The sequence below is a fragment of the Phodopus roborovskii genome, unplaced genomic scaffold, assembly GCF_943737965.1.
Source record: "Phodopus roborovskii unplaced genomic scaffold, PHOROB, whole genome shotgun sequence".
NCBI lineage: Eukaryota > Metazoa > Chordata > Mammalia > Rodentia > Cricetidae > Phodopus > Phodopus roborovskii.
In genome coordinates, this window is record NW_026126558.1 from 21,510,860 (window position 1) to 21,655,038 (window position 144,179).

The 144,179-nt window shown below is 39.5% G+C and overlaps 1 protein-coding gene across 10 annotated transcripts; it reads right to left on the reverse strand.

Moving 5' to 3' along the window:
- Nucleotides 1-11,606: 11,606 nt before the first annotated feature.
- On the reverse strand, nucleotides 11,607-83,247 carry Nfat5 (nuclear factor of activated T cells 5). Of its 10 annotated transcripts, XM_051201447.1 has the most exons (15): nucleotides 83,106-83,246; nucleotides 81,377-81,430; nucleotides 57,948-58,073; nucleotides 44,086-44,225; nucleotides 43,667-43,944; nucleotides 38,682-38,874; nucleotides 35,465-35,655; nucleotides 33,909-34,081; nucleotides 29,717-29,851; nucleotides 29,544-29,596; nucleotides 27,416-27,548; nucleotides 25,288-25,371; nucleotides 15,954-16,102; nucleotides 12,737-15,245; nucleotides 11,607-11,870 (listed from the first exon to the last, which is right to left on the reverse strand). In XM_051201447.1, exons 1-15 carry the CDS (start codon nucleotides 83,176-83,178, stop codon nucleotides 11,635-11,637), a joined length of 4,527 nt encoding a protein of 1,508 aa, XP_051057404.1. In that variant the 5' UTR covers nucleotides 83,179-83,246; the 3' UTR covers nucleotides 11,607-11,634. The 10 variants fall into 10 exon arrangements, with proteins under 10 accessions (XP_051057404.1, XP_051057401.1, XP_051057400.1 ...); XM_051201444.1 differs by having other exon boundaries at nucleotides 25,288-25,368; nucleotides 43,667-44,225; XM_051201443.1 differs by having other exon boundaries at nucleotides 43,667-44,225.
- Nucleotides 83,248-144,179: the final 60,932 nt, after the last annotated feature.

Below are 144,179 nucleotides of genomic sequence, written 5' to 3' on the forward strand. Positions count from 1 at the left end.
TCCAGTGTGGCTACTTTAAAGCCACCTATGCTTCTGTCCGTAACTGCTCACCCACTGCTCTGTAAATACACCTCATAAATTCACTGGTTTGCCTCAGTGGATGTTGGTAAAACCATACATGCTAGGACCTTAGGGAAAAGGGTGGATGTTGCTGACATCACACCATGGGAAGGGATTTTATTATTATTATTATTATTATTATTATTATTATTATTATTATTATTATTAGCAGTAGTATTAGTATTGGTTTTTCAAGATAGGGTTTCCCTGTGTAGCTCTGGAACTAGCTCTTGTAGACCAGGCTGGTCTCGAACTCACAGATCCGCCTGCCTCTGCCTCCCGAGTGCTGGGATCAAAGGTGTGTGCCACCACTGCCCAGCTGGGAAAGGATTTTTATTATTTATTTTTGTTTTAGAGAGAAGTCTGTTATAGGTTTCTAGGTGTGGGGAGGGAGAGCCATTCATTTGAGCTAAGCATGAAAGTCAGCCATGATATGAACTGCATGGCAAATGGAAGAGGAACTTCAGAGACAGAGTAAGGAAGGCAGAATATTAAGGAAAGTATGCTTAGGCTCTGGCCAGCATCCAGGAGAAAAGGGCAGAAGGACAGCAACACAAAGTTACACCTGAGTCAGGACTCAGAAAGGACCACCGGCCAGAATCATTGGGGAAGAGGGAACCTGAGAAAATCCCACCAGACTGGCCAGGCGGGAAGCCTATAGTGCATTTTCTTGATTGATGACTAATGTGGTGGACCCAGCCCACTGTGGGTCAAGTTTGATGGTTCTGGGTTCTGTAAGAAAGTCTGAGCAAGCCAGTAGGTAACACCTCTTCAATGGCCTCTGCATCAGTTCCTGCCTCCAGGTTCCTGCCCCATTTGAGTTTCTGCCCTGACTTCTGGAACTGTGAGCAAAATAAACCCTTTTCTCCCCAAGTTACTTTTGGTTTAGTGTTCAATGTCAGCAATAGAAACCCTAACATACACTGTGTGGACCAAACAGAAGCTGGCTCCTGATGACTGCACTTGGTGGGGGGGCAGGAAATTTTGCTTATTTATTATGTATACATATTTATTATGTATTATGCCTACATGTGTCCCTGCCTGTCAGAAGAGGGCACCAGATCTCATTAGAGGTGGTTGTGAGCCACCATGTGGTTGCTGGGAATCGGACTAAGTGACTGGAAGATCAGTCACTGCTTTTAACCACTGAGCTATCTCTCCAGCCCTTGCCTTATGTTCTAAGAAGTTTACATACCAATGGGAATAACACAGCCTTGGAGCTATGACAATTAAAGAATTTTTAAAGTAAATTTTATTCTTGAGAATTTCATACATATACAATGAAACATATCACCCCAACTTGCCCCTCCAACTCCCTCCATTTCCAACAAGCCTCCCTCACAACTAGTTTTGTATGTGTATGCATGGGTGCAGGGACTTCCTCTGGAGCATGAGAAATCTACCAGTGGGAGTACTCTCAAAAAGAATGATCTTTCCCTCCCCCAGCAGCTAGCAACTGCTAATAGCACCACAGTAAGGGATGAGGCCTGGAGTACAGCCCCCATCTATGCTAGAACTTTGGCTGGCTTGATCTTGTGCAAAAAATCTTAGCTGCTGTGAGTTCTTGAGTATGATTGCCATGTCATAGACCTGGATCTTTCAATAAAGGGAAATGGTAATAGTAATGTTAATATAGTGTATTTACTATGAACCAGGAAGTAAGTTAACTAATACATATTAACTGGCTTAACTCTGGTGATAGACCTAAAGGGACAGTCTCCTTTACAGAAAGCAAATTGGTGAATGGTTGAACAGTAACGTATGGAAATCAAGGCTCCACACAGGACCAAACGTGAGCCCTTGTTTTTACCAGTTACTTGTGTTTGTGCATTCATGTCATGATGAATTTGTGGGGTCAGAGGACAACTTTATGGAGTTAGTTATCAACTTAGAAGGAAGTTTCTGGGTTCTGGGGATTGAATTCATGTTGCCAAGCTTATGAGACAATGGGCCAAAGTGGTGGTCCTTGGTTTTGAAAGACTGGATTTATTTATATGTGTATATTTATATGGCATGTGTATCTGCGTATGCATGGAGGTGCCTGCAGAGGGCAGAAAGAGGGTGTCTGACCCCATGGAGTTAAGTTACTGGAAGTTGTGAAGTGCCTGATATGGGTGCGAGGAACCAAATTTAGGTCCCTCTGCAAAGCAGTGGACACTCTTAACTGTTGAGCCATCTTTCCAGCCACCTTTTCTTTTTTTCTTTTGTTTTTTGAGACAGGGTTTTTGTGTGTAGCTTTGTAGGCCAGGCTGATCTTGAACTCACTGAGATCCATCTGCCTCTGCCTCCCCCTCCTGAGTGCTGGGATTAAAGGCATGCACCACCATTGCCTGGCTCAGCCACCTTTTCATTTTGATTATAATACATTCCCAGTGCTGTTTAAGCTTATTGAAGCCAAACATTAACATTCTCTGGTTTTATGTGTGCATGTGTACTGTTTGTAAATCTGTGTGTGCACGTGTACTTGCAAGTGCAGCTATTGTTTGGGTGTGGGTGGCAGCTGACTGCTCTGCACCTCAATTCCTTAGTCAGGTTCTCTGCTATACTCAGCACACTCTGATACACATCAGTTCATACAAGTGGAAGCGACTACAGTAATAGAGATGGCCTCTGAGTGAGGAGCTGAAGGAGGGGACACTGGTTTTCACAGAGAATCCCTCTGTGTGTATCTACGTTATGTATTCCATATTATCAACTAAAGAGAAATCTGGCCACACTAACATATTGAGCATTCTGCCTGGCAAAATGGTAGGCACAAAATGATGACTCAAAAGGTTCCTTCCTCTGCTTTCTATCACCTCCTTAAAAGTCCCCTGTTTCAACCACTTTCCACAATGTAGATACATTCAGGCTAACACAAAGTCTGAAGAAAAAAGACGGCAACCCACTGCAAAATGAAAACTTTCAATATTTTATTTTTGACTGCAGCTGTTTACAGAAATATAATTGCGAGTATACAAATGTTCCAATAGAAGCAAAATATCTTTTTAATATTTAACAAGTTATCACAGATAGCTAAAAACATAGATGCAAATGAAATTCCCCCAGAGAACAAACTGAGAATATCTGGTGTCAGTGCTCTGAAATTCCAACTATGAAGCCATATACACAAATGTCACTCTTACATCATTGCAGGACAATGCAAGAAGGCAGGTCAGTGGTTGATCAGTGTGCTCAAGCAGATAAAATTAAATAAAATCTCAAAATGGCAGAATGGCAGCTAAATCACTTGAGAACAGGTTAATGTAGTATTCCAAGTTACTTATTAAAACATGAAGTAAAAGAAGAGTATGAAACTCAGTCAAGTTGCCAGGAAAGTAGCAATCACTTGGAGCTTATCCTTGGAAGGAACAAGGTGAGCAGATACAGTCATCAGACAGAAGGAGTTAGTTCAATTGCACTGCAGAAGGTCTCTAATGAGTGAAAACATGATCACTCTGGTGCAGGACAGCTTTTTTCTTTTCTTTCTCCCTGTTTCTCTCTTTCTCACTTTTTGTACTGGGGATTGTACCCACCTTGGGCTCTATCTATCTAGCTCTAACTCTAGCAAGGACAGGTTTTTATTAGTTATAGAAGTTTGATTCTAAACACACTCTCAAGCATCTGGGATTATGTGTGAGTGTAAGCTGTCCTGAGGCTCATTAGCTAAAAAATAGTAACTGACAGGCCACCCTTACAAACCATACTTATTACTCCTGGGATGGGTTCTAGGTGCAGGGAGGAATGTGAAAGAGCAGGTAGGGGTGACATGGTTGAATGCAGGATTTTTAAAAGAGGGTATTACAAACTAGGGCTGAGTACACTGAGTAGAATGCTGTGGGTCCATCAACAGGTGGTGTAATCAAGCATGGAAGGAGAGGAAGGGCATCTCTAGAACATCCTAACAGTTTGCCTACTTACTTTCCAGCACCAGTTTATAGAGTAAGCCACTTAGCTCTGCTAGTGTGGAACTGAGAGCAGTGATTCTCAGAAAGCAAGTATTCATTTAATTTTATTCTGAAAAGTGAATCTTTCATGAGTTAACTCATCAGTTGATTTGTAAACAGTGGAAGAAGATTAATGATGGAAGTGCTGAATTATAAAGGAAAATAGGAATAAACCTACTTATTTGTTAGGATGCACACAACTGAGAAGGGAGAAATATCCAAGTTATAAAGTGTACTACTGTCTTATTATTTTGTTATGTACTTCACCTGAAGCATGAGTTCCAAGGAGAACCATCACTACTGCAGCATTCAAATGCCAAGTAAGCTACTTGAAAAGAATCCTTATAACTAAGAGAAGAAATTAAATAAGGTGCTTTATTGGCCTGGCCAGCCATCTGATTTACTATCTCAGATACAAGAAAAATGGTAAGGAATGGTAATTCTGTTCCAAGAGCTGGTCTAGCCAGAGCAAAACCGTGGTCTGCTGGTAAGAGGCAATGAAGAGAAAGCCTGTATTACACTGCCCACAATATACCCATATTATGCATAAACAGGAGACTGTAGCACCCATCAATTATTTTAGCTAAGTAAATGTCACAACAATTAAAGAAATACAGAACATTGCACCTATATATTGAAATCAGTCAGTTGATGTAAACTTTTTAGTCAGTGGTAAGAAAGTGCCAAACTAAATTAAATGAGTTATATTAACTAAACTGTATATACATAAAACATATGCATTTCTTAGGCAGTACTGGGAATAAATTACCAATGTTGACAAGTGATCACAGATTATTAGGTAAGGCTGAACATAAATAAAGAAGGAGGAATCTCTAGGAATGGGGAAGAAAGTCTTTAGATTTCACTAGGCTCTCAAACTCAGGTGCATCAGACTCACCTAGGGCTTGGGTCAGACAGACTGCTGGGCACCACTTCAAATCTAATTCAGCAAGCCTGGGCTATTGCCCAATAATGTGCACCTCTAACTAGTTTCCTGCTCATATTCATGCTAGCTGCTGGATGGGTGGAGGACCATACTGGTTTACATAAACCTCACAGATACAACTACACACTATACCATTCTTACATAAGGGACATAAAATACACAGGAAGGGGAATGGTTCTAAGTAGCTCTCCAACATACTCATTAGCCAGTAAAACATTTTAAAATGATTTGCTAAAAAACAGTCATTTCCCCACACTACATTTCAAAGTGTTAAAAGTCCTTTAGAGCTAGGTGGTGGTGGCTCATGCCTTTAATCTGAGCACTCAGGAAGCAGAGGCAGAGCTAGCCTGGTCTACTGAGCAAGTTCCAGGGCAGCCTCCAAAGCTACAAACCCTGTCTCAAAAAAAAAAAAAACTTTAGAAAATACCAACTTCATATTTATTCACTGATTCCAAGCCACTTTAAAAAGCAGTCATCTAACACACCAAGCCAGCTATCCTAAATAAAAACAGATGCAGTACTCTGGATAGTTAAGATGTATTCTTGGCTTTCTTTGGAAAGTACACAATAGGTTATTAAGAATATTGCATAAAATTTTGCCATCTTTAACCCACCAATAGTCAAAAAAAAAAAAAAATACTTCCATTGGGGAACACAGCTATACTCCAAAGTTTAAGTTGCTACTGCCCTTAATTTGTGGTTGATAGCTCTTCTTCAAGTGCCACCATTTGTTAAGGAGCTAGATCAAAAACAAAATGGTAAAACCAGGACACCCAATATAGCTGTGTCTGACACTAAGAAATTACCTTAGCTCTTTCAGGACTCTAATGACCTCTTCCTAATTTGTTTCTGACACTAAGCTTTCCACAGCCAATTAACTACTAAAATTCTAATAGGAAAGAAAAAAAAAAAAAACATCAACCTGTGTTTTAATGATTGCTTTTCACTCAGCTAATTAGAACCGGAGAAGATGCTATGAGTAATATCTTCCTAACATTTAACACACACACTTATGTGCATGGAACCTCACACATAGCCAAATTTTCATTATTGTTCAGGTAAGACCAGCTACAATTTGTTGGGGTGAGAAAAATCAGAGTTGATTCATGTAAGCCTGAACAGTACATACTTACTCTCCAAGCAATTCTGTCAATTCTGTTATTTTTCAAGTCAAAGGAACTGACAAAGTTTTCCTCTAAATGACCAAGAAATGGAGAAAAGAGTGGTCAAATGGAAAATATACAGGTTGCGGACCTGTTAAAACCAGTTGTTCATATAATTTTGGCAACAGTGGAAGGTAGAATTATAAGAAGGGTGCACTGGCATGGTAAAAAGGCACTTTTCCATAAACATTTAATCTATATATAAAATACTAATATAAAAAATTGTCTGACTGAACAAGAGCAGTAAAAACAGAATTTTAATAATATACAAGGCTTAGAATGGCATGAAAACAGAGAGCTAAAAAGTAATTAGGGCACTGAGACAATTTACCAATGATACTGTAAAGAGTCAATCTCCTGCATCATGAATGCCACCTCCACAGTTTAGGAAGCAGGCAGAAGGGGAAAGCTCTCAATATGTATGGTAGATGAGTGCAGATCCTCTTGTAATGTTTATGCCAAGTTCTTTTTCTTTCCCTTTTTGTGGTGCCAGGGAACAAATTCAGGGCCTTGTACTTGATATGTAAACTCTCTATCCAAGCCACACCCCCAGGCCGGAGTTACCACTCTAATACATCTGCTGAATCACAATTTTTCTTTTTCACTGAGTGCCTCCAAATAACCAAAAGCATGCATATATAAAACATACATCTTAGAGATGGTGCCTATGCTTGAGATGCAGAGTACAGCTACAAGGTCTCCTATAATTAGTCAATTAAAAAAAAAAAAAAAAAAAACAGGAAAACAGGGATAACAGAAAATTTTACTAGAAAAATTCTCAGGTTAACCCCTGAGAATATGTACAACTATGCTGAATTTAAGAATTAGTCATTTCATTGTAGTTCTTATTTGCTGACAGATTCCATTTTTCCCAACATTTACAATGGCTTAAAAAAGCCAAATGGGCCCAGACTTGATATCTGCAGGCCCAGAACAAGGGCAGCATAGTGCAACCTCATTGAAAAATAAAATCAAATATTTAAAAAGGTCAAAGGAATTATTTTCATTCTAAAGGGACATATGCACAATTTCTTCCTTCTATTTTTTTCTGGGTAGATTAGCCAAAATTCTTGTAGGCAATAAATCTATGATAAAGAAATTCTAAATTATAACTTACAACATTATATAAAGATGGAAGGCAAGGAAGGATGGAAGAATGGGAGGAAGAGGAGGAGAGGGAAAGGGACAGGAGGGGAGGGGAAGGAGGCCTCTCATTAATACTCCTATATTAAAGCCCTTTAAATACTTGTTCTAAGGAGACAGGGTAGACAGACCTATACTGGCTAAATAACAAATAACAGGATGTTAGAATCAGAAAAGCACATCAGTCTTACGAACAAATTATCTAAGCTGGGCATTGGTAGCACACAGCTTCAATCCCAGGACTCAGGAGGCTGAGGCAGGCGGATTTCTGTGAGTTGAGGCCAGGCTGGTATACAGAGTGAGTTTCAGGACAGCTAGGGCTACACAGAGAAACACTGTCTCGAAAAAAAACAAAACAATTTATCTAACTGTCTTCTCCTTGGTGTGGAATGACAATTAAGGAATAACAAGCACTCAAATGCTCACAGGCACGCACCCTCACAGGCACGCACCCACACATGCACACATGCACACATGCATGGTCACCCATGGAAAAGAGAGAGATAAGCTCCAAGCATTTCTGTGAGTTGCTGAAAGCAAGAACTGGATGTAACAAAGGAATAACATGTAGTTCACAGTTTATTTAGGTCCTTCTGCCAAATATAAATTTAATAAATCCTGATTCTCAAGGTCTTTGCTGGCTCACTGAGTCTTCCCACAGGCAGCTGTAACTTGTAACAGTAACCGAGAAGCTGCATTCCTAGCACAAGTATCAACCACTGAACTAACTCTTCAATAAGAAGACAAATACTTTTTGTAACCAAATCATATACTCAGCACATTGTACTTAACGTGGACCTTTAGGAGTGAGGAACATTTAACAATGTAAGAAAACAAATAAACCTCCATCATTATTGAACAGGAATATAGTAGCACAGCACAGCCCTTGTATAAATAACCATAGAAGTGATGAGAAGAAAAATGGGGATTTCTGTCTCCATCCACTCAAACCACTACAGTTCAGGTGATGTTCTGTTCTAAACTCAGACATTATAGAACAGAAATTGGTCCCAGTGACTTGGCATTGCCAATCAGCATTCTATAAGGATAAGCTTCTAGTACAGAACAAACAGAAGTCACCACACAAGCCAGACTTCTTGCTGCCACTTCATCCATGATGCAGTTGTAATAAACATTCTAATTTGATCTTGGTGAACAAACAGATTTCTGAGTCTCCTACATGATCTCAGAAAGTAATTCAGAAAACTCAGAAGTAAATGTGGTTTTAAACTGACTTTTCTATTTTTTCTAAGGCCAGCTAGGTCTGCTTTCTATGATGCTTCAGACAACACTCTAGTGTTCATTGTACATTTTAAAGCTGAAGCACTGAATTGTGTGGCTGATCCTTCTCGTAACCTGAACTATGCTGGGTGATTTTTCCCTGCAGGGAGTGGGGGAGAAGGGAGATATTGAAGAAAATACTTTTGGTTCGGAGAATTTATAAAGTAGCTCTGGATATTAAAGATGGGAAAATGTTATTAAAATTACAAACATGGTATTTTTAGTGTCTTTATAAATAAAAGGCATAGGATACAGAAAGCCAATTAATAACAACAACAATAATAAAATATTAAATATATAGTGAATAAAGACAGAGTGGCTCATTCTTGTCAAACACCATTTGACACACTGCCTCAATAAGTTTCCTTGCTCTTTATCACCTTGCTGAGTGAAGATCCAGCAAACACACAATAGTTGCCTTTAGCTCACTAGTAACATCAAGGAACTGCCTGATGGAATGGCTACAGATAAACAGGCCATTTGTTTCAAAAGGTACTTAAATACTCAGTAAAGACATAACAAACCCCTCATTGTTACCAGACGCCACGTTGTGGTAGAACATCAGACAAACTCACAAATTTACCACAAAAATGTGTGGCAAAAAAGAATAGTTTATATATGTATATATATATATATATATAAATTTCTATATTTATGCCAATGTACTCACTCAGTACAAATAGCAAAATAGTATACCATTTCCTAAATATAAAATATAGCTTTCCAAAAAAATGAAACACACATTAGATATAAACCATCCAAAACTTGAACGATTGAAAACTGTTTTCAAAATTAAATGACCAGAGTAGGTCTCTTTCTGGAAAGTTCCCTTCATATCGGCAAGAAGCCTGTACTACTGAAAACGTAATCCAATGCCTCTCAGAGAGAGAAAGGAAGGGCCAGGGCAGAGGAAGAAGAACAAAAAGTAAAAGCAAATGACAAGAACAACAGCCAAAGAACAAAGGAAGAGTCACAAAAGGGGAATCTGACTATATAACAAAACCAACACCACAGCTCCACAAAGTTAACAAATGTGTGGGATAGGGAGAGAAAAAAATGAAAACTAAGGCTAAGGGAAAGAAACCACAAACTGGCTAATTTCTAGACACTTATAAAGAAAAGAAACAAATAGGATACCAAAACATATCAACACAGAAGCCACACACGCTGGCCTTATGCTGCATTGACACTTTCCACATGCCAAAGGTAAAGGATACATAAGCATGTGTCCAGATGTAGGTGGGAGTGAGGAGTGGGCACCCCACGGGTGGCAAGAACACCCAAAACTCTACAACTAATGCTACAAATGTAAGTTCTGGAGTGTATAATTTTGCTTTCTGTAAATATAACACAAGTTAACTCTTTCTTTTAAATCAATGATAAGACCCTGTAAAGCCCAAGGCTTGTGGGAACCATCAAGTAAGTGACCATTTCAACTGTAAAGCACTGAGGTGACAAGTGAATTATAGTCACTGCAGCTCAGGGAGAAGTAATAGGTAATAGTTTGAAAAGTTTTGTTTGCCTTGTTTGTAAAATGAAAACTTAAATTGATTAGAGGGGAAAATTTGAAGACTTCAGAACAGCACCGTTCATGGAAGAAGAAGAAAAAAAAGAAGAAGAAAGAGAGACAGAATTGCTTATTCTAAAGAATCAACTCCCAATAATTCCTAAAAGAGTATTCCTGGCCAGGTGCTGCAGACTGCCAGGTCACTGGATCAATGTGGTTGCCTTCTCTAAATTACTACAGGGTCATAAAGCCAGTATATAACAGCTATCTAAAACTAAAGAGAAAAACAATACAGATGCATGTAAAATGGGAATGCTAGCCTAACGCTGGTAAAAAGAAAACAGACTCAAATTATTGTCAGTTTAAATTATTGAAGGAGAATATGAGAACATAATATCATATATTACTCACTTCACTTTCATAGAACAAAATATTTTTATGCAGTTATGGCTAAATCCCTTAGTAGAAACACAGAAACTAACAACTCTCTGAAAAATGAACTCAGTAACATTCCAGCTGTATCCAGTTTTGAAAGCATGACATCTATATATGTGTGATGAGTAGTCTTCGGATCTGCAGTGTTCTTAACACAGCTCTCTTGTAAGTTATCCCTTCAGCTTCTCCATGAAAACTGAAAGAAATTCCTTCACTTTGGCCAACATCCTATTTTTTTTTTTTTTTACATCAACAAAATCACAGCCTTAGTCATTACTCAACTTTATCCTAAGCCATTACTTAACTAAAATAATACAGGAAAGAAAATAAGAATATAAGTAAACATGACAAATATGATTTTCTAATAGCAATAATAACTGAGAGGCCCAGCCTTGCATTTAAAAACCTAGGACCAAAAGCAACGATTCTGTCAGCTGGAAAATGAAATATATTCTCAGTCATCACTGTTACTAGAAACAAAAAGCACATTGGTGGCGAATTACTGCAACAGGCAGCATGGGTGTATTCTTACAGCCAGGAAATCTACCCATTTACTCATATGTAGTTCTTCATAACTGTTCAATAATCTTCATGGAACCACAAGTTCTCAAGACACCTTGGAATCATTACTTTCTTCATGGAATTTCTGGGAGGAAAAAAAAAATCACTATATGTCAGTCACCATAATGACCCCAAAGGAAATTGTGTATGTAAGGGACCTTATCATATTCAGTCTCTCTTACTTTTTTGATGATATTGAATATCAAACCTTTACTTTTTTTGATGGCACTGAGTATCGAACCTAGGGTCTCAAGTAGCTAGGCAAGAACCTAACTGAGATGTATTCCCAGCTTATATTATTTAGTATTCTATAGAATTTTATCTATCATGTGCTCCTTTCTTTACAATGATTGAATCTAGGGCCTTATATGCTAGCTGGATATTCTGTCATTCTAAAGCAAAGAAGCTTTCCAGACAGAAGGAATGTTCAGTATTTCCTATCTGACCTAAGCTATCATTCAAGAGTAATTTGCTCAAAGTAAATGTCCTATTTTAAAAGGGTAAAGTCTAAGCAGTGCTATTTACCAAAATCTGTTGTGAATAAATTTATTAATACTTTTCTTTATTTTCTATTAATACTTAGAAGCCAAAATGTAATACTCACATATCTCATTAAAAAGAGCCAGTTAAATTGTTCCCTTGGCTTTGCAATGAAACAAGCAAATCAATCTTCTCCATGCTCTGATTGCTGTTCACAGAGGCGGCCAGAGGGGACGCCTCTGGCATTTGCTGAGAAAGTAGTGTTGTCACAGAAGCCTGGCCCTCATTTTGTGTCTGGCCTGGTTGATTTATAGTCATCAGTTGATCTGGCAAGGTACCTGGTCCAGAGGTTAAAAGTGGACTACAATCTGTAGACAATGAAATAAGAAACATCTGATTAGCCAAGATTCATGAAAAAATACTTTTTAGTTGCCAGAGGAAATTCATTCCTATGCTGACCCAGTATATTAGTTAAGCCTAAGAAAATGGCTTTCACAGGATGACACTGGAATTAATCTTGAGATTCCTTTAACATATATAAAAATAATGCACAGGCTTGGTGTGGTAGAGCACACCTTTAATCTCAGCATTTGAGAAGCAGAGCAGGTAAACCTCTGAGTTTAAGGCCAGCCTGGTCTACACATTGAGTTCCAGGATAGCAAGGGCTAAATAGTGAGAACCGAACTCTAAATAAAATATACTGCTTAGATATCATCGAAGTCCTATGTAATTACTTGACATAACGGATGAAAAAAATGGGTGTCTAGCTCTTTAAAAAAAAAAAACTTAATTGTCTGAGATATTATCTTTCCTTATTTCATTTTCTTTTCAAATTAATAGCTTAAAATGGCAAGCACATTTTTAGACTTCAATATATTTAGACTTCAATATTTAACTCTCCTACTATCTTTGTGAGGTATAAAAATTAGTGCCTTTTTGTTTCTGTCTCATGTATTCTAGGTTGGCCTCAAACACACTATGGAGCCACAAATGACTTTGAATTTCTGATCTTCCTGCCTCAACCTCTGAAAGGCTAGGATTACAGGCATATACCATCATAACCAGTTTAAAATAATTTTTTGAAAATAAGGAAATTCAGAGCCATGAAGGCCAAATAACTTGCCCAAGGCCTCAGTCTTCAGTTGGTGGAATTCTACTCTGCTCTTAAGACACTGTGCTTTGTGCTTCCTTATAATAATCTGGCATCTCAACTGAGTACTGAGAAATTTCTTACTATTTTGAATGCCAAATAAGAACATTCCCGAAGTCTGTTGAGTTGAGCCAGGAGAATTTTGTAGTTGGTTCACTGTGCCTCCTGTAGTGTTATGAAATAAAGTAGCCTGTGACTGGGGTGAAGAAGTAGCTCCTTGGATTCCAGGCATGTTGTTCTGAGACGAATAAAGAGGAGACTGTTGCATGTCTTGTTGGTTTATACTGGTTTGCAGTGCAGACATGGATGCTGGAGAGAGGAAGAGTGTTACTTGCTGCTCTTGAGAACTAGGTGATCCTTGTACTAACTGGATCTGAGGAGAACTATGGAACAAGGAGGTCTGTGGTGACTCGGACTGTGCAGGACCCGGGTTCTGAAGTGAGGAAACTGTAGGCTGATTCTGAAATTGAATGGGCTGTTGCTCTTGGTTCATTGGGGGCATATTACTTTGCTGGTGAAAAATTGATTGGTTCTGCTGCTCCTGACTAGCCATTGGGTTTTGGTTTGGACTAAATATCATGTTTGGTGGTGGCTGCTTCTGAGATGCCATTGTAGCCATAGCATTCTGATTACTGAATAAAATGCTCTGCTGCTGCTGTTGTTGTTGTTGCTGCTGCTGCTGCTGCTGCTGTTGCTGCTGCTCCTGGGATGGAGAGTTACTCTGCATGCCAACTATTGAGTGCTGTGTTTGGAAAATTGCTCCTTGCTGGTTTTGGGGCATTGGATTAGGTGGAAGGGAGCCAAGGGCAACCTGAGGCTGAAATAAACCTTGCTGAGTGGATTGTGCCTGTTCCTGGGAAAGAATAGGAGTTGGGATGTGCGAGATTGGAGGCTGCTGTTGAAAAGCAGCTTGCTGCTCAGTGTTTGATGTTGACTGAAGTGGAGAAATTGAGTTCTGTGCTGCAAAAAATGAAATCTGTTCTTCTTGAGCTACTGTGTTAGTTTGAAGATTATTCATAGAACTTTGGGAAAGAAATATATTGGGTGACTGCTGGTCTTGTGGAACTGAAGAGCCTTGTAATACAGTAATGGTATTCTGAGAGTGAAACATTGAAGACTGCAACTGTTCAGAGGATGCTGTTGAAGTCTGACTGTGGACAATAGGATTTGGACTGTGAAAAATTGAACCTTGAGTTTCCTGGGGAAGGTTCTGAGCATCAGCAATAGGATTTTGAGGATGAAAGAGTTGAGCCTGTGAATGAGAAGACTGCTGCAAAAAGTTTCCAGACTGAAGTGACATCATCTCATTTCCTTGCTGGAACAAGCTATTCCCTTGTTGCTGGGAACCACTATTCTGAACAGTCATTATATTTTTTGTAGATGAAAAGAGGTTTACTTGAGGTTGGCTGTCCCCACTGTGCTGCATTTGAACCATTGTCTGAAAGACACTGTTCTGAATTTGTTTTGCCTGTGCTCCAGTTTCTTCCCCATCTCCTGAACTTGGTGCTTGAAACATAGTGGAGCCAGGGGTTGTAACCTGTGGCGTGGTGGTTGTAGAAGTTTCATTTCCAGAAACTGCGGGGGAAGAAGAGAACAACTCACATTGCATTTGCATGTCCTCGTTGGTGGGCAGTGCACTCATCATGTGAGAAGGCTGCTGGTAAACTGGAGACTGTTGAAGGCTTCCATTTGCTGAAGCAGCTGAAGGAAATAGTTCTGACTGAATCTGAGCAGCTGCTTGGCAAATGCTCTGCTGCATCTCCATCACCATTGCAGCTGATGACTCCATCACTTGCTGTTGCTGCTGCTGCTGCTGCTGCTGTTGCTGCTGATTAGACAGTGTATTTTCAGTCTGTTGATGGACACTGTCAGCCCTTCCAGGTAGTAAGTTATCTGGTCTGGTGTGAACTGCAGGCTCTGAGGAGGAAAACATTCCGGGGCTTACACTATTTTGAATTTGACTAACTTGGAAAATGTCTGCGTTAAGCTGTTCTTGAACATTGTCATTACCATCTGGAGCAGAAAACAGAACAGAAGATAACTGTTGTTGTGCCTCTAAAACCTGCTGGACCAAGTCAACACTTCCACTGCTGTTACCAGCAGTGCTGCCTGTAAAGCTTCCTGCTTGCAGATGCTGAATAGTACTCTGGAGCTGGCCCACACCATTTGGCGATGGGAAAATATTTGATGAGATCTGCTGCTGTAACGACTGTGCTTGTTCTTGTAGCGGAGACGGCTGCTGCTGTTGTGATGCCTCAGTCAACTGTGACAAATTAACCACTGTGCCATCTGACTGTAAAGTGTCTCTAGACTGAGCTTCTCTTGTCTGAAACTGTGCAGCCTGCTGCAATAGTGCATCACTGCCAGACAGCTGACTAGAAGCAGAAACTGCTGGAAAAGTCCCAGGTTGTGAGATGTCCTGTGTTTGGATAGTTGTCAGGGTCTCTGGGTTGTACGCCTTGGGCTGAAGCTGCTGCTGATTTTCATTTTCAGAAGGTAAATGGGACGATGATGGGGACGAAAAAGATGAATTTCCTGCTATGTTAGAAATAGTTTCTAATGCTTGCTGAGTTGATCCAACTGTCTTTGTAGTCTAAAAAAAAGTAAAGTCACAAACAATATGTACATATAACATTAAATAATCATATTTATTACTCCAAAATATATTTCTAAGAGGGCACACAGAATTTTATACTTTACACTATCAACTAGAAGTTAGTGTAAGACTGATCCTCCTATGACATAATGTCTGGCAATCAGTATTATGATCAGTTATTGGTGTGTTTAGCCAAATTAAGAAAAAAAATAAGAAAACATTAATCCTATGGTTTGTATGTAACCAAATTCAAAACACTTCCATATTGTGTGTGGATCAGTAACATTGCAATGGGGAAAAACAAGTGAAAGGGAGAAGTAGAGAAGAAACCAAAATCAAAATGTTTCTAACTTTGAAAATGCTAAAATTAGAGCTTTAATTAAATCAATCAATTTGGGGTACAGGTTCTTTCTGTGTAGCCAAGTTGTTCTTGCACTCACATCCTTGGCTACTTAGCTCCAAGACCAACTTGTAATACCTTTATAAAAAGGCTCATCTCACAGGTATTAATTTCTTCTCTTGTCAAAATGTGTATTGGAAGTTACTTTGCAAACAATTTTACTGATGTATAAAGCATTTGCTCTAAAAAAACAAAATTAATTAAACCTATCCAATGGAAAACAAATGTCAAGGGAACAAGAAACATGAATACAGCAGTTTTTCATATGTGAGATAAAAATATGGGGCAATAGTTATATAACTCACCTGAAAAATAGGGGAAGATCTTTTCTCTGCTGTTACTTCCATTGGAGTAACATCTTCAGTCTTAATCATACTGCTTGATATGAGTGGAGTGATCAAGGCATTAGGAAGCATATTTACTTTATCTAAGTTACATCCAGACGTTTTCATTGCTACACACATAAAAAAAATTGTAAATTATAAAAGTCATAAAAACAATCTGTTTACTATAAGTTATTTTTTAATTTATTTGTTTTGAAGTAGTCTCTTTTAAGGTCTATATTGGCCTAAAACTGGTCATCTTCCTGCCTCAACCCAAAATAGCTCAAAGTATGGGTGTGCTATACGACCGTACCTGGCTTAAATGTCTATTTTATTTACTTATTTACTTAAATGTCTATTTTTCTTTTTTGGCTTTTTGAGGCAGGGTTTCTCTGTATTGCCTGTCCTGGAACTTGCTCTGTAGACCAGGCTGGCCTCCAACTCACAGAGATCTGCCTATCCCGAGTGCTGGGATTAAAGATGTGCACCAACAATGCCTAGTGCTTAAATGTCTATTTTTTTTTATGTTATAATGCATGATACATTTATCCCTACTCCATTTTTGAAAGACTCTCATGTAATCCAGGCTGGCCTCAAACTGGATATATAGCCCAGAATAACCTCAAACTTTTGATCCTGCCTTCATTGGTGCTACATGTATGGGTCACCATGCCTGATATGTGCAAAGACAATTACTGAGTCCAGGGCTTAATGCATCCTAGGCAGGCACTATGCCCATTCTGCTACATCCCCCACCCCTACCTGGCTTGAAGATTCTTGGTATGTAGTATCTTATTTATGTAGTATCATGAAAGGTAATCAAACCTAGGGACACCTGAAATCTAAGAATTCACCACTAATGAAATATCCCCAACTGTAAACTAAATAATAAGCTGAATAGGTTCAACTTTCAAGCTGTATCCCACAGCCACATCTAAGTGTACAGAGTTATATACTATGTTTAGCTTAGTTTACCATACAGACTGATAATCTCTAAGCATTCCAACCTTTTAAAGGTCAAGATTATTGAAGTATCTCTTAACAAAAATTTAATACCAAGGAATTTATAAATGTTTATTCTCTGAATCAATGTTTTAGAAACTTGAACAATTCAAGGTTCTACATTAAGTTCATTTCTTAATCATTTTTACCTCTATCAACATCCACTTCCAATAGCTCTCGATTTACAGCTAAGAGGGGTAATTACTCCCTTTCCACTCTATTCTCCCCCTCCCCCACATGCCTTTGATTCTTTTCCTTTTTACTTTTACTTGAGTTTGCCATTGGTACTTTATAGAGCCTACTGTTATTGTTTATGGCAGTCTCTGAATTGATCATACAGCTAAAGCCTGATCTAGAAGTTTGAGACTCAAACCCTTATTACTTTGAGACTCTGGATTTTTTTTAAGACAGGGTTCTCTGTGTAGCCCTGGCTGTACCAGAACTCGCTCTATAGACCAGGTTAGCCTTGAACTCACGGAGAGTTCTGCTGTCTCTGCCTCCCAAGAATGCTGGTATTAAAGGCAAATGCCACTGCCTGCCCAGCAGAAATACAGACTATCAAGTAGGGTTTTCTAATATGCATCTCATGCTGGTCTCAAATATTTCATCTTTTTTTCTCAGCCTCCAGGGTGCTAGCATTATAGGTCATATGCGACTATGCCAAGCATCTCACAAACTTTCAAATGTCATTATCTTCATTTTTATTCAGTTTATTTTTCAATTTCCTTTTGATATCCTCATTCTCTTAAAAAGTGTTTTTACATTGCGTGTATGAGTGTTCTGCCTATTTGTATGTATACCATGCACCCCTGAAGGTCAGAAGAGGGCACTGGATCCCTGGAACTGGAGTTACAGATGACTGTGAGCCACCATATGGATGTTGGGAATGGAACCTGGGCCTTTGCAAAAGCAGCCAGTGCTCTTAACTGCTGAGCCATCTCTCTAGACCCCTGCACTCTTTTTAAAAACAATCTCATGTTTCCCAGAGTGGCTTAGTCTCAAAGCCAAAGATTAGAACTTCTGACACTCCTGCCTTTGTTTTTCAAGCACTGGGATTACAGATGTAAACCACACCTGGTTTACACAGTGCTGAAGAGCCATCCCAGGGCCAGCACTTTAACAACTGAGCCACCTTCTCAGCTAAAACTTTTCTCTTAATGTGCAAATCTTCCTATTCTTTTTATGACGGATTACTTTCTTTCTTATTTATTTATTTGTTTGTTTATGGAGAGGTGGCTTATATAGTTCTAGAATTTAATATGCTGATCAGACTAGCCTCAAATTCAGAGATTCTCCTGTCTCACTTTATTACTGATTCCTTATTTGATTTCACTGTAAGTGGAAGACGTAATTTTCCCCAGTTTGAATGAAATATAACTAGCAACAACAAAAACCAGTAGTTTTCAGTTCTATAATTTCCACTTGGTTCTTTAAAAAAAACAAAACAACCCTCCACTTTCTTTACTAAAATTTTCTATTTTTAGTTTTGACTTTTATTAGAATTCAGAATTACTTGCTGCACTAATTTCATGGTCTAACTTTTTGCTAGCTTCAACCCTTAAGACCACCTTGATTCCACTTAAACTGACTTGAGCAGGTTTGGCTTGCTAATTCAGGTTCTGGTTTACCTAAGTACATTGTAGTTTCAGTGACAACTTAGTTCTATTTTGGGTTATCTGGTCTGGCTATTCCTAACTCTACCCAGACCTACATATGATGTTGCCTATCTAGTGGAAGGTGCTTCCCCAGGCTGGTATCTTTGGACAAGAAAGAAGAGCATTTCTCTTGTATGCTTTTTTGTGTTTTGGCTTTTTTTTTTGTGTGTGTGTGTGTGTGTGTGTGTGTGTGTGTGTGTGTGTGTGTGTGTGTGTGTGTTTTGTTTTCCTTTTTTGTATCACAGTGACAGGAGGCTTTCTAATCTATCACTGCTTATATTGATAGGGTAGAGAATCATCTATGTGGGTTGCCTCTGCTACCTCTAGGTATACATGTGACAAACTGGGTCTGGAACCCCATGTCTGGTTGGCTTTCTGATTCCATGCTGACATTTTTGTTTCTTTTTTGAGGGTCTCTCTACAAGCCCTGGCTGTCCTAGAACTTACTATGTAGACCAGGCCAGCTTAGAACTCATAAAGATCCTCCTACCTCTACCTCCCAAGTGCTGGATTAAACTCATGGGCCACCACACCCAGTTCCAGTCAGATGACAACTAACTTTTGTCACTAAGTAGAGGGTTGGAAAATTCTTAGTTTAGATGTTCTACTTGGGTAGAATGCTAGGAGCTGCTGGGGATTCCTAAGAGTAAGGACATATTGACCTTGTAAAGATCATCAATATGGATAAGTATGGCACAGAGGATGCATTAAAATCCACTGCTGCCATTTCTGGATGCAGGCTGACTGTTGCTGCTTCATGTGCATACCTTGGTGGACTCAAGATCTCCTGAGTTCTACTGTGGGCTGAGTGCTGATGACAGGCATAGGTACTAGGTGTACTGGCCCCTTCAGGTTCCACTGTTGCTATAGCAGGTATGGTGAGGATACAATTTGGCTCCTAAACTTTCTTAGTGTGCGTGCATATAAGTCATCTCAAAGTCCCTGGATACTCAAATGACTTTTTTTTTTTTTTTTCAAAACTACTTTTATGTTAGGTGACTTATTTATAAGCTATTTAGTAGTATTTAGGGGAGAAGCAGGGGAAAACTTAGCTTATACTGTTTTTGCCCTAGAAACCGTAAGTACGCTTTAATGGACCTAAAAGTAATTAAATGGGGTTGGGGAGATATACCAGTAGCAAAGCACTTGCCTAGCCTGAGCCTAGGTTCAATTCCCAGTAACACACATAACCACACATATACAAACACAATCTTTTTTTTTCAATTAAAGGGCTTGAGATATTACTAGTATTTTTCCTTTCTCCATTTTCAATGTGTACACACTGAGTTCTATAATATATTCTAGACACTATTCTACGATCTGAGGGTTCAGTGATGATTAGGATAAAAAATATCTGCACTTTCTGAAAATTGTATTTCAGTGAGGAATAAAAAAAACTCAAAACATAAAGTCTATGTATGTGTTACTTAATGCTAATTGCTAGTAGGATACCTTTTAAAACAATTCAGGAAAGTTAAACAGTAGATAAAAAAAAAAAAAAAAAAACCCACACATTTCACTATTCCAATACTGAGTTAAGCTTGTGAAGAATACTTCTAATGACATTTATACGAAACAACTTTAGAAAATTGAGAAAAAAATTTTTCCTAAAAGTATGTTGTCAGCTAGTAGGAGTCCCACCAAATATAAATTTTATTTAAAGTATGAATTAACCAATTCCAGGAAGTCTGATGCCTTCATCTGGCCTCCCTGGGCACCAGGCATACAGGAGGTGTACATGTTCATTCAGGTAGAAGACTCATACATATAAATAAAAAGAAATAATTTTAAGTATGAGTTAAGATTTATAAGAAAGCTGAAAGTGGTGGCATATGCCTGTAATCTAAGCTCCTGGGAGGTTGGGGCACAAATTTGAGGTTAGTATGGGTTACAGAGCAAGACCCTATCTCAAAAATTTGAGGTGGTTAAATAGAGGCTCAGACCTGTAATTACACATAGGAGGCTGAGGCAGAGGGATTCTCATCAGTTCCAGGCCAGACTGAGCTATAATGTGAGATTCTGTCTCAAAATTCAAATCAACCCAAAACACAGGGAACATTTTAAGTTTCAACTTCTGTCATTTACTATCTGTGTGACCTCGAGTAATTTTCACTTAATCTCTCTAAGCCTTGATTTACTTTCCTATATAAATGGTACTATTTGAGACAGGCTCTCTCTACAAATCTCTGGCTGTCTGATAACTCACTATGTTCACCAGACTGGCCTCCAACTCATAGAGATCTGCCTGCCTCTGCCTCCTAAGTGCTGGGATCAAAGGCGTAGGAGCCACCATTCCTGGTAAAGTTTTTTGTTTGTTTCTTTATTTGGTTTTGGTTTTTATCAAAGCTAGGCCTGTACATGAAAGGCCAGCACTCTACCAATGAGGCTAGATCAGCCTTTCACCTACAAAATGAAATTGCATTAGGTTACCCTTACGCCTCACAGTTCTTTCAAACCTTAATACTGCTACACCATCATAGCCAGTTAGAGAAAATTATATGCTCTCAACTCTTGTTCAAACTCATTAAATAAACCACACACTACAAAGCAGGGTGATACAAAGATGACAGAAAGATATAAGGCGGATATGGAAAATTTATTACATTAGTACTTTACCCCTGGTCCTAGACATGACCCACTGAGCAGTCTATTTATACTCAAATCTACCTGCACCAGTGAAGGTATTAAAAAACCACCTAGAAATACGCTCAGGAGCAGCTAAGAGAGAGGCTTAATGGTTAAGAGCACTGACTGCTCTCTCAAGAGGATACGGATTTGATACTGGGCACCCACATTGCTATAGCTCCAGCTCTAGAAGATGGACACCTCCTTCTGGCCTCCAGGAGCACAACCCCAACCAACTACACACACGCACGCACGCACGCACGCACGTTTGCACACACAGAGGGGTGGGGGGGAAGCCTACTTTAGAGAGAGCTTCTCGGTATTATTTTTTGAGTATCAAGATCTAAAATGTTAAGCCGACGTTGGTGGTACACACCTTTAATCCCAGTACTCGGGAGGCAGAGACAGGTGGATCTCTGTGAGTTCAGGGCCACCCTGGTCTACAGAGCTACACAGAGAAACCATGTCTCAAAAAAAAAAAAAAAAAAATTAAATTAAAAAAAAAATCTACATGTTATTGCAAATCATGGCTATTTTTAAGGATGATCCTTAAAGAATTACTGCTACAACAGAAATTGAAGTGTCATTCATGCCATATAGTCTTCATTATTATATTGCTGATTAAATTTCCACACAGCATTCTGGTGTAGTAGTAAAGCTTTGATTTCAAGGAATCATAAAATATAAGCTCTTTGTTATAGAATACTCCTAGTTCTGAAGCTATTACTTTTTTTTAATATAGAGCAGAAATTGCTACTTATTTTGTTTACAATGACGAACTTAAAGCTTAAATCTAAGACAGCTTAGAACTCAATTTAGTTTTCACAAAATTATTTTACCCTTCCTTTTAAAAAAAAATTTATTTAATTTTATTTTATGTGCAATGGTGTTTTGCCATGGGTGTCACTGGAATTACAGTTGTAAGTTGCCATGTGGGTGCTGGGAATTGAACTCAGGTCCTCTGGAAAAGCAGATAGTACTCTTAACCATCTCTCCAGCCCCTAATTTTACCCTACTTTTAATTGATAAGGTATTTATCAAATATGGTCTGAATTGTAAAAAGGAGTCTGTTCCATATTCAGGGGTTATTTTGTTGTTGGTTTTGTTGTTTTGTTTTGAGACAGGGTTTCTCTGTCCTAGCTGTCCTGGAAGTGGCTTTGTAGGCCTCAAACTCACAGGGATCCACCTGACTCTGCCTCTGGCTGGAAATAACAGCATGAGTGCAGTACCACTGCCCGGCCAGTTTTTGGGCTTTGTTTGTTTGTTTGTCTAGTAAGATTTTCGTTCAAGGAACTAAATTTTTTAGCACTAAAAAAGAAAACAAACTATTCAGTGAATGTCCTTTTATATGAAATTTCATGTAACACTGGGTTGTGATCTACTGAACCCAATTCTCTATGAACAAGGAGTTAAGGGATGGTCTATAGTCAGGCACCATGGCTCACACCTGTAATCCCAACGTGCTGGAGGCTGAGACAGGAGATTACCAGGAGTTCCAGGCCAGCCTGGTTATCAGAGTGAGATCCTACCTCAAAACAAACTAGACAGATTATGTAAACATAGCTGATGTTCTTTAACAATTAGAATATTTATCTAACAAATCTGAATTAATTTATTAATTAATTTTTCCCTTTGGTGTTTTTCATGACAGCATTTCTTTGTATAGCCCTGGCTGTTCCAGAACTATGTAGACCAGGCTGGCCTCAGACTCAGAGACCCACCTGCCTCTGGGTGCTGGGCAGGAATTAAGGACATATACCACCATTGCCTGACTGAACACCAATTTATTTCAATGGTTCATACAGATGTATAGAATGAAGCTGAAACAAATTTTCAATTCAAGCCAAGTGAGCTTATACAAGTCACTCAATTTCTGAGTTCTAGCTTCCTTTCCTGTGAAAAGTTCAGCACAAACTTCAAGTAAATGATCAATAAACACTAGTTACAGAGCCAGGCCTGTGGGTCTCTTTAGTTGAGTCTGATAAGCTTCCCAATCTATTTGCAACTTCATAGTTTTTCACTAATCTACTCTAAGAAATGTTCATGGTCAAAATTACAATAGCAAGATGTAAGGAACTATGGAACTACTCAACATGTGAATGTTCAGCTCAGTTTTTACTACTAAAAAGTAAGTGATAAAATTTATCCAGTTCATTATGCCCCTGTATATAATTTAATCTACATGAATTTAAAAGCAGAAAATTGAAAGAAAAAAAGAATTACAGAATTGTCTGTGCCATTATGCGATCTGTACCTTCACAGGTAAAGGCATACAAGCATCATCACAAATACTATAAATTGTGGAACAGTAATCTGCCTTATCACGTTGTAACAGACTTAAATCACTTCATATTCATGGTGCCCTTTGTACTTGGGTTTTTTGAGACAGTTTTACTATGTAGGCTAGACAGGCCTTGAGATCATGAAATTCCTATTTCAGATACCGCACTGGCACTGTAGGCATGTGGCATCACACCTGTTTCTGTTGTTGTTTGCTTTAAATTAGTAAGGCAGAGCAGTCACTGCACACACCTTCAATCCCAGCACTGGGTAGGCAGAGGCAGGCAGATATTTGAGCCTGGGGTCAGCCTGGTCTACAAAGCTAGCTCCAGGACAGCCAAAACTGTTAACAGTCTTGACAAACAAACAAAAATCTTGAATTGGTAGGGAAGTAAATAAACATGTCAGAAGGAAGAATGGTTAGATACCAAGGCAACTTTACATATACCTACAGTTCTTATTTCACTCTTCAATCTCAGTAACAAGTACAATCTTTTTAATAAGAAAGCTTCATAATATCTGCTTTACATTTTTGGGTTGGGGTTAAAACAGGGTTTCTCTAGGTAGTCATGGCTGTCTTAGAAGTCGCTCTGTAGACCAGGTGGACCTTAAACTCAGAGATACGCTTCTGCCTCATGAGTGCTGGCCTCAAAGGTATGCACTATACCAGCAGGCTTCTGCTTTACTTTTTTGTGTAATTTATACACATTACTTTTTAAAATTTTATTTATTTTTATTACTATTATTTTATTTTGTGTGCAATGGTGTTCTACTTGTATGTATGTCTGTGTGAGGGTGTTGAATCTTCTGCAACTGGAGTTATAGTCAGCTGTGTGTTGCCATGTAGATGCTTGGAATTGAACCCGGGTCATCTGGAAGAGCAGCCAGAGCTCTTAACCACCAGGCCATCTCTCTAATCCCTTATACACATTACTTTTAGGAGCTTGGGCTTTTTTCTTTTATTTTTTCTATTTATCTGTATGTATATGTTGGTACTCCAGTCATAATATATGTGATGGTCAGAGTACATGTAAGATTTGGTTCTCTTCTTCCACCATGTGTGTTTTGGGGATTTAACTCAAGTCATCGGCCTACCTGTAAGTGCCTTTATCCACTGAGCCACCTTGAAGGCCCTTAAGGTTATTTGTTTGTTTTTGTATTTTTATTTTTATGTACACTGGTGTTTTGCCTACATGTATGTCTGTTGAGGGAGTCTAATACCCTGCAACAGGTGTTAGACAGTTGTAAGCTACCATGTGGGTGTTGGGATTCAAACTGGAAGAGTAGCCAGTGCTCTTAACTGCTGATCCATCTCCCCAGTCCCTACTTGAGGGTTTTTTTAAACTGAAGGAAAAAAAAAAAAAAAAAAAAAAAAAGAGAAAACAAAAACAAACTCCTCTACTCTAGCATATTCATTATTATTTTGATATAAAATCTTGTTATGTAGCCTATGGTGGTCTTGAACTCATGATTTCCTTACCTCCCAAGTGTTAGAATTACAAGTATGCACTATCAATCATGTTTGGTCTATTACATTTTCTGTTTGTTTTTAAAGTAAATCAGTATGCTAAATGAAGAAAAATAAGTTAAAAAAATAAGTCTCTGCATCAGGAAAGTTAAACAAATATTTATTATATAATTTGGAAAACACCTTCCTAAGAATCACTACACATGAGAGAAAAGAAAGCTCTAAGGTTTACTAGTGAACACACAGGATGATCATTATTATTATCTGAGAAATATCAACTCGGTACCTTTCATGGCTTCTTCAAAAGAGCACGGTCTTGCTGGACTAGATACCTCCTTTTTCACATTTACATTCAAAGCACCAGCTGCTGCTATTGAAAATAAAAGTCATACATTTATTTCAATTTATTGGTCCTGGTAAAATACAAATTTTAATAAATACTCATTAACTAGGATGATTTCTCAGCATATCATTCATTGATTTATTTACTATAAATCCTAGGTTGAGGCAATTTTTTTTATAACCAGCAGACTACCTTCTAAAATATACTCATATTCAAGTAGATAGAATATATGATCACTTACCAAAACAGAAAAATTTTTAAGAACCCTTTTAACTCCAGGAGGTGGTGGTGCATGCCTTTAATCCAAGCATTAAGAAAGCAGAGGCAGGTGGGTTTCTGTTGAGTTCGAGGACAGCCTGATCTACAGAGCAAGTTCCACGACAGAATAGCCAGGGCCATTACACAGAGAAACCCTGTGTCAATCCCTCCTCCCAAAAGAATCCTTTTAACACTGTACAAAATAATATTATGACGGGAATAAAGACTGACACTAAACATCAGACATTTAAAACTTAACAGCTCTATTAGAAAGGAAAAAGTTTGTTTTGGTGCAGGCGCTTTCTTTTACTATCACTTTTCTCACCTTTTATCTCACTGGATCCTGAAGTATGGGGGGAAAACATTATCAATAAACTGCAGCTGCAGAATTGCATTCTGAAATAGTCCTCATTAAAACAAACTGAGTCAATAATAATTATAGCAGAAACTGAGCCCACACACAATGCAAGCCAGTAATTTTCATTTCCAAAATGCTCTTTCCATTTCTTGTTTTGTTTTTTGTTTTCTGAGACAGGGTTTCTCTGTTATTGCTTTGGAACTTGTCCTGCAACTAACTAGGTCTGTAGACCAGGCTGGCCTTGAACTCACAGAGAATCACCTGTCTCTGAACCCGAGTGCTGGGATAAAAAAGGCATGCTCCACCAACTCCTGGCTCCCATTCCTTTTTTTTTTTTTTTTAAGATATATTATGTATTGTGTTCTGTCTGCATGTATGCCTGCAGGCCAGAAGAGGGTGCCAGAATTCATTACATATGGTTGTTGGGACTTGAACTCTGAAGCAGCCAGTGCTCTTAACCACAGAGCCCCACTCTTGCTATTTCTATTAGAGGCTTTTTAAATTCTTCAGGTACCTAAACAAATTAGGCAAATAACTCATAAGCAATGCTTTGGCTAAATACCTTGTAAACTTTATACATTTCAGTTGATTTTGTGTTCTGATTTCTTCTTTCTTTTTTATCTCTATCCCTCTCCTCCCCCACCCCACCCCCCAAAATGGGGTTCTCGGTTTCTCTTTGTAACAGTTGTGGCTATCCTAGAACTCAGAGATCTGCCTGCTGGGATTAAAGGTGCATGACACCCTGATTTCTAAACCATGAAGTGCTTAAAATTATATTTAAAACATTCTTGTCGGGGAGTGGTGGCACACACCTTTAATCCCAGCATTCAGAAGGCAGAGGCAACTAGCCTGTTCTACATAGCGAGTTCTAGGACAGCCAGGGCTGTTAGACAGAGAAACCTTGTCTCAAAAACCAAACTTAACCAAACAAACCACCAAAATACTTATCATCAGTCTGATAGTTTTTATGTATTACTTATTCCGAGTTTCTCCTTTTCACCTTCTCAGAATGCACACGAGGGCCATCAGTGGTCAAGCATGTGATTAGCATACTAAGGCCCTAGAATCAAACCCAATGTGATCAAGGGGCAGGAGAGGAAGGCCCCACAAAACAGTAAACTTAAAGTATTAGCAATTTCCAGTTGTGAGTTTCACCTTGTACATTTAAAAATCACTCAATGAACAGTGATCTTCACAAGGAAGTAAGCTGTGGCTAACTCTGGAGCACCTGAGCTCAAACACTATCAGCTCTTTTATTATTGAGAATAGGTGGAAATTATTCTAAGATTAACAGTAGTATTTTGTACTACTGAGGTCTTTTAAAGAAAATACTACCCATCCACAAATCAAATTAGTAGAAATTCATATTGGGGGGGGTTGTCTAGAGTCTAAACTTTTTCAAAGGACTAGAAATTAATTATTCATTTTAGTTTAGAATTTTTCATTTTGACATACCTGGATCTGGAGTGTAAGTAAATGGCTGAACATCATGAGATCTTCCAGCATTGGTCACAACATATATTCCCACTGATACAGGTAAAGTTATATGTTGATCATGGTAAGGGGGAACCTTCACAATAAGATGGTTCTAATTAAAGAAAAGTGTAAGAATCAGAAAGGAAGCCAATGTTTAAAAGAAAAAAAAAAATGAGTACATTACCTGTTATCTGTATAGTTTTTAAAAGTTTGATTAGGAAAAAAAAAAAAAAATGCACTAGATTTTTAAAGCCAGGCAGGTCTTGTTGTTATGGAGTTCAAACCTGCCTCAATCTCCAGATCTTCCTGCTTCCCTCAAACCCCACATTCAGGGATTACAGGCATGGGCCACTACAGCAAGCAAAAAAATTGTGATTTAAAGGTTGATAGACACCATGTAATTAATCTTAATATCTTTCATGGTAAAGCCCAAATGTTTTATAACACATCAGAAGGTCTCTGCTTGATCAACTTCATTTCATCCCTACTCTCCTGATGGCTTAATACACTATAGCTAATTGACCTTATTTAAACTTAAATATTGTCTATCCTTTTAATCACTAAACTCGGCTTTATCTCGGACTTGTTCTCTTCAATTGTAGTTTATTTTCAAAACAGTACTTTTTAACCACTTAAAATTACTGTTTGCTTTTTTCTCTCTTGAACAACAAAAAGTAGAAGCTCCACAAAGATCTAGGGTGTTGTGCCCTAAAATCTTTCAGAAAAATAGTACCACATAAAAAACACACTCAGATGTTATTTGAAAGAAACATCTTGCCAGCCTGGCCTGTAAGTCTTACTCCTCTTCCCTGAACCTCTAAATGCTGGGTTTTACAGGTGTGTGTACACCACCAGGCCCAGTTCCAAAGCTCTGCTTATTTCAACACCTTTTCTTCTCTCTAATATTTCATTTTTGTTTTTCATTTAAAACAGTTCTCTAGGATACCACATCTTACTCTGTTCTAAGAAAATATTTCCCAGAAAGACATGTAACCCATTTCCCATTCTCTTAGGGAAAAAAAAATTTTTTTTTTAATTTAAAAATGAACAAAATGACCTACCATGTTATGATTTAGTTTATTTATATAAACTCATTTGCAGAAAGTCCAAGACTAGGCAGGGGAAATGGCTTACCAAGTAAAAATGCTTACTGAAAAAGCCTAATGACCTAGTTTGATCCTGGAACCCATAGAAAAGTGGAAGGAGGTACTCCAAAGTTGTCCTTTAACTGTCACATGCACACACACTCCTATACAATAGTAAAATAACAACAAAATGACAATCCTCTAAAGACCTCTAGTGCTCCATCTGCCACACAAACCCATGACGTGAATGTGATACCTGAATCATATGGCAGAAGGACAGAGCCAAGTCTGTAAATATGTCCTGTCGTGTATGCTACACACATACATCATATATAATTTTTTTAATCCTATCTGCTCCTGCTGATAGTAACATTTATACAAAGGAAAATCTTCCATGTTAGTAATGTGGATTGAAAGAAAATCAGTGAATGGGCATATATGGATTGGTTCACTTTACAGTATTTTCTAAAATGTAAATTTAATTATTGAACTGAGGATGGACATAGTTCAATTGGTAGAGTGCTTGCCTAGTATGCATGAAGCTCTAGGTTCAATCTCTGGTACTGTAGAAACCAGGCATAGTGATACCTATTTGTGGTCCTAGCACTCAGAAGCAGAGTCAGGTGGATCTCTGAGAGTCCGAGGCCAGCCTAGTCTACAGAGCAAGTTCCAGGCCAGCCTCCAAAGCTATACAGAAATTCTGCCTTAAAAAGACAAAAGAAAACAAACAAAAAAATTAAGTACCCTCAGAAAGAACAGACTTTAGATCAAAGTTCACTTTTCCTTCAGGGACAATGAAATGAACTAACAAATCTTCCAAGGGTATCTATTATAAGCTTGGTATTACAAGGGTTCAACTTGTTCCTGTCAATAGTACTCTAGAAGACATTACTGCTGGTCTTAGAGAGTGGGGCTACCTGATTAAAGGACAGAATAAATGAAATGTCAGAACTGAAAGAACCTGAAATAACTGAGTGAAACTTTCCAAACAAAAATAAATTGTATAAGTTTTATTTTTATACCTGATGGAACAATTCCATGTCTATTTCAGCTTCTGATTTCCATGAGTTTTCATCTGATAGAAACAAAAACAGTGATTTAAAAAAATTTTGACCTTTTTTACTCTGTAGCTTTAACTGTATTTTTATAACAAGTGAAACATAGAACACTTTCTATCATTTACATGCCTACTTACCAGAAACATTTTCTTGGAAAATAACCTTAGTTCCTTTCAGAAAGTTCTTCCCAATTAAAAACACTTCTTCCTCTCCTTTCACTGAACAGCTATGCAAGCTCTTCTTTAAGATCTCAGGAACTCCTGCTGGCTGAGCTGTGAACATATGTACATACATAAACATTCCATAAAAAGAGCCACCAACACTTAATTCTTATCTACAACTTCTACACAAATCTAGGTTTGAGTTGTTTCTATTGATGATTTTTTTATTACATTTTATTTATTTTAGACTGTGTGTCTATCTGTGCATGCATACACATACACATGCCACAATGGGTGGTAGGAATCAGTTCTTTACTTCAACTATGTGATATGGGACAGAAGAAAAACCAAAATTAATGGACTATTTTATTGCTACTAATCTCATAATCCTTTGGTTTTATACTGGCTCTTTAACAGCTTTTCTTAAGGTATAAATATTCTCAAAATTTATGATATATACATATATATTAAACTTTTTGTTATGATATTATTGGTCATATAGAGTACTAACTCTAGAAAAGTTTCTCTACTTTCCTGTACATGATTTTGGGTTTGAGTCTCTATCAGTTTTCTGCAGTGAATCATAAGCACACCTAACAGTGACTTTTAAAATCTCCAAAAGGAGGATGGGGCTCCACAATGACAATTCTACCAGGACTACACCACCACTAAGCTGACAAATACCACCTAAAGAGCTTTGGACTACAAACTGCTCATAACAATTTCAAGGTGGCTAGCTAAGATGATTCAGCCACACAGACTACTCTAGCCAGGACCTGAGAGACAGCCTTGAACTTTCCCATTACACAGAGACTGGACAACAAATGATACAGTACCTCTCCCAGAACTTGACAATTAATTGAATTTTTTTCTTTTCAGGATCCTCTAAAGATGCTGTCATCCCCAGCAGGAAGTAAATTTAAGAACTGGATGCTCACATCCCTAAGACATGGGGTGGATGGCTTTTGGTTGTTCAATGGGCTATGAATATTTGTCATTACTTAAGAATGATTGGTTACAAGTTGTTATTGGTGGTAATGGTCAGGAAAACAGCTAAACAAGGGAGATTAGATTAAGGGAAAAAAGAGAGATACAAATATGATAGGATAAAAAGGTATATTATTGAATTTACTTTTAAAAAGCAACTACTAGTTTTAAATATTTTACATTGGACTGGACTTTCGTATATTATATACAAATTTTGTACACTGATAAAAATTTGAGATTAATTTTATTAGAATATACTATATATATACATTTCTACTCTTGTTCAAGGTATGGTACCTATGCTGCTCATTTAATAATGTAATACAAATTTATAGTCCTTGAAAGTTATTATTACCAAATGTTTAAGATAATAAGGAAATGTGGGTTAGTAATCAGTCACCTATTATAATCAAAGTCATATTAGGTATGTCTTTAAGGTATATTTTAAATATATTTAAGATATACTTTAGATAGTTCACCATCAAACACTTCAGAGATCTATAGAATATGGTATTTAAGATGTTTTAATAACATAGGTTCTTTTTTTAATGACAATAAGACATGTCTGCTCCTGGCAGCACCAATGTATGTCAGAAAAGATGATGGGCATTAAAGAAACTCCACATGGAGTTTACTTTCTTTGTGGCAAAAATAACCCACTGGGCAAACATTGCCAAACACTGCCAAGACAAGGCATGAGACAATCCTTCAAAAATCCTGCTTTTCAGTAAAGTCTGTCAAATATTCTAGACTGGTAGGCCAAAGATGGACACCCCAGTGTTACAGAGGAACTTTGGGTGACTGTCCAGGAAGCCAGCTGTTTCTGTCATTTCTCACATTTTTTTTTTTAAGTCACTTACTGTCACTTCCTGCTTACTCAGTTATTACTACTTCCTTCTTGGATCTCTGAGGGAGTTGAAGATTAGATAGTTATAGTTATCCTTGTTTACCCAACTCAGAAAAGAAACCTACTAAAAAGGAGCAAAGTGTATAAGGTTGAGAGATATTAGAAGGTAATGCAATGTTGATAATACAAATTAGATGGAAAAAGTGGAATAAGTGGAAAATAAGTGGAAAAAGGATGATCCCTGGAACTCACTGGCCAGCACCCTAGACAAATATATAAGCTTAGGTTCTGTGAGAAACCTAGTCTCAAAACAAGGTAGAAAGTGACTAAGGAAGGCACAAAATGTACACATGTACCTGTAAGCATATTTGTCCATATCAACACAACACTCACATACATAAAACAAACAAGAATCTGAATGATCGTGGTTTTGGGGGATTTTTTTCTTTTTTCTTTCTTTCTTTTTTTTTTTTTTTTTTTTTTAAGACTGGGTTTCTCTGTGTAGCCTTGGCTGCCCTGGAACTCACTCTTCAGACCAAGCTGGCCTTGAACTCACAGAGATTTGCCTGCATCTGCCTCCTAAGGCTGGGATTAAAGACATGTACCACCACTGCCCAGCTAATTATGACCTTTAATAGTAGGCTACTTAGCAAGATCCCAACCCCCCCCCAAAAAAATAATAATAATCCACATAATCCACAATAAAAACCTTGAGAAATAAATATATTAAAAATTCTCAGAGCTGGAGAGATGGCTAAATAGTTAAGAGCACTGACTGTTCTTGCACAGGTCCAGGTTTGGTTCCCAGCACCCATATGGCAACTCATAATTATAATTCCAGTTTCAGGGGATCTGATATTCTCTTCTGACTTCCTCTGGAACCAGGCAGGCACATAATGCACAAACATACATCCAGGCAAAACATATGTGCACATAATATAAAGTAAATGCATCTTTAGTAATTAAAGAAGAAATTGTCTCATTTATAATTAACTATAATAATTATAACAATAGTAAAAAAGGAACATAACACTATCATTGAACTTAAAGGCACACTTTCACTTGTTTTTCTTTCTATACTAATGTTAGAGGTAAGAGTTTCATTTCTAATTCATAAGCACTGTGCTGTACAATCACAACATGTAACAAGAAATATGACATGCCATTATTTACAAATTTTGATCACTTTAATGTTCTAATAGCTTATCATAAATATGCTCGGAAATCCTAGGGCTTGGCATTTAATTGCCTTCTGGCATCCTATTTAAATGACTTACTTGGGGGGACAATGCTGGGAAAATAATCCAGGCCAATTAAATGACAATAATCTTCAGCTCAAATTGTGTAAAATATTTTTAAAATTACAATAATATTTATTTATTGTGTATCACACTTGTGAGAGTCAGTCCTTTCAGCCATGTGAGTATCATGGATACAATTCATATCATCAGGCTTGGCAACAAGTGCTTTTACCTGCTGAGCTATCTTGAGCCCACAAACTACTTGATTTTTTTGTTTTTGTTTTTTTTTTCCAAGGCAGGGTTTCTCTGTGTAGCTTTGGAGCCTGGCCTGGAACTAGCTCTTATAGAGCAGGCTGGTCTCGAACTCACAGAGATCCACCTGCCTCTACCTCCCACCACTGCCCAGCTACTTAATTTTTTTTTTTAACTTAGTGTTATGTGCTTTGCCTGCATGTCTGTCTGTGCACCCATGGGATGGAATGGGGAATCAGATCTCTGGGACTGGAATTACAGACAGTTGTGAGCTACCCTGTGGGTGCGAGGAATCAAATGTAGGTCCTCTAGAAGAGAAACCAGTACTCTTAACTTCTGAGCCATCTCTCCAGCCCCTTTTAAGATTAGTATAGGATAATAGAAAACTATAAACAGTTATTATCTTTCCAATGTATTTTAATATTTTTATACTATGAGATGGATTTCGTGTAGCTCAGGCTGTCATTAACCTCACCATGAAGCAAAGGATGACTTGCAGAATGAGACAGATCATGTCTTTCAGAACAGGCTGGCTACACTCATGGGAGTCTTCTTGCTTTTACTCTTAGTTACTAGGATTACAGTTTGTACTTTTGTTTTGGAGTCAGAAAGACTGCGACTCCCTATTTTCTACAGCCTAGATTTTAACTTCTGCCTTAGCATCCCAAATGGTTAGGAGCATAAGTTTTTACTGCTGTGTTCTCTTGACTATAGTTTTAAAATATTGCAAGTATGACATGTTCCTAAGACAAAGAATAACACATCAAAATTTACAGATGCACTGATAGGAAGAACTTAGGAACTCTTCATATATCTAGCATCTCCATATTTTCTTACTTACTACACAAAATGGGAGAAGAGGGTGTCTGTAAAGTCAGAGTGGATCCATCTTTCCTTATGATATTAACTCGAAAAACCAATCTGGCACGAGTGCTCTTTTTCTTGGAACCAGCAATTCCTATTCTGGCTTCAACATCAGCATTCCTCAGCTTCAGTATTCCTACGCAGTCCACCCTAAAAAAAACAGAAAAAAAAGTACCAAGTGACACTGTTATTGTCTCTAGTACAACTTTTTGTTTGTTTTTTGTTTTTTGAGACAGGGTTTCTCTATATAGGCCTGGCTGTCCTATAACTCAATCTGCAGATCAGGCTGGCCTACAACTCACAGAGATTCTCCTGCCTCTGCCTCCTGGGTACTGGGATTAAAGGTGAGTGCCACCATTGCCCAGCAATAGTACATTTTAAAACAAATTTCTTTTTTTAAAAATGCTGATTCATTATTATTAATTCTGTGAATAGGTAACAGTCATAAGGTCTCAAACTCATAAAATACCAAAGGATAAATTTTAAATATTCAAAGCTTTCAACCTTGTCAATCTATTTAAAATGGAAAAAAACAGTAAAGAATTAAAAAAATTTTTTTTTAATATAAACATAAGTAATGGCCTACAAGAGACTAATTCTGTGCTTTTAGGAAAGCAAAAAGAGAGTACAATTTAGTCCATCACCATTCTAGAGGAACCCTTTTTGTCTTTTTGGTTGTGAGACAAGTCTTTAATGGCTGAGCCATATCTATAGCCCTGTAGGGACCTTTTTTTTTAAAGAACAGTTTGTTCTATTTTAAACATTCAAAATCAGCTGGGCATGGTAACCCACACCTTTAAACCTAGCATTCAGGAAGCAGAGAATGATGGACCTCTTGAGTTTGAGGCCAGCCTGATCAACAGAGCTAATTTCAGGACAACCAAGGCTCTGGAACTAGAAATATTTTCCCGGTTATCATAAAAGTATAATATATAAGTATAATATATAATAAAAAATGTCTTAGGAGCTAGAGAGATGGCTCAGAGGTAAAGAGCACTTGCTGCTCCTCTTGCAGAGGACTTGGGTTTGGTCCCCAGCAAGCAGCCCTATAGGTTGGGTCACAACTACCTGTCACTAGTTCCAGGAGATCCAATATACTTTTCTTGTCTCTGTGGGCAATTGCACACACCATGCACATAAACTCACAGTTATACATACACATATAAATCTATATTAAAATAAATCTATTTTAAAAATTTGCCAAGAGCCAGACATGGTGGTGCACACATTTAATCTTAGGACTTAGAAGACAGCCTGGTCTACACAGTAGGTCCAGGACAGCAGGGCTATGTTGAGAGAGTCTGTTCTAAAAGGAATAAAACCAAAACTAAAACAATAAATAAATAAACAAATATAAAAATTTTTCAGGCATAGTGGCACACACCTTTAATCACAGCACTCAGGTGGCAGATCTGAGTTTGAGGCCAGCCTGGTCTACATAGAGGGTTCCAGACCAGTCATAGTGACATACTGCAACCTTACCAAAAAATAAAAAATAAAAGAGAAAGAAAAAAAGTTTTATTAAGTACTTACGCCAGTGTCATGTTGTTGCTAGGATCAAGACCAACTTCTATAACAGTGGTACCTTCAATATCCACTTCTTTGCAGGGAGTCGTATTTCGTCCAGTTACTCTACAGGCTTGATAAAATCCATGTGGTTTCACTCTACCAGAATCATTGCCCACAAACACCTGCAACACTACTGGTTCATTATGACCTTCCAGCTGGAACCAGATAACATGTAGAATAAGCACTAGTTAGCTCATTATAAACTAAACATTTAAAATCAAATCCTGGTGGTTGTGCACACCTTTAGTCTTAGCATTCTGGAGGCAGAAGCAGGCAGATCTCTGTTAATTCAAGGCCAGCCTGGTCTACGGAGTGAGTTTCAGGACAGCCAGGGCTACAGAGAAAACCTGTCTCAAAAAGCAAATCAAATCCTATACTTGAAACTAGATGAACATAAAGGAAAAGTGGCAAACTTTTCCCCGTGCGCATGCGTGCGTGCGTGTGTGCGTGTGTGTGTGTGTGTGTGTGTGTGTGTGTGTTTGTTGAAGACTGAACCCAGGTGCTCAAAAATGCTGGACTACTACTCTATTCCTGAGCTGCATAACCATGCTAGAGTCAAGCATGGTAGCACACACCTTTAATCACAGCAGAGATAGGTGGATCTATTTGAGTTTCTGGTGGATCTCTGACTTTTAGGACAGACAGGACTATATAGACAATACTATCTCAAAAAGAAAGAAAAGCTTTGTGAGGGAGAGAGGGGGCTAGAGAGATGGCTTAATGATTATAGGCCAGACTCACAACCAAAAATAAAAATAGTGTGCTAGTTTTACCAATAACTACATTTTAATTACTTCAGATGCCTAAGCTAAACTATCATATAATATTTATATAAGCAGATGGGAATAGATACACAATTGTTCAGACAGTACATAGATTACTTAGGATCTACAACCACCACTGAATTGTTTTAATGGCAACATCCTCATCATCAAATGAGAATATATGATAAATTTTTACTTCTTAAGCAGTTTAAGGAGAAAAATATTTAAAATGCAGCCATACAAATGACAGAAAAATGACAAAGACTAGATCATGAAATCCTGGGCCAGAACATCTATGGTCAGATACATGATCACTATAGAGCTTTAGAAAAACTCTAATAAATGATAATTCATAGATAGAACATCACTGTGCTATACAGTTAAAACACTGAAGCTGTTGATAAAGAATGCCAAGAAAAAAAATTACAAAAATGTCTATCTTTCTATCCCATTATATTAGCATCTCTGTAATCAGCCAAATAATTAAAGAAATAATTATCCATTCTGATCTCCTTTTACAGATGAATTATGTAATAATTTAGCAGAGGACACATTAAGATTTTTGGTTTTTGGTTTTGGTTTTTTTGTTTGTTTGTTTTTCGAGTGTAAACTCAGTTCATTTCCATGTTCTATTGTTTTTGAAACAGGTAGTTCTGGATGTCCTGGAGCTCTCTATGGAGACCATGCTGGCCTCCAATTCATGGAGATCTGTCTGCCTCTTCCTCTCAAATGCTGGAATTTAAGCCATGAGCTACTAGAGTCTGGAAAGATGGCTCAGAGGTTAAGTGTTGTAGAATATTAGTTTAAGATGTGTTACATTTGTTTATGTTGTGGAATATTTCTTTAATGATGCAAACGTGTTGCATTCTTTTATGTTGCATTTAACTCTGTGAACCTGTGTTACTATGCCTGCCTAAAAACACCTGATTGATCTACTAAAGAGCAGAATGGCCAATCACTAGGCAGTTGAGGGATAGGTGGAGCTGCCAGGCAGGGAGAATACATAAAATAGAAGAGAGGAGGGAGGAACAAAAAGGAAAGTAGGAAACCAGAGACAAGCCACCCACCTAGCCAACAACAGGGTAAGAAAAGAGAGGTATATAGAATAGAGAAAGGTAGAAGCTCAGAGGCAAAAGGTAGACTGGATAATTTAAGAAAAGCTGGCTAGAAACAAGACAAACTAAGGCTGGGATTCATAAGTAAGAATAAGTCTCCATGTATTTATGTGGGAGCTGGGTGGTGGGCCCCAAAGTGGGAAAGAGTTGTTAAAAAAAAAAAGAAAGAAAGAAAGAAAAGAAAGCCCTACAATTAAGAGCACTGGCTGCTTAGCTGCGGAGTTCAATTTCCAGCATCCACATGGTGACTCACAGCTATCTATAATATGATCTGATGCCCTCTTGTAGCCTACATTTGTACATGTGGACAGAACACTTGATACTATAGGAGAAAAGGAGGGAGGGAGGGAGGAAGAGAGGAAGAGAGGAAGGAAGGAAGGAAGGAAGGAAGGAAGGAAGGAAGGAAGGAAGGAAAAAAGCATGTACAACCATGCCTGGCTAAGTTCTTAGTAATTTCTACTATGTTTCTTTGCATTCACTTTAAAATTCTTCTTAAAACAGGGCTGGAGAGATGACTCAGAGGTTAAGAGCACTGGCTGCTCTTCCAGAGGTCCTGAGTTCAATTCCCAGCAACCACATCGTGGCTCACAACCATCTGTAATGAGATCTGGTGCCCTCTTCTGGCATGCAGGCATACATGCACATAGAACACTGTATACATAATAAATAAATTAATCTTTTAAAAAAATTCTTCTTAAAACATTTTGGGTGAATCTACTATCACTAACAAACAAAGGAGGAAGATAACTGATGAGCTACAGATTATTTTTTCTTCTCACAACACACTCTCATCTTTCTAACTAAAATTTAACCAGGCATACTGGCTCATACCTATAATTCGAGCATTCAGGAGACTGAGGCAAGAGACTTGCCATGAATTCAAGGCTGGCATGGACTATACATAATTGAGTTCCTGGCTAGCCTGGGTTATAGTGAAATGTATCTCAAAAAAAACAAAACCAACCAGCTAAACAAACAACAATTCAAATACTATCTAATTACTATTTGGCTTATGGCCCAATTAGACATTTGTTTTCTATTATACTGAGCTAATAATTCTATCCTTCTATTCCAAGAAGCTTTTTCTGAGGTTAAAATAGTAAAATTGAAGGAACTTCGTCACATACATAAGTATTATTTTTACATTTATTGATGGTTATGTGTAGGGAGCATGTGTATAGGCTTGTGTTTCACAGTGTAGGTGTGTAGTAGAGCCAGTTCTCTTTGGGTTCTGGGAATAAACTTTTACCCACAAAGCCATTTCATGGTCAGTCTTTACACATTACTAAATAAAATGAGTACCTTCACCGTCGGAAAGCCTTGCTGCGTTCTATCTTTTACTGAGCCTCGGCTGCCCTCTGTAAGGTACCGAGCTCGATGTTGGGTTTCAGGCTGTACAACTATCTTCAGCTCCTTCCCCTCACTTTTAACTGGATACTGTCCACATAACATAGGGCTCTTCTTTACTCCATTTCCCTTTTGGGTGTCCAATGTTCTGAGAAACCAAAGCACAACATGGAAGAAAATATCAAAAACAGTTTTCTACAAAAGCTACTTAGATAAAGGAAGAAACAGAAAGGCAATAACACTGAAAATAATTCCTTAGATTATTGATAAAATAGAATACAGCCTAAAGGAAGAAACATCCCATATAACCGAAGTGTCTTTAAAATATTTTGAACCACATAATAACTATACGCCATGAAAAAGAAAGCTGGGTAGGGAACAGAAAAAAATAATTGGGTGGTAAAAGAAAAGCAATGCAATAATTTATCAAGTTTTCACAATGAAACTCAGTCAAAATAAAACATAAAAACCACATGTGAGATTATACAAAGCTAAAAGACCATGATTACCTTTTTTAATCAGACTTGCAAAGAAAAAGAAAAAAAAAGGGAATGGCAACAACTACTAAACCAGTGCAAAAAGGCCTAAAAGATTCAACAATGGAGGTATATCAGTATATCCTTTTGAATCTTTCTCAGTAAATCAAAATGAGAAGTTTATAATAAAAAAAGTCAGCGATTCAGTTTTTATTGGGGAGTGAGGTTTACTTTAAATAAAAAGTGATTTTTTTTATTAAAAGCTCAATAAAAATCTTATAGTTTGAACTCTATAGCAAAGATAATTTTTGTTTCCTTTTTTTTTTTTTTTTTTTGAGACAGGGTCTCAAACACCCATGCTGTCCTCAAGCTGCTGTATAGCTGAGAATGGCCTTATAGTTTGGATCCTCCTGCTGTTCCACCTACCTCAGCACATGCCTGACTCTAAGACTGTTTTAATCATTTATTTGTTTATAATTTCCAAAACTGTGAATAGGACTTCTATAAAGTAGTTAATGTAAGGCAAATATCTAATGAAATAGATTTAAAATCATCCATGTATGTTCTTGAAAAGTCAGAGCCTATCGTGCTTTTTTACTCACAACCTAGTAACTGGATCCCCTGAAGAATATTATGATTTTAAAAACAGAACAGCTTTAAAACTGGCCCTAAAATTTACCCATCCAAGCTGTTGCCTCAATCATTAAGAACAAAGGAAAAGAAGGCAGTCACTCAATAAAAATGACTCCCTAGGAAAGGGGTAAAAGTATGGAGGAAAGAATAACACTGATAAAGAAATCAGTACTACTGACCGGGCAAGTTCACATGAGATGTTTGCTAAAGGCAAACAGGAAAAAGAAATGGACAAGGAAAGCAAAGAGGAAAAGGAGCTTTTTATAATAGTAAGATTCACAAGACCAGACCATAATTGTACAAGAAATGCCATTTACTAAGTCTGACACAATTATGTCAAAGATTACCTGTATGTGTAAGTCACTTTAAAGGCCCTAGAGGAATGAATCTATGAACAAAAGTACCAGGAACAATGTGACAAGAAAGGTTATTGTTGTGGGGTTTTTGTTTTGTTTTGTTTTGTTTTAACATTCTAAGTCAATTCAAATGTTTGAAGAGTGTACAATTTCTTAAACAGGAGATTCAATAACAATCTATTTGTATTCATCTTATTACCAAAGGGAGATAAAAGGTATATTGAAACTAAGTAAAAATATCTCCCTACATACATATACACAAGAAAAATTATAGCATAATGATAACAGCAGTTTACATGAGTGACTAGATTATGGATTATTTACCTACTTGTATTTTTCAAATATCTATAGTTCATATGAATAAAAATGAAAAATTTTAGACTGAAGTACTAAGATGTGAACGATATGACAATTAATTTTGTCAGGTATGCTTTTTATATTTATTAGTCAAGCTAGTATTCTGAAAGTAAATGGAAATGATTTCTGTAAAAAACAAGTATCTTCTTTGGAATGAATATTTGTTGAATAAGTTTTATATATGCTTATATATTTACAAATACATATATTTACATACACACATATTAAAAAGATCACAAGGAATTAAATACTGGAAATGTTTCTGCTTTCTTTTTTTTTTTTTTTTTTTTTTTTTTTTTTTTTTTTCTTTCTTCTTCTTTTTTTTTTTTGGAGAGTACTCTTACCACACAGCCCAAACTGGTCTGGAACTTAGTACAGGCCAGGTTGGTCCCCCTCTCACAAGCCCACTGCCCTAGTCTCCCATATGCTGGGCTTACATAATTTACCACCAACCATGTTTGGCCCTAAAACTATATTCTAAAATTCTCTTTATTCTCTAGATTTAAATGGAAAGCATGTATTTTACATCTACAGATGTGTAAAATATTAACCAATTCTTAGAAAAGTAGTAATTTAATTTATAAATTATTAAGGTAAAACAGCTTTAGAAAAATGAAGCAAGCAGCAATTCATTACACGGAAATTGATTGATTTTCGCAGGGCTAGGCATCGAAGCCAGGACTTTCCTCATGTTGGGAAGGGACTCCATTACTGGAGTTTGACATCTAAAGGACAACGACCATAGGCAATTATGATGTGGCACATTCTACTTAGACATCTTAGAATGACACTGAGGTTCTTTTGTGCCATAAAAGTAATTTCACTACAAAAAGGTCTAATGACTTTTCATATTCACATGATAACATATCTGAACTTCTAGAACTTTAGAAGAAACAGGGCTGCTGATTATCAGGCCATTAGCTGAAGAATTTAAGAATGATATAGTCAGAAAAAAAAAAGTTTCCTTAATAAGCTCTTCTGGAATCATAAAGATAAATGAACTGCTATATGCAACACACTTGAAAGTTCATTTAATAAATATTTAGCATTATATAAACTTCAAATTGTCTCACCTCATATTGAAGACTAAATTACTTATCTCTCAAAACATTTCAAAATTTTGTGTTTCTAACATCTTTCTCATCATCAGAAAAAAATAGGCAATTAACTAGAACTATGGATTAAGAATGATTGTCCATGTATTTTACATTTGGTTTCATCCTTTCCTCAATAAATTTCTTATAAATTCAAATTTTCAACTTCATCATTTCCATATACTATTGTCAAATAATTTTCCATTACCTAAGAAGATGGGCATTTCTTCTGCTGCTTGATGGAGTTTCTGCTTCATGAATTATTTCATGAAAGTTTTGTCTTGACCAATGTCATTATACTTTCCCTGGTAACCTCAAAGCATTTCTAAGATATATCTATCATACAAAAGCAGAAGCAGAAAAGATGTGGGTCAAGAAATCTCTTCAATCAGCAACAGTAAATCACTGTTTGACTCTGACTATCCCTAAATCAAAACTTTCCTGTTCTTAACTGGAAACTTTAATTAATAACTTGCAGTATAAATAGGAAAATATCTTTCTCTGAAACTTTATAAAGAGCAGCCCAAATAAGAGCACACATATTTACTGACATCCACAAACCTTTCAGATCTGAACTATCAGTCACATTTCCTTACATGACTTGGGGTATTCATCACCTTTCAGAGACTTAACCTACATTTTACAGTTGAATAAATAATCCCTTTCCAAGTTCTGGAACTATTTAACTGTAGCATATAAGGAAAGGCCATGAATCTTGTTTCTTTTGGAATTGCCTGACCTATACTTTTTGAATCTGTATTTAAATTATTTAACTATATCATTCTAAAGGATTTTTAAGTAAAAGTATAAAGGAAAAGGGTAGGCTAATTTTTTCAAATTAATTTTCAGGTCAGAATAAAAGGAAATGAGTTTCATTATGGGTTTTCAAACATGTGAGTACATATAGACTTAAAATGGCAGCTACTAATTTTAAAATGTACATAGGGAATTACTTGCAGACACATTTAATATTTATTATGACAAATATAATACTGAGTTGGATTTTTAATATAACAGATCAAAGATATAATCATGGAGTATACCAATTTAAGCTTTCAGACATTTTTTTTTCTTTCTTTTTTTTTTGATAAGTGGGAACTTCAAGTGGTCATGGGTCACCTAAAGAATCGTATTTGCCTCTTAAAAACTAATTCTCAAAATCTAGTGAGTCATATTTTACTGAATATACTGTAGAAAATTCTCTTTCAACAGTATAACAACTAAATGTTACAATTAAAATACTAAAGGAATCCTAAAGTAAATCATGTTAATCTGTATTATAGCTTGGAATAGTCTGTAATATAACCATTGAAATATATTTGGCATACACCAATGGCACAGATAAAAGAGGAAGCTCAAATATGTACCATGATCCTGTTTCATCATCCTTCAAGTAAAAAACAGAATCAGAGAAGGGGGAAAAAGTGTTTTGTTTTCTTTTTTTTTTTTAATAAAAAGTCCTGAACTAGAACTATGTATCAAAGTGGGAAAAAGTTTCAAACAGAGAAACCTACATGAGAATTAAGTCATCTTTGTTTTTTTCTTGTTTTCATCAAGTAAAGATGAAAAACAAAAATAAAACACAAAATTCCTTGAAAAATATAATGGAATGAACCATATGAAAGAAACTGCTAAAAAGAACAAATTAGATTCTGGAAAGCATTTAAGTGTTTTACCTAGCATCATCATACTGTTACTTATTTCTGCAGTAAAGATATTTTTTTAAATCCTTTTAAAATATAAATCCATTTGAAGTTTAAAAGTTATTTCAAAACAGATTATCTTTCCTACTACACCTAAACATACCTGTAAAATCCCTTTGTTATAATCTACTGCTATTTTAAAATTATTTTTCTAGTAAAAGTTGATTATTTTATGTTAAAAATATCATTTACTTCAAGGATAAAATTAGCACTTTTTGCTTTATATGCAAATTTGAACTGAGAATTAAAAAAAATTGGGAATGATTTACTGTTTTGTTTTTGCATAATGGTGATAGAACTTTAAAAAATGTGGATACCAACCCATTTCCAGCTTTTGAGTTGCCTTTGTTGTCCGTGGTAAGCTGAGAAAGCACATAGTGAGGTGCTTTGGCACTGTCGGCATCAAATATATCCATATTAGATTCTTCACAATCTCGTCGTTTGACCCCCGGCCTCTGCTTTGGATTTCGTTTTCGTGATTTACGAGGTACCTCAGTGTTATCATTGTAGGAACTGGTGCTCATGTTACTGAAGTTGGAGGGGGAATCCTCCATCCACATACTGCAGCTCTGCTCAGACTCCAATCCACACCCCTCATCCTGGCAGGACATCCGACTGTTATCCAGCAAGTCCTCAGGTGGTGGTGAGATGTACAAAACTGTGTGCCTCTTCGGGGTTGATGGATGCTGCTGAACTGTGTTACCGGTTAACTGCTTTTCACTTACCCCTCTGTTACTTACCCCCACGGCTGAGGAGCAGCTCTCCACTTGCATAGCCTTGCTGTCGGTGACTGAGGTAGAATAAATGGTAGGGCTGGAAGAGGTGGTAAAGGAGCTGCAAGCACCGCCCATGGAGGAAGAGGAGGGAGCTGAAGAAGCATCTGCAGTGTACAATCCAAGAGTAAATACACTATACATGTTTTCACCTATGCTGGCTAGCAGTCCCAATGAAAATGTGATTTGTGAACTGATTGCTTTCCCCAAAATGAATAATTGGAATTTGGTTAAGTTTTAGAATATAAATGCTTTAAGCAATACAAAGCCTAAGAAATACAATTTTTAAAAAATGCCCAAATAGCATTTTTACTTCTGTTATAATTGATAATTTTTTTTAAAAATCTAATTTAGTGTTTTAAGCTGTAAAGCAAGAATAAAGCTTTTATTGCCTCAGCTGAACGGTCTGTTGAATTTTAATCATTTAAAATAATACAGAAAACCCCAATATGAAATATGTTTGTGGTCCACATTCAATGCCAATTAAATAATTCATTATAGAATTTGAAAAGTGGGACTGTGCTTAGCCACAAAATATTAAAATAAGTTTCTAACCTATGAAGCAGAGAACTACAGGTCATTTTTAATGCAGACACTCCCTGCTTCAGAGGCAAATCCTGGAATAAAAATATGAGAAAATAAATGAGAAAAGAGCTGCTGATTATTCCAGATACCAATTATAAAATGAAAAATAAATAGAGGGGGGGAAAAAAGATAATCAACTGAACTGGAGGCAAAATGGAACTGGCACCATCACTATAACTGATTGTAAAATCCATGAGAATAAAGGTGAGAAAGGTTTTTAACGGGAACATGCTTGGTTGTAGAAGATAAACAGGTTGGCCACTAAGAATCTCAAGTTGGAAACAGCACATCAAAACCATGAGTAACTAAAACAACAACAACAGCAGCAACAAAAAACATCATTTAAGAATAAACAAAAAGCAGAAAAAGGTGGCTATTAGGACTACAAAGTCTCATGTGCTCAAAAATTTGCCCCTTGCCCATTAGCTCTCTTTCAAAAAGGCCTGCTAATTGTGTATGGTCGTGAAAAGTAAATTAAATCTTATTTCCTAAATCTAAAGCCTAGCAAAAAAAATTAACCATGAAAATTTCTAGAATACCAGAATTCCTATAAAAATATCTTAAATCATTTACCAAGTATGCATAGCCAAAAAAAGAGAATTTAAGAAATCTCTGCAAAACAGACTGTGCAGCAAGTAGCAACAGCGCTGGAAACACTGCTACTCTGGTCTTTAAAGGCATAAACTCAGCCACATTAACAATGCGTAGGCTGGAGGTTACCTGTAATTTCACAAAACTATTTTATTGTGTATGGTATAATTGTATACATAATAATTGGTAATGTGTTTAAATTTAATTTGTGTCTATAACCATTTATGCCAGTTTTAAAACTGCACAATAAAAATTTAAATGTGACATGCCATTATAGAGCTAAATTATAGAGCTAAAATGTAGAAAGTCAATTTAGATTAAAAAAAAAAGAAGGCTGTGCTAGTAAATTAGCTGAACCCAATTGAAAGCATGTATCAAAAACACTCCAAATTTTTCATTGTTGTAAGGGGTTAAAGAGCACAGTCATGTTAGCCATCTGAAATATATCTATGTAATGCCACTCTCAAAATTTTCCTCCCAACTACTATAAGTCAAAGAACCTGAAGGAGTAGATGATACCAGTTCCACTTTTTAGTTTCTATCCTTGTCAAATGCAGTAGCTGAAATTAGAAAATTCAGTCACTTTAAAACTGCATTCCAATTTAAAGAAAAATTTATCAATTTTTTCATGCATTAATGCAATGTTTTCTTAGTAAATAAATATTCTTAAAGATCAGTAAAAACTACAAATTCTAGATGCTAATGTCAATGACAGTTTAGGAGCTGATTTGTAGCCACTTTGGGTTTAAATATAGTTCTTTTCCTTTTTTTTCCTTTGGAAAGTACTGTTTGTTTTGGACAAAATAGGAAAGATACACCTAATGTTCCTCCATCTGTTCCAACTATTGGCTATAATGAAACTAAAATTTGTGCTTGTGTATGTCTATATTCTTGATTTTCAGAGACAGTATGCACTATTTGCAGTGGATCATATAAAACATGCAGCATGAATGCTGTGGATTTGTTATTTCTAAAGCACTTCACCCCTCCTTTCTAACTACCATGCACACAAGAATGCAGAATACTAGCATCTCAGGGATCCCTGCCAAGGATAAAGGAAAAGTGTATGTGCAAAGCCATAATGAAGTCAACAGCAAATTATACAGTTGTGATACTCTGATATGTTTTGTTTTGTTTTGCTCCAGGGTTCCTGGCTTATAGCTCCTAGCAATTTCCTAAATTGAGTAGTATCTGTGGTTAAATATTTGGCCTTCCACTTCAGAATGTTTAAGATGAAAGATGGGCTTTATTTGCTTGGTATTTGGGAGGGGGCAGAATCTCTTTCAACCACATGATACTGTATTAATAAGGTAATTTGGAGGAAGTTACTAAATATCACAACATGAAAGGAAGGGCTGGTTGCCACAAAAATAAACTATGTCCTCAAAGGGTTAGTGCCCCATCATCCCACTTCATGGAACAGAGGACCTGGACATTAGGGTAATAACAGTCAAAATTTTTCTTCTTCAATTTTTTTCTCTATATAAAAATTCAGGTATCCAGGAAAGTGAACAATAACGAATCATGTCCCAAGAAAGAGGCACAGACAAACTTGCACTGGAGACTGAAGCTTCAAGATCTTGTCCTATGTATAACCTCATTCATCTACTCATTTCTGTGCTTTTTTTCGGGGGGGGGGATTGGTTTTTTGAGACAGGGTTTCTCTGTGGCTTTGAAGGCTGTCCTAGAACTAGCTCTTATAGACCAGGCTGGTCTCAAACTCACAGAGATCTGCCTGCCTCTGCCTCCCGAGTGCTGGGATTAAAGGCATGCGCCACCAACGCCTGGCTACATTTCTGTGCTTTAAAATATTCTTTATAATGAATTAGTAAATGTGTTTCCTGAGTTCTCTGAGTTGCTGTATTAGAAAATTAATTAAACTCAAAGAGGGGATCATGGGAAGTTCAATTATAAGCAGTCAGATCAATACTGAACTATTAAGTTAAAATGGCAAAGAAGTTGGGTTGGACATTTAAAAAGGATTTAGTATTTAAGATGTAAAATGCTTAGATTGTATAGTATTACAGAGCAGTACCTGATACAGGTAAATTACAGAGAGTTTCGAGATAATTACTTGTCCTTCACTAAAAAATATATGTAAGGCAATTACTTATTTACATATTAACCATAAATTTACCACAAAAAAATCTTAATATTATTTCATTAAAATGTAAAGATAAAAACAATGGTAACAAGGACATTTTAGATTTCTAAACACTAACCTATCAATTTCAAGCATCCCAGAAAAGTAATACAAAAGTTTTCTGAGACTACTATAAATATACTGGTTACCTCTAAAGACCTTTAAGGTAAATATATATATATATATATATATGTATATGTATATGTATATGTATATGTATATGTATATGTATATGTATATGTATACACACACACACACACACACTCAAAAAAACTGACATTCTATAGAACTGAAGTGATAATAAAGTCCTGTTTATATATACATATTTTTCCATCTTGTTTTTGCATGGGGGTGTGGTTTGTGAAGTAATAATAAAGTCCTGTTTATATATACATATTTTTTCCATCTTGTTTTTGCATGGGGGTGTGGTTTGTTTGACACAGAGTCTTACTCTGTATCTCTGGCTGGCCTGGACCTAAGAGACCTGCCTGCTGATGCCTCTTCAGTGCTGGGATTAAAGGAATGTGTTGCTACGCTCAGCAGTTTTGCTTTTTTTGAGGCAGGGTCTTGCTACATAGCCCAGGTTGACCTTGTATTCACAGCACTCTTCTCGATGCATTCTATTGAGTGCTGAAACTGCAGGTATGCACTTCCATCCTGACCTTGTACACTCATTTTTATTTATTTATAAGTTCCCGAGAGCAAAATATTGCAACTATTTCCCTGTTTTCAGTACAAACCCCTATTTTTTACCTGTCAGGAATGTTCAGTCTGTTAAACTGCTGCATATTAAAAATAAAGAAACCAGCCTGACCTTGGTTGCACATGCCTTTAATCCCAGCACTCAGGAAGTATAGGCAGGTGGATCTCTGCGAGCTTTAGGCCAACATGATCTACAAAGCAAGTTCCAGGACAGCCAAAGCTATTATAAAGAGAAACCCTGCCTCGAAAAAACAAACAAACCAAATAATAATAATAAAATAAAAATAAAGAAACCCTCAAATAAAAAATGTTTTAATAAATGCTCTTATTCTTTTTTAAAAAGATTTATATTTTTAAGTGTCAGGTTTGTGTACAGGTGTTCTGCCTGTATGAATGTCATTGTACCATGTGCTTGCAGTGCCCACGGAGGTCAGAAGAGGGCAGTGAGTCTCATAAGGCTAGAGTTATAGACTTCTGAGCCACCATGTGAATAGTTATAATGTATTTCCATGATTAATTACACAATTTTTATTTGTTCCTTGAGTCTCTTACCAATCTTTTATAAACATGGAAGTTTCTCCTAAACTTATTTACTCATCTAAGTAGCATGTGAATACTTCTTTATTTTCTCTTGTGAAATAACTATTTTTGAACTTGGCTTAATTTATATAAGCTAATTACTTTTTCACAAGACTTTCTGTGACCACAGAAAATATAACAAACCAAGAGAAAAACTGACTGATTAGTCTACAATTTACTAGTGAAAATTTATAACCTCACAAGGATATATTAATTTTAAATTTTAAAAATGAAAGGAATTATAGAGACAGGTAAATTTCTGTGAGTTCAAAAATAGCCACAGGTATGGAGAATTACTCTGTCTCATAAATAAATAGATAAATAAATACTAAAAAAAGAGGGAGAGAAGGAAAACATCAACATCATGTCTCTAATGTCCTATAGTTCTATTCTTTGCAAATTAAATGTCACCCACAATGATGAACTTGAACTGTATATATGGCTTCTTTTTAAAGTTAAAATTCGCTGTTATATCTATTTACTTATTTTGTATGTGTATGCTCACATGTCATTACACACATGTAGAGGTCAGATGACAAATTGTGTGAATCAGTTCCCTCTGTATACCATTTGAGTTCCAGGAATCCAACTCAAGTTGTCAGGTATGGTAGCAAGTGTCTCTACTCACTAAACCAACTCACTAGCACTATGTGGCTTCTTTTAATTGATGGAGGGAGTTAAGAGTGCAACTCAGTTGCAGAGCAATGCCTACCACTCATGAGGCCCTGGTTTCAATTCCCATTACAAAGAGAATTGACACATTACTAAAGCCCATCATGAATGTTCAAAGTACCTGGGATAAAAAGATTGTCAGGTAAGTATGCCAGAATATACAAATATCTAATTTGTTAAGAAAAATAAAAACTGGGTTTTAAGTTTTATTACATACAGAAAGCTATGTGTATCTTATATCCCTTGTTTAAACTACACTTTAAAATGAAGAACTCAGTTCTAGATAGGTCATATCAATTGCAAGTTACTTAACAACCATAGCATTTTAGAGCTTAAAATGACATTATATATTTTATCTGATCTAAAAATACTTATAGAGAGCTCTGAAATCAGAACTATTATTTAAGGTCCTCAAAACAACTAAACATGTTTCACTGATTCCACAAACGATATTTAACTAAGACCCTGAATTCAGATCTTATCCTAGCAATTAAATACACACATGTATTTGCACATTTTCAATTATCTGTGCAATTAGTTGAATTTTCTAAAAGTCACTACAAAGGCCATGAACTTCTATAGCGTACTATGTGAACCAATAGTGGAACAGAGAAGGAGGCAACTACTGCCTACTCAAAAATATTCCTAAAAACCAACACAGGCACTAGGTACACACTTTCTAATTTATAATATGCCATTGTAACTTAGTTATTCTTGGTAAGGAGCAATATTTGTCTTACTAGTAAACATCTTGTCTCATAAAAGTCACCATATATAAGGACATATTTTCAGATCAAAGAAAGACACTCGGAGAAAAAATTCAAGAACATTTGTGTTGCCAATAAATTGAAACATGGAAGACACAAAGTGGCTGCAAACCTGCTTTTTCAACACCTTACATGCCAACCTTCATTTTTAACTTTTCTTCTTAATATTAATGTAAAGTTTAAAACTTTACAAATTTAGTTTCAATCAGTTATCAATACACTATTTAAAAAAAAAAAAGGAAGAAAGAATGAAAGAAAATGAGACTTATGAAGAAGTCTGAAAATGAGACCGACCTATACCCTGGGTGAGATTGGATGGGTTAAGTGTCTCTGGTACTATTTGTCTTCACTATTGACAGACACTGTCACACAACCCACCACACGATGCCTGTCTCTGAATGGCGAAGCTAGAATGCAAGTTAAGTGTATTAATAGAAAAACAACTAGCATCCCAGCATATAAAATAAGCAATCCAGATTACTTTACCAAAAAAAAAAAAAAATTGAGGATTGATCAATCAATTTACATGTTTAAAACAGTTTCATTTCCCACATGTATTTTCCCACCCAAAATAAATTTACATGCTACAATGTTTTAAGGTAAACTTCAAAAATGGTAATTATTAACATCAGATAAATGCATGTAAAGAAAAAAATTTTACCCAAAACTTTGGTTAACTCATATTCACCAATTTATTTTCCTGTTTATAAATGCAATCTAATCCATAAACCAGAATGCTCTCTTTTACGTGCTTGTTTTTAATTGTTGTTTTAAAAGTTTAGGCTGTGTCTTTAAACATTCTTAAGAAGCAGAAGGAGACATATTCTGAACAAAGCACTTAGGGTGCACTCATTTAATCCCAGCACTCAGCAGGCAGAAGCAGGAGGATCTCTGTGAGTTCAAGGCCAGCCTGATCTACAGAGCTTGCTCCACAGCAGTTAGGGGTGTTACAAAGAGAAACCCTGTCACAAAACAAAACAAAACAACTATAACAAAGATCCTACCTCAAAACAACAACAAAATACCAATTACCTTTAATTTCTTTTTCATACCAATGGCCACATATTTCCTCACATGCGCTCTAAAAAAGCTACCAAGTGGTTAGGGTGGCCCACATCTATAATCCCAGCATTTCAGAGCTGAGGCAAGAAAATTGCTACAAGTTAATGCCAGCCTGGACTACATAGTGGGTTCTAGGCCAGCCTGATAGCATGATAGGGTCTCAACAAACAAACAAAAGTGGATGTAGTGGTAAATACCTTTAATGCCAGAGTTCAGGAGACAAAGGCAGGTAGATCTCTATGAGTTCAAGGCTAGCCTAAGAACCCCATCTCAAAATATAATGCTGAAACAGAGTTTGCTGGTTCTATGAATAAAACATAGTTTAAAGGATTTTTTTAAGTGCTTAGTCAACTCTCCAAAATCGTTATATTTTTAAAGGGGGGGGAGGGGATTATTTGTTTTATTGTAGCCCAGGATGGCCTCAAACTCATTGTGTGCAGTGACTTTGAACTTCTAATCCCTTGGCCTCCACCTCCAGAACTGTGGGATTACAGGCGTATGGCACTATGCCCAGTTTATGGAGTGTAGGGGATTACACCCAGGGTTCTTGTGTATACTAACTAAGCACTCTACTGAACTACACCCAAAGCCTTAAAATGAATTTATGATTTGTTATTAGTAAATGTTTGCACTTAGTGTGTGCGTGTATGCTTGTATGTAGTACCTGAGGCCCTGCAAAACACTTTCTTGAATGAGTGAAAAAAAGTTCAAGCCCTGTCCTAGTGTACACCAAGGAGTAAAACAACTTTATCAATAAAGGTACTTATAACTAGAAAGATTGAGATATAATTACAAGCAATGATATACAAATTGTCCAGCACATTTCTAACATGTTTTCTTTACCTTCTTATTATGACTTTTTGCTGTTTTGGGCTTTTTTTCTTCTTTTCTTTTTTAGTACTGAATACTGGCCTCAAATCCATGTGCATGGATGGTCCAAATGATCACATGTCAGGTCTTGTGTTGTTTAACAGAGTCTTATATTTGTAAACTGGCCTTGAATTTGAGATTTTCCTTTCTCTATCTCAAGAGTACTGGGATTACAGGTTTATGTCATGATGCCTAGCTAAACAACTTACTAAGTTTTGTTTGAGACAGGATTTCTCTGTATAGCCTTAGCTGTCCTGGAACTCCAGGCTGGCCTCAAACTCAGGCATCCACCCTTCCCACAGAGCTGGAAAGATATGCACAACCACCACCCTACCCCAAATTCCTATGGTTTTAATTTAGATGATTAATAAATCTAAATTTACTTAAAGCATAGCTGTTCTCTGGTCACAGACCTTAATTTTCTAGTGTCCTTTCCTCTAGTATAAATAGGACTCACTCAACAGGTTGCTTCAATGTAGAACATATTTGTTAGGTACTTGAAATCCATTAATTTGCCATAGCACAGAATTCAAAGAACTATCTAATAAGATTCTTTGCATAGAATTCAAAGAACTATCTAAAAGTTTGTATTAATAGACATTTTAAAAAGTTACAAACTTAAATTACAGCATTAAAAATTTACTCTGACCCTTTCTACAACACTGCCAAGGCAATGGAAGTAGAGGCTCATTTGCAATCAAAACTCTGCTTCATAAGCAATTCATCATCATGGCTAAGGAAGGCAGTGTTGCTGGATGTTAACACTGTTTAATCAGAGGTGCTGAAGATTTTCCTCATCCACAAGAATTCACAAAGCTTTTAAAGCCTAAGCAAATGCCAAAGCCTAACTTTGTGTGCTACCATACAACTGTGATAAGCCTGTGCAGGTAAGATTGGTGAAGGCCCTCTATGCTGAGAACCATATAAACCTAATAAAGCTGATGTCAACTTGGGGAGTAAGTAGACCTCTGCAAAACTGATCAGGAGAAAAATCCCAGAAAATGGATGATTAGAGCTGTACAGGGCTTAATAATTTCATAGGTCAAGAATGTCAAAGAGAATTTCAAATATGAAAATGAACAAAAACAACAACCAAAAACAAAAACAAAACCCACCTTGGCTCATTTTCTTCTAAATAAATAAACAACAACAAAAAAACTATAATAAAAATTTACCCTGAATCCAGGTATGCTGACGTATGTCTGTAATTCCAGGACGTGATGGGTCAAGAGAGTCAGAAATTTGAGATCATCCTCTGCTACATAGCTCACTGAGAACTTCTCTCAAATAAACAAACAAATAAATAAAAATAAAATAAAAACATTGGGCCATCAGATGGCTTGGGCAGGTTAAGGAACTTGCTGCCAAGCCTAAGAGTCTGAGTTTGATCCTGGGCCACACAAAATGAAAGAGCAGACTCCGAAAAGTTGTCCTCAAACCTTCACATGCACACCACAGAAAGTAGATTTCTCAATAAATTAAGTAAATGTGGTAAAACAAACAAAAATGACCAAAACAAAATAAACAAACCAAAAATCAAAACTCTACACTGATTTAATAATGGAAATATTCAACAGAGACTGTGTATGCATGATGTATTTTGTGTGTGTGTGTGTGTGTGTGTGTGTGTGTGTGTGTGGTGAAGAGTGCATTCACTCATGTGGAAGTGTATGGAGACTAGCAATTGACATCAGGATAATCTTCCTCAATTACTTCTCCACTAACTTTACTCTCTTTTATATGTGCTTTATTGTTGGTTTGCTTTATATTTGTTTTTGACTAGACTGGCTCGCTATTGAGCCATTGAGAGATCTACCTGACTTTGCACACACACACCCCACTCCAGAGCCAGGATTACAGAAATATACCAATCAACAAGGTTTTACATCGAGTGTGCAAATCTGAACTAAGATCTTCAAGTACTTTTACTTTCTCCCTAGGCCTCAACAGAGATTCTATTGTACATGCTTTATGACTGTAGCTACCCATACATGTTTTGAAAGCTGCCTTGTGGGTTAGTGTACTGAAGCTATACTGCTTTTAAAAATGACAAACTTGTAACTCTAGATTTGCAAGGTACAGGCAGGTACAGGAGGATCTAGAGTTCCAGGCTAGGCTTGTCTATAAAGGGAATTTGAGATCCTGTCCACATCCATGCAAAATAAATACTAAAATAATTATTTAAAGTATCAACTTTATGAAAACGATGAATTTTACCCTAATTATTAATTTCTTTCATTGAATTATAAAACATATAATTGTATCAATTCTTTGGTAGCTTTTTGATGTTATTTTGGCGTTTGTTTGCTTATTTATTTATTTATTTATTTATTTATTTATTTATTTTGAGGCAGAGTCACCCTAAGTAACCCAGGCTGGCCTCAAACTAGCAGCCACCCTTATAGGTAGGTATGGACTTCTGAAAGATTTTTAACTCAAATTCTTGAGCTGAACAATAAATTGCTCACGGGGTGTAGTAGCACATACCTATAGTCCCAGCACCTAAGAGGCAAAGGCAGGGGGAACCCCAGAGTTTGAAGACAGAAAAATAATGCCCATCAAATATCCCCAAATGAAAATAGACAAATTAATTTGACTTTTTTATTTTGTGATCAGAGGTTGGGAGGGTGGGCAGGATCTCGTGTAGCTCAGGCTAGCTTCAAATTCACTATGTAGCAGAGGAAGACCTTGAATTACTGATCTTCCCCCCCCCTCCACTTCTCAAATGCTGGTATTACAGGTATACAACCTGGTCTCTTAAATTGAGACAATAAAGGTCAATACTCATTTCCATGAAAGATTTACTATTATAAACAAATCTCAGTTTTAAAAAACTCTAAATGTATAAGTAAAAATAATACTTGATTGCTATAATTTTTCTCTCTTGGCCAACTCCTTATTTTGCTAATATTATTAATTTATTGACTTTTTTAAAAGCCTCTGGCATAATACTTATGGAACCTACAACACTGCCTTAAGTTTTATTTCTGAATCTATCATTTACCTCAAATTCTTAACTACTTTCCCAAAAGAATTCTTAAAAACAGGCAGGTGAACAAATTTCAAACTAATGAAAGGTTCTGACCTTGTTTTCATATAGGAGAGGAACTGGGTCTCCTGCCTCCATCCTCCTCCTTCCTAACCCTGGGTCTCACAGAACAAAAAGATAGTACTAACAGGAGTATGTAAAGGAGTAATGGTACACATACCACAATCCTAACAATTTAAAAGGGGCTGAGAAACATTCTTTCACCCAGGATTCTGGATTGTGGATCAGCAGCATCACATTTATTTATGCCCTCAGGAATATGTGAGGCAGAAAGAGAGAGAAAAAAAAAGCTATATTGGTGAATCTGAGAAACACATTTTTAATAATTAATAAAGAATATTATGAACACACACATCCCCGATCTCTAAATTTTTTTAAATTTTAAACTGATTTAAAATTTGTGAAACACAAACCTTTATGGCAGAACTAGAAGTCTGTTCCCACCAGGCCCTCATACCTGATAGCAGCCAATCCAGCTCCTTCAAAACTCTGAAGAATTAACTATATCAACAGTCATCATTTTTATGCATTTCACATGTAAACAGCAAATGCTACAGATTTGTTTTTAAAAAAAAAAAATCAGATGTTTAAAATTAATGTGCATTTCCCTAGCTATCAAGCTTTTGAAAAGAAAAACATTGAGTAACTTGGTAATAATATATTCCCAGTTTTTCTCTTTGATAGTTATATCACCAAAGCTATCAATCTAAAAAAAAATTGTGACTTCAATGATGTCACATACAATACACATTGATGTTCCTACAATTACTCTTATCCGTACCAGTATGAAATAAGGGAGTCTTTTCTATTAATAAGACATCAGAAGAATAAACTAGGTTGGTTACTAATAAAGTAGGTATGCAAATTAAAAGATTATTAATTACTTGGATTTAGAATACAGAAACTTTCTATGAGACGAAAACTTTCAAAGTTACCTTTTTATTCTCTTTACCATTTTTATAATGCCAATAATCTCAAGAAAATAAAAATTTATTGCAGTGGAGATGTGTCTTGGTGGTAGAGCACCTGCCTATCATGAATGAGGCCTTGAGTTTAATCCCCAGGTCCACAAATATAAACACATATATGTATGTGTATACATATATAGAAAGATAGCTTTAGAATATTTCCTTTAGTCTTTCATGTTCCAACTCATAGCTTTCAATCTAATTTACCTGGAAAGAATATCTAAACTATACAGGAAGGGTTAAACTTTTCATTAGTGACCCCAAATCAGGGGATTTAAAAATTATATGTAAGAAATTCTGAAACATGTAGTACTATTTTGAAGGAAGTATTATTCTTTTTTCTAAACATAGCTACCTTTTTTCAGCTTTTAAAAGGAACTGGATCTACTGTAAACAGATGTTCAAAAGCACAGAAGAAACAGACTTGTAGTTCTATGCAGATTCAACATGTCCTTATAAAAACAATTTCAAGACACAAAAGAAATCAGTTAGTCAATTTCTACATGTGGATTTAAAGTGAAACAATACTTCTTTAAAATACTACTTTAAGATTCAATCTTTAAAAACTATATTTAAAGCTCCAAATTTAAAAGAAAAAATTCAGAGCCACTTTAGAATCTGGTAGATATAAGGTGAACCAGACCATCTTATCAAATTGATCACTAAAAAGCTCACTAATTCACAATTAAATCCACAGAAACTGTTAGAAAATGTCTGGCCACACATGAACAGTGAGGGGGGCCAATGTTTCTTCATCATGTTTAAAGTTTTCCTGCCCTCAACCAAGAAGGCTTCATACTGCACTGTTTAGTTTGAGAAAGGTTGGTACACAAGGCTAATGGTACATAGGTTAATAAGTATAAGAAATTAAACACCTGCTACTAGAACACAGTACCAATACTGTCATTTGAACTACAGCCTTCCCTTTGTATTTTTCCTTGTAAATGTTTTGATGGACTTTAAATACCATTTTAAAAGATGACAAGTATCACAAGGCAAGAAATCTCTATAGGACAATAAAACCTCAGAAAAGTAGACATTGTTCTAAAGCAAAAAAATATCTAGCAACCTATAATCCCAACTTTTTAAAGTACTATAGTTGGGCAAGCTAATATGGAAATCATTCATACGAGTTTGTTACTAATCAAAGCTTTTTTCCTATTAGTATATCTGTCATCTTTTATCCTAATTCAAAGTAAAAGTCTGAACCAATTTAATTGTAATTACAGTGTATGATTTGAGAGCTGAGTAAAAATAAAACTGACAAATTTCAAACATTTTTAATGCTTTTCACTGGTATAGGAGAATGTATTTACATAAAGATCATATTCAATTTTGCCATTATTTTCCATGAATTTAAAATAAGTATCAGGCTACATGTATATTTAAGTGTAGGAAAAACATTATAGTTGCATCCCTATAAACAGAAAAAAAGACTTAAGAACTTGAGTCCTATTTCACATCATATAACATTTTTCCCTTTGGGCAAGTCCTTAAAAATATTTGTTAAATAAAAGGTCAAATATAATTTTCTAGCCATTGCCTGATATTTAACCTTTTCATTTGCACTCAACAAAGTCATTTTCAACTGGATTCCATATTTGAAGACAAGATCCATTTCAAGGGATAGCACTTACACATGAACCAAATTTAAGATTTATATGTATTTTCAAAAAAAAAAAAACCTACTGAAATCCTTTCAATTTAAAGGGTATAGTCTTTAAACCTTTCTAAAACAAACCCTCAAATCATACTCTTTTTCATATGAACTTTGCCTGTACTGTTCATGTTGGCCAGATACTATTCTAGTTGTCGTTAATGAAGTAAAATGAAATGCATACCAGCAGCAACTACAGCTGGAGGAGGCGAGCCTGCCTCACCACCACTTGTCTGACTCATTGATGCTACAGGAGTTTCTCTAGGTGGAGGTAACTGTAACTCCTTTGGGAGAAGATCATAGACAGATTCTGTAGGGAGGAAAAAAAAAAGATTTGAAGGAATGTCAGTCAGTAACCTAATTACATGAACATGAAAAAAATATCTTCTCTTTTGAAAATTATATATTCACAAAAGCAACTGTATCGTGAAGGCTATGAACAGTAACTACCAAGTATTTGTTCATTTAGTATATAACCTTATTAAAAACTGAAGAATGAATTTTCCACTGGTTCTACAGATTGATTTTTACTTTGATTCTTTATTTGTTCAAGATAGTCTCCAGAAAAATACCTATTTTTAAAACTAGCTAAAACTAAGATCATAATCCAAAAACTTATAAAAGTATATAGACACAAACACATAAATTTAAATGGAAAGGCAAGGTGAAATCCACCTACAATCCTAACAGGAGCAGCCAAGGCAGGATCACAGGTTTAAGGCCATCCTAACTCATAAAGTTAGTTCCAAACTATGGGCAATATAGGAACAAAAATAAAACAATAACTATTCCTCAAAGTGTTTTTGAGCCCTGCAGTGGTAGCACACACCTTTAATACCAACAGAAGCAGGCAGATCTGTGAGATCAAGGCCAGCCTGGTCTACAGAGCGAGTTCCAAGACAGCCAGGCTACACAGAGAAACCCTGTCCTGAAAAAAAATCAAAAAAAGTTCCTATATACATGATGAAATGTCAACTGCAAAAAACAGATTAACTTTTTACCAACCACACTCAAGGATATAGGGAGGATATGGTCATTGCATCAATAACTTGAATATTTCTAATTTGCAATGACAGAGGTTTAAGAGGAATGTGTGTGTGTGTGTGTGTGTGTGTGTGTGTGTGATAATGAAAAATTAATGCAAACATTCTGATCCCTTCTCTGGCTATAGGAACAGGCTGTTTTGGTTCACGTGGTGACTTAGGTGGGAGACCACCCTGCGATACATGCCCCAGTATTGCGACACTAAAGTCCAATACAAGATTTCTCTTTAGGAGTCCTTTCTTGCTGCTTTGAGTAATGAGGATTGAGTTGCTAACACAAGAGTCAATAAAAAAGCAGGAATGGCAGCTTGTAGGCCAAACTGAAAAAAGTGGCAAGAAGCTGGCTGTTTGGTAGCAGGGAAAAAAAAAAAAAAGAAGAGGGATCTGAAGTGTTACCAAAGATGGCCAGGTTAGAACAAGACAGAGAAAGCAAAGAGCAAGAGCAAAGGCTGAAGGATAGAAGGCTATAATACCCAAAAGAGACATCACAGGCTGTAGTTATGGGAAGAGTTCCAGAAACTTGTCAAGCCTTTGGAACTGAGGGTCTCAGATACCCAGAGTCTGGAGTTGTAAAACTGACAGCTATCTAGGGGTAGGGAATCTCCGTATCTAGACATACCCAGAACTCAGCTTCTGCCAAAGACTAAGGCTTTCTAACTTCGTGGGCCTAAAAAAGCACTGTGGCTTACACTTTGAAGGCCAAGGATCCAAACAGAAGTCTGCACAGCAACTGTAACACTAGAGGGCGCCAAATGCCACTGAACTGGCCTGCCTGTGTCTGCTTCACTGTTGCCAAAAACATAAGGACACCAAAGCTAAGAACACAAAGCGTTTCTCCTTACCTGCTTAAGGTTTTTATCAAGGTAGGACAAAAGGTCCACCCAGACAGATGAACAGTACAAGGACACAAGAAAAAATAACCAGAATGGAGAGCAGATTCAGAAGACTAAGGGCCCAGACTGATCGGGAAAGGAGAAGGAATGAAACCAGCATTTTTAGATACTCAAATTAACGTCTCTAGGTACAACAGTGTCAAAATGAGCTGGCTGGTTTGTTTGCTTGGTCCTGTTTTACAAATTCTAACTGATCCATTTATGTTACTGATTATTTCTGGGCCAATTCAGTCCATTATTCTTCAGTATTGGCTATGAAGGGGTCGAAGAACTTTCAACACAGTGTACATCAAGCTCAAAATAAAAATCCTACCCTAAGGCATAAACAGTAAAAGGGAAGGAGAAATTGTGTTTTTGTTTGATTGTTTGTTTTCTAAGATAGGGTCTCTCTACATTGCCATGGCTGTCCTGAAAATCATTACATAAACCAGGCTGGCCTCAAACTCATCAATCCACCTACCTCTGCCTCCCAACTGCTAGGGTCAAAGGCATGCGCCACCACCTGGCTTAAATAGTGGTTTTTAAAAGGGTGTGGGTGTGGGTGTGTGCACGTGCGCACGCACACACACACAAGCATGCAAGCACACACTTGCACATGCGTGCCCAAGTGTATGTATTTGTATCTTGTGCATGTATACAAGTGCCTATCAAGGTCAAAAGAAAGCACTAGATTCCTTGGACTGGAGATACAGGTTAAGTTGTAAGCGACTTTGTGGGTACAAAGACCTGAACTAGTGCCCTTGCAAGAATATTTGTAACTTAAAGTGCACATTTTTTTCTTTCCTAGGTGGGCATTCTGTGTCCTAAGTACCACTGTCTACAGTTTTATTCTGTTATTACTCATTTCAGAAATAAAAAACAACAGGCACTTGGAGAAGTGCCTTACTCCCTCACTCAATTTATCTAATTGAGTCTAAGAAAACAAACCAAGAGAAACAGTTAGAAAACAACTGATATTTTTCTTGCTGTATAACAGTGATTCTCAACTGTACAAGTGTACAAGTGCTGTACAACTTGTGCATTCTCAAGGCCAGCCACTGTGCAAAAGATAGAGTCTCACTTAATCTCAAAACAATTTTTATGACAGATTTTATTCATGAAAATAGGAAAATATCAGAATTGCTAAGATAAAATTAGCTGGGTGGTAGTGGTGGTAGTAGTTAGTGGTCGTGGTGGCAGCGGCGGCAGCGATGCTAACTCAAGCACTTGGGAAGCAGAAGCAGAGGGATCTATGTGAGTTCCAGGCCAGTCTTATCTACAGAGCTAGTTCCAGGACAACTAGGGCTGTTACACAAAGAAACCCTGTCTCGAAAAGCCAAAAAAAAAGTTTTAATTTTTAAATATGTGATGAAACAAAGGGAGAATGGTGATAAAAACTAGGACAGTAGAGTTTTACTCTGATAAGAAACATGGACATAGGACCAAAAAAAAAAAAAAAAATCAAATTAAACCCAACAGTGGACTCATACCTGTTCTTTAGAGGATCATTATAGCATAAATACACACAATAAAGGTGGTAGTCAAGTATGGGGCACAGTTCGCAAAGCAGATGTAGTTTAAATAAGATCTGTTCCTAAGTTTTTGGATTAGTCTCCACTTCACCTTTATTGACCTGAGAATAGGAATTCAATTGCTTTGGGATTAGACTAAACACTAAAATTGTCAAGAATTCATTTCCTTTATAGCATTTCTCAAGAAATCTCTAATTTACTTTCAGGTAATCAAGTTGAACACAACTAATATTGACTTATGCCTACAAAGAAATGAAGAAAAAAAAAAGCAGCTTCTGTGTGGTGTTTCTTGGCCAGGAAGGCATGCACATGTATGTACATGTGCACACACACAAGTATCTTTGTTTAATTGTCAAGCAAGTAACTAAATAAAAATACTATGGTAAAAGGGGAGGAAAAACTGGTGAGTAGAGTATCTATATAGTGAGTTTAGGGCAGCCAAAGCTACACAGTGAGACCCTGTCTTAAAATAGGGTCTCTCTGTTGTGTAGCTCTGGCTACCCTAGAACTCTCGATGTAGATCAGGCTGGCCTTGAATTCATAGAGATCCATCCGCCTCTACCTCCTGAGTGCTGGGATTAAAGGTCGTGTACTACCATGCTGGGCAAAAGTTGAAAATGTTTTAAAAATACAACAATGAGCCAAGTGGTAGTGCACATCCCAGCACAGCACTCAGGAGGCAGAGGTAGGTGGGTTTCTGTGAGTTTGAGGACAGCCTGGTTTACAGAGGGAATTCCAGGATAGGGTCCAGAGCTACACCGAGAAACCCTGTCTCAAAAAAAACAAAAAACAATCAGAGATGGCTCCAATGGTTAAGAGCACTGGCTGCTCTTACAGTGAACTAGGGTTCAATTCCCAGAATCCACATGGTAGTTCACAACAGACTATATAACTCCAGTTCCAGGGATTCAATGACCTCTTCTGGCCTCTTTGAGAACCAGGGACACATGCACACAAAATAGCCACATACATGAAAAAATTTTAAAGGCATGAATTAATGACCCAAACAGGTACTATTACACAAATAATAGAATTTCTCTTGATTACCAGGTACAGCCACTGTCTACAGGTATGCCATCTCCAATGCCCAATCATCAAGTATAGATAGATACTACATTGAAAACTCCACTTGTAAACTCTTTCATCCAAAACAAAATATAAAAATAGCTGAGAACCTTGTAAATATGACTACCATAAGGCAAAAAAGTTTCCTTAATGCACCCCCCTCAAAAAAAAAAAAAAAAAAAAAAAAAAAAAAAGGCTTGGGAAATACTTGCTTTTCTCTTTCTCTCCATTCACTGCCTCAATAAAAAGGTGAAATCCCAAGCTAAAGTATCACACCAGACACTCTACGATAAAGTCCTGACATTATCAGTGTGCCAACCCAGTTCTGCATTTAAGAGACAACATTCTTTCTGTTTAAAAACAAAAACACTTTAGCCTTGACAGTCATCATACTTGGCATCTCTGATGGAAAAAATGTACTGGCTACAGGTCCACTGGATATTTTGTTTCAGAGATTATATAGTCCAAGAATAATTGCTAGATGATCTGTTTTAACAAATTTTTCTCAGTTTTGAAGTATAAGCCAACTTACTCATTTGTTTCAAATATGTATTTATTCAAATTATTTTCCATATTGCATTTTTTCCCCAAATGTAATAGTGTTTTGAGATATTTAAATAATATACACTGTACACTTTATACCAACTAGAGGAAAAAAGGAAACTAAAGCGTTCCACAGACATTATTTAGTTATTTAATTATCTGTTATTTTAGGACAGGGTATGTAGCTCAGTTGGTAGAGTAATTGCCTAGTGTACAGTCGATCCCTAGGGCAGCATAAACCCACCCTGGTGACATACTCCTGTAATTTCAGGACTCTGGAATTACAAACAGGTCTCCTTGGCTACTCAGGGAATTCAAAGCCATCCTAGACTAGAAAACTACCCCCCAAAAAATATACACTTTAAATTTCCCCTTATTTCGTATGTTTTGGTGGTAGTGGTAGTAGGGGACTAACTCCTTCACCCCACCAAAGATTCCTATTGATGTCATTGCATTTTTCTACCTTCTTTTCACAACTCTCCCCAAATGCTTTTAGCAGTTATCTGTGCTATCTACCGCTACTTCCTCTTCTCACATTTATCACTATCTATGCTTTTGTTCATAACATTGCAATCAATTACCAATTGACTTATTTCTCAACTCTGACATAGTGAACTACTACTACTTTCAGAAAGGGATTAGTGGCTAATGGCACTTGCCACCCCTCATCTTGACAACTGGAGTTTGAGCCCCAGAACTCACACGGTAGAAAGAGAAAAGTGATTTTTTTTTTCACAAGTTGTCTTCTACTTCCACATGTGTGCCATGGCATGCCTTTCCCTATAGAATTTAAAAATATTTATATGGCTGAGTGGTGGTGGAATACATATTTAATTACAGCACTCATGAGACAAGAGGCAAGCAGATCTCTGTGAGTTCAAAGCCAAGTCTGGTCCACAGAGCACCTGATATGTGGACATACATTCATACAGATAAGCACAGACATAAGTAATAAAAATAAATCGTTAATAATCCCAGCACTCATGAGGCAGAGGCAGGTGGGGGGGATTTGTCCTTGAATGATGGGTGTGGTGGTGTGCACATTTAATCCCAGTACTTGGTATTAAAGCCAGGTGGATCTCTGTGAGTACAAGGCTAGCCTGATCTAGAGTGAGTTCCAGGATAGCAAGAGCCACACAGGAAAACCCTGTCTTGAACACACACACACACACACACACACACACACAGTGTCTTTGAGGCTGGAGATGGTATACATTGCTCTCTCAGATGGCAGAAATTTGGTTCCCAGCACCTATATCAGGCAGTTCACAATCACCTATTATTCCAGCTCCAGAAGGATCTGGCAACTCTGACGCCTGCAGACATACACACACGGTGCACATGCCTACAGACAGACAAATATACATACACAACTAAAATTAAAAATTTTAAATCTTAACAACAAAAGAAAAGATAAAGATGTTGGCCATGGTAGCACACACTTTAGTCTCAGCACTAGGGAGACAGAAGCAGGTGGATCTTGAGTTCAAGGCCAGCCAGGTCTACCTGAAAAGTTCCAGGACAGCCAGGGCTACACAAAAAAAAAACCTGTCTCAACTAAAAGAAAAATAAATCTTAAGGGGGAAAAAAGATGGAGGTGTTAACTATATTCCCCCAAAATCAAATTTGATCTGAATATCATTTAAAAGTCATTACATGACTTTTGGCTTGGATTAAAACAATTTCCAACAATTTTTGATATGACACTAAACACATTTCTGTCATTTCTTACTACATACATATCCATGCCAAGCTATATTCTCAGCATTGAAGTTTACAAAACCAAATTATCAGTCAGCTCTGAAAAACACTGAATATGGCTATACATCTGTGATATCAAATATTTAGCAAAGATTTAACTTTTATGTAAAGATAATCATACTCATCTCACTAGTATGTAAATTTGCTTTTCTTTAATAAACAGTAAAATTATATATATATATACAAAATAATTATTTTAGAATAAATCTATTTATTGATTTATTATCTGTAAATGTTAGATCTGTATATTAACTTCATATAACTATGGTAGGTGGGGTCATGTAAAAATTCCTCAGGCCTGAAAAGAGGTCATTAGTAGAAAAGTTTAAGAAGTCCCGATCTAAACAATCCTACTTGTTAATGCAAAGTAACTTTTCTCAAAACAAAATCAACTCATTTGATAGAAACACTAAAAACAATATAGTTATAATTCCAATTCTTGGTAGTTTCAACTAACAAGTGATATATGTCTGTGAACTTGTTAAAGTAATCAAGTACAAAGACATTAATGCTAACAAGCCTAGCAACCTCAGCTGGATCCCAAGATGTTACATAAAAGGAAAGAACTAAATTCAAAAAGTTGTCCTCCGACTTCCCCATATGTGTGGCATGAATACTCTCCCCCCACATCATGCACACAACAGTAATAATAATAATGATAAACATAAATTACTATATTAAATTCCAGTAAGCAGGTATTCTTTTCAGGGCATTTTGTTTGTAACAAGGTCTCACAGCTCAGGCTGGTCTCAAACAGATTATTATAGTTGAGGATAACACTGAACTCCCAGTTTTCCTGTCTTTGCTGGGATTATAGGCATGCTCCATTAAGCTGGAAAGCTTGTGCTCTTTCACTGTACAAAATGGAGTATTTTGGAGATTAGAAAGATGGCTCAGTAATTAAGTGCACTTGTTGTTCTTCCAGAGAAAGCATATTCAATTCTCAGCTCATATCCATGTATAACTCCAGTTCCAGAATATCTGAAGCCCTCTTCTGGCTTCTGCCAGTACTGTATGCACATGGTTCACAGGCTTACATGCATGCAAAAACCCATACATGTAGTAGTAATAGCAGCAGCAGCAGCAGCAGCAACAATTTGTTGTTGTTTTCGATACAGGGTTTCCTTGTGTAGCCCTGGCTGTCCTGGAACTCGCTTTGTAGACCTGGCTGGCCTCAAACTCAGAGATCTGCCTACCTCTGCCTCCCAGAGTGTTGGGATTAAAGGTGTGTGTAACCACCACCCAGTTAATAGTAGTAATTTTAATAGTATATTTCCTTCCAATAATGAAGATATATAAGTTTATCATGTTTCCTCATCTCTCATACTACATAACAACCAGTCTAAAGACAAACCAGTCTAAAGAGCAAACTGGTGGCAGAGGCCTCTGTACTCCTGGATACTCTGGGGGTAGAAACCAAAGTACTCAAATTCAACGCCTGATCAGGCTACATAGTAAGTTCTAGAAGAACCTGAACAAATAAAAGTAACAAGTAAAAGGAAAGGTGGCATGTAAGTCAAGAGGTCAAGCACCCCCAAAACAGTTCCCAGGAACTGTCCCCACAATATAAGTGGTGAATTCACTTGGCAAATGTCATTCCATTTCATTTTTCTCCTCAGATATTTTACTATAACATGGGAATAAAGGACTAGGCAAAGGTCACATTTTTAAAAAGATGACCAATAAAATAAAATTCTAATCTTTGTTCATTAATCCATGCATTCATATTTAGGAAGTGTGTGTGTGTTCAAATTAAACAAAGCTCTAGAACTGGAGCTAGAAAATTAGAGCTAGAACTAGAAAAATATGTATTTAAACCTAGAATTTTCTTTTCCCTTTTTCTTGTTTGTTTGTTTGTTTGTTTGAGGCAGGGACTCATTCAACAGCCACACTAGAAACTCAGAGTTAGGCCAAGATGGCCTTAAATTTAAATCCTATTGCTTCAGTCTTCTGAATAGCTGTATAAGCCTAGGCCACCAGATCTAGCCATTTATAAATTTCAATAAAGGAGAAAAATACAGTTAAATATGCATGTAGAACTATTCTTCACCACTATTTATAAGAGCAGGACTGGAAACACCCTAAATGTAAAGGCCATCAATGCAACAGTGATAAGCAATGACTCACATCATGATACAATGTAGTCATTAGAAGCTGATTTGTACCATATCAAATGTCTACTCTATAACATATTGTTTAGTGAAGCATGCTATAAATAGTGTAAAATCATTACCAAAAAAACCTAGGGCCAGAGTCCCAGCACTAGACTAGAGGGGCATAGGCAAGCACTCTCTGTGAGTTCAAAGCCATCCTTGTCTACAGCGCAAGTTCCAGCATAAGTTCTAAAGCTACACAGAGAAACCCTGTCCCTTCTCTCAGGAAGTGAAAAAAACAAAACAAAACAAAACAAAAAAACTAGGGCTGGAAAGATGACTCTTGAACCATGTACAGTGCCTCTTCCAGGGGACCAACTCCAGTTCCCATGTAACTCCAGCCCCAGGGAATCTGACTTCCTCTTCTGGCCAGTGACACCTGCACAAACATGCACATACCTCCATGCACATGCACAAAACTCCATCCCACACACAGATACATGATTGAACATAAACTTCTTTTTTAGTGGGGCTAGAGAGATGGCTCAGCAGTTAAGAGCACTGGCTTCTCTTCTAGAGGACCCCAGTTCAATTCCCAGCACCTACATGGCAGCTCACAACTGTCTGTAACTCCAGTTACAAGGGATCCAACACGTTCATACAGGCATACATGCAGGCAAAATGTCAATACACATGAAATAAAATAAATGAATAAAAAATATTTTTTAAAAAAATTCTGAGACTGGAGAGGTGGCTCAGAGGTTAACAGCACTAACAGCGCTTCCAGAGAACCTTAGTTCAATTGCCAGCAACCACATGGTGGCTAACAGCCATCTGTCATGAGATCTGGAACCCTCTTCTGGAGTGCAAGCAGACATGAAGGCAAAATGCTGTATACATAATAAATAAATAAATGAATAAATATCCTATTTAGCTAGGCATATCATAGCTTATGTGTTATCCCAGCACTTGGGAGGCAGAGACAGGAGAATCACTGCAAGTTCAAGGTCAACCTGATCTACACAGTGAGTTAGTTAACAAGCCAGCCAGAAAAACATGAGAGCCTATCTCAAAAAGCAAAACAAGAAGCCAGTATGATGGCACATGCCTTTAATCCCAGCAGGAGGCAAAAGCAGATGAGGAGGCAAAAGCAGGTGAGTAAGTTCAAGGCCAGCCTGACCTACACAGGTGTTTCAAACAGTCAGGATACACAGAAAAACCCTGTCTCTGAAAATCAAAACAAACAAACAAAAAACAATCCTAATTATAAAAGATGTAAAACATATACACAGAGAGAATATATTTAAGAAAATATTTTTACTTATTTTTAGTATTTTCATATTATTTAAAGATTGTTTTGTTTTGTATAAAACAGGGTCTCATTATGCAGCACTGGTTGACCTAGAACTTGCTTTATAGACCAAGCTGGCCTCAAACCCAGAGCCTCTGCCTCCCAAGTGCTAGGCTTAAAGGTATATTCCAGCATGTCAACACATCTAAAGATTTATATTATTTCACTTTTAGAAAAAAAAAATACAGCTAAGTTATGCTCCATTTCTGACCTAGAGGATGTTCAAATGTACAAAGTAAAACAGCTTATATAATTGAGTTATTTAAGAATAAAAACCAGTATATAGCCATTAATGAACAGAAATGAAAGGTATAAAATGAGCTAGCTTAGCTTAAAATGTTAACAGTAGTTATTTCTGTGTGATGGGATTATATATTTTCTCTTTTATTTTTTATGCCTTATAATATTTACAATGACTTTTCTACAATAAAATAAAATGGGAAACTCAAGAAGCTGAAGCAAAAAGACAGTCTCAAAAAACAAAACAAGGCTGGGGATATAGCTCAGTGGTAGACTGCCTGCTTAGCATGCACAAGGCCCTAGGTTCAGTCTCTAGTACAAAGAAACAAAAACAAGTTTAATTCCTAGCAACCTTCCAGGTACCCACCCCACACTCACACACACACACACAAAAAAAAAAAAAAAAAAAAAAAAGAAAGAAAGAAAGAAAGAAAGAAAGAAAGAAAAAAGAAAAAGAAAAACCCTTTTTTGGACTGGGAATAACATAGCTAAATGGTAGGTAGAACACTTGCCTAACACATTTAAGACCCTAGGTTCAATTCCCAGTACAAACACACACACACACACAGAGAGAGAGAGAGAGAGAGAGAGAGCATTTAAAATTTAATTTTATTATAACCTGAATAAATGAGCTTCAAATTTTTGAAAGACTTTTCTGTAAAAAAAAAAAAATCTTAACCCAAAAGAGTAACTTACCCTGTCAGATGGTGGTGGCACATGCCTTTAATCCCAGCACTTTGGAGGCAGAGGCAGGCAGATCTCTGTGAGTCCCAAGCCAGCCTGGTCTACTGAACAAGTTCTGGAACAGCCAGGGATACACACAGAAACCCTCTCTCAAAAAAACAATAATGTGTCCTAAAACAAACAAAAACTTTCCTTTGAATAAGATTCAACTCTTCTTTAAAATGCTCATATCAAAATAGATTCACTTTCAAAAAATATAGGTATTAGCACAATGTAAAGACAAAATAATTCCACATATACCAGCATAGTAGCACATGCTTGTAATCTTAACACACAGGAAGCTAAAGCAGGAGGACAACGAGTTAAGAGGCCAGTCTGAGCTAAAAAAGTGAGGACCTGTCTCTGAAAAAATAAAAATTCATATAAAATTATCTCATATAAATTAAACAAATTACTTTAATGTTCATATAAAGCAAGCATTAAACCACCCAAAGTGCCCTTTAAGCAAGCCCTTCAATGAATATAATTATGTCAATTTAACTTAACAATTATCCAAGGTTCTCATTAACCCCATCAATGTCTAATTAATGATAGAAATATAAGCACAAGAACATCTTTTTGAGACTCAATAATGCTTAAAGTTTCCATAGCTACAGTCTCACTTCACTAATGTCGATTCTTTTTTTCTTTCTGGCTCACTGCCACAATTCTGACATTTACTGGATAACTGCAATCCCCCTGCTATCATTAAATATAAACATTTGCTTTCTACAAATCAACAAAATGAATCAACCATGCAGTAGTGAAAAATATTATTTCATCCCATCTAAATGAGGCTAATATACCTACTCATGAAGTTATCTATGTATGTGAACTGAAATAATTCATACACTATACAAAATTCACCTAAAGTAAATAATGGCGTTTAGTATAATCCAAGCTTTTACAGATGTTATTATAAATTACAAAACACTTTTATCACCCTAAAAGACTCACATATTTTTCTGAACTATTATGCCCCCTATTCCTCACTCCCAACCCTTAGGAAACACTAACCTCCATGTCTTTAGACCTACCTAACTTTTGTACAGTATTAGGAATGGGAATATTGGGTGGAAGGAGGGGTGGGAGGAAAAACTGTGGATGGAATGTAAAGTAAAACAAAAAAAAAATTTTTTTTAATGAAAAAAAAAAAAGAATGGGAATATATAATATGTAGTCTTTTGTAATTAACACATTTTGAAGTCTACTTATAGTGAATTCTTAATTTTTATGATCAAATAATATTCCATTGTGTGGATATTCCAAATTGTGCTTAAACATTTATCCATCAATTTACAGATATTTGGATTTTTCTACATTTTATGCTTTTTGTGATTAATGCTCACACATTTTTGTGTGGCCACATGATTCATTTTTCTTGGATACATAGGGTAATTCCATATATTTTACTTTTTGAAAAATTTATTCTTATTTATGCATTTTTTGCCTACATGTATATCTGTATCACATGTATGGCCCTTGGATGCCAGAGGAGGGTGTCAGATGCCCTGAACTGGAGTTGCAGATGATAGTGAGCTGCCATGTGGATGCTGGGAAACAAACCCATGTCTTCTGAACACAAGTCTTCTAGAAGAGCATCCAGTGCTCATAATCACTCAACCATCTCTCTAGCCCCATATTTAGCTTTCTGAGGGAACAGCAGATTCTTTAAAATGGCAGCTTCACAATTTCATATTCCCAGCAGCAGTGTATTCATCTCCACATGATCATAAATAGTAATTTTGTTATTGTTGTCCTTTTCTATTTCTTTGAGACAGGGTCTTAATCTTAACTATGTTACCCAGGCTGTTTTCAAACCCCTGGGCTCAAGGGATCTTCCTACCTTAGCCTCCAGTGTACTGGGACAAAAGTATGTACCACAATGCTTGGCTCATCTTTTTGATCACAGCCATCCTAACAAGCGAGAGAAGTATCTCTGGTGATTTTAATTTTATTTCCCAATGTTAATGATGAAGAACATCTTACATGTATTTATTAAGTGAGTTATATAATTTGTTGTATATTTTTATGCTAAATATTTATTTTAGCAATATTTATAAAAATTATTAAAATTAGTATGTCCTTAAATATAATTTACTAGCACTAAAGTCAGTGTGTCCTCAAATAAAAATACATTTATTAGCACAAAAAGGATTTTGCTACCTTAATATATATAGTTGTCCTAATCAATGAAACAAAGTAGTCAGACTTTACTCACTCTGTATTGATGTTTGTCTTATTTGCCTGACATTTTATTTTTTTAAAGGATTAATTCCTATGGTACAGCTCAGTAGTGGAGTATATGCCAAACATACAAGCATGAGGACTTTGGTTCAATATAGAGCAACACAAAAAACACCAAGTAAGCTTCAGGTTTCTCTCTTACTTTCAGACATGCTTCTTGTGGCACATGCCAGCCCACATACATACACAACTTAGTAGCTTAAATCTACATTTGGTTTACAGCCACTGTCGTAAGACACACTTAAACATGTTCTATCTTATTAATTTACAGAAATGACTATAATGAAAACTTTAAACAAACATACTTGGATAATAAAGCCTCTATAACCAGGCAGGGTAGTGAATGCCTTTAATCCCAGCACTTGGGAGACAGAGGCAGTTAGATTGTGGTGAGAACAAGGTCAGCCTGATAAGAACCAGGACAGCAAGAGCTATGTAGAGAGACCCTGTCTTAAAATATATACATACACATACATACATACATACATACATACATACATACATACATACATCCTCCATCAACGAACTTTTTCTAATAATGTTAAAAAATAATTTTAATCTAACAACCTAACTAGTAACTACTGATCAAATTTTGATTTTAGTCAAAATCAGCATTTTCCACATACAGTTAGGCAAAGACTGTACTCACTTGTAAGGGACCAAAGAACTCATATCCTGTGCTGGGGATGTAGGTCAGTTGGTACAATGCATGCCCAGCTTTCATAACAGCCTCAGTTTGATCTCCAGCACCACATTAAAAGTAGGTATGGGGGGCATAGGCCTGTAATCCCAGTACTTGGGAGAATCAGAATTAGTTCAAAGTCATCCTCAACTACATAAAAAGTTCAAGGCAAACCTTCTGGACTATAAGATATCCTACTTCAAACAAAACCCCTTCATATTGTTTTAACTTTATGAAAAGGAGAAGTAAATTAGCAACTCCAAAGTAAGTACCCACAGTGTTTGTAGTTAGGAAAAGTACTATAATTTCGCTCACTAAAAGATTCTAATTCCTAACACAGAACTTTCAGGAAGTTCAGGTAACAAAAGCCAACCCCAGTAAGATAAAGAACTAGTTTCTGAGGCTCCTATTCTGTTGCCCATCTCGTCTCAATTTCATTTTGACTCTGAAACATACCAGCAGAAATAAGAAGCAGCATAAACAGATTCCTATAACGTCATAAAAGTACTGCCAAAGATTTCTAGACCCTTAACAGAGATAATACTTGGTTATGCAAAGACAACTATCCATCCTGCTAGAAACCTACAGGGTGTTTTGTATCACACATACATTGCATTCTAAGTGAAATTTTGATCAACAAAAGAGGAAGTAACACCCTTTCTCAAAGATTAAACAGGCTTCCAATTATTTACATAATCCTAAAAGTATATTAAATCTGTTTTACTACTGTAGCAAAAAGGCCAAGAATGAGATTTTTTTTAATCCATTAAACAACAGAAATTTTCAATTAAAAAAAAAAAAGTACTACCAAAGAAATCAAGTGCCCTGGGTCAGCAAGAATAACAGCTTGACAATGTGAGTTCCATCTCTGGAACCCATGGTGAAAAGAGAACCAACTCCTCAAAGTTGTCCCCCAATATTACAAGTATGGTAAGCAATGCATCCACATCACACTTCATACACACAGACAATAATAATAATAATAATAAACCTAAGAAAAAAGAAAAAACTCTGGCTTCTGCTTATTTCTTTTCCTACTTTCCACTTCTAATCCTGATTATCAGCCAGGACAGACTTTAATCTATGATATGCTACAGCTACCTCATAAAGATACTCACTGTGGTGGTTTATTTTGTTATCAACTTGACACAAGCTAGAATCATCATAGGAAGAATCCTAAGTTGAGGAAATCCATAAGATTCAGTTGCAAGGCATTTTCTCATTTAGTGATCAATGGGTAGTGCCCATTGTGGTGGGTGGTGCCATCCCTGGGTTCTATAAGAAAGCAGACTAAGGGGCTACAAAGATGGCTCAGTGGTTAAGAGCACTGGCTGATCTTCCAAAGGATCTGGGTTCAATTCCTAGCACCTACAGGTAACAGTTCCAGGGTACCTGAAACCTTCATTTAGGCAAAACACAATACACATAAATAAAAGTAAACACACACACACACACACACACACACACACACACACACACACACACACACTAAGCAAACCAGTAAGCAGCTCCCTTCCATGGCCTGTGCATCAGCTCCTGCCTCCAGGATCCTGCCTTGTTGGAGTTGCTATCCTAACTTCCTTCAGTGATGAACAGCAATGCTGGTGTAAGCCTAATAATCCCTTTCCTCCCCAACCTACTTTTTGTTCATGATGTTTTGTTGCAGCAATTAAAAAAAAAAAAAAAAACCCTAAGACACTCTTTAAGACTGCAAATGATTTGCTAATTGTGAACATTAAGATATTTCCCCAAAGCAGAGCTCCCATCCCTAACCAAGAAGCTATCTTCAACTAACAACCACTTGAAAAGGAAAAATCTCACTGGGTATGAAAAAAAAATTATTTTCAATAAATACAATAAGCCGGGCACATACCATTCAGGGAGGCAGAAGCAGGGAGATCTCTGAATTTCCTGATCTACACAGTAAGTTCCAGGATAGCCAAGGCTACATACAGAGAAACCCTGCCCACACCCAAAAACAAATTAATATTGCTGCAAGAGGATATCACATTTCTGCTGATTTCTATTGCCTAACATGTTAAATTTCTTTACCTTATGGATGCTTCTTACAGAATCTTATATTGTGCTGGGTGTTGGTGACACAAGCCTTTAGTCTCAGCACTTGGGAGGCAGAGGCAAGCGGATCTCCAGCCTAGTCTACAAAAGCTAGTTCCAGGACAGCCTCCAAAGCCACAGACCAAAACAACAACAAACACACACACACACACACAAAACCAAGTAACTACAAAATATAAAATAGGAAATCTAATCATTAGGAGAATGAATTAACAAGAAACTGGGATGAACTAGTCAGGACTTATGACATGTTTTAACATCATTATTTTCATAAAAGGAAAATCTACACTCTTTAGGTATAACCCAAATCAATAAGAATTAAAAAAAAAAAAAATTCAACAGAGATAATGTCTCACGAAGCTTTTCAGATTGGCCTTGTCATCTTCTGGCCTCAGCTTCAGGCCTGACTATATGCTACCAGGCCTGGCTATTAGTTTTGGTAAACAAGATAAACCAAAACAAGTGTTTTTCAGTATAGAATACCTAAGAAATGGTGACTTTTCCCCCATATTATTCTTAACTTTAGTAATTGAATATGTACATAACTAGAAATCATGTTATTTTTAAATACATGTATATTTATATACCTCTCTCCTCTCTCTTTCTCACTCTCTCATACACACACGCACACACACTCATGCTCACCCAATTAAGATCACTTCCAGCTCTTGCAGAAAAGATAGGGGTTTGATTCCCATCACCCACATGGTGGCTCATGACCTATATATAACTCTAGTTCCAGAAGATCTCACACCCTCTATATTCTCCTGGGACAGCATGGATATGATGCATGTGCATACAAGCAAGATATTCAAACTCATAAAATAAAACCTTTAAAAACAAAAATACAATTATTTTAAAGACTTACATATATTTTAAGTTTATGTGTGTGTGTGCCATGCATGTGAGGGAGCCCTTTGAGGCCATAATAGAGTACTGGGTCTCTTGAAGTTGATGGACATTTTAATACTTGCGTATCATTGCATTAATTAAGATGCCGTAACTATTGTCAGGGAATCATCACATTAATTAAAATCATGGTAGCAAGAAGCCTCATTCAGCACTGTTTTAATAGGCAAACTAAAAGCAAACTCTGCTGAATATTGTTTAACCTATTTATCAAGTCAAAAACTCCCAACTGCAGGTTTTATAATTTGTTTTCTTAAAAACCTAAATTGACTGAGCATGGTGGGGAACACCTGTAATCCAAGCACTGAGAGGCTGAGGCAGAATGACTGAAAGTTTGAAACAGAAAGAAGGAAGAGGAGGAGCAGCAGCTGCAACAGCATGACTCTACAACTCATTAATTACCTGATTCTAGGCAAGTCACTAAAAGTCCATATGCCTCAATTTCCTCATCTCTAAAGTAGGATAATTGCTTTTTAACATCTCAAAGGGTTATACAAATTCTTTGAGTCCACTGATCCACTAGGATGCAGTAGATAATAACATCTCTAATCCCAGCACTCCAAGAAAAGGGACAGGAGGACCAAAAGTTCGAGGATAACCTGGGCTGTTCTCAAAAAAAGAAAGATGGCTGGAGAAGATGCTCAATGGTTAATTAAGAGCACTGACTGTTCTTCCAGAGAATCTGGGTTCAATTCCCAGCAACCATATGGTGGCTAACAACCAACTCTAGTTCCAGGGGATCCTACACCCTCTTCTGGCTGCCTCGTGCACTACATGGATGTGATAAGACTGCAGGCCAAATACCCATCCACATAAAATATGACAAATTAAATGTCAAAAAAAAAAAAAAAATGCCAGGCGCTGGTGGCACATGCCTTTAATAACTAACCACAGCACTCAGGAGGCAGAGTCAAGTGGGTATCTGTAAGTTCAAAGCCAAACTGGTCTACAAATCAAGTCCCAGGACATCCAGGACTATTACACAGAGAAATCCTATCTTGAAAAACCAACACACAAACAAACAAAAACAAACAAACCCTTAAGTAACAATTTTAGAAAGAGAAATGAATGAACATGAATGAATTCAGTAACTGGGGAAATGGCTCCGTTGGAAAAGTGCTTTCTATGTAAGCATGAGACCTAAGTTCAGAGCCCCAGCACCCATATGAAGTAACATGTGCCCAATCTCAGCACCAGATAGGCAGGAACAAGAGGACCCTTGCAGGCTTGCTGGTCAGTCAGTCTAGCCAAATTATTTAATTCCAGGTTCAGTGAGAAACTTTCAACAGGAAGGTAGGGATAGACTGAGGAACCTCTGGGCTCTACACAGAGGGACACACATGCATGCACACACAAAAATAATTCAATGAATCATCGGGCCAGTAAGGTAGCTCAATAGGTAAAGGCACTTACCACCAAGCCTGGCAACCTAAAAATGTTCCCCAGAACCACATGGTAGAAAGCAAGAACTGATTCCTAAAAACAGTTCAGTCTGACCTCCACATGTGTACTAGGGCACATGTAGTTAAGTAGATGTTTTTAAAGAATTCAGTGGTGCCAGAAGATGGTGCACACACCTTTAATCACAGCACTTGAGAGGCAGAGGTAGGTGGGTCTCTGTGAGTTCAAAGCTAACCTGGTCTACAAAGTGAGTTCCAGGAGAGCCAGGGCTACACAATGAAACCCAGTCTCGAAAAACTTAAAAAAAAAAAAAAATAATAATAATAATAATAATTCTTCAGTGGCAAGCTCTTGATATATATAGCACTCTAAAGAGATTTATATTCAACAATTTTTCTGCAACCCTCCTGCCTTACCCACCTGGTCTGCAGTTTTAACAGATTATAAGATACCAATACACCAGAAGCATTAACCTCCTAATATACTCCCTCTTGCAAAGATGGCAAAGGAGAATCAAAAGAAGAAATGAACTAGAATATATACTTCTTAGAATAAAACAGAGTATCTAAAAAATTAATACAAAGCCAGACAGTGGTGGTGCTCACCTTTACTTTATTCCCAGTACTTGGGAGGCAGAGGCAGGTGATCTCCTGAGTTTGAATCCAGCCTGGTCTACAGAGTGAGTTCCAGGGCAGCCCAAGGATATATAGACAAACCCTGTCTCAAAGAGACTAAGAAAAAACTAATACAAAAAGCCAGGCATGATGGAATATGTCTTTAATAAACTAGAACTCAGGAGGCAGAAGCAGGCCAATCTCTTGAGTTCAAAGTCAGCCTGCTCTATATAGTGAATTCTAGGCCAGCCAAAACTACACAGTAATACCTTCATCTCAAAAAAGAAAAAAAAGAAGTCATCATGGGATTGGAGACATAGCTCAGCAGTTAAAAGTACTGGCTGGTCCTGCCTCAACAAGATGATAGGACAGATTTAGTAGACTTCCTAGGGAAGGCCTTACCCTCTTGAGGAGCAGATGGGAGGTGGGGTAAGGAGGACATGGGGGGATCGGGAGGAGAGTAGGGAGGGGAAACTGGGACTGGAATGTAAAAAATAAATTAATTTTTTTAAAAAGTAACGGCTGTACTTCCAAAGAAGCAAAATATGTGCCCTAGCATACATGTACATCACATGGCTCACAACTACCTCTAACTCTAGCTCCAGATCTGATGCCCTCTTCTGGTCTCCTTGAGTACCCACAAATTCACACATATATAAGTAAAAATTTTTTCAAAATAAACACTATCTTGGGGTTTGGGAGATGGCTCTGAAGTATAGCACTTGCTATACTTGCAAAGGATTAGGTTAGGGAATTCCCAGCACCAACACACTGCCCACTTCTAGCCTATAAGGGTTCCATACAAATATGGTGTGGAGATACAACACACAATCAAGTCACTCATGCACATAAGTATATCTTATACCTTAATAATAAACATCTTTTTTAAAAAGAAGTCCCCCTAATACTAAAGTGTTTGTGTGTAGAATGAATACCACATTTGGCATTTATTTTAAAATAATCCAAAAGCAAAAAATAAATAAGTAAATAAGTAAATAAGTAAATAAAATAATCCAGCTTTGGGAAACAGACGATATAAAAAAAAAAATGACACTGAAAATTTTTAAAGCCTGGTGATGGGTACAGAGGCCCACTATTTTATTCTCTCTACTTTCATGCATTATTTAAGATGCAGTTAGGGTGGCCAAGATTGCTCTATAGGTAAAGGCACCTGCCACAAAGCCAAACTACTAGAAGACAAGATTCCTGGCTCCCTAGTGATAGCAGTAGTGCATGGTTTTAATTCCAGCCTGGTCTGAGAGATTCCAGCAAAGGCAAACCCTGTCCCAAAAAAAAAGGTTCCTGGGTCCCACATGTTGGAGAGAACCACTACAAATTGTCCTCTGACCTACATGGCATGCATGTATATGTACATGTATATACACACACACAAATACATGTAAAATCTCTAAATTTAAATTAAAGATGGTATAGAGCTTGGCTGTGGTAAAAAACGCTTTAACCCCAGCCCTCAGAAGGCAAAGGCATGCAGATCCCTGTGAGTTTGAAGCTAGCCAGGACTGACAGGGCTACACAGAGACCCTGTCTCAAGGGGAAAAAAATTAAAATTAAATAAAGCTTAAAAATATGTATTTATATACATAGGTAGAGAGAGATTGGATGGACGGATGGATGGATGGATGGACGGACGGACGGGCAGATGGAACTTAAGCATTACCTATAAAAGGGTTAAAAATTAACATACAGAGGCTGGGTGGTGATGGCAGCACTCAGGAGGCAGAGACAGGTGGATCTCTGTGAGTTGGAGGCCAGCCTGGTCTACAGAGTTACAGAATGAGTTCCAGGACAGGCTCCAAAGCTACAAAGAGAAACCCTGTCTCAAAAAAAAAAAAAAAAAAAAAAAAAAAAAAAAAGTAAACGAAACTATAAAAAAATTCAACCAGGGATACACAGAGAGACCCTGTCTCAAAAAAAAAAAAAAAAAAAAAAAGAAGTAAACAAAACTATAAAAAAATTCAACCAGGGATACACAGAGAGACCCTGTCTCAAAAAAAAAAAAAAAAATTAGTATATAGGTACAAACATAAGATGCATAAGATGCACATTAGAATTTCTATAAACTCATTAAAAATACCTCATTAAATATTTAACACATTTTTCCTATCTTTTTCCTGTCTTATAATCTCTCTGATTATGATACTCCTGGGTTTGTTGCCCAGGAAAGATAGGACAGTGCAGACAAATATGGTTTGACATCATCATAAACAATAAGAACAAAACCTAAAAGTCGCCTTCATTAAGAAACACTTCTACACAACTTTAATCCAGAACTTGGGAGACAGAAGATGTGAGTTTGAGGCCAACTTGATCTACATAGTGAGTTAGTTCTAGGACAGCCAGAGCTACACAGTAAAATTTTGTCTCCAAAAGAACAAAAAGCACAACAAAACAAAACACCCTTCTAAAAGTATTTTTTTTTCAGATTATAGTTTTAAAAACATCTTCACATTAATACACACGCACAAAAACTTCTTATATGTAAAAATACAACCAATAAATATTTGAGAACCTTCTATATACTCTAAATTACATTGTTAAAACAATATAGCTGATGCTAAAGTTAAAAAACTTTTAGGAGACTGGAGAGAAGACTCAGAAGAGCACTGGCTGCTCTTCCAGAGGACCCAAGTTTGATTCCCAGTACAATCATGACAGCTCACAACCATCTGTAATTTCAGTCTCTGGGGAGCCAAGATTCTTTTCTGGTCTGTCAGCACAAGGCACACACACAAATGCTACACAGACATAAAGGCAGGCAAAATACCCATGCACATAAAAATAATCTTTAAAGGCCAGACATTGGGGGTGCATGCCTTTAGTCCCAGCACTTGCGAGGCAGAGGCAGGTGGTTCTCTGTGAGCTCGAGGGCAGCATCGTCTACAGAGCAAGTTCCAAAACAAATACAGAGAAACCCTATCTCGAAAATAGTAATAATAATAATAATCATCTTAAAAAACAAGCAACAAAAAAGAAAAACCTTAACATTTATAAAATACATCCTTAAATAACTTTTTTTCTCTATCTCCTACCTGATAATCTCTCTGATTATGATATTCCCTGCTAGGGAATATAGCTCATTGAGAACATTTGCCTCCTATTCCTGAAGTCCCAGGTGCTAGGCATTGTGGCACACTCTTCAATTTCAGAACTCAAAGCCTCTAGAGGCAGGCAGATCTAAGTTCCAGGCCAGTATGATCCATATAGATTGATGTTCCAGAAAATTGAAAAAGCTACATAATGAGACTTGTCTCAAAAAACAATAGTAAGTAAAAAAATAAATCCCCATTACTATCCAATAATAAATAAAGTCAAACTCTAAACTAGGCGCTTTAATTCATATCACCTAACTAAAGAGATACCTATTACTCCTTTTGTAGAAGGAATAATAAAGTTTAGAATAGTAAAATCACTTGCCCCAGGTCACAGAACTGAAGTTGCTAAACAGGTATTTAAACCTAAGCTCAATTACAACACCCACTTCCCCTACTGTACCTACAGGACAACCTTCCTCTATGGGAAGAAAAAGCTATATTCAAATCATACAAAAATATTCAAGGCCCTTTTCAAAGAGATAATAAGGTACTTTAGAGATAATACTGTCACTGGATACATATATCTCTATTTCATGGTGGCACTTGGCTTTAGGTAAGGAGCACTGACTACAACACAGAAAGGATTGTATCTGCTGCTGCTGCTGAATTTTTCCCCCAAGATTCTTATTTTCAGTGTGGTCCTCATTTCTAAATAACAGAGAAATAATTAATATCCTTACTATCTAATACCAACCCTCTAAAATTCAAAGATGGTAATTGTAAAGTCAAAAAAAAAAAAAGTTTTTAAAACAATTGTCATCTGTTTAAGGTACATATCCCATTAACTTTTCCTGAACATTCTATGGGCCTTTTTTTTCTAAGCACAGTTTAATCATCTCTATTACTTAGCTTTTTTCATCCTTAGATATGACATAGAAATCACATCAATAATTGGTAAATAAATTATATGTCATTTTGAAATGCATAACATCGAAAAGTTTTCAATTTGGAATTTTCAAACTAAATTTGTGTTTGGTGTCACTGCTGTATTTATTAGTTTATCATCTTCATGTTTGAACCTTTTCAAATTCAGTTTGTGATAAAAAAAAAATTAACTGAAATTCTAAAGTAGAACACCCAACACATAATTTTAAACAACTGTGAGGGATTTCCCCAAGGCCTCTCAAAACAGATACAATGGCCTACAAGCACTTCAAGCACAACAATGAAATCCACTGAAACATTTAGCTGCTCTAAAAGAAGGATCAGGCTCCTAGGCAAAAAAAAAAAAAAAAAAAAAACTACATTGTGTGAGTCTGCAAAGTTTCCCACTTTTCCATTTCAACTCCATCTCAGAGAAAGCCTTTGCATACTAACACAATATGCTGTAAAATGGCATTTTGCTGACCTTCCAATAGTCCAGCTCTATGAAAATTCTGTGATGGGTGTAACTTCAGAGAATCTGAAAAACACAAAAAGCATTAAGTACTTTTTATGCTGAATGAGAAAAAAAATGCCAAGGATAGCATACATGTCTTACATAACTATCATGTATTTTTCAGAGCTTAAGCCCTTATTAGTTTAGTCTAGTCCCTGCAAAAGGACAGAGTTGGGTTGCTTCTACATTGGTCTCTAAGCTAAACTTAGATTTTGATAAAGAATTTGTTTTCATGGAAAATTATCTCATGATTACTGCCGAAATGGTGTTACTGTCTTGACTATTTTTAGCATTCAATTGTACATTAGCCTTATTCTAAGGCTCGCCTCTTGATATTTTCTCACACTTTAAACTACAGTATTTCTAAGCTACTTCAGGTAATATCTGAGAAATATCCTACAGCATAGTAACTGTCAACTAAAGTCATCAGAGCAATAGACAATGGCCTAACAGTTACTAAGTAGAGCTCTGTGTACAAAGTCAACATAAAGTCAGCACCTTCCAGGGTAAATCATATCCCTCTGATTCACTTAAACAATATGAACACACTAATGTCAGGCTTCAGTCCCTTGGTGAAATTATCTCTGTGAATTTGTAAAACTAAAAACAGGAGAAACGATGGATTTCTTGAGAAAAGGGTTCACCGTGGTATGTTTTAAAAATACAAATGAATTATTAAGAACGGTCTTTTGCCCCCTCCACTGGTACAAAAAGTGGTGATGAGTGCAAATGTGGGTGTTTTTGATTTGATACCCCTTGCAAAGGGAACCTGTTCTGACACATTCTTGTGGTGTCCAGTGTAGGAATTTAACCCCAGCAGAGATCACCTCAAGTGTTAATGTTTTAGATGCTGGGAATCCCCTGAAGGCCTTGGCCAAAATAGTTTTAAATGGGGAGCTCTGTTCATTGCCTCCTCTCTGCACCCTTGAACAGCAAAGAAGAGAAATTTCTCTAAGGGCAGGACTGTGCCCGTGCCTGGTACTCTAGGGAGAGGAATACAAGTAATCCAGGGAGGGCATCCCTATATTTGTAAAAGAAGTAATTAGAATGCCACGGAGATGAAGAGAGAGAAAAAAGAAAATTCGGGCCTTTTCCAGGCAAGAAGATGACGAGAAAAGGAAGAACGCCTGGTCGAGGGGGGCCGTCCCGACATGGGGAGGGAGTGGACTAGGCCAGAGGGGGGGGGGAGGTAGGACGACCGCGCACAAACAAGCCGAAAGAAGGAGAAAAAAATGGTGACCCTGAGCTAGGGAGCCGCTTGGAGCCACGCAGCCCAGCGTGGGGTAACTTTGCTGGGGAGGAGAGACCGGGAGACAGGAGCCGCGGCGTCCGGACCCCCTGGCGCCCCAGCACCCGGACCAGTGCGGTGATTCCCGAGCCGGGGAAGGACTGGGCCGGCAGCCGGCCGAGGCTGGCGAAGCCGGGAGCGGCGACCGTCAGGATGCGAACCTCCGGGGCCGCAAAGGACTTGGGGGGTGGGGAGCCCCGGAACCTGAGCCCCCGGGCGCCCCGCGCTGCGCCGGGGAGGGGCCGCCGCTCTGCAGCTCCCAAATCACCCCTGGCCCTCCGTGACGCCCCAGGGCCAGCCCGGGACTCTCGTGAGGGGCAACCCCGGCTGAGCCGGGCTCCGACGGGGACCCCCGGGACTCCGCGCGCCCGCGCTCCCCGCCCCCACGCCCCACCCCCCCATCTGACTCACCTCGCGAGTACAGGGACTTGGGCGATTCCAGGTCTAGGTCCGCGCTGAGCAATGAGATGAAGTCCGAGGGCATCGCAGCTCGACCCAGCCCGGCCCGAGGGCAGCGGGAGGGGGGGAGCGGCGGTGGCGGCGGCACCTCCTCTCCGGGACCGCGGGCACCGAACCGGGGGCGGCGGGGCGAGGGCGGCAGCCGCTGCCTCCTCCTCCTCCTCGAGGGCAGTCACTTCCCACCCGGCCGAGCGACGAGAACGGCGGCGGGGTGGAGAGCAGCTCTGCAGAGTAGAGAACTGATTCCCGGTGAGTCCAGAGAGAAGGTTCGGGCGGGGAAGAGGAGAGGGAGAGCCAAAGAGTCCGTTTCGGGCTTCTCCTCAGCGCACACTGACGGCAGCCGCCACCGCCGCCGCCGCTGACAGGAATCTGAGCCCCGCCCCCTCGGGGGGCACTGCGCACGCGCGGAGGGGGGACTCCTGGAGCCCGGAAGAGCCTAGAGGCCGCCGGAGGGCGGACAGGCGCGCCACGGAACAGCATCAACAAGGGCTTCGCTTCCTGCCGTCGCTGCCGCGGCTGCTGCTGATCCCGGGCTGGGAAAGGGCCCCGCCAGCAGGGAGGGAGGAGGGAGGTGGCCTGGCTTCTGGGGCCCCAAGAAGGGAAGAGATTTTTATTTGCCACGACCTGGTGGCGGCGAGCCTGAGGCGGCCGGCCCTGCACCATGTTGTACTCAGGAGGACACCGACCCTGGGGAACCTAGATGTCTGCAAGGAGGGGAAAGACCTCCAGAGACTTGCAGCGACCGAGGCCGGCAGGCTTGAGCTCGTACAGGGGAATGGAGTTCCATGGCTTGGACAGCAACCCAGCCCTTCGGGGATTTTCATAACAGTTCCTGCAGTGTGCTGGCCCAAGGACTAGCAGACTAGTTTTTAATTAAGAAAGGGCAAACCATGCTCTAACCCATCCACCCACCCCCAAGTTATCGAATTCTGGTTTTTTTGTTTGCAGATTTTTTTTTTTGTTTTTATTCTTGTTGATTTTTTTTTTTTTTTTTTTTTTTTTTTTTTGCCCCATCTGGCCCACAGCTCACTATGTAGATCAGGCTAGCCTCAAACAGAGAGCTGTGCTTGCCTCTGCCAGGCATACACCAGGCTATTGGTTATCTTAATTAAAATATATCCCCCAGGTTATCCACACCATGTTTATGGCTACTGCACTTATTTTTTTTTAGACACGTGGTATTGCTACGTAAGTCTAGGTGTCATAGAACTATGTAGATTTACACTGTCCTCAAATTTAGAACAATTCTCCTGATTCGGCTTTCTGAATACTCCTATTGCAAGAGAGTACCACCATGCCTGGCTTTGATCTTTTTAATTTTATTTATAATGATGTCTGTCTCTGATAGTGAATGCCCAAATTTATTCAAGAGTGGAAAATAAAAGACAATTTGAAAATTGGATCCTGTGAGTCCAGCTGGCTGTTAGAGAGAGTGAGGCAAACCTAAAAGCCTATTATTCCAAACAGGTTTTCACTTTTCATGTTTATTCAAGTGAGGATGGAGGATAAACATGTAAATGAGGGGTTTTGGCTAGTCTGTTCATGGGGGCTAAAAGTTTCCGTTGCAAAAACAAATCTTCACCTACACCACAGACTGTTTCCTGACTCTAATAGACTTCTGGGAAATTTTAATCAAGTTATTAAAATATCAACTGGAGCACAGGGTGTGCATCTTGGGAAATAATTTTTAATTTTGTGTGGACTATTGATGCCAGCAGCCACAGGGGCAAGGTCTTTGAGGTATTCAAGATGGCTTGATTTGTATTTCTATATCTACAAAGCTAGTCACAAACCCTGAAATCCTGTCGATTTTATAGATATGTGTAAATCCATAACAAAGCTTTGTTCCCTGTGAATTTGGCCACTTCATCAGGACTTGGAATGCTGGTGTTGGGGAAGAATCTCCTGAGTGGGCCTTTTACAAAGCTCCACCTTCAGACCTAGCATTTATACTTGTGTCGTCAGAAACTACCTATCCTCTCATCTAAACATCTGATAGAGGTTGCCCAATTTTCTTCAGTTAATTCTTAATGATAATTAATCAACCCTGTGAGAATTTTCCTCTGACAGAGGTAAGAAAGGTTTTTCAGAGCCACCCCAAGATATAGAAGAGCAAAACAGGAAACTACCCTCAAACTTCTATGGCCACTGCCCTCTGTTGTAAGAAATCCCAAGGGAAGTCCCTTCATAACTTTTGAGTGCCCAACTCATTTGATAAGAGAAGATTCAAACCTCCTATTGCCCAACAGGCTAAGGCCAATTGAAATCCTATAGCTTTGAGTTGGAGTACAACATTGGCCTAGCCCTTCCATTAGTCACTACATAATACATGAGGAGGAAATTGCAGTGCAGCAGACTAAGCCTCAGTACTGAGAAAGCAAGGTGAATCACTAAGCATATTCCTTTCCCCAAACCTATGAGATTGAAACACACCAGGGTATAGGAAATCCCCTTTCTGGCCCTCATTAAGAAGTCAAGAAGTGTCAAGGCCTCTTCCCCTTTCTTTGGCTCTTCTTTGCTCTTTATTGACTTTTTTCCATTATGCTTTCTAGTTTATCCAGTTTCCTCAGATTAAAGAAAAGCAAAATGAAGAGGGATCCTCCAAAGTGTGGCTTGGCTTTGACAGTTAATTCTCTAGATTGGGATTCCACAGGCCAAGGACCCACCACCCTATCAGGCCCTGCACTGAATACTCTGTGTGTGTGTGTGTGTGTGTGTGTGTGTGTGTGAGTGTGTGTGTGTGTACATATACATATATATGTATGTATATATATAAAAGTTTTGAGACAGCATCTCTGTAGCCTAGGTTGCCCTGCTGTTCAGTGTGTAGATCAGACTGTCCTCCAACACCCAGTGATTCTCCTATCCCAGCCTCCAAGTGCTGAGATTGTAAGCACAAGCCACCATGAATAGCATTTGTTATAACTAAATGAATGCAGACACATTCTTTAAAAAAAAAAAAAAAAAGGTTTCAATTGAAGGTTTTAAATTTAGTTATTATTGTATGTGTATGTGCATGTATGTGGGCAAATGTGACAAAGTGCATGTCTTAAAACAACTTTGTGAAACTTCTACCTTTACTGAGTTCCAATGATCAAACTCAGGTCTCCAGGCTTGTGTGGCAAGTGCCTTTACTCATTGCACATCTTACCAACCCTGAAAAGCTATTTAGTAAAAGGCAAAAGATTTATACAATCTGAAGAGAAACCAGAGTATTGAAAAGCTATTTAGGAGGAGATTTTTTTGTGTTCATGCTTTGTAACAGCATAGAAACACAGATTTATGCCAAACATGGCTCACATCTATAATGCAAACACTTACTAGGCTCAAGCAAGAGGAACACTACAAACCTGAGCTTCCATTTGGACTGCAGTTTGAGACCTTGTCTAAAAGTACAATAAAAGCAAACAAACAAAAACCCTAGATTTCATTTTATTTCTTTCAATTTCAGTGACTTAATTCAAATGAGCCAAGAGTAATGACTCATGCCTGAATCTTTTCTTTCTTTCTTTTTTTTTTTTTTTTTTTTTTTTTTTTTTTTTTTTTGGTTTTTTCAAGACAGGGTTTCTCTGTGTAGCTTTGTAACCTGTCCTGGAACTCACTCGTTATACTAGGCTGGTCTTGAACTCACGGAGATCCATCTGCCTCTGCCTCTGCCTCTGCCTCTGCCTCTGCCTCCCAAGTGCTGGGATTAAAGGCACATGAGCCACCAACAGCTGGCTCATGCCTGAATCTTAATCTTAACACAGAGAAATGCTAAGCAAGAACATTGACAAGTTTTCAAAGCTGAATTGGGCTGGCTATGTAGTGAGTTTGAGGCCAGCTAGAACTATGTAGAGAGACTCTGTCTCCAACAAAAACAAAAGACTACCGTAGTTCAGTAGAGTGCTTGCCTAGAATGGACTAGAATGGCCTAAAATGGATGAAGCCCTGATTCAATTGTCTGTTCTGTATATACTATGTATGATGGAATGCACTTGTGTACTTGCAATCCTAGTAGAGACAAGAACAGAAGTTCAAGTTCTCCTTGGCTATATACCTGATGTGACCCTGGCCTGGGTTTACAGGACACCCTGTCTCAAGAAAGTAAGTAAATGAATAGTGAACTGAATGCAGGGATACATACCTGTAACCAACACTCAGGAAGTGGAAGCAGAAGAATCAGAAGTACATGAAATCCTGTGTCAAGAAGAAGAATAAAACAAAATAAAAGGTAATGTGGAAGTGTGTGCAATCATCCCAGTGCTTGCGAGATAATCAGAAGTTCAAGACCATCCTGAGCCATATGAAATCTTGCTTCAAAGCAACAAAATCAAAAGCAACTGGGTGTGATGGTATGTGCCTTTGACCCCTATTCTTGAGAGGCAAGGCAGGCAGATCTCTGTGAGTTCCAGGCCAGCCAGTGCTATATATTGAGGCTTTATCTCAAAAACAACAATAGAAAACAAACAAACAAACAAAATTTGATCATTGTATCCTTTGTAAATTATATGCGTCTCCTAATTCTCCTGCTAGTTCCCTGTGTGTTTGTTAATGTCTTAGTTGCATTCCCTTTTATCTGGAATTCACATAATGATATATTTTAGACACAACACACAACCTGTACTTCATAAAGTAGTGAGGACAAACAAGAACAACAAAAAAATATATCATTTAAACATCTAAAGCTTGGAAACTGCTGCCTCTTGTCAAAAATCACAATAAGTTCATGGAACAAAATGTACAGATATGATAGCATGTACAATTCTTTTGTGTTACTTCCCAATCATATATCATATTCCCTAGTCATTTGATAATTTCATAAGAACCCAGATTTAACTACAAGATTGAATAGATTACATAACAGAGTGGCAGTTTTTATATCAGCAGTGAATTCTTTAACCCCTCCTGAACCTGCTTAGGCACTTTTGTGAACTGTGTAGCTGGATCTACTGTAAATGAAAGAGGTTCAAATATCAACCACTGAAAAGAAGTTAAATAAACTCATACAGAGCAGAGGAATGTGTTGTCACAAGATCTGCGAATCATTACCGTTGTACAATTAAAGCTGTTAAAATTATTTTAGTCACACATATATTGTAAGGAACCTACTAAACAAACACAAAACCAGAAAGGAAATTTTCCAGAGCAATTTAGGTAATAAACCAAAGAAAGCTTGGACCACGGATTATTTTTGCCCCTCCTTGGGAGTACTCCTTTATAATAATAAAAGAGAATTGATAGTGGTGGGAAATAGCAATGACCTCATTGTGATGAAATGCTAGTTAAATTTATATTTGGTTATGTTTATATATTCGTATCCACACTGAAAACATGTTCTAGCAAATATTCCTGAAGGCAAAATTAGACTGTATACTATTTGCATCAGACCTAAAATATCCCCCTATCTTCCGAAGTGCCTACATCCTACAATAACCAGACATTTAGTTCTATATTTCTGTATGTTGTTAGGAGATTATCCAAGTCGCTTTAGATCTGAAGTCTGACAAACATCAGTCAAGTTTCTCAAGGTTTGACAGGGATGTCCAGCTTTTTGACAATGGGACACAGCATGGAGGTTCAGGAGTAGGAAATAGATGCCTCGGTGAGTAAAATGCTTGCTGTGGCAAGCATGAGGACTTAAGTTCAGATCCTCAGTACTCTCAGTGAGTAGCCCAAGTGCTGAGTGGCAAAGACAGAAAGATCTGGAGAGCAATCTCTAACATCTGTGAGAGTGATGTCTTAAAATAAATAAATGAATGAATAAGTTAGAGGAAGCAGAAGTCTCCAATTGTCACAAATGTCAATCTCTGTCCTCCCCCCCACACATACACACGACTAAGTGCATCCAAAAACAAATGACAAATGTAAACACACATATATACCATACACACATAAAAATGATAAAATTTGCTAGATGTGGTGGCACAAGCCTTCATTCCCAGAATTGAGAAGGCAGAGGCAGATGGGTCTCTATGAGTTTAAGGCTAGCCTGTTCTACATAGGGAGTCTTACCCAAGCCAAGGCTACACAGTGAGACCCTGTATATATAAAAATAAACAAAAAATAATAATAATTTTTAAAGATTCACACTTGAGGCCTATGTGGTTTAGTTACTAAAAAAAACAAAAATGTGTAATTTTTTAAGTGATTTTATGAATTTGTGTTGAGTTTTGTATTCATAGTTATCATCGCTCATGCTACCCTGTGTCCTTGGATGGGACTTGGTAGGGAAAGAAATTCTGAGTCTGGAGATCCAATTCACTCAGCTTGACTTTGAAAGACAAGTGAGCTGAGAAAAAAGTTAAGTGCTCAAGAAATACAAAGGATGGATTAGGAGGGAGAAATTTTAACGAGAAAATAGAAACTCATGGGCCCATTGAACCAAGAAAGGAAATAATGTCTTTACATTCTCCCAACTTAAGGCCAGTCAAACATATGCAGATTGCAAGTTCTTATTCATACTGGTTTTGAAAAAGGTCTTTTCCACTTCTAGTTATTTATTGAATCTAGCTGGTACCCTCTCTCAGCAGTGATATTAGTTTGACCAACCTTACGAACTGGTAGAGGTTTTACATCCCCTATTACTCTCGCTCTTCACACCAAGTTTTACCCAGAGGCCCACTGATTCACTTCAGAGCATTAGTCAGCTCCCTAAACTGGTATGTAAATTCTTGCAAGCCCAGGACAAATGGCTAACTGAGGTGCCTATTTAACAAATCAAAGCAGACCTGGCCACCAGGTTCTCTCAGCATTCCTCAGTCTGGCATACCCTGCCCCCTACTCTGTCCTTACCCCTATATAATACAGCCATTTGGGCTACACCGGTCTACCATTTACCCTCCTGGCCTTTTGGTCTCATGGTCTCCTGGTCTCTTGGCTCTCCCATCTCCTCCTCACTCTCCTCAAGGGCCAGGTTCAGGGTCCCGTTCACTCTGGACTGTTCCAGATGTCTCTTCCTCTGGCTATGCTCTCCCTTTTATCTACAATAAACCTTCTCCACTATACCTAGGAGCAGTCATGTCTCCTTTCCTTTCTCTCACTTTCTTTCTTTCATTCAGTGCCTACATATATCCTTCTCTTGGGAAACAAGCAAAGGTTAAAAGTTTAGCCTTCAGCCTGTTGGTGGTGGCACACGCCTTTAATACCAACTCTCGAGAGAAAGGCAGGCAGATCTCTGTGATTTCAGATCCAGCCTGGTTTTACAGAGTGAATTCTAGGACAGTCAGGACTGTTTCATAGAGAAACCCGTGTCTCAAAAAAACAAAACAACAAAACAGTTTAACCTTCATAAGTTTTCCGCAAGAAAGACATATAATCCAAAAATTATTTTTAAAAACTCGTCTACATGAAGCAAATCCATTCTTTGTTCCACAAATGTATGTCAGGACCACACTAGGGGTGGGAGATAACAAATATCTAAGCCATACTTTCAGCCTGTTCATTTGCCCTGTAAACCAACCCCATGCACTGTGATAAGTCCTAGGCAAGAAATCCTTATTGGTGTCTGCAATAAACTATCTATTTGCTCTCCTATCCAATTGCTAGAGGGATAAAGAAAGGAATGCCGTCTCCACACACTGCATTCTTTCTTCTCCCACTCTCTTCATTGCAATAGCAACTTCCCAGGGTTGGAAGAAGCTAGATATGCGGAGGGCAAAGTCCCAGGACACTCAAGTTGATTTTGCAGTGCACCAGAGCTATGATGCATTGATGCAAATATTCCAAGAAATACCTAAGCTTCATTGGACTTTGTCAGTAGGTGCTCAAAAAAAAAAAAAAAAAAAAAACCAGGTGTTCTTTTTTAACTTTGCTGAGGATTATGGCTAAACACTCAGGTTAAGGATGCAATGATAAAATTGTTGAATTGGTCATCCACAACTAAGCCCCAATTTAAGGGCTGAGTTGAAGTTATTGGATAAACTGGACTGACTTTAGAAACAACATATTCTGCCTGAGAGGCATTTGTTTCAGCTGAATAAAAAAAAAAAAATCTGAAAAACTGGGACTGCCCAAACATGGAAAGAGATTCACAAAAGAGTTGTAAATAGTGTTAGAATTTAGTTATAAAACATGAAACTTAGAAGGTTTGTTTATTATTCATTCACTTTCTCCACCTATAAAAAAATCCCTTTGTACTCAGAGTTAACTAAAGTAAAATGTCCTATGAAAATTCATCCTAAACTCTTCAACATTTTAAAATATCTTATTTGTTTGTTTTAGTTTGTTTGAGACAGGATGTCTCTATAGAGTCCCGGCTATCTTGGAACTCACTATGTAGATCAGGCTGTCCTTAAACTCAACAGAGCTCCGCCTGCCTCTGTTTCCCAAGTGCTAGGATTAAAGACACTCAGCCTTTTCATTTATTTATTTATTTAGTGTGTGTGTGTTTGCCCCCACAATCCAAGCTTGCACATGCCCACATGCTCTGGCACAAGAGGGTAACTTTGTAGAGTCAGTGCTGGCCTCAAACTTGACAAAATCCTTTTTCTTGCCTCAGCCTCCAAAATGCTGGAATTACAGGTGTGAGTTTCCAGGCCTAGTTTCCAAGAATGTTAATTGTTCTGTCTGATGGATTTCTGTAACACTGAGCTCAAAATGCTGGCATAGCAGGATACGTACATGCACCCTCCAGGGAGGGAAAACAGATAAAACATGGGTCTACAGGGTAGAGGGGCTCAGTGAAAGAGTTTCTGCCTAACATATTCAAAGACCTGGGGTCAATTCAGTACCAAAAAAAAAAAAAAAAGACAAGCAATCTTTTCCTTAAATATCTTACAATTGATGGTGAGCACATGGTTTCAGAACCCAGACAGAATGAAATAAGTTCTCTAGTAACCGCTTATTGACATTTTGGTTAGAATTTAATATTGGAGCCTGGGGGTAGAGCTCGGTCAGGGATGTCCTTGGTGAGTTGTTTGAGTTTGAGACCAGTCTGCCAGCCTGTGATATATGAGAACCATGCGGAGTTGTTGGGAGGGGGGGTCTACTGGGTAAGAGATTACCAGCCTGGAAGAAGCTAAGGAGGTGAGGAGAAGACCTTGAACATCACGTGGAGGATTTTGTTCCTTATCCTAGAAGCAGTGGGAAAGCCTAAAGGTTTTTCAAGAGGACAATAGCTGACCACGGTTACATTTTTAAAAAGTAGTAGTGCCAACTATGTGAGACAACACCCAGTAGTTTCAGGCTTGAAATGAGCCAACGGGGTCCTAGAGGAGAGACAGAAAAAAATGGAAAGAAGAAATTCTGTATAGAAGACATTATAGAAGTAGCATTGAACCGGGTGGTGGTAAAGCACACCTTTGATCCCAGCACTCGGGAGGCAGAGACAGGAGGATCTCAGTGAATTCGAGGTCAGCCTGGTCTACAGAGTGAGTTCCAGAACAGACAGGACAGTTACACAGAGAAACCCTGTCTCAAAAAAAGAAGAAGAAGTAGAACTGAAAAAACTCAGTAACTGTGGCATGCTGAGCTTGAGGGACAGAGGAAAGCCCGAGAAAAGGAAGGATTCTCTTAGATGGAATCCATTAGCTTAATCTGTCTCCCACCTCACCCCCCCCCAAAGCAGAGAAGTAAACAACAATAAAGGCAAATCATTCAAGAGACTTTCTACTGTTATCTGGGATGATAGAGACTAAACAGAAAATTAGTGATCTTGGACCTCCTTAATAGTAAGCAATCCAAGTAAACATCACTTTCGTAAACTCAGGGAAAAAATAGGTTGATAAGAAAGAATATACGCCAACATGCATGCCCAGTGTTCCTTCACCCCAGGCCTGCTCGAGCACTAATGTCTAAGCCATTCCACACCTATTTTTCTTAATAACTGAATGGGGAAGAAGCGCAGGAATTCAAAAGATCAATAATTGTTATGAAAACCGGAGGTGGGGACAGAAGGCTAGTAGGAAGAAATCAGGGCTGTGGTGGCTTCAAAGAGGATTGATAAGTGCATAAACCCTTGCGGGAAGACTTAGGCAATAATGAACCCAGAGTTAGCTTCAATGCATATAGAAAAAAGGTACAAAACAGGCTGAAAAACTCTGAACTTAGCCCTGAGCCGTTGAAGGAGAATTGTAGGGAGTGAACAGACCATCTATATGAGCCATTTGTATTAAAACTTAGTATTTTGTTTTGAGACAGAGTCTTGTGCAGCACAGGCAGGCCTCAAATTCACTATATAACTGAGGATGACCTTGAACTCTTCCTGCCTTTACTTCACAAGTCCTGGAAGGACAGGCACCCAGTTTATGTGAGTTTACTGAACCCAGCCTGGTGGATGCTAAGTAAACACTCTACTACCTGAACTACACACCCTCTGCCTGTAAGCTTTTTTATACAGAGGGATCGGAAAAAGAAGAAATTCTGAGGGGAACAATTAGGCTTAGCACATGTGAGGCTCAATTTCCTCAGATCACTCTCAGACCAAAGGAGAAAGAAATGGAGAAAGAGTAAAACAGACCCACATAGGCAGTGACGCCGGGACACCCCCTCTAGAGCAGTGGTTCTCAACCTTCCTAATGCTGTGACCCATAAAATTATTTTCCTTGCTACTTCATAACTGTAATTGTGCTACTATTATAAATTCTAATGTAAATATCTATATTTTCCAATGATCTTAGGCGACCCCTGTGAAAGGGTCATTCGATCCCCAAAGGGGGTCCCAGCCCATAGGTTGAGAACTGTGACTCTAGAAGGAAGAGAAAGATTGAAACCTGCATTTTCCACAAAAGCAGGTCAACCCGAAACCCCAAAGCAGTCTTGGCCTTCAGTGTTGGGACCATCTTTACCCAGCTTCAATTCCTTCTAGATAGATTTTTTTTTTTTCTGTTACGCTCATATGTTTCAGAAACTAAAGTTTACTGCTTTTGTTTTTTCTCAAGATGTTCTAAACACATCGTTTATAGGACCCAAGGAAACACAAGACCATCCCACACTGGCTGGGACCAACATGGCTGGCCAAGGTGACCCCATACTAACTTTGCTTCAAAATAATGTCAAAACCATATCATTAACCTTACAAAAGTGTCTGTCCCCATCATGTGCCTGACACCGTGGCACATCAGATAAGTCCCATATAAAAAGAGAAAGGAGGCTTGAACTTTATTCCAGGAAAATGCCAACCACTTCTGGAATTCCCCTCTTTTTTCTACACCATAACTCCCGGTCATCCCCCTTCTGTTACAGTATGCCATAAAACTTCAGGACCCAGCGCACACAACACAGCTCTCTCTTGAGGAGCCTAGCCATAGAGTAGGAACTTTTGTTTTTACAGAGTTTTATTTTCAGGGAAAGGTGAAGACGGGCTCTCCTGGAGCCCTGGCTGGCCTCCTGATGTAGCTAAGCATACCCTGAGCCCTTTCTGCCTCTACTTCCTAAGAGGTGTGTCTCCCATGATGGGCAAGAAAAATCTTAACTTGATACAGTCTGCCCAGGATTTATGGAACGTCAGTCTCTCCTCTATGAAATAAGCAGGTTAGATTGTCAGGCGGAGATTATGTTCGGCCAGTAACGACAAACACCAGTGGCTCATAGGTTTGTAGTTTTCTCACCCAAGTCTAGAATCAGGTTATCTGAAGCTGGTCTCACAGCCCCACCTCACCATCAGGCACATAGGTGGTTTCCTGTCCCACCGTTAGAAACTGCCTTCTTTTCACAAGATGACATTTGTTGTCTCTATGTGCCTGCCTGCAGTCTAGACAGGAGGCAGAAAGGACAACAGACAGATGGGACAGCTCTACACAGTGGCCTCAACTTTGGGTCTCATTGACCAGGGTTGTCATTTAATTAAAAAAAAAAAAAAGGATGGGTGGGGGGGGCGGTTGTAGATGAAGCTCTAAACAAAACTGGTAGTTGGCAAGAAAGTGGGGAGAATAGGTGTTAGATAGATGGTTATCAAAGGCACCTTTGTTTCTGAAATTTAGTGATTATAGTCTTATTTTCATTTTATTCTCTCTCTCCCTTCCCCCCTCTTTCATTGAACCAAGGTCGTGCAGACATTAGGCAAGCACTCTACCATTAAACCACACCTCCCAACTCCCCAACAGGCCAGCCTCAGACTCACAGAGATCTGCCTTCTTGTCTGGGATCAATCATGCACAGCACCTTGCCTGGCTTAAAATCTTTTTCTTTTCTTTTCTTTTCTTTTCTTTTCTTTTCTTTTCATGTGTATATGTGGTATGCATGCATGTGTATATGCATATTTGCATGTATGTGGGCTCACTTGTGTGCTTGCAGAAACAGGTGCATATACATATGGTGGCTCAACACTGATATTGGGAATCTCCCCTTATTCTTTCAATTAAATCCAGAGCCTACAAACATGATTACTGTCACTACCAAGCTTGCTGGGGGGTTGGGGGGGAAGGTAAGAGCAGATCTCTGTTTCCACCTTCCCAGACTGGAATTACGCCTGACATTTATGTGGGTTCTGAGGATTTGAACTCTGGTCCTCTTGCTTTCAAAGCAGACATTTTAACTGCTGAGCCATCACCCCAGCCTCTTTCTGAAAATTAAAAAAAAAAATTGTGTATGGGTATTTTGTCTTTATGCATATGTGCCTGGTGTCCTTAGAAGCCAGAATAGAACATCAGAGCTCCTGGAGCTAGAGTTATATAAAAGAATGCAAGGCACTCTGGAAGAACAACCTGTTCTCTTAACAACCCAGGCATCTCTCCAGACACACACACACTCTTCCTTCCTTCCTTGCTTCCTTGTTTTCTTCCTTCCTTCTTTCCTTTCTTTTTTTAAAAAATGTACGTTAGTGTTTTGCCTGCATGTTTGTCTGTGTGAGGATGCTAAGTCCCCTGGATCTGGAGTTAACAGACAGTTGGGAGCTGCCATGTGGGTGCTGATAATTGAACAATTGAACCTAGATCTTCTGGAATAGCAGCCAGTACTCTTGACTACTGAGCCATCTCTCCAGTCTTATTTCTTTTTTTTTGAGGCAGGGTCTCTCTATGTATCTCTGGTTGTACTGGAACTCACTCTGTAAATTGGGCTGCCCTCGAACTCACAGAGATCCTCTTTTCTCTGCTTCCATAGGGCTGGGATTAAAAGTATGCCATCATGCCTGTCTCCTTTCCATCCTTAATAAAAAATATTTATTTTAGTTGGGCAGTAGTGGCACATGACTTTAATCCTAGCAGTCAGGAGGCAGAAGCAAGTGGATCTCTGTGAGTTCAAGGCCAGCCTGGTATACAGAGTGAGTTCCAGGACAGCCAGGGCTATTTCACAGAGAAACCCTGTCTCGAAAAACCAGTGTGTGTGTGTGTGTGTGTGTGTGTGTGTGTGTGTGTGTGTGTGTGTGTTTTCTTTTACTTTATGTGTACAAATGTTTTTGCCTACATGTATATATGTGCACATGAGCATGCCTGGTACCCTTGGATGTTAGAAAAGAGGGTCAGATCCCTTGAAACTGGAATTACAGGTGGTTGTGAGCCACCATGTGAGTACTGGGAACTGATCCCAGGGTCTGTAGAAGAAGAGTGTACTTAATCCCTAAACTTTTATTATTGTTTATGTGTATGGGTATTTTAGCTGTATTATGTCTCTTTTCATTCTTTCTTTTAAAAATTATTTATTTATTTATTTTTATTTTGTATATAGTGGCCCTTGCCTGCATGTATGTCTGTGTAAGGATGTCAGCTCTCCTGGAACTGGAGTTACAGACAGTTGTGAACTGCCATGTGGGTGCTTGGAATTGTACTTAGGTCCTCAGGAAGAGCAGCCAGTGCTCTTAACTGCTGAGCCTTCTCTCCAACTCCTTTTTCTTTTTGAGGGATTACCAAAAAGTGTGTCTGTGCGGATGCGTGATGTCTGAGGACGATTTTGTGGTAGTTTTCTCCATTCTCTACATGGGGCTCGAATTCAGGTTGTCAGGCTTGGCAGCAGCTCCTAGCTAAGGCCCCATTCTTAAATTTCAAAGTTTCAATCTTCAGAAAGTTTATTCTCATCAATACAAGACATTCTGGTTCCTTCTGTGAATGACCTAAGCCTTTTAGCTTCTCAAATGATTTCATATTCTTGTTTCATCTCTCCTGACTGAACTGTATTTGTCAAGAGCAAAGCCAGACACTTTGCACAATGCTGGGTTTGTAATGAGCAATCGATAAGGTGTGAATAATGAATGAATGAATGATTGAAATCTGAGTTTCTACTTCTTCCCTCCCCTCAGAACCCTGTCTTCATGTGTGTGTCTTAACTGACTGCCTCTAAGAGTCAATACCAAGGCAATTTGTATCCTAGGTAGTTGACAGTAGAAAACCTTTAATTTCCCACCTTCAAATCCTCTTCACCATTATATTTGCACACTACCCATCTGCATCTGCCCTGGCCACTTCCTTTCTCTTCTTAATGGATTAGAAGTCTTATCTTTAGGAAATCTTTCTATGTCTAAATTAAATTCTGGACATAAACATTTTCTGTGCTCACTCAGTTGACAGAATGCATCAGGGAATATGTTTACCAATGTGACTTTACAAAAGGAGCAGGGAAACTTGCTGGGAAGAGAGGGTGGTAGGAGGGACCAGAAAGAGGAATGGAGAGGTGATCATATTTATTATTTACTTATTATATTTGTGTGTATAAAATTGTTAAATAATGATATTATTTTTTAATTGAAGAGCAAAGGGTATATAGGCATGATGTAACATATCCTTAATCCCAGCACTCAGGAGGTAGAGGCAGGCAGATTGCAGTTAGATAGCCAGCCTATCTACTTAGTGAGTTCAGGCCGGCCAAGGTACATAGAACAAACAAAGAACAAACAATGACAACAAAATACCCATTTTTTTTTTTTCTGAGACAAGGTTTCTCTATAGTTTTGGAGCCTGTCCTGGAACTCACTTTGTAAACCAGGCTGGCCTCAAGCTCACAGTGATCCACCTGCCTGTCTCCTGAGTGCTGGGATCAAAGACATGCATCACTACTGCCCAGCAAAACATCCACCTTTTTTAAATACAATGGAATGAATATCATTGCAGCTAAATCTGTACTTATGGCATTTTTTTGGTTTTGTATTTTTGAGACAGGGTTTCTCTGTATTGCTTTGGAGCCTGTCCTGGAACTTGCTCAGTAGACTAGGCTGGCCTCGAACTCACAGAGATCTGCCTGCGTCTGCCTTCCGAGTGCTGGGACTAAAGGTGTGCACCACCAACACCCCGCTCCTTATGGCCTTTTAAAAGTCACTGCCTTGTTAGATCTCTGTGAGTTCGAGACAAGCCTGGTTTACACAGTGAGTTCCAGGGCAAAAAAAAAAAAAAAAAAAAAAAAAAAAAGCAAAAGTCACATATATATATATATATATATATATATATATATATATATATATATTCCTCAGTAAGATTCACTTTGAGGACCAATAAAGAGGACTAATACATGTATCATATGAGATAGGAAACCTAGAGAGCTGGGACCAATGTCATAAACCTATAATCCCAGCTATTCAAGATGGTGAGGAAGGAGACAGGAAGTTCAAGGCAAGCCTGGGTGTCTTAGTTGGGGTTCTGTTGCTGTGAAGAGACACTATTACCACAAAAACTCTTACAAAGGAAAACATTTAATTGGCTCCATTACAGTTCATGGTGGGACATGGCGGTGTGCAGGCAGACATGGTGCTGGAGAGGTAGCTGACAGTTCTACATCTGGATCCGCAGGCAACAGAAAGAGAATGAGGCACACTGGCCAGGCCTGAGCATTTGAGACCTCAAAGCCCACCCCCAGTGACACACTTCCTCCAACACCACACCTGCTTCAAAGGCCACGCTTCCTAATAGTCCACTCTCTATTGCCTGTGGGAGCCATATTTATTCAAACCACCACACTGGGCAACTTAGGAGATCCATAATTCAAAACAACATGTTAAAAGAGAACTTGGGATATAGCTCACTTAATAGTGTTTGCCTGGCATGCACAAAGCTTGATGGTCAAAACCACATGGTGGCCCAGGCTTGTAATCCTAGCATTTGTGAAGTGAAGGCAGGGAGATCAAGGCTATTCTTCCACACATAGTGAGTCTGAGGCAAGTCTGAGATACATGAGACCTCAATAATGATAATGACAATGATTATAATAATAATAAGGCTTAGGATATAGGCCAGAGGTAGAGCAATTATCTAGCATGTATGGTCCAATCCTAGTAACACACACACACACACACACACACACACACACACACACACAAAGGAAATGGGAAAGCCAGGCTTAATCTTAATGTTACTTGCCTATAATCCCAGCAATCAAAAGGCAGAGGCAAGAGAGTCTGTACAAGTTTGAAGCCAGTCTAATCTACAGTGATACACAGGGAGACCCAAACTCAATAAAACAGCATATGCAATGGTAGAGAGTGAAGCAAGCTCACAATAGCACTTTGTCACCTTTTGGACCTAAAATACATTAGGCTTGCAGGTTCCAAGGCTTACTCAGCAGAACCCAGTGTTAAAAAATGTATTTTCATAGCACAACACCTGGAAATTGGAGCTCCCCGCAGGACGTTACAGGAATGCTGATGCTAAAACCTAAAAATCACTGAACACAGAACTTCATGCTTAGATACCATCCTACCTCTCAGTGACTGGCACACAGCAGCGGTAGATGTCTCAGATGAAGTCAGCAGAACACAGTTCACCAGCAAGAAAGCTTGACCCATCAAGTATTGGTCTGTGTGAAGCTGCCACTGAAGTGAAGCCGGCATGTAGGGCCCTGCCTCACAAAGCAAAGCACTGAGGCAGGTGGGAAAGGCAAAACATCTGTCTTGAGCCTCCCTCTCTCCCTCCTTCCCTTCTGGCCTCTCTCTCCCCTCTCTATCAAGACTGGGGACCAAGCTCTGCCCTTGTCCTTGGAACTTTGGAAGTTTGTTACCACTCAGCCACATCCCCCGAGTTACTCTTCCCAACCCAAAGTCACTCAATCACTCTGAAATTCAAACCTCTCCTCTGAGAGAGTAGTTTTAATAACAGTCCTTTCTGTCTTAAGGAGAAAAGGGAGCTAAATTGTGAGAAAACATTTGGTAAAGTGTAATGCTTGTGACACAGATGTTTCTAGTAGTTGTTGCTACAGTTGATGAAGTATTGAAAAATCCCAGCCTTTGCTCATACCCAGATTATCATAAAGATTGGAAAGCATAACTGCAATTCTAATGTAAGAACTTAATGATGTGGGGGCTGGGAGTGTAGCTCAGATGGTAGAGTGCTTGTCTGGCATGCAGAAGGCCCTGGGTTCAATCCCTAGCTTGCATAAAACCAGACATGATTTAAATAATAATGCTAATACTCGGGTGGTGGTGTAGGCAAAGTTACCTGCACCATGTGTTGGATTTGAGGCCAGCTTTGGATGCGTGGGACCCTATCTCAAAACATAAACACATGTAGACATGAATGCATGCATCTATTCATACTGACATACATACGTGTTATCATAAAAATAACTTTATTATGTATAGGCCAGGTGTGGTGGCACACACCTGTTTCTCCAGAAGGAAAGAGGCAGAAGAACCTGTGTAAACTTAAAGTCAGCTTTATCTGAATAGCAAATTCCAGGTCAGTGAGAGCTTTCTAGCTTTCGACCCCTTTGGAATTCAAACAAATTCAAATGATCTTTCACAGGGATCACCTAAGACCATCAGAAAACACAGATATTTGCATTATGATTCATAACAGTAGCAAAATTACAATTATGAAATAGTAATGAAAATAATTTTATGGTTGGTGGTTACCACATCATGAGGATCTGTCTGGTTTTAAAGGGTCACAGCATTAGGAAGGTTGGGAACCACTGCTTTATAGAGAGACCCTGTGCCAGCAAACAAAATCAAACTAAACAGAACAGAATCTAGTGATCTGAGAGCAGTCAACAAAATTTATCATTGAATAGCAATGCTATAGAAACAAAGGCTTGAATCATTCTAGAAGGTGGTTCTAGAACTGAGGTGAGAGGAGACAGATTCTGTGCACTTTTGTTGTTATATAGTACCTTTTCGTGTGTGGAGACTTGGTGTGGCGTATATACAACTATTGTTGCTCAACGAAGTTCCAGCAATTCGACTTCACTTTGTGGATCACACTTCTCCAGAGCCCTTTTACTTTCACTTTCAATGCCTTTCCCTTGTGCCGGCTTTGGTGAAGGGTGAAATGTGTGCAATGGTAGCCTCTCTAAACAAAATAATTCCTTGAAAAAATCTTCAACACTGTGCAACCAGATAGAGTGATAACTCTTCCTACTCCCATGCTAGTTAATACTAAGCTGCTAGAAAATTTAGGGAAGTAACATGTACTTGATGTTTGATAATCAAGATTTATAAATTCCTAAGGTCTACTCAGGTTCACAGTAGCATTTGTCTAGCTTCGTCCTTGCTCTCTTTAAGCTTTAGCTATTTGGATAAACTGAGTCATACAGCAAACTACAGTGTTCTATAATGGAATGTCTGATCCCCCCCCAAAAAAAGTCCTTTCCCCAAGGTCATGTATTTAGACAAGTCCCCATTTTCTCAGGGGCTTGAAGAAAGTTCCTGCTTGCTAAAAGGGGAGAAAACTCTTTTCTCTGGCAAGAGGACCTTGTGTCCCTTCATTAACATATGACTGATGGCTATTGTCAAGGTTAATGCTAGTTTCCTCAAACTCTGATCTCAAACCACACCCCAACTCACATGCTCCTTTCTCCCATTTAATCCTGTGTGCAACTATAGAATTTTAAAGGTGTATTTTTTTCCCAACAAATGGACTGGCAGCCATTCTGATTCCTCTTCAGATCTTATTGCCACCCCACCCCACCGCCCCCCACACCTCATGTCAACTCCACATATCCTCCTAGGGACTTGAACCCCTTGCCAAAACAGGTCTCTGGCAGAGACTTAAAGTGTCCTGAACTTTAAAAATAAGTCAGGTTGTTCTTTTAGTTTTTTTTGTTTTGTTTTGTTTTGTTTTGTTTGTTTGTTTGTTTGTTTGTTTTTTAAGACAGTGTCTCACTATGCAGCCTTGGCTGGCCTAGAACTCATTATATAGATCAAACTGACCTCTAACTCATAGAGATTCACTTGCCTCTGCCTCCCAAGTGCTGGGATTAAAGGTGTTCACCACTACCACTGAACCCCCAAATACATAATTTTTCAAAATGCAAAAAAAAAAAAAAAACTGTATTTCAGTGTCATCATAAGTGTAAATGAATATATGAACAGGAGGTAGAAGCAAGAGGATCAAGAGCTCAAGGCAGCCTTAGCTGCACAGTGAGATCCCGTCTCAGAAAATCAAGGGCTGAAGACAGAGCAACATGATAAAAGTGCAGAAGAACAGGCCACAGACATCTGAAAAACAGTATGTGCTGTTAGGGCTGGCCAGACAGCTCAGTGGACAAAGGCCCTTAGGTCCACAAGCTTAATAACATGTGTGTTATCCCCAGGACCCACATGGTAGAAGGAGAGAATTAACTCCTGCAAGTTGTCCTCTAGAGCCTCTACACACACACACACACACACATGCACACGCACACACAATAAATAAACAAATACAATAATAAATAGTGTTAAAAATATAGTGATAGAAAATAGTGTTAAATCTGGAGGTGATGATGCACGCCTTTAATCCCAGCACTCGGAAGACAGAGGCAGGCAGATCTCTGTGAGTTTGAAGCCAGCCTGGTCTACAAAGCTGCACAGAGAAACCCTGTCTTAAAAAAAAAAAATTGTTAACCAGGTGTAGTGTGCCCTTTTGTAATCCTATACTTGGGAGAAGCAAGAGAATCAGGATTTCAAAGTCATCTTCTATTACAAGACTAGCCTAGGATACTTAAGATCCTTTCTCAAAAAGGGTGGGGGGGAGGGTTTACTGTGAAGCCTGGTGATATTGACTGATAACTGATTATTTGTCTAGTAAGTTAGGTCCCCAGTTTCTGGCATCACACATATACACCACACACAAACACACACACACACTGTGTTTTGATATGGATGTTTAATAAGGATCAGGAGAAACAAATAGGCCGCATAGATGTTTATTCAGGGAGAAATAACTTACAACATAGACAGATGAACACCAGCAGGTTCCTGGTCCCTAGGATGCCTCCGGATGTACTCCTGTCCCCCTGCTGCAAGCAAGAGAGCTCTCCAAGCCCCCTCCTCAGACTTAGTTCCCCCAAGTAATGTCCAGCCCTGTCTCCACGCCCAATGGGCGTGGTCTATGCTGCAGGTGCGGACAAAGTAAATATCTTACTACATTTTAATATTCTTAATAGATTGTATTTTTTCTTACCACTTTCTTTTTATTTTTGTTTTTGTTTTGGACACAGGATCTCCCTATATACTATGTAACCCTGTTTGGTCTAGAATTCTAGACCAGGCTGGCCTCAAAGTTTCAGAAATGACTGCCTCCCAAATGCTGGGATTACAGATATGAGACACTGGTTCTAATATATGTTCTAGAATCATAAAATCAACCTCTCTACCCTGTAGATAACTTACATGTGAGGGAGAAAGATAGGAGAGAAAATTTGTAATCATGTCAACTAGTGCAAAAAGAAAATACTGTGTAATAAGTACTAGCTATGATTTTGAAACTCTACTAGGAACAAAAGGTTCCTCTTGTTTTTAATTCTGTGTATGTGTGTGTGTGTGCGCGCACACACACACACACAAGCTTGCACCCCTGCTTGCATGCCTGTATAAGGTGTCAGATCCTCTGGAACTGGAGTTGTAGGCAGTTGTGAGCTGCCATTTGGTTTCAGGAATTGAACCTAGGTCCTCTGGAAAAGCCTTTAGTGCTCTTAACCACTGAGTCATCTCTCCAGTCTCCACAAGAGTTTCTTAACCTAATAGAAATTTAATTAAGATACGATTAACTGCAAACAGCTTAATTTCCTTCCCTGTGTGAATGTGAGCAATCTCTAGCAAGTAGGACAGCTCCAAGATCCTCATTACCCCAGATTTCTTCTATCTTGATTTCCTTCCCTTTAAGGTCAAAGGTCACTTCCAATTATGTCATCTTACCCAGAGTTTAGAGATGCAGCCACACCTACTAACTGTAAGGGAAGCAGAACAAGATTGGTATTTGAGACAGCTACACAATTAGTTAACAATTTGGAGCTTTTGGGGACTGGGGAGATGGCTCAGTGGCTAACAAGTTTGCACTCAGAGGACCTGAGTTTGATTCCTAGCAGGCAGGTTACAACTGCCTGTAACTCCAGGTCTTGAGGATCACACACCCTCTTCTGACTTCTACAGGCATTGCACTCATGTGCACAGACAACCACCACCACCACCCCAGACACCCAGGCACACACACAATTTAAAAATAATAAAATATTTCTAAAATCTTGATTTCTGCTTTACTATAATGAGACTAAAACAGACAATAAGAGGCAACCATCTACCAAAAATATATAGCAAATCTACAAAAGCATCAAGTAGAAGAAAGATTTCAGTACAATAAGAAGATAAACTAAGAGCTGGCATTGGTGGCACATGCCTTTAATCCCAGTACTCGGGAGGCAGAGGCAAGCAGATCTCTGTGAGTTTGAGGCCAGCCTGCTCTACAGAACAAGTTCCAGGACAGGCTCCAAAGCAATACAGAGAAACCCTGTCTCAAAAAAAGAACAAAAAAACAAAAAACAATTAAATTTCTTTTAATGTGGTATTTGTTGAGGGACAGACAAATAGTCCAAGGAGTAGACAGGCCAGAAACAGCTTTAACTATACATGGGAACTCATCATAAAACAGAAATAGCACTATAAGTCAGTGGGGAAAGATGAAAAACTCAGGGGTTCTGAAAATAATAGCTATTTAAACAACAAATTAAATTAAATCAATTAGTTTCATACTTGTACATAAAAATAAATTCAATTAAAAAAATACTTTGAGTGAACCAGACAGTGGTGGTGGATGCCTGTAATCCCAGCACTTGGGGAGGTAGAAGCAGGTGGATAGCTGTGAATTTGAGGCCAGCCTGGTCTACAGTGAGTTCCAGGACAGCTGGGACTCTTACACAGAGAAACCTTGTCTCAAAAAATAAATCAAAAACAAAACAACAACAGAAAAACCTCTGAGTGGTAGTGATTGAACATGATTTTGTTGGCAAAGCTCTTGCTTTAGCAAGCACAGATCCCTGTGATCTGCCCTCCATACCGCTGGAAGTGTGATAGTACAGTACTAAGACCATCCTCAGCTACATAACAAGTTTGAGGCCAGCCTGAGCTACCTAAGACTGTCTCAAAAAAAAAAAAAAAGTACAAACCATAAGGAAAAATATTTATAAAAATAATATGTTCTTAAGTGCTACACCATCTCTCCAGTCCAGGTTCATACAGTCTTGATGCTAGAGGAATTGTAAATTGGGAATTTTGCATATGACTCCTACACCAGTGGTGCCTCTAAGAACTGAAGAAAACATCTTTTCCTAGAAATTTGGAAATAGCTGGGAAATTTGGAAATGCCTGTCCCTTTGACCTAGCAGGTCTCTTTCTAGATCCGAGGAACTGTCACCCATGCAAACATGATGACACACTTGTTGACTAGCATCATGTATGATCTAGGAGCTGGACACCTGAACAAGATATCATCCCTTAAGGCCCTGAGTCCATTTGCACTTTTGGCAGCTTGTTGTCAAATGGCTTGGATTAGTGCACCTGTGGCATGAATGAAACACTCTTAGGGTGTGTCTGCAATGGCTTTGCCAGAGAGGATTGATTGAATGTAGAAGCTACCATCTGATCATTTGGGGGCCTGGATAGACTAAAAAGGGACAGTGGAGAAAGCAGCTGAGTTTCCAAGCTTCCCTTTTCTCTGCTTCTCAGCCCATTGAGATGTGAACAAGCAGCTTTATATACCTGATGCCCAGCTCCAATCTGAACCCAGGGCTGTGCCTACCCCACCCTGATAGATTGTGCCCTCAAAGTCTGGGCCAAATGAGGCCTCCTTTAAGTTGCTTCTCATCAGGTCTTAGTCACAGCTACAGGAAAGTCCCCAATGCAGTGCCCAAAATGTGACCCACTTCCCAGAGGCCCAGAACTCTACAGATAAAATTATGTCTTAAATCTGTTTGAGATAATTTTGCTGTTATTTGCAACTTTACTGAGATTGGCCTGTTAGATCTAGAGATTATTATCAGTCACATTAGTCAAATCCATACACATTTCTTCTTTCTCTCTCTCACGTGAAACAAAGTATCATGTAGCTCAAGGTGACATTCAGGTTGAGATATATGTATATATACCATCTCCAAAGATAACTTAGCTTTTTTGAGGTTTATTTATTTTACATGTATGAATGTTTTGTTACATGTATGAAGGATCAGGTGTATGCATGGTGCCCAAGGAGGTCAGAAGAAGGCATCAGATCCTCCAGATCTGGAGTTACAAATGGTTATGATCCTCCAAATGGGTAATGGGAACTGAACCAAGGTCCTCTGCAAGAACAATAAATACTCTTAACCACTGAGCCAGCTTTGCAGCCCCATGTTAAACTTCTTTGTGTGTACATATGTGGAGGTACACACCCAGCACATGCTTTTGGGAGAGGTATAGAGCGCCTTAAAAACCTTCCTCCTCTCTCTGTGCTATTATTTTGAGAAAGGGTCCTTCACTGACTGATTGGCTACCCTGGCTGCCCCAGGAGTCCACTTGCCTCTGCCTCCTGGCACTGAGCATACAGATGCGCACTACTGCCCACAAATTATACATGGGAGCTGGGAATCTGAATTCAGGTTCTCATATTCAAATGCTAAGCACTTTGCCCATTGAGCCATCACCCCAGGCCCTATTATTTATCTATTCCTGCTGTTTGACATATGCGATGCAACATTACTGATTCTACTCACCCCATCATGAAAGCACAACTTATTCTTCCTCCTGATGGAAGATGTCATTTTGTATATATGTTTCTCATACTGGTTAATGAATAAAGCACTGCTGGCCAATAGGAAAGCAAGATAAGTGGGGCTAGGAGACAAGGAGGAAATAGGAAGTAGTAAGGAGGAGTCAACATGGAGAGTCTGGAGAGAGCAGGACGCCAGCCAGCTCTCCAGTTAGATGAGACCACATGGAAATACATAGATTAACAGAAATGGGCTAATACTTAAGACAGAGCTAGCCGATAAGAAACAAATAACTGGCCAACAGAAGTATATCAAATACAGGGTCTTGGTGTGTTAATTGGGGCTGGCGCGGCGGCGGGACAAGACCAGCGGCAGGAGGAAAATCCTTACTCCTTACATCCTCCTCATAATTAATCTTGGACATTTGACTAACCTCTCCCTTCTCCATCCTCTCTGGATTCTAGTAAATTTCATTATACTCCCTTCTCCTATGAGATCAATTTTTTTTTTAAAGATTCCACCAATAGGTGACATCGTGTGCTATTTGTCTTTCTGTGTCTGGATCAATTCACCTAGCATAATGCACTTTTAATATTTTTTTATGTACTATAAGTCAAATGTTAGCTGGAGCTTCCCAAACTCATTTGACCACCAAACATCTTTTCCATTGATTCGTGTTCAGTCATAGACATCTGTCGAAGAGATGAGTGTGATGTCACATGCATATAAGCCCACTGAAAAGTAGAGGCAGGAAGATCAAGGAGTAAGGCTAATTACAACTACACAGCAATTGTGAGACCAGTTTGTGTGACATGAGTCTTGGTCTGTGATGGCCAATCTTGGTTGTCAACTTGATGACATTTAGAAGTAACTAAAACCGAAGCAGCTGTGTGAACTTCTGAGGGATTTGTCTTGGTTGACTTAATTGAAGTGGGAGATCCACTCTAAATCTGGATTATCTGAGGTCAGAAGATACACCCTGAATCTGGACCACAGCTCTGGTGGCAGCCCACACAAAAGGATGTAGGAGAAGAGAGCTGCGCTTTTCTGTCTACTTGCCCTCACTCTCATAGACAGGTTATTCTATCCTATTCCTTTGCCATGTTAAAACCTACTTCTTCCTGATTCCAACATGGATTGAGAACCTGCAGGTCCCTAGGACCCTTCCGGGACTCCAGCACCAGATTAGAACTGCTGAGACATCCAGCCTCATGGGCTGAAAAAGTACTAGATCCTTGGCCTTTCTGTCAGAAGACAGCCATTATTGGTCTACACAGACCACAGCCTATAAGCCACACTAATAATATATATATTATTAGTAAGAACCCCAACTAATACACCACCTGAGAAACAAAGAAGACTGACAAGATATCTCAGTTCATGAAACGCTGGTGACCTGAGATCAATCCCCAAAGCCCACATGATGAAAGGAGAGAATTGACTCCCACAAGTTGTCCTCTGATTTCCACATGCACAATACTGATGAATTGGTTTTAAAGATGAGCAAGTCAAATGAAAGAGTAAGGACATAATGACAGTGCAGTCGACATGGAATAATGTTCTTAAACTTCCATCTACAGTTTCTTTGTGCTTACATTATGCTAGGCCCCCCAGGAAAAGTACTTCATTATTTTACTTCATTATCACAATGTGTGTGTGTAAGAGAGATAGAAAGTCAGAGAGATAGGCACACAGACACACACAGACACACACACACACACACACACACACAGATTTGCATAATAAATACAAGGAAGTGGGACTCCAAGGGGTCAGGCTTGTGACTCAAGGCCACATATATACCTAGAACTAGAGTCTCACCAGCTTGTCCCAAGGTCTCAGTGGGAAGGAAGGAGACACAGAAAGGGTCCTAGTGTTCAGATCATCATGACATTTCATTTAATAATCGCATTTAGCGTGTGAGATTCACACGTACTATTCTCATTTCATGTGAGCCAACCACACCCGGCCAAACTTCTGATTTAAAGCAATGGGGTAGTTACTACACATCTAAACACTACTATCCATCACTCTCCATCAAAGCATCAGCTACAAAGAAAAGTTAAAAAACAGTAAAGCCAATTGGGCAGTGGTGGTGCATGCCTTTAATCCCAGCACTTGGGAAGCAGAGGCAAGTGGATCTCTGTGAGTTCAAAGCCAGCCTGGTCCACATCATTGAGTTCCAGGACAGGCCTCAAAGCTACACAAAGAATCCCTGTCTCAAAAAACAAAAACTAAACAAAAAAATCACAATAACAAAAAAAATCTGTAAAACCACTGCATTACATTTCTCCTGGCTATGATTAATAAGGAGAAAGAATTATTTGGGCCCATAGTCTTGAAGTACAGTCCATCATCACAGGGCATTCATGAAAGCTGGAGCGTAAAGCAGACAGTCATATTGCATCAGCCATCAAGGAGCTGAGAGTGGTGGATGCTTGTGCCCAGCTCACCACCTGCTTTTTAATCAGTCTAGGACCCTAGCCAATGGAATGATGCCACACATAAAGTGGGTGATTAAAAGAGGTAGATAGAAAGATAGATAGATGGATGATGGATAGACAGACAGACAGATTAGTTTTTTGGGGTCTTTTTTTGTTTTGTTTTGTTTTGTTTTGTTTTTTTGAGACAAGATCAGTCTCACTGTGAGCTCTGACTGACCTAGAACTCACCATGTAGACTTGGTTAGCCTTAACTCACAGAAATCCACCTGCCTCTGCCTCCCAAGAGCTTGGATTAATAACATGTGCTACCTACTACTCCCTGAACTAAATAGATGATGGAAGAGCTTGCCTCTTCCATCCTAATAATGTTCTCCCTCCCTGACAAATGAGCTAGACTCTCGTGAGCTCATATGTCCATGAATCATGTCCAGGATGTCAAATCTATTGTGTCTTTCAATCCTAAGAAATAGAATATATGTTTACCTGAACATGTTCATGTTCGTATGTACTGAACTGTGGTTCCTGCTCAAAGACAATTGGCATATTAAACATTCAGAATGAGGTAGTTACCGGAATTAGGGTTCCCCTTACAGTCTGTGGTGTCATTCATTCAGCTGATAATGTTGGGCAAGAGCAGGTGTGAATGGGTAAAATGATTCCAAATCTGTCACATGGGGGAAGTTAGAAAGAGTGTATATAACATGGAAACCTTTCTACTTCTGTAGCATTTCTGAGTGTGAGTGAGAGAAGTTTGGATTTCCAAGTTTGGTGACAGATTTATTTTCATGAAACTGAGTAACTGGAGTTTTCCACTGGCCAGAATCTTTGATTCACTTCACTACTTAGAGGATTAAAAGAAAATCTAATCCGATGTTTTATGAAGTTTTCTCTTCCCAAGGACCCAGAGAGGGAACAATTGGCAACACGTGACCCTGGATGGTACCTGTTTCCCCTCTTCCTGAAGGTGGCGTAGACTAGGCCATTGCCAAGAGCTTAAAGTTAGCTTCTATTGTTCCAGAAGGATTGGGTTTCCTTAGAAATCATTGGCTCTCACTCCTTTAACAGGTGGATAGATTAGGGCACAATTTCAGCAGGAAATGATAAAAGTAAAGTCACATGTACGCTGTGATGAGCCGTCCTCTGGAGAGAAACTGGGCAGGAGCCTGAAGAACAGAGATGGTCACTGAGCCATTGTTTACAATAGGAATGGTTCTAAACAAACAAACAAACAAAAAATCGAAGCACTCACAGGAGGATGGCTAATTAAAGCAGTCATACAGAATACCCCTATAAGTAGACAAAAAGAAAAACCAGGTTGCAGTGTCTATGGGTGTAAATGAAAACTTCCAGTATTGCTTTTACATGGGTACAGTATATGGCGTATGGTGATGAATGTAAAATTCTTCTAAAAGTTTTACATTGCTCTTACATGTACTCACTACTAGCCATTGACTATTACAGTAAACTAATTACATTAGCAGTCTTTCTCTCTCTCTCTCTCTCTCTCTCTCTCTCTCTCTCTCTCTCTCTCACACACACACACACACACACACACACACACACACACACACACACACACACAGCAGGGTTTCTCTAACAACTCTGGCTGTCCTGGAACTTGCTCTGTAGACCAGGCTGGCCATGAATGCACAGAGATCAGCCTGCCTCAACCTCCCAAAGGCTGGGATTAAAGACATTCACCTCCACTACCTGCCTGGTTTTCTCTTTTTGCCGGTCTTTGTTGTTGTGGTCATTGTGGTACTGGTCATTGGATATGTAATGTTTCCATAATTGCATTTGTGACTGGAAATTGTCAAATTCTTAAAGTCATTTAACTGGGCAGTGGTAAAACCAAAGCTCATTTCCAAAGACTGCTACTGAGGTAGGGTTTTTTGTTGTTGTTGGTTTTTTCTTTTGTTTGTTTGCTTGTTTGTTTGTTTGTTTGTTTTGGCATGAGAGCCCATTTGGATCAAGGATGGCTGGAAGATGAGGGACTGGATGAGTTCACTCATTTAGTCACAAGTTCTTCATGTGTTCTGAATCATTTACTTACTGTGTGTTGAGTTCTGGTTCAGTGCCTGGAAAACAAAATCTAAGCATCAAGTGGTACTGATATGGCTGGAGCAGAGAGGGTTGTGAGCTTGATGCCAGCCTGGACTACACATGGAGACCCTCCCCACAAAAGAATTGTGTAGACATAGATAGATAGATATAGACTTGGGTAGGGGCAGTATTCAATCCAACTCCATCAAAGTCCCAGATGGACAGATTGGGCAAGTGTCATTTCTTAGTTCCATTCCAAATCCCATGGCAGATGCCATGAGAAACCCGCAGTCAGTGTTGACAGTGCTGAACCTGTCTTCACAAGACTCAAGATCCTCAACAGGATTTCTTAAAACTGTAGACATTTTTTTACACTTACTATTCATTTATTTATTGTGTGTTGATATACATGTGTGTGTACATGGTATGTGCATGCTATAGTACCTGAGTTGCGGTCAGGGAATAATTAAGGGAGTTAGCTTTCTCTTTTTCCCATAGAGGTACTGGGGATCAAGTTCAAATTGATGAGTTTGGCTGTTAGTTGCTAGTACCTTCCACTGAGCCATCTCTCCAGCACTCAAAACTATGGATGTTATTTCGAAGATTTTATTTATTTGTTTTGGTGTTTTGGTCCCTGGCTATCCTGGGACTCACTTTGTACACCAGGTTGGCCTCTGCCTCCCAAGTGCTGATATTAAATGCCATGCATCACCACACTCGGCCTATTTTATTATTTTTAATTGTGGCCCACAGAAGATGTAGGATCCCCAGCACCCAGTACAGTGCTAAGAACTGAACCTGGGTGCTCTGTGGGAGCATGTGGTGCATGCAAACAGCTGAGCTGCTTCTCTAACCCCAACTGTGGACAGTTTCATTGTGAGGCATCCTGTGCACTGTAGGCCTTTGAGCAGCCCCTCTGACCTCTACACACCACATGCCAACTCTGCACCCCTCACTCTGCTGTGACAACCACAAACTGTGTTCAGACATGGCCAGAGATTCCCAGAAGCACAGAACTGGCCTCACTGAGAACCACCAGGAATGGCAGAAATTAATGAAATGATAGTATTTCAAAGGTGGCACACACTCTCCCCTGTAAATGAAACATGAGGAGTATTTGAAGACATATACAGAGACTTCACATGATTATTTTAGAGCAGATGAGGAATGCTTCCCTGAGGATGTGACAACATAATCTCTTTTAGCCAAACACAGGCAGAACCTGCCTGCCACCGACAGAGTTATGAGTAAACAGGTCCAGGTCAATAGTCCTGGGGAAAGGAAGTCAGATGTCAGGTCCCTTTTGGGAAACAAAGGTGGGCTGAGGGGATGTTGTGTGGTTTTAGTGCTGCTGGAGCCTGAACCCAAGACCTCACATACGCTAAGGTCATGACCTCACTGTGCCGCAGTCTCAACCACGGTAGACTGGGTTTTCTAGGGTAATTACCCATTTCAGACCCTGCTATCTAAAGCTCACTCAAGTGGCACAGCCTGGGCAAGGTGCCATGAACTTCAGAATAAAACAGCTAGTTAAAGTCAGAGCCCGGCCTCAGATCCTATCTTCTGCTCTGAAGTCTGTAGGTCAGAAGTAACCAAGAACAAGAATCAGGACTTGTCATTTCTTAAAGAATTTGGATAAAACCCTCCCCCTGCCTCCCTCCATGCCTGTAACAAGGATGTCTGCTAGCAGGGAGGAATGGAAAAGACCTTCAAGATCCCCAAATACCTCTCTCCCCAGTGGCCATGGTAGTCAGGAGTCCTGAGTTGGAAGGTGTGGTTGGATTTTTAGCTGTTCCTTTCCTTAATGAGGCCAACAGGGACTTGTTGGTGCTATGGTATCTATTTAAATTTATTTTTTCTGAGACAGGGTTTCTCTGTGTAGCTTTGGAGCCTATCCTGGAACTCATTCTGTAGAGCAGGATGGCCTGAAACTCACAGAGATTCGCCTGCCTCTGCCTCCCAAGTGCTGGGATTAAGGGCATGCACCACCACCATCACCCAGCTAATCTTACTATTTTGTGAATTCTGTTTTAAAATCACCTTTGCAACACTGGTTTTATGTCCTCACTTTTTCTCTCTGAAAAAACACTGGGACTGGGCTTATAGCCACCTGAGACTTGAACTCAACAGAATGTCACTTCTTCTTTTGGTTTCCAAGGCTATCTGCATATATCATGCGCACACGCACACACACACACACAAACACACACACACACACACACACAAACACACACACACACACACACACAAACACACCACATTCAAATTTTTTTAAAAAGGGAGGATGTATTGATAAAGCTCTCTTTTTGTAGCACTGGCTAGCCTATACTTTCTATGTTGACCAGGCTGGCTTCCAACTCAGAAATCCTCCTGCCTCTGCCTCATCAGTGCTGGGATTAAAGAAGTGTGCCACTACACCTGGATTTAAATTTTTTAAAAAATTAAAAGAGTTAAAAAAAAATCTCTCCTTTCTGGTGACTGGAGAGATGGTTCAGCAGTTTAGAGCACTGGCTGTTCATCCAGAGTTCAATTCCCTGCATCCACTTGGAGGCTTGAAACCATTTATAACTGGAGTCCCATGGGATCAAATATCCTTTTCTGGTGCACAGATGTACTTGAAGACAAAACACCCATACATATAAAATAAATAAACCTTACCAAAACAAACAAACAAAAAACAACAAAACAAAACAAAAACCTACTTTCTGCTTTGCGAATCTGCCTCTAAATTCAAACCTCATTTAATAGCTTACTGTGTATCTTTTTCTAGAATTTATGTTTATTCAAACATACCAAGTTTTAAAATATTGTATCTTGGGCCAGCAAGATGGCTCAATGGGTAAAGGTAAAGAAAGGTGTTTGCTGCCAAGTCTAATGACCTGTGTTTGATCCCAGAGACCCAAGGGTAGAAGGAGGGAACTGACTCTGCAAGTTGTTCCCTGGCCTTCATAGCCATACATGCCATGACATATGTATGTCCATATACATACACACAAATAAGTACATAAATAAGTGTAATAAAAAATCCAAAGTATATTGTGCCTCATTAAACCCTTCAAACAATGGTATGAAAATGGTATTACAACCAAATGTGGAAACTGAGTCTTGAGAGGTTACTCAGGGAGTAAGTAACCAGTCCAAAAATCACAGCTAGGAAGCAGTAAGTCCCAGGATGCGCCAGGCTGAGGAGGCAGGAGAGTAGATGCTGGTATGTGCTCTCTGTGCTCTACATATTAGACACTTGGGAAGGGTGGTGTCTTGGGTGCGGAGTGGGAGTGGGGGGCTCCTCTACTTGGCACGAGGCTCTCACAGACTAGCATCAGCCTTGCTATTTCCCTCTATTCTCTGCCAAGAGGAAATCGGAGCAGGCAGTAATCATGATTGCTTAGAAAATAATAAATGTGATTCTACATGTGTTTTATGTTGCCATTGGCATCGGATGGGAGGGACATATTCTGTAGATATCAGGAAACACGGGGGTCAGAGGACAACTTGCAGGAGTCTGTTCTCTTCTTCTATTATGTGGGTTCCAAGAATTGGGCTCAGGTCATCAGGCTTGATGGCAAGGGCCTTTACCTGTTAAGCCATCTTACAGTCCCTGGTATTTTGTAAAACACTGTAGCAAACCCATATGATGGGCACACTACTGAGTCCTCCAAATTCAAGCAATAGGAAATTCAGAACATAAAATACACGCAGACCTCTTCTCAGAGCAATGTGATCCACTTGCCAGGAATGGAATTTTCACACCTTCAGTGGTGGAAGTGAATTTTTGGGGGAGGGTGCTCACTGAATCATAGAGCTAGTTATGACTTGTAGGGGCTTTGAATAGGAGGAAATGGAAACAATATTTTCACCTCGGGCGGGTTGGCAGTTCAGAATTTTGGGCCCTGTTGTGACCTTCTCAACTGAACTACAACCTCCCAGACAAAAACAAACAAAAAACCCCCACCTCAGGATCTGCCATGGAGTAATATGCTGGATATCCATGCTGCCCCTTGGAGGAGAGGAAACCCACACTGTATCGCAAGAGCCATGCGATACATCACGTACTTCTATGTGCTCTTCTTTGACCTTCACATTGCTGAGGGGTGTGCTCATCCCATCTTCCAGTCCAGGAAATTGAGCCCCCAAAAGAGAGCTGCTGCACCCAAATGTCACAAACAAGTTGAGAAGACATTTTCAAGTCAGACCCTCTGCATTTGACTCTAAGGCAGCTGTTTGTTCCAACTGTTTTAAAGCATTTTGCAAACAAACTATATATTTTAATCTCAAAAAAAAACCTCCACCAAATCATTCCATAGCATATGCCATCCATGCACATAGTGGTTCATATTCTGAGACCAGATGGTAAAACAAAACTAAAGGTTGTTCCCAGTACACATATGTTCTGGACACAGGTCTCTATGCTCAAAGAGGAATGAATTAAATCCAGGTACAGGTTCCATTTTTTGTTTGTTAGTTTCTGGTTGCTTTATTGTTTTTTGTTTGTTTGTTTGAGGCAGGGTCTCAAGTAGTCCAGGCTGGCCTCAAACTCCTCAAACTCCCTCTAGAGCCAAGAGTGTCCTTGAACTCCTACCCTTCTTGCCTCCATCCCTGACAAGATGGGATCACGATCATGAGAGGCCAGACCTGTCTTGGGGTCACATTTTAAGCTTGATACAATGTGTTTCATTTGTACCTAACTTTCTCAAATATTTGTCCCCTTCACTCTTTTGTAAAAGTTGTGACGTCACTAATGTAAAAGTTAAGGATTCTGTTCTCAGAGTTTGATTCTGAAAATTTTCATATGCAGTCAAGATGAAGGAACTCAGTAGGGCAAACTCACACACACCCACCTTCTACGTTCCCCCATTGCTATTTCACTACATTGGGGCCAAGGAGATGCTCAGTGGGTAAAAGCACTTGCCACATAAGACTGACAATCTGAGTTCTATACCCCCTCAAAACCAGGTGTGGAGCATACTGTAAAATGTTATCCTCTAACTCACACACACACACACACACACACACACACAATAAAGCAAATAAAAACACTTCATTGCATTGCTTAAATACATTTGAATTGTTTATTTGTTGTTATTCTTTGTGCGATGTGGTGGAGGTGGGCTTGTGTCCCAGCATATGTTTGAAGGTCAGTTCTCTTCCACCTTTATGTGGGTTCTGGTGCTTGAACTCAGATGGCCAGGCTTGCACAGCAGGTACCTTCATATGCTGAGCCATCTCTCTAGGCCGGCTTCAATCTTTTTATTGTTTTCTAATATGTGCCAGGACTCTTCATGGCTAATCTCACTTCATGGATAATCTCACTTAATCCTTAAAAACTCTTTGAAGTTGGTAGTATCATCACTCCCATCTAAAGGTGAGGAAACGAAGATTAAAGACTGGAATGAGAGACGAGTGTCTGCAAAGCCACCGCTTCAGAAGGCCTACCTGAGCTGAATCCAGTGGAATTTGACAAGTTCTGTTTATGATGGAGACTTATTTTCTGAACCAGAGGAGTTTCCAGGTGTAAAATTCAGTTTAAAAAGGCTTTGTGCTGAGCAAGAAAGAATTTGTTCTTTCTGATTGCAAAAATAGATCTTCATCTGGGAGAAGTAAAAAGCCCAAGGGGAAGAGAGAGAGAGAGAGAGAGAGAGAGAGAGAGAGAGAGAGAGAGAGAGAGAGAGATTCATTGTAGTGTTCATAAAATTAAAGGTAGGCATGTTAGCTCATGCCTGTAATTCCAGCTCTCAAGATCCCGAGGCAGGAGGATTTTGGGGAGAACAGCCAAGTTCTCACAGGAAGAGCCTGTACCAAAACAAACAAAAACCCAGTATGGCTGGATAGATGGCTCAGTGGTTCAAAGTACTGGCTTTTCCTCCAGAGGACTCAGGTTCCATTCCCAGCACACACATGGCAGCTGTAACTCCAGGTTCAGGAGATCTATGCACAGACATGTATGCAGGCAAAATACCCATACACACAAAACAAAAATAAAGGTTAAAATTTTATAAACTAATTTTTAAAATGTAAGTTGGGAACAACATCAATGCATAAAATTTGACAAGTGGTTATATGGTATATAATGTATATTTGAAAATTATCTTTCCTTTGCCTCAGATATATTTGTCAATCCAGCACAGGGAATCTATATATAGTCTAAGGATAATAATATAATAGTGATATATTGCTAAGACTGTATCTAATTCTGTTCAGTGTAAGAAAATAATAGATTAGATAAAGGAATCTGGAAGGTCTAGAACTCCAAGAGAAAAGTAGGTGATCTTATTACATTTTGTTCATTGCATGTGCACGTACATGCCACAGTGAGAGTATAGAGGTAAGAGGACAACTTTTGGGAGTCCATACCCTCCTTGCACTATGCCGGTTCAGGTGGAACTCGGGCTGTCAGCCTTCATGGCAGTTACTTTCACTTTATGAGCATCTTGCTGGCCCAAGAAAAAATTTAAGAGTATTATTGCTTGAGACATGTGTTCTGCACATTTGGTGCATTCTTGGAAAGCCTAATATAAAACCCCCACCCAAAATCACCAGGTGTGATAGCACATGCTTATAATTCTATCACTTGGAAGGCAAAGGCCTGAGGGTCAGGAGTTCAAGGCCAGCCCCAGCTATGAAACAAGTTTAAAGCTAGCCTGGGCTATATGACACCCTGCCTCAAAAAAGAAACAAACTAACTAAGCAACAAAAATCATCAGTGCCCAAATTTATTGAGTGCCTACTGTATATAGACACTGGAGAATCAATGGTGGAAAGAATGGATTTCTAACTGTGGGTAATGCAATCTGTATGGGCAGGGATTGTCCTGTCTCTTGGGTAGTAGCATCAAATATCTAGTTTAGAAAAGACTAGGTCCTAGGTAGTACAGGGTCAACCTGAGCTTCATAGAGATTACTTGGCCAGCCAGGGGTACACAGCAAGACCCATTTCAAGCAACATACAAGAAATCATCCCTTGTATCTTCTACTTACAGCAGTAGTTCCCAGATGGAAGGGGTGCTCCCCACAGGTAATATTTGGCAATACCTTCAGTTTTGAATGTCAAAACCAGAGCGGTGGAAGTGAGGGAGGGAAGATGCTGTTGGCATCTGGTAGACAGAGGTCTAGGATGCTAATCAACATGCTCCAAAGCATAGAACAACAAGAAAGTATCCAGCTTGAACACCAAGAGTGCTGGCCCTAAGAAATCTTGACAGACTCTCAGACTCTTTCTTGGAAGTCAGAGAGAGAAGCAACCTGTGGGAAATGTGTCTAAGGAGGGGATTTCAACCTCAGGGCAATGTGGCTGTGGAGAGGGGAAGGTTTACCTGTGTGATTACAGACGTTGTTAGGCAAAATTATGGAGAGAGAAAGTCCCAATTTCCTGAGGCTCCTACTGCAAAAGTTAATTTGTAAATTGTTTCCTTGGCATATCTTGGCTCCTCTCCCTGCCTCCCTACAGAAGGAGACCATATGGTAAAAATGAAAGGCTCCAAGGCTAAAATCAGATCTGGGCTGAGTCCCAACTTTGCAGGAATTAATTTTTCTTTTCTTTGTGACAGGGTCCCATGTATCCCAAGCTGGCCTCGAACTCACTGTATGCTGGGGTGACCTTGACTTCCTGATCCTCCCTCTACTTTCCAGTGCATGCATCACCACACCTGGTTTTATGCAGTGCTAGCCATGGAACCCAGGGTTTTGTGTATGCTAGACTACCAACTGAAGTACATCCCTAGCCCTAGAATTCAAAGTCTTTCTATTTACCAGAGTTTCCATTTCCACATCTGAAGAGCAGGGAATGGAAGTTCTCTGCTCTGTCCCAGAGTGAGGAACAAGTGGTTGAAATGCACTCAGCTCTCTGTAGAGGCTCAAGTTTGACTCTGGCATGATTATTGATGTTTGGACATCCACAATGGACCATAAAATGAAAAGGATAGTTATAAAGAAGTATGTATTATGTATGCCCGATTTTTGTTCAATATGAGTATCTGCTGAGAAAACAGTCCAAAGCAATTACATGAAATGGCAAGCACACGTTGTCCTCGAGCAGGGGAACTACTCAAAATACAACCTAACAGAAACCAAATATATTCCCTTTGAAATCAAAGAGTATATGCTTTTTGTGTGTGGGGGGTATGGGGTGGCAGAGGTAGGAAGGTTTCGTGTAGTTCAGGTTGGCCAAGAACTTGCTGTGGAGCTAAGGATGGTCTTTATCTCCTGACTACTGCCCCTTCTGCCTCCCCTTCCCCAGGGCTGGAGTCACAGGTATACACAATCTCATCTGGTGCCACTGTTGCTCTGGAAAGCTATCTATCCCAAAGAGTACTTAATGGCACATAACTAGGGTGTAACTCAAGCAAAAGCTAAAGGAAGATAAAAATGAAATAAACGCCTTATACCACCAGCCCTTGTTGCTACTGAGCATCTGGTATGTGCATAGTCTCGTACCTGAGTTATACGAATAGGGACATTCTTACACTGATCGACTGTGATGAGTTGAAAATCTTTGGGATATGTTGATTCAGAGAAGATTCACTAAGTGCATTTCACATGTTTTTTTTTTTTTTTCTTGTTTTCTCTTTGCTGTTTTGTATTGTTTTGAGACAAGGTGTCATTATGTAACTCTGAATAGTATTTATACAGATAATATAAACTTGGCTGAGATGAAAGACAAGTGAAAAAAAAAATTGAGTGGAAAAATACCAAGGTAAACCCTATGATTGAGTCTGGATAGTAGAATTATGGGTGAGCTTTTCAGTTTCTTGACATTCTTCCATGCCTTGCTAAGGCCTTGTGGGGGTACAGATACCCATGTGATAATCCAGAAAAGGACAAGAGGGTTCCGGGATCTCTCCTGTATCCCAGGCAAAAAGCAGTCCTTTCTTCTAATAATTGGATCTTATTTGACTGTTCTTTTCTGAATTCAAATTTGAGGTTCCAACTAGCTGAGCTTTCTTTGAAGCTGGGTTCGGGGTACAGTGTGCCTCGCTGACCCCTCTCCACAGAAAGGGAAGCTAAGGTGCGAGGCATGTGAGAAGTAGCCCTGGCTCAGAGCTTCCCTGGGCAAGGAAGTGAGTCACTGGTGAGTCAGCCCCGCCGCCCTGCTCTCATTCTTGGTACTGTTCCATGTGGCTGCTCCTCTCTGTCACCTTTCTCCCCTGAACCACATGTGTGGCCTTGACGTGGCCCCTGAACACTTTATGGAGAAAGGCTCCTGGGGGCTGATGGTGTAAAGCCCGTCATTCATGGCGCCGCCTCTGATTATTCATGTGCTCTCCTCTCAGACTTCCAATTAGTCATTCCACATGAGCTTTATCAGCAATTCCATTTCACAAAGGGGAAAACAGACTCCCAGAGGCTAAACACTCGGCCCAGAGCCCACCGTGAGGGAGAAACCTGCCTCCAAAGCCTGAGCCTCACTCAACTCCACCAGTCTGCCTGTCATGTGTAACACAGCCAGACACTTACACTAAAGTATGAATTTGTGTTCCTCTTAACTCCCTGAAGAAGAACCTGCAGGTGGAGTGCTTTCCAGTTGTAGGGTGAGAGGCTGAAAAGGACTTCTGCCATTGAGAAACGCTTAGGGGAAGAAGGCGTCCTCACTTCTGCTCTCTCCAGAACCTCTTGGCCTTCTCCGCTGGAGCCCAGACTTGCTTTCAGTTTATTAGCTAAAGTGGGTGGAGCCAAGACCAAGTAAGCAGAAGCTCATGTGGTGAGGCTGCCTGAGAGTGCCACCCCCTCACAGATGCCACCAGCCCAGAGTCATGCCTGGGGACTAAACATCCCTCTTCATTTTAAGCTTGCTTATTTTTTTTTTTTTTTTTTTTTTTTTTTTTTTGGTAATACAATGTTTTATACATAATACAGTCACATGAATCAAAAGTCACATGACATACAGTGTAAGATATACACTAATGGAAAATCGTTCCTACCAAGTATTTTCTACCCAGTTTCTACCCTGACTCCAGTCTCCATTGCTTTTTTTGTTTGTTTGTTTTTGTTTTTGTTTTGTTTTGTTTTTTCAGAATAGGGTTTCTCTGTATAATAGCTCTGGCTGTCCTGTAACTCACTCTGTAGACCAGGCTGGCCTGGAACTCACAGAGATCCACCTGCCTCTGCCTCCCAAGTGCTGAGATTAAAGGTGTGTGCCACTGCTCAGTTAGTCTCCACTCTCAAGTATTTTCAGTTTCCATATGTAAATAATAATGTGTGTAAATAAACACACATATGTGTACCCACCACAATTATTTTCTTTTGGATTTATTTATTTTACATTATGTTGTATGCCTGTCTGTACAGGAACATGTGCTTGGGGATCTGTGGGGGCCGGAAGGGCCTGTCAGATCCCGTGGACCTAGACCTGAAGGGACAGGTGGTTGTGAGCCGCCCAGTGCAGATGCCGAGAAGCAGACTCCATTCTTCCACAAGAGGAGCAAGTTCTCTTAACCACTAAGCCACATCTCCAGCCCCTATCACATTTCTTTTAAAATCAAAGCTTTTGGCTCTTTTGTAAAAGTTAAAAGGCTAGTGTAAGGGCATGTTATTACCCCAGCACTTGGGAGCCAGAGGCAGGTAGATCTCTGTGCTTTCAAGGTCAGCCTGGTCTATAGAGTGAGTTCCAGGATAGCCACGGCTATAACACAGAGAAACCCTGTCTTAGGAAAAAAGAAAACAAAACAAGAAAAAAGAGCATATTATTACTGGCACTCCAATGAAAAGGAATCTGTAAGTATTTTCTTTATAGAAACATCTTTGTTCTTTGTTTTTTCCTTTGTTTTCATGCTTGTTTGAGATAAGGTCTCACTTTGCCGTCCTGCCTAGCCTGGAACTCACTATGCACACCTTTAATCCCAGTACTCAGGGAGGCAGAGGCAGGTGGGCCTCTATGAGTTTGAGGTCAGTCTGATCTGTGTGATTATTTTGAGGCCAGCCTGGGTCGCATAGTGAAAAATCTTTCTAAAAACAAAAACAAAAACAAAAGCAAGCCGTGGGGAGCAAGCCAGGAAGCATTGTTCTCCCATGGCCCCTGTATCAGTTCAGTTCCTACCTGCAGTAGGGAGTCCTGCTTTGACTTCTCACCCTGATGGGCTGTAAATGGTAAGTGAAGTAAGTCTTTTCCACCTAGGCTGCTTCTGATGGTAATATATCACAGTAATAGAAAAGCAAACTGAGATGGTTATGCATATCGGTAACCCTAGCTTGAACTACATAGTAAGACCTGGTCTCAACAAACAATAAAACACGTACTGCGTGTGTGTGTGTGTGTGTGTGTGTGTGTGTGTGTGTGTGTGTGTGTGTTTTACATGTGTGCTTGATGCCCATGGAAGTCAGAAGAAAGTGTCAGATCCCCTAGAACTAGAGTTAAGGGTAGTTTTGAACCACCATGTAAGTACTGGAAACCACATCCAGGTCCTTTGAAAGAGCAACAAGTGCTCTTAAATGCTGAGCCATCTCTCCAGCCCCTTTCTTTTTAATAGGTCTTATGTACCCCAGACTGTCCTCAACCTTGATCTATAGCCAAGGATGACAGTCTGCCTCTAGTTACAAAGCACTGGGATCCAGATGTATACCACACCTGGCTTTATGCAGTGCCAGACTTTCAAACATGCTAGGAAATCACCCTGATCTACATCCCCAGCCCAAACTTTGGCTTTTTGTTTTGAGACAGAATCTCATTCTGCAGCCCAGGCTAGCCTCAAACTCATTGCAATCCTTCTCCTTCAGCCTTCCAAGTGACAGGATTACAGATATGTGCTACAAAACTAGGCAGATAGTTTCTTAAAATTGATAGTGGACAAACTGTGGTACATTCACTTACTACAATTCAACTCATCAAAGCCCAGGTCCTTGGGATGCTGAGGAAGGAAGATCACACATTTGGGGCATACATGGACCTTGAGAAAACTGTCTGTGGTTTATGCAGCCAATGACCTTCTGAGAAATAGAGTCACATGTGGGTTTTGTTTGAACACAGATGCATGGAATTGCTGGGTGGCTGGGTGGTAGACAGAGGACCCACCTTCTCCTTTACTTACCTTTTTTTTTTTTTCTTTTTCTTTTCTTTTCTTTCTTTCTTTTTTTTTTTTTTTTTTTTTTTTTTTTTTTTTTTGGTCTTCACAGTGGTCCCAGGGCCTGCCTGTTAGCCTCCTTCCTAAAAAGGAAAGAATTTCAAGGAAGAGCTTAAGCCACTGACTTTTCTACCTCACTGGACAGATAAGTGGCAGACATGGGATTCAAACTCAGATCTGAACACAGAACCTCCCCCTGGGAACTGTACCATGATTCTGACATCTTGCCAGGATGTTCAAGTTATAGGAGGCTAAAAACACCTATAAAGTGAGAGCTAAGGGAATTAATAAAATAAAAACCTTCCTTTCTGATTTTGGCTCCCTTCCAATAATTCTGACTTGTGCTGGGAAGAAAGCCTAGAGGGGGCCCCTTTGGGGTGGCCCTTCTATGCCCCTACAACCAGCTTTCCCAAGGGGAATGATTTCTTGTGTTTATAGTAGGTATGACATGAGCTCTTAAAATTTTACAGCCACTTAGCATGCATCACCTCCTCAGAAGATTTCTTGACTCAGGGTGGGCCTGTCTCCCTGCAAGCCACCCACAGAGCCGCTGAGACCTGGCCACTTTATTCTCAGCTTGTACAGTGACAGCCTGGCAGTTCCAAACACCCTCCTGGCATGCGTGGATTGTCAGGGTAGTGACCTGGAAAGGGCAGGAATCTGGAGCTTCAATCTTTCTCTGTGTTGGGTCTGTGTTGGGGACCGTACTTGGAGAATTAGATGAGTAGACCACATGGAGTCTGGGACCCAGGCATCACGTAAGAAGTGTTGGTCCCTTTCACTCTCCCTTGTAAAAAGAAAGAGGCTACACTGTCCAACATAATGCTGGAGGCTAGAATACCACCAATATGCTGTACCTAAGAAGGTCACCTCCTGACCCTGCACCTTCAGTTTTCACGCTATGAAAACTGGACCATGTCCAAATGCGTTGTATGGAATGTAATAATGAAAGCAGTTATTTCCTTCAGCTGGAAGAGGAGGGGGTAAGGGAAATAAATCCTTAACCTCTTGGCTATGCAGAGAGCCCCTCCATCTCCAATCAATGTTATGGCCATGGTGAAGCTGCTGCATGCAGCTGGGAGAGGCCTGACTCTTGCTGATGACCCAGGGGAAATGAAAGCATTCTGTACTGGGCCCTAGCATGTATGTTGTAGGCACTTGACAGGTCTCCAAAGTAGGAATAGCAATGGCACCTGCCTCCTTAGAATGTGGAGATAGGGATTCAGAAAGTAGGGACGCCATGTTTAGATACCTCAATGGGCTAAAATGAGATCATGTCTTAGAATGGAAGTCTCATGAGGTCCTTGTGGTATATACACAGGAAGCAATCTATCTTGCTTTGCATGAGAAGTTCTGCAGTTCCGGAGCTCAGCAAACCCTCAGTCCTGACACAATGGGAGAGTCAGTTGCCTCACACACAGCTGTTTTGGTTTTTGCTTGATGCAGAATCTCACTATATAGTCTGGGCAACTAATGATCCTCACACTCAGACCCCTGAGTAGCTGGGATTATAGGTATGTACCACTAGGCCCAGCTTCCTGGTAGAGAGAGAGAGAGAGAGAGAGAGAGAGAGAGAGAGAGAGAGAGAGAGAGAGAGAGAAAGTGTGTGTGTGTTCTATTGTTATTGTTTGTTTCTTTGTTTGTAGATAGGATCTTGCTCTTTGCAGGCTACTTGAACTACTCACAATTTCTTGTTTTGACCTTTCCAGTACTGGGATTACAGACATACACAACCAATGCCTGGGCCCTGCAATCATTTTGAAAGATCAAAATTATAACCCATATTAAAAACTTGGAAGATTTTGCATTAAACATTCCAAATGCTCAAAATTTCTTTCTGTGGGGGAGTGAATGAAGAGGAGACAGGCTCTCACTGTGTAGTTCGGGCTGGCCTTAAATTTACAGCAATCCTTCTGCCTCGGCTTCCCAAGTGTAGGTATTATAGACATGAACTACCATGGCTAGCTCCAAATGCCCAGAATTTCTTTAAACACAGGACCCTTCCTTCTTCCTTCCTTTCTTCTTTCCTTCTTTCCTTCCTTCCTTTATCCTTCTCTCCCTTCTTTCCTTTCTCTTTCTTTCTCCTCCACCTCCTTTTTCTGCAAAACAAGGGGGCTGGAGAGATGACTCAGTCAGTGGTTAAGAGATCTTATTCTTGCAAAGGACCCAGGTTCAGATCCCAGAATCTGCATGGTATTTCACAACTGTTTATAACTCCAGTTCCAGGTGATCCAACACCCTATTCCTCAGGCACCATATTTGCATATTGCTCACAGAAATGTAAGCAAAACACCCAAATACATAAAATAAATCTTTGTTGTTGTCTTTCTTGTTTCTTTCTTTTGTTCTTTCATTTGAAATAGGGTTTCTCTGTAGACCAAGCTAGCCTTAAACTCAGAGATCTACCTGTTTCTGCCTCCAGAGTGCTGGGTAAAAGGAATGTGCCACTATGCCCAGCTTTTTTTTTTTTTTAAGTAAAACAATATAAACAATATTGACCTCGTCTGCCATATAACTTGAAATAATTCAATATAAACCAAAAAAGGAAACATAGACACTATTTCTCTGAGTTGATGCTTGAGCACAAAGTCTAGTTGCAAGTAACAGAATCAAAGTTCAAGAAGGGATTAATTTTTGTTTGTCTTGTTTTTCGAGACAAGGTTTTTCTGTATTGCTTTGAAGCCTGTTCTGGAACTAGCTCTGTAGAGCAGGCTGGCCTCAAACTCACAGAGATCTGCCTGCCTCTGCCTCCTGAGTGCTGGGATTAAGGGCATGCACCACCACCGCCCACCCCGAAGAGGCTAATTTAATGTCCTCTGTAGTCAAATTGCAGGCTAGATCTGTAGATCTGCTGTATCCTCTCCAGCTTTACTCTCCTGTGGAGTAGGAGATGAGCAAAGGTACTTTGAGCTCACATTCTCACTACTTCAAATCCAAACTCAAGAAACAGGGAGGAGAGCAAATGTTCTCTCCTACCAAAACAAAAGGAATCTAGGGAAGAATTCTGACTGGTTTGGCTTAGTTTCTTTCCTGTTCTTGGACCAATCAGGAATTCCAAAAGAAAAAAGAAAAGAAAAAGAAAGAAAGAAATAGATGTAGGCCCAAATTATAGCCCTCAATAGCTTTCTGTGGGTTTAATGTACTATAGGGCCCTTGAAGATGCGGAGTTCATGTCTGCCATCTTATTTTGGGAAACCAACTACAATGAATGTGATTATCAAAAGATACATGGCATTTTACACACTTAGTCATATGCATAAATAACCCTCTCACTCTCCCCCTCCCTTTAAAGGAGTTTATTAATTTGTTGCTGCTTTTTTAATGCAGAAACTAAGTAGTTAAGTCATGCAAACATTGACACAAGTAGCAGACCTGGGCTGTGAACCAGAGCAATCCAGCCAGTAGTCACACACTCAGTCATATCACGGCTGACTATCTAAGGGAGCTATATAGGAAAGACCAGAAAGGAATTGTCACAAATGCCTGCATGCTGGTAGTACTCAAAGGTGTGGCCACTACTGGCGTGGCTCTCGTCTGTGAGCGTGGGTGGGGGACTGGGTGAGAGGTCCTCAGATTCCTGCCATGCTTGCTGCCTGCACTGGGGGGGGGGGGGGAAGCTGCCTTTGATCTGCCCTGGGAGCCACTGGGTACACATGGCACTATCTGTTTATCTAGCCCTCTGCTGGGCAGCTTTGTTTTCACCTGTCCCCAAGTCTGTGTCCAGTGACCCAAGCCCTAGATCAGGAATCAGAAAAAGCATGTTTTGATGTTTGTGTTCCTGGTCCAGACTCTGTCCCTAACGTAATATAAAAAGCAGTTTGTTTGTTGATTGTCTGCGTTTGAGGGAAAGGATTCAATTGAAAAAACATGTTGTGAGTTTTTACTCTGAGCCTGCCTATGTGGCCTGGGACATGGTAATTAATGAGAAGCAGACTCGGACTTAATTTTTTTTTTAATACTATCTACTAAAATAAAATAAATCTTTACCTCTAATGTGTTCTGTTCTGGGCTAGGCAGAAGTTTTCTTCATGGTCTGGGGTCCCTTCAATTTCTAAAATGTCTCCACATCCTCCTGCGGAACACAGCCAGCCTAACAGTTCTAGAATGCTACTTGGATGATGTCGGAAATGTCCCAGCCTCATGTCCCCTAAGCCTGGCAAAAAGAAGCCTTATGCTTCTACCACACCCAAGAGAAAAAAGACCTTCTCCCTGCATTGTTCAGCTGGAGGAATTAAAGTTGTTCTTGTTGGTTTGTGGGGGGCGGGGGAGATGAACCCAGGACTTCTCACATACTGGACAAGCACTCTACCAACTGAGCCCCATCCCTACTCTGATCCACAACTCTTGGTAGGCTTATTTCATGACTTGCCTCCTAAGCACAGCTAATTGTTAGGATCCAGGGGTATGCATCCATACATAGGCTGAATGAAATAAATCAGATTCTTTTTTTTTCTTTAATTCTTTTGTGTGTGTGTGTGTGTGTGTGCACATACATGCACATGTGTACACATGTGTGTGGATGTCATAGGACAATGTGTCTTCCTCAATTGTTCTCTACTTTATTTTTGAAATGCTGAACCTGGAGCTCACCCATTATAGGCAGATACCCTGGCTGGTTTGCTCTGGAGAGCCACGCCTCTGCTTCTCCAGGATTAGACACACACCATCATTTCTGGATTTTTACATGGGTACTGGGGATCCTAATTCTAGTTCTCATGCTTGAATGGCAAGCATCTGGATGGCAAGCACTTGAATGGCTAAACCACTTCCCAGCCCTTTTGTTTTTTGAAATAGGGTTTTAAAAAATTATTAATATTTAGTTTTCACCTTATAGTCTTGGCTAGCCTGGAATTCCCTATGTAGACCAGGCTTAACTGGGCATGGCTGTGCATGACTTTAATCTTGGCATGTAGGAGGCAGAGGTAGGTGGATCTCTGTGAGTTCAAGGACAGCCTTGTCTACAAAGAGAATTCCAGAGCAGCCAGAGCTGTTACACAGAAAAACATGTCTCAAAAAACAAACAAACAGCCCGGTGCTGGTGGCTCACACCTTAGTCCCAGCACTCGGGAGACAGAGGCAGGTGGATCCCTGTGAGTTTGAGGCCAGCCTGGTCTACAGAGCGAGTTCCAGGACAGCCTCCAAAGCTACAGAGAAACTCTGTTTTGAAAAACCAAAACAAACAAACAAACAGACAAAAATTAGAGACTAAATTGGCTTCCTGTAGGCCCATTCACTTTTGCTACAGCACCTGTGACTTCCTAAGGCCCAAGGTCATTAGGGCTTGCACTTTGCCTTCAAAGTCAATGTTGGTATCAGTATTGAGGTTACAAAAATGTGGGCTCAGTAGCAGATCCTATGGCTAAAAATCTAATTTTTAAAATATTTTTATTTTATGCATTTGTGTGCTTTTGCCTACATGTATATATGGGCATCAGGCATGCCAAATGCATGAGGAGACAGAAAATGCTGAACCTGTGGAACTAGAGTTATGGATAGTTATGAGCTGCCATGTGGGTGCTGGGAAATGAACCTGCTGAGCCATCTCTCCAGCCCCTTAATATAGGGTCTCAACAAATAGCTGTGTCTGACATGGTACTGGCTATGTGGCCTATGCTACATTTGACCTCATAGAAATCCTCCTGCCTCATCTTCCCAAGTGCTAAGAGTACAGACCTGTACCACCACAGCAAAAAGATTCTTTATTCTTAAAATTTTGGTCTCCAATGAGTAAACGGGGATGGCTGGCCCTAGTTTGGGGGGTGTTCTAGTCTTCAGATGTCAAGTTTCCATCAGGGAAATCCTACTCAGAGAAGGAAATCCGTAAACAGAGAAAAAAGCAGAGGTAAGAGATTACCCATAAGGCATTGCTGGAGGAGAGGAAGAATGGTGATGTTGAAATTTACAGTGTTAAGCCCCCTCCCCTCCCCCTTGGGTCCTACATTGGCTGTCTTGGCTACCTCTCAGGAAAACTCTCAATTCACTTGACCAGGTTTGACAAGGTCTCAGCTTTTGTAGCCAAAGTTACAAAAATTTCCAGCTGTTTTACGCATGCCATTATTATCACAGCAACTACAATAAAGGGTACCTTATTCCTTGTCTCCCCAGTAGATGGTGAGGTCTTTTTAATTAGTGTCTGTTCTTCTACTTTTCCTTCGCCCAAGTGGTTAGCATACAATCTGTGTTTCACAAAGACTCAGTGAATGCTGGGGACCCTGAATGCACAGTAGGAGTAGTATGTGGGAGTCCTGTAACACCTTGGGTTCAATATCCAACACACACACACACACACACACACACAAAGGGAAATGGAAGAAAGGGCTTTGAGGAAGAATGTTTGTCTCCACTAAATTTCTCAGCTTGGCTTTCCAACCTTCCCTGATCTGGGTCCATATCTAACCTCATTTCCCACGACTCCTCATACACACCCTCCACTGTGGTTAAACCAGTCTCACCGAGACATCAGCTCATTTCTCTGGGCCTCCTCCCCCTTCTTCACCTATTTATCCCTCTAATATAAGCCTCCTCCTTCTTTATTCATTCCTCAAATACTTCCTGAATGCCCACTCTATGACAGGCATTAAACTAAGTAAGTGCTGGGTGCAAATGAGAACAGCACAGCCACCATGTTGATGATGGCCTTCCAACCCTTTTTTTGTGAAGTCTCCTCAAGAGCACCACAACCTCCCCACAACCTCCCATCACCTCCTTCCCTCCCTCATTTGTAAGATTGTTTTGGTGCCCCAAATAACTCACTGTCTGTAAAGTGGATTTTATGTGTCTTGGGAACTTGAGCCCAAGTTTGCACTTTTGAAAATTTATTTATGTGTTTCAGCATTGAAGACACAGTTGGCAACCCTGAATTTTCATGTATATAAATACACACACACACACACACACACACACACACACACACATATACTCTTCATTGCTTCTTTCTCGATTGAATGTGTCTCCTGCTTTCCTGGCTTGGAAAGTAGAAGGACAGAGAAGCATTTGTCTGGCTTAGCCACCTTAGAAATAAACAGTCCGCCTGGGTTTCAGCTGATCCCAATAACCCTGGCCGTAAAACACCATCTAAATCCAGGGTAGGGATGAACAAATAGAGGTTTCATTTGTTCTGTTTAGTCCCGGGTGCTGTGGGAGAGAGCTTCGCAGACCTCCTTACCACAAACCCTTGCTGACAAACAAGAAGCCACTTCTCTGGCAGCCTCCTGGACAGCATCCTGGTACCTCCGAGTCACCTCCCCTTGTCTCCATTACTTCTCAAAGCCATCTTTCAGCTCTGTCTTTGCTGGGTAGAAGGGAAGGGGTGGGGAGAAGCAAAGACCCTCAATTTCATTCTTCCCCAGACTTAATAAGCATAACAACCGGCCCAACACCTCACTGTAGGATCTCTCCACACAATGATTACATGGCCTTTTAAAAACACAGTTACTCTTTCAATTCAAGAAAGGGGAGGGGGAAATCATCCTCCAATGAACCCCAAACCTGTAGCTGGCCCAAGTCCCAGGGTGGCTGGCGGAGTCAAAGTGAATCATTTCTCTCTGCTCTGATTGCATCAGCCACCGGCAGCTGGGAGCTGCCTGCTCCCCAGCAGAGGCCTCATGCCACATACCAAATCCTGACTCTTTTTCTTCTGAAAACAGGGGTTCTGTGGAGCAGCCCAGGTCCAGACAAGGATCATTCTGAGGCAGACATTATTCTCATTAGGTTCCGAGCCTATTAGGACTAAACAACTGTGCCTGCCTGAGTGTCCGTCCCTTGACCCCCATACCATGCCTTGAACGTGAGTTCCTAGCTTATAAAAGCACCCTATATGCTATACAGTTAAAAACTACTAGAATCTTCAAGCAGAGCCTTCCTTAAAGTAGAGTGACCTGGCCTAGACTCTGCTTGTATAAAATTTTCTTGTCTTTCTTTTTAAAGGTGGCATTTGATTTTTTTGTTTGTTTTTTTGGTTTTGGGGACAGGGTTTTTCTTTGTAGCTTTGGAGTCTGCCCTGGAACTCGCTCTGTAGATCATTCTCAAACTCACAGAGATTCATCTGCCTCTGCCTCCCAAAGGTGTGTGCCACCACTGCCTGGCTTCATTTTTTTTTTTTAATTATGTGTATATGGTGGGGCAGGGGGTGCACATGAGTGCAGGTGCCTCCAGAAGAAGGTGTCAGGGTCTCTGGAGCTGGGGTTACAGAGCCGCCTGACACAGATGTTGGAAACTAAACTGGGACTCTCTGTGAAAGCAAAAGCAGTACATGCTCTTAACCACTGAGCCACATCCAGCTGGCCTCAAAGTTGGTACTCAGCCTTAGCCACAGATGATCTTCTGATCACCCCCCACTTCCATTCCCACCCCACCTCCCAGTCCTGGGACTACAGGCATATGCCACCATGTAGCTTTTATGTGACACTGAGATCTGAACCAGGACTTCATGCATTTAAGCTGAGCTACATCCTCAGCCCTCTGTTTTTTCACAAGCTCCTGAGTAAAGAAGCCTCTGAGGTAGGTGATCTGATTGTCTCTTTTTCAGGTATGGAAACTGAGGACCAGACAGACCTGACATCCCCAAAGCTGGAATGCAGGGGGGCTGACTTCCTATCTCCTGTTCTTAATCAGGTCTCTCACCTTCCCAAGGATTCCTCATGCTCTAAGGACTGAGAAAACTCTGCTTCCTCTCAGCTATCTGCAGTTTTCTCTGAGCCTCCTTATCTAATTTACTTCTTGTCTATTAGTACTAACGAACACATTCCAAAATAAGCATCCATACTTGCTACAAGTGTTGAGCCCCTGTCTGTATCAGACAGTCGTAGACTTAGCAGTAAATAAAACAGGCACAGATCCTTGCCTCCGAGCAATTTACAGTAGGTGTAGGAAGACATACACATAAAGCACATTGGATAGCACATGAAGGTGTTGCATGCTTTTAATCCCAGGGAGGCAGAAGCAGGATGATCTCTGAGTTCTAGGCCAGCCTGGTCTACAGAGCAAGTTCTAGGACAGCCAAGGCTACACAGAGAAACTCTGTCTTGAGAAACAACAACAAAAAGCATATTGGATGAAAACTACTGAAGGGAGAAGGCAGAGGGGCTGGGCTGTCAATCAGTTGGTAAAGTGCCTGCCTGGCATGCATGAGACCCTGGCTTCTATCCACATACTGCCTGAGCCAGGCATAATGGTGCATGGCTGTAATCTCAGCACTTGGGAAGCTGAGGCAGGACGATCTGGAGGTCAACAAGACCCTGTATTGAGGAAGAGGAAGGAAGAAGAGAGTGAATGTTGGAGAAAAGTTAGAATTTTAGACAAGAGTGGCTAGAGTAGGCTTTACTAAGCAATACCAGACTTATAGATTGAAGGGCAATAAGTGAGCCCTGTAGAGGAAAGGCATTTATAACAGAGAGAAAGACAACTGTGAAGCCTTGGATGCCTGGTGTGTGTTCAGGAATGGGAGAGGAGGCTTGAATAGTTTTAAAAGAAAGAGTAGTGAGTGGAAAGGGAAGGGAGGGGACCAGACTCAGAGCCAAGGGGCCGTCATGAGGACTTCGGGTTTATTCTGAGTAGAAAGGGAGTCTTTGGAGTTGTTGAGTTCCAAGCTCAGTTGCACCAGGAGTGCTGTCACCACCTTTAACCCCAGGACTCAGGAGACAGAGGCAGGTGGATCTAAACAGTGCGTTTTAGGACAGCCAGAGCTACAAAAGGAGTCCTTGTCTCAAACAAAAACAAGAAGCCTTATTGGAGTTTTGTTGTGTTTGTTTGTTTGTTTGTTTGTTTGTTTGTTTGTTTGAATACAGGATCTCACTATAGCCATGGCTAGCCTGGAGTTTGTTATGTAGACTAGGCTGGCCTCAGACTCACCAAGTATGTGACACTACATTAGACAAGACTTGTTTTTGTTTGTTTTGTTTTCAAGACAGGGTTTCTCTGTGTAGTCCGGGCTGTCCTGGAACTCGCTCTATAGACCAGGCTGGCCTCATACTCACAGAGATCTGCCTGCCTCTGCCTCTGCTGGGACTAAAGGCGTGTGGCACCACCACCTGACAAGACTTGTTTCTTAACAGTGCCCTCTGACTGCAGTGTAGAGAACAGCCTGAAGGAAGCCAGGGTGGAAATATTAACAATACAAGTGAGAAATCATCAGGGAAAGCAGCTTAAGGAAAGGAGTCTGAGGACCATGCCCTGGAGCAGTCTACACACAGAAAGGCCCACAAGGGCAAGGGAGATGAGGGGACACCGGGAAGCAGTTCAGGGAAGAGAGACAGATCAGTTGTGTCAAAGGCTTCTGATTGATGGAGTAACAAAAGGGCTGAAATGTAAGCTGCCACACAAAAACCAACACTTACTTTCCCGAGCCTGATGGTAGATGACTGTAATCCCCGCACTCAGATACCTCAGGAGGATCACTGGCAGTACCAGGCAAACCTAGGCTACACAGTGAGATAGTTCCCCAAACAACAAAGAAAGCATGTCCTCAAATAACCCTTGAATCAATTTTGCTGGGTGTGGTGATTTGGGAAGCAGGAGAACCAGGAGTTTGAGGTTATCCTTGGCTACGTGGTAAATTTGAGGTCAGCCCAGGCTACATGACACCCTGTCTTGGAAAACTAGAGGGGGGGGCTCTTTTATTTAGTCTAGAAGTGTATTCATTTTGACTTCATCACCAGTGACTTGGGGAGGGCAGGACCTCTGTACAAAGTTCTGTGTTCTATTCTGTACCCAGAATTCTGCCTCTCATCACCAGCCAGAGGATGCTTGGCCCTGGGTTGGAACTCCAGAACCATGTCCGCATTAGGTTTGGTGAGGGGATTAAGCCGCTATCCCACTTTACAAGGGAGGACAGAAGAGCTGACCTGAGGGTGGGTAGCAAGGGAACACACAGAGGTCTGTATTGAAAGAGAAGAAAAGATCTTACTTTAAAAAAAAAAAAAATGCCTGCAGCATCTTGTTCTTCTAAGGGAACAAAGGAACATGTCTCGGGGCTGGCTGACTCCTTAGGTCATTATGAGCCATTTCTACTTGGATCCATCCCGAAGCCTAGACTAGAGTAGAGGTTGGAGATGAAATTCTTGTGTTCTGAGTTTTTCTCTGGCAGGTGAAGGAGACAGGCATGTCAGAGCCTGGGAACTGGGAGAGGAGAGATGGGAAGAGATGGCTGGCAAGGCATTCCCTGAGGGTGGGGCCGAGGAACCTGTTTGAAGAGCAGTGAGGGCTACCATTAATTTTTGAATACTTTTGATCAATGTATGCGGTAGACAATGGGGTTGTGCCATGAACAGTTTTGCACACAGGACATGTCATGCACATGAGTCGAGAGTGCACGGCGGTAAATGCCTTCCAAAGCCTCTTAGGCCCCTTTTCTTCAGTTCTGCTGTGCCTGAGGCTATCACCAGCTGACAGGGACTAGCTTTGCCTGTTTGGGATCTTACATAAATGGATCCCTGATCTTGCACACAATCATATATCTTTCATTCGTACTGCGGTGAAGGCTTTCATTAGGACTCTAACATAATCAGTTGATCTCTTTGGCAGTTGATGGACATTGAAGTTGTTTCCTCTGGGAGCCACCACTAATACTGTTGCTCTGAGCGTGATTAGATGGGCCTGATATTCATTACCCCCACCAAACCCATCAATAATTTACTTTCAAAATATTCAGACTTATAGAGAAGTTGAAACAGTTATGCATGGATATCTACTTATGAATCACGATCTCCTCCTTTTCTTTTTGGACAGGTCTTATCCTGTAGCCCAGGCTATCCTAGAAGTATATACCTAGGCTAGCTTCAAATTTGTGGAGATCTTCCTGTTTCCACCTCTGAGTGTTGGAGCTAGAGGTGTGGGCCACCACATCCAGCTCATAGTAGTCTTTGTGGGCATAAGTTTTATAACATCGTGAACACACACATAACACACACTACAACACATACATACACCACACCATATACAAACACACACACACACACACATACACAGCCCCATAGAAAAGTCTTGGCTTTTATTTCATCATACTGGTTGTATGATTTTATACTCCCACCCATGATATAGGACAATTACCTATTTTAGCTTATTTACTGTTTCTTTGTATAGGACAGTCTTGGTGTATAGCCTAGACAGGTGTTAATCTCCTGACCCCCTTGCCTCAGTAATAGGATTACAGGTGTGTGCTACCTTGCTGCTTAGTGTTCTTGACAACACTTAGCCTAAACAGCCCTTTAACTAAGTGTTTTGGGAGAGGGGTATACAAAGGAACCTCATTGTGATTGATTTGTATTTTCTGGTAACTGAGATGTTGATATTTTTGAGTTTGCTGGTTATTAGTGACTTCCTTTGTGAAATGTCTATTTGCCTTCCCTCCCCCCAGATTGTTGCTTTACTCTTGAGTATAGGATTCTTTTTAATTTTTGCAAATATCATCCTTTTTGTGGATAAATGTTTGCCAGGGAGAAGGAGAACATGTAAACATTTATCACACACACATATATACATGCATATATGATATCTCGTGTGTGTGTGTGTGTGTGTGTGTGTGTGTGTGTGTGTGTGTATGTTCCAGGACATCACAGCGCATGTGTGGAGATCAGAGGACATCTTTCAAAAGTCAGCTCCCCCAGGCTGTCAGGTTTGGCCCCTTGCCCCTCTAAGCCGTCTGTGGCCCCACTACTTCTTGAAGACTTCCTTTCTGTATTAAAATCTTTGTTACAGAAATTATAAGAAACTTCTGTGTTGGTTCATGCCTATAATCCCAGTGCGTGGGAGACTGAGGCTTGTGTGACCCCCAGCGCCTCCCTTCTCCAAAGTTAAGTTTCTACCCTGCCTGCTTTGTTCCATTATTTATCTCCATGATAAAATTTGACGGTGAGTTCAAGGCCATTTTGGTGAGTGCTAGGCAAACCAGGGCTGAATAGAGTTCCATCTCAAAAAGAAAAAAAAATTAAAAAAAAAAAAGAGTGAAAAGAAAAAATAAAAATCCAATTAAGGGTAGATTTGTATATTTATTCCTTTAATTCTATTATTCTGTTCCATTTTGCACTTTTAAAGATTTATTTTCTTTTTAATTATGTGTATTGTTTGGGTCTATGTGGGAGTGTGTGCATTTGAGTGAAGGTTCCTATAGAAATCAGAAAAGAGCGTTGGATACTCCGGAACTGGAGTTCTAGGTGGTTGTGAGGCACCCAATGAGGCTGCTGCAAACTGAATTCAGGTCCACTGCAAGGACAGTAAGTACTTTCAACTGCTGAGCCAACTTTCCAGCTCCTCATTCTGTCTGTCAGTTTCTAAAATTCTGATATTGGGGCCAGCAAGATGGCTCAGTGGATAAAGGCACTTGTTACCAAGCCTGAGTTCAATCCCCAGGACCCACATGATCAGAGGAAAGAGCTCTCTCTCTCTCTCTCTCTCTCTCTCTCTCTCACACACACACACACACACACACACACTGTGATTTTAAAATAAAATAAAATAAAAACCCTGTTATTAGATATATAGCTGAATCTTAGTTTCTGCATTTCTCATTTTCTATTAAATTCCCCATGCCTCCTGCTCTGCACCATGCTCCTCTGTTTCCTAGAAACCACTGGGGAAGTTTGTTCCACATAAAAGCCTTCTACTGGTGACTTGGGGGACTCAAGGAGAAATATATCCCCCCCCCCAGGGCAAAGCATTGACCAAAGAGGGCCACACTTCAAGGCAAGAGTTTCCTCAGAGATACAGGGTCATCTTGAGGGGCAATTGAGAGCAGAAGGGGTTAGAGAGCATGCAAATTAGCCCATTCTTCACTCAAGAAGCTTCCTAAGATTTGCACTGGCGCCTGTTAATTGGACATTGCAGGGAAAGTTCCTGAGGACTGGGGGCACTCAGCTTAAATACAGGGGAGCCTGGCTTAATTAGATTACTGTTATGAAGTGCTTGCACACTTTCAGTCCTTTGCCATCCAAGGTATATGGCAAAAATGATGCCCTTACCCCACGGGGTAGATGGGCCCCTTTTGACGCTATGATACTGCTCAAGGTATAGCTCACCAGGCAGACTGCAGAAGGTGCCCATGAGCCAGGAAACATGAGAAAATGCTTCCCCAGAGTCAGAAGTGCAGGTCACCAGAGTTGGGACATGTGGTTTGGGCACTGCTTCTAGCGTTACCTATGAAAAATCTGTACTGGCTTCCTGGGCCTGGATGAAGGCAAGGCCAATGAGACACCTCTCTCTCTCTCTCTCTCTCTCTCTCTCTCTCTCTCTCTCGCCCTCCCTCTCTCTCTGTTTACACAGGGTTTCTATGTGTAAACAGCTCTGGCTGTAAGGGAAGAGGCGTTTCTCCTAAGCTCACTAGTTGAAGTGATTCCAAAAAACTCAACAACTCAGACCAATTTTGGGATAATACAGTTTTTTCTTTTTCTACAATTGTGTAAAAGTGTTTTTTTTTCTTATGTAAATAAGTGTCTGTCTGTGCGTGCGTGCCTGTGTGTGTGTGTGTGTGTGTGTGTGTTACTGGGGTTGAAATGGCCCTTGAACATAGTATGCAAGCACTCTACCACTGAACTATATTATATCCTTAGTGGCTTTTTTAAAACAGATTTTATGTATCCCTTAAATTTTGTGTAAAATCTTCTCAACCTTATCCCACCCCCAAAGACCCCACCCGCATGCAGTATACTTCCAGAACACCAAGGTCCTGGCTCCACCCCATCCTCCAATGGTGATCTCTTGCTTATATTCTAACAAATAAAATTTGCCTGAAGATCAGTGGGTGGAGCTAGCCACTAGCTAACCATAGAGGTCTAAAGCTCTCTCTGTACAGACAGACAGGAAGTGATATGGCTGGATGGAGAGAGGACATGATAAGGCATGGAAAGTTGGCTGGAAAGTTAGAGAGGTGAGGTGTGGCTGTAGCTTGCTCCTTCGTGTCTCTCTGATCTCTCAGCATTCCCCTATATCTGTCTCTGGGCTTTTATTGTTAAGACCTATTAGAACTTACATTTTCCCCTCCTCCTTCCTTCCCTTTTCTAGTCTGCCATTTTCTTTCCTGTTTTTGAAACAGGGCCTCATTCTCTAACTCAGGATGGCTTCAGCCTCTCAGCACTGAGATTACAGTAGTGAGCCACTAGCTTGTCTTCTAAGGCATTTGTTTTGGACCGAAGCTTTCTCGACAGCTAATGAGAAGATTACATGGGCAAAGGAGCTTTCCACCAAGCATGACCACCTGAGTCCAATGACAGGAACATACATGGCGGAAGGGGAGAACCGAGTCCTCCAAGCTGTGCTCTGAGCTCTGCCTGTGTGCTATTGCATGAACACACTCAAACACATAAACATGTGTGCACATATATACACAGAAGAAATAAAAATACATGCTTTCTTACATTAATAACACCCAAGTGAAGGATTAGAGAGAGTTCTTGGCACAGTTCACTTAAAAGCTTTAGAAATAGGAATTCTACCAAACTTCTAGATGAGTTGTTTATTACTGCTGGGTGTTGGTGGTGCACACTTTAATCCTAGCACTCCAGAGGCAGAGTCAGGTGGCTCTCTGTGAGTTTGAGGCCAGCCTGGTCTACAGAGTGAGTTCCAGGACAGGCTCTAAAGCAATACAGAGAAACCCCCTCTCAAAAAAAAAAAAAAAAAAAAAAAAAAAGTCATCCATTGCTCTATGATCCTTTTAATATAAGAGACTAAGGAGATTGAGAATTTCAAGAAGTATGAGAATATTTTACAATGCTCCTTATAAAGTGTGTGAACACATCTGTATGTATTCAAGATTCCGTGTGGACCAGTAAGTGAACCTCAGATCTGATTCTCTGCAGTAGATGATAGAAGATGATTGGCATGGATATTGTTTGTGCATCATCCATCCTTTTTGTTCATCCTGTTGAATGAACCCAGGCACTAGAGCAAGGGGTAACCTTAAATTGGACATCCCACTTAAAATGTGCGTCACCTGTATTGTGACTTTTAAAGACAGGGTCTTGCTTTGTAGCCCAGGCTAACCTCGAACTCCTTGCAATCTGCCTGTTTCAGCCTCCAGAGCACTGATATTATAGGTTTTAATTCCCATGCCCAGTTACCCATGTCAATTTGAATAAGTCAGTAACTGGCTCCAGGTCCCACTTCCCTTATCTGTGAGATGACACTGCAATTCCCCCAAAAATCACATCATTAGCACCAGGTAGTAGCACACACCTTTAATCACAGCACTTGGAAGACAGGCAGGCTGATTTCAGCGAGTTCCAGGACAGCCAGGACTGTAGGATTGTTTCATAGAGAAACCCTGTCTCAAAAAACAAACAAAACACTTGTCCTCAGGAGTCAGAGACAGGTGGGTCTTAGTTGAGTTCCAGGCCATCCAGGATTACAGAGTGAGACCTTTCTTTCCTTAAGAAACAACCAAACACCACCATCAAGGTTAGGGTTCATTGGAGAGAGCAGGATGAGTATATGATGATTGGCCTAAGTTCAATCCTCAGTAGCATTTATATTAAACAAGCAAATAAATAATTACAGGCCAATTTGATTTCCCTTAGTCTCAATTATGACAATAAATTTTAGAACATTTTCATCATGCTGTAAAAAGGAAACTTTTTTTTCCCCTTCTTGAGATAGGTTTTCTCTGTTGTTTTGGAGACTGTTCTGGAACTCTCTGTATACCAGGCTGCAACTCACTGAGATCTGCCTGCCTCTGCCCCCACCCCCAAGTGCCAGTATTAAAGGAGTGCACTAGCATGGCCAGCAAAAAGAAATCCTTTAGCAATCACCCTCCCTTCCATTGTCCCCCTCACTCCTACACAGTAGTCTGTCTCTGTAGACTTACCTGTTGTGGACATTTATATAAATGAGTTTTGTGACTGCTTTCTGTCATTTGTAATAATTTTTTTCAGAGTTCCTCCAAGTTGAACACATTAAAAGGTTATTACTGGGGCTGACAAGATGGCTCAGCAGGTAAAGGGGCCTGCCCACAAAGGCCTGATGACCTGTGCTTGAGCCTCAGAATTCACAAAAAGCGGATGCAGTGGCTCCCATCTGTAATTCTTTTAGTGAGATGGGAAGCAGAGACAGAGCGGTGCAAAAAGCTCACAGTCCAGTCAGCCTGGGTTATGCAGAGCAGCAAAAGACAGACCCTGCCTCAATAAAATCGAAGCAGAGAACCCATTCCCGAAGTTGTATTCTGACCTTGATAAGCACTCATGTACCCACACACACACACACATAAATATATATATATATATACTCATGTACTTATACTCACACAAGTCATGCATGCACTCACCCCCAATACACATGCATGCATACACACACACACACACACACATGCATGCACTCATGCACACACCCATACAGACACAAAAATACACTCTTGCACACACACACACAAATAAAAAGGAGTTGATATAAAAAACAAGCAAACAATGTTATTTGTTGTTTGGGACAGGTAGCCAAAGTTTGCCTAAAACTTGTTATATAACCTTGAACTCCTGGTCATTCTACCTCTACTCCCCAGTTGCTGAGATTACAGGCAAGTGTCACCACACCTTTCAAGAATTTTAATATTCTTTATGACTGAACAATAGTCTGCCTACAGAGTTAGTATCTGGACCCAGCTAATAGAAAACTTAGAAAAAACAGCCTGAGCATACCCTATAATGGAATAAAATGGGGAGTGCTAAGACTGATTAGTGTAGAGTGAAGTGTAAGACTGAAGCTGTGGCTCAGTGGTAAAGGACTAACCTGGGCTACAAGAGACCCTGTCTCAAAGGAGTGTGTGCATCCCAAATTCCAATCCTCATGTTTTCCCTTGAAGCAAAGAAATCTTGCATTTGCCTCTGGGAGATCAGCCTTCTGGCTCCATGTCTACATCAGTAAAAACCTTCCTGGAATGTCATTTGGTAATTTAATACAGTAGTCAAATCCTTCTTCTCTCCTGGCAAATCAGCAAGTACTTATTAGGCATCAACTGTGTACTCATGCACAAATCCCAGGACCATTTGAGACCAGTGCAGATGGATAAGCCAAGATGCTTAGGCGTGACCAAAATAGCTTGTTGTCAGGCCCACCTGTCCAGGGGCTTCAAAGGCCAGAGACTGGACAGGTTGGCATTCAAAGCAGTCGGCCACGAGAACACTTTTAGAAGTATTTTCATTTTAAAAATTCCCTCGGATGTGAAAGACAAAGGTTGAAGAACAAGAGTCTATTATAGACAGAGGGTGCCTGGTAACAAAATAGAAAGCTTATCCTACCAGACTCTATGGGAAAGTGATACAATTAGAATATTAACTGTAGATTAGCCGATAGAGTGGAGCAGTGTTGAAACTCTGGGCTGTGTATGAAGACAAAGCACACATCTGTTTTCAGGAAATACACATGAATGCAAATTTTGTAAGCCTACAACTTAAACTGGAAAATAAAATACAGATAAAGCCAGTCTTATACGTCTGTGGGCTCTGCATCCAAGGATTCAACAATATTTTGACATGGGTCAAAATATTAGAACAAAAACTCACATCTGAGCTATGTGGTGGTGGCACATGCCTTTAGTCCCAGCACTCAGAAGGCAAAGATAGGCAGATTTCTGTGAGTTTGATGCCAGCTTGGTCTACAGAGCAAGTTCCAGGATGGCCCGGACTATTACACGGAGAAACCTGTCTCAAAAAATCAAAACCAACCAAACAAAAAACAAACAGACAAAAAATGTCCTACAGGCATGTCTACAGCCTGATCAAATGAGTCAAAATGTTAGAAAAAAAACCCCACATCTGTGACAAAAATGAGGCATTTTCTCAATTAAGTTTCCCTCCTCTCAGATAACTATAACTTGTATTGAGCTGATAACAACTAGCCAGCATACTAGGTCAATGCCAGATGGGTATGGTATCCTACCTGTAATTCCAGCCTTAGAAGGCAGAGACAAAGATCCCCAGAGCAAGCTGGCTATCAAGCCTAGCTATATCATTGAGTGTTCAGTTTGACTGAATGACCCTGTGTGGTGGTTTGAATAGGAGTGGCCCCCATAGACTCATGTGTGCGAATGCTTTATCATAGGGAGTGGCACTATTAGGAGGTGTGGCCTTGTTGGAGGAAGTGTGTCACTATGGAGGAGGGCTTTGAGGTCTCATATATGCTCAAGCCATGCCCAGTAGAGCAGCTCACTTCCTGATGCCTGTGGTTCAAGATGTAGAACTCTCTACCTCTCCAGCACCATGTCTGTCTGCATGCCACTCAATATGAAGACGATGGACTAAACCTTTGAAACTGTAAGCCAGCCCTAATTAAATGTTTTCATTTATAAGAGTTGCTGTGGTCATGGTGTCTCTTTGCAGGAATAGAAACCCTAACTAAAGACACCCTACTTCAAAGAATAAAGTGAAAGAACTCTATAGGATGTTTCTCAATATCAATCTCAGGGCCCACATGTGTATGTGTACTCACACATGTGCCCACATACTTGTAAACATGCCTACTTAGTAGAACATAGCACACATACATAAAAAAGACACAGTTAGGACTATAGGAGATAACTTAGTTTGTAAAATATTTTTCATATGAGTGTGAAGACCTGAGTTTAAGTTCCAGAATACATATAAAAATCTGGTCCTGGCAATACATATTTATAGTCAAAGCATTGGGAAGGAAGAGACAGTTGAATCCGTGGGCTATCCAGCCTAGCTTTATCAACAAGTCCCAGAACAGTAAGAAACACCACCTCAAAACAAAAACAAAAACAAAAACAAAACAAAGCAAAACAAAAAACAAACCCAACCCCCAAAACAAAACAACAACAACAAAAAAAAAAAAAAAAAACAAGGCAGATGGTTCCTGAAGGGAATGACATCTCTGGCCCCCAAACATACACATGTATACACACATAATCACAAACATGTACCTACACACACATAAACTATGATGCTGTGCAATTCGAAGGCCGAGGCAGAAGGATCATGAATATGAGGTTGGCATAGGTACACAGCAAGACCTTGTCTCATGACATGAACACAGGCGGGTGAGACAGCTCAGCAGGTAAAAGTGCTTGCCACACAAGTGTAATGGCCTGACTTTAATTCACAGAGTCTCTGACCTCCACATGCATGCCATGGCACACCAGTGCCTGCACTCATGCACACATATCAGACTCATGCACGCACACACATACCACTAATAAGAAAGTAAGCTGGGCAGTGCTGGCACACACCTTTAATCCCAGCACTGGAGAGGCAGAGGCAGGTGGATCTCTGTGAGTTTGAGGCCAGCCTGGTCTACAGAGTAAGTTCCAAAGCTACAGAAAAACCCTGTCTTGAAAAACCAAAAAAAAAAAAAAAAAAAAAAAAAAAGTAAAAAATGTAAACAAATATATAGCATAGTCACAGGTTCCATGGCGAGTGCACTGTGTTAGGTGCCACCAGTTACTAATAGATGATTTGAAGCATGGGTGAAGATATGTACCAGTATAAATTCTAAGCATTCTATAAAGGGCTTGGGTATCATGGATTTTGGTATGGAGAGAGCCTAGAACCCACCAAGGATACTGAGGCTAACTGTATATATACTCATAAATTTACTTATATATACCCATGTGTAAAGAGAGAGAGGAGAAGGAGAGAGAGACTGCAAAAGCAACAAAATGTCAGTGAAGTTGGGTGTGTGTGTGTCTATCTGTATGGGGGAGGGGTCTTTGTATCTGTTGTTTCTGTGTAAACTTGAAATCAGGTCAAAACAAGAGCCTCATAGACGTCTTCTGTCTTCCCATCC

Excerpts from the sequence above, each read along its gene's own strand:
- Nfat5 (XM_051201443.1), bottom strand. The coding sequence starts at position 83,178 with ATGCCCTCGGACTTCATCTCATTGCTCAGCGCGGACCTAGACCTGGAA. Across the intron at positions 58,074-81,376 it reads TAGAGCTGGACTATTGGAAG|AATCTGTCTATGATCTTCTC; the intron begins GTCAGCAAAATG and ends TCCTCCCTACAG. Across the intron at positions 27,549-29,543 it reads ACATGGAATTGTTCCATCAG|AACCATCTTATTGTGAAGGT; the intron begins GTATAAAAATAA and ends TTCTTTAATTAG.